The sequence below is a fragment of the Bufo gargarizans genome, unplaced genomic scaffold, assembly GCF_014858855.1.
Source record: "Bufo gargarizans isolate SCDJY-AF-19 unplaced genomic scaffold, ASM1485885v1 fragScaff_scaffold_728_pilon, whole genome shotgun sequence".
Taxonomy (NCBI): Eukaryota; Metazoa; Chordata; class Amphibia; order Anura; family Bufonidae; genus Bufo; species Bufo gargarizans.
This window is the reverse complement of record NW_025334175.1, coordinates 171,647-307,984: the sequence shown is the minus strand read 5'-3', so window position 1 is coordinate 307,984 and position 136,338 is coordinate 171,647. Positions and strand designations below refer to the sequence as shown.

General features: G+C 42.8%; 5 protein-coding genes and 1 pseudogene across 8 annotated transcripts; 4 read left to right on the top strand and 2 right to left on the bottom strand.

Annotated features, from left to right (window-relative positions):
- Positions 1 to 110: 110 nt before the first annotated feature.
- On the top strand, positions 111 to 10,587 carry BNIPL (BCL2 interacting protein like). Of its 2 annotated transcripts, none has more exons than XM_044273559.1 (10): positions 111 to 304; positions 4,052 to 4,147; positions 4,248 to 4,309; positions 4,820 to 5,041; positions 5,122 to 5,286; positions 6,092 to 6,194; positions 7,389 to 7,520; positions 7,796 to 7,882; positions 9,959 to 10,057; positions 10,148 to 10,587. In XM_044273559.1, exons 1-10 carry the CDS (start codon positions 201 to 203, stop codon positions 10,170 to 10,172), a joined length of 1,095 nt encoding a protein of 364 aa, XP_044129494.1. In that variant the 5' UTR covers positions 111 to 200; the 3' UTR covers positions 10,173 to 10,587. The 2 variants fall into 2 exon arrangements, with proteins under 2 accessions (XP_044129494.1, XP_044129495.1); XM_044273560.1 differs by lacking the exon at positions 111 to 304 and adding an exon at positions 1,249 to 1,969.
- Positions 10,588 to 16,973: 6,386 nt separating this feature from the next.
- On the bottom strand, positions 16,974 to 75,532 carry CDC42SE1 (CDC42 small effector 1). Its single transcript, XM_044273558.1, has 5 exons — positions 75,376 to 75,532; positions 30,729 to 30,957; positions 26,370 to 26,477; positions 26,160 to 26,245; positions 16,974 to 17,059 (listed from the first exon to the last, which is right to left on the bottom strand). Exons 2-4 carry the CDS (start codon positions 30,780 to 30,782, stop codon positions 26,171 to 26,173), a joined length of 237 nt encoding a protein of 78 aa, XP_044129493.1. The 5' UTR covers positions 30,783 to 30,957; positions 75,376 to 75,532; the 3' UTR covers positions 16,974 to 17,059; positions 26,160 to 26,170.
- On the top strand, positions 54,439 to 56,908 carry LOC122922811 (annotated as a pseudogene).
- An 8,637-nt stretch (positions 75,533 to 84,169) lies between the features above and the next one.
- On the top strand, positions 84,170 to 88,742 carry MLLT11 (MLLT11 transcription factor 7 cofactor). Its single transcript, XM_044273557.1, has 2 exons — positions 84,170 to 84,321; positions 86,010 to 88,742. The coding sequence occupies exon 2, from the start codon at positions 86,016 to 86,018 to the stop codon at positions 86,235 to 86,237; it is 222 nt and encodes a 73-aa protein (XP_044129492.1). The 5' UTR covers positions 84,170 to 84,321; positions 86,010 to 86,015; the 3' UTR covers positions 86,238 to 88,742.
- Positions 88,743 to 93,812: 5,070 nt separating this feature from the next.
- Positions 93,813 to 101,993, top strand: LOC122922808 (GA-binding protein subunit beta-1-like). Of its 3 annotated transcripts, none has more exons than XM_044273553.1 (9): positions 93,813 to 93,975; positions 95,220 to 95,324; positions 98,143 to 98,310; positions 98,398 to 98,592; positions 98,669 to 98,795; positions 99,029 to 99,127; positions 99,207 to 99,380; positions 99,454 to 99,566; positions 100,130 to 101,993. In XM_044273553.1, exons 2-9 carry the CDS (start codon positions 95,220 to 95,222, stop codon positions 100,418 to 100,420), a joined length of 1,272 nt encoding a protein of 423 aa, XP_044129488.1. In that variant the 5' UTR covers positions 93,813 to 93,975; the 3' UTR covers positions 100,421 to 101,993. The 3 variants fall into 3 exon arrangements, with proteins under 3 accessions (XP_044129488.1, XP_044129490.1, XP_044129489.1); XM_044273554.1 differs by having other exon boundaries at positions 93,824 to 93,953; XM_044273555.1 differs by lacking the exon at positions 99,029 to 99,127 and having other exon boundaries at positions 93,814 to 93,975.
- A 2,138-nt stretch (positions 101,994 to 104,131) lies between these two features.
- Positions 104,132 to 121,732, bottom strand: LOC122922809 (cortexin-3-like). The gene is made up of 2 exons (XM_044273556.1): positions 121,618 to 121,732; positions 104,132 to 106,769 (listed from the first exon to the last, which is right to left on the bottom strand). The coding sequence occupies exon 2, from the start codon at positions 106,737 to 106,739 to the stop codon at positions 106,494 to 106,496; it is 246 nt and encodes an 81-aa protein (XP_044129491.1). The 5' UTR covers positions 106,740 to 106,769; positions 121,618 to 121,732; the 3' UTR covers positions 104,132 to 106,493.
- Positions 121,733 to 136,338: the final 14,606 nt, after the last annotated feature.

Here is a 136,338-nt window from a genome sequence, read left to right as displayed (position 1 = left end):
GAGGGTGACGAAACCATGAACACTCCTCGTCTCCGCCTCCGATCAGAACCGGTCCAGTCACTTGGACATTTTTGGTTGCAGGAACGTGTACGGCAACGAGGGGAAGAAAAACTCATCTGATTTGACAGCAACAACAAGATGCCTCTGCCGGTGTGAGAGGTGGCAGAACCGGTTTCTGAGAGGTGTGTATCCTCCGCATAATGAGGCCGGGCCATGAGAAAACATCACTCACGACTATTCCAAATCCACTCGTAAAGATGGACAGCGGTGCGAAGGACGGAGAGCCCGGGGCCCTGCACCAGAGGTAAGTGCTCGGGTCCAAACCGGAGGAGGGGACATGTCATAGCAGTGGTGGCCACTGCCTGGATCGAGAAGGATCTATAATAATCTTATTACGTTACGACAGAGCTGACGTATTGCGGTAGTCAAGTTGTCTTCGCGTGCACCCCCCCCCCCCCCCAAATGGGTGGAAGTTCCTTTTTCAGTCCTATGAGTCAGTGGTCCAGATCTCACCCCCAGAACATTATACCGTGGTATAGCAGGCTGCAGTTCCTTCCTTCCCAGCCAAGAAGCAGCAGCATGCTGACAGTTTCCCTGGACTTGGAGGGGCGCCTCTTCTGTCCCTGGTCATGTCTGGTATTGCAGCTCAGTTTCTTCACTTGAATGAGGATGAGCTGTAGTAACAGCCCACGGGAAACTGCGGAGGACCCTTTTTTTAAATAAAAAAAAACCTTAGAGGAGGGAGTGAGGTAAGGGGCGGTGCTATGAATGAAGTGGGTGTGGCTTGCTATCACTTAAAAAAAAAAAAAAAAAGAGATGGTTTATGTAGAGGGCCTCCCTCAGGGGTGTGGCTAACCTTAGCTGGATCCGCCCTCTTCATGTGACACTTTTTTTTTTACGCCCGCCCCCATTTTTGTGAAATTTGCCTATAAATGACTAATAATAACTGGAGATCATGTCACAGTCTGGCAGGACATAAAAATGTGACCTCAGTGCCGCGCCTGGTCCCTACGAGCGGTAATAGTCCTGGTCACCGTCCCATTAGTCACAGTACATAGAGCTCGTCCAACTACTCAGCACTGAGTCTCCTAGAGGCGTGTGGCCTCGATTGGCGCTAAAAGGACACGCCCACTTTTATAGCATCCTGTACTGTGACAGAGCGGTGGGGACTTGTCCTCATCTTTCCTGCTTTTATACTAGGGACTTGGGACAGTGACATCACAGTGCCACATACACCCCCTCTTCTTCCTATGCCTCCTCCTGGACTCAACTACAAAAACATGGCTGCCGCCTTCTGGAAACAGCGCCACACTCGTCCACAGGATGTGTCTGGTATTACAGCTCAGGTCCATTGAATTGGAAGTGAAGAGGCGCAGCACAGTTTTTGACTGCAAGCAGCCATGTTTTTCTAGTCCTGGACAACCCCTTTAAGTCCCGCCCTCATCATCATTTCATGAAACCATGATGATCACCATCCTGCATTGTGTTCCAGCTCTGCTTGCTGGCAGCAAATGAGAACCTTTACAGGCCTCATGCTTCTCAGAGCTGAGGGTTTGCTACAATTGCATCTAGTCAGTAAATCGGCAGCACAAGAGGTGACGGCATGGAAACCTGTCCATCAAGCGTAACCCTTAATTGCACACACCCTATGTTTTTAAGAGCCACCCCTTTAAATAGGCCACACCCCATTAATTTTTTTTTTTTATATTCAAATTAGCCCGCACCTGCAGGATTGTGGGAAATAGAAGAGTCCACAGGCGGTCAGCTCAGTATGAAAGTGCGTACATGTCCCTGCAGCCCTCTATACACGGGCAGGGCGGTGTGTACACGGCATACTCTGCCGGTGCTGTTACCTGGGAACATGAGCTGTTTTTGGGAGTTGCCCATTATGCTGTATCCTCCCTGCCCCACAGCTACATAGGTGATGTCAGCCGCCTACTCCAGGGTCACCTACCTCTGCACACAGCCTGTAAGTATCTCTTCAGCACGGTATGGCAGTTTTATTTCTTGTATTGACAAGCACAGGGGAGGGCACCTATATATATATATGGACCAGCTATACAGGGGAGGGGGACCCTGTGCACAAATACAGGTGTAAGCTGCATGCACAGGTAAGTGAGCGTTCCCCATATGCACCATTAAGGGGGCTCTGGATGCAAGCTATATACAGACCGCACCCATAACGAGGGAACCTGCGGCTCCGTCTGACTAATTCAGTCGCCTATGGCTATTAACCCCTGCTGTGCCGGCAGTCGCCCTGTTGGGGTATATTCACACAAGAAAGTATTGTTCAGGTTTCTGAAGCATAAATGGCAGATACTACCCCAAAAAAAAAAAACCTGCACGTGTGAACAGAACCGCACACAGCAGCCTGTTCTATCACTCGAAGTGAATAGGACACATCTGAATATAACGTAATGGCGTCATGTGTGAACCCCCCCCCCAATCTTACAGGGCAGTCATGTGACTGGTTCGGCCTACGACATCCTCCATTTTCTCCTCATCGGTGTCCATACGTGAGCTCGAAGGCTAGGCTCACACCTGAGCGTTTTACAGCGTGTTCCTACGCGCTGTAAAACGCTCAACAGGCAAAAACCAATGTTTCCCTATGGGCATGGTTCTCACCTGAGCGTTCTACAGCGCGAACTAACGCGCTGTAAAACGCCCTATGCCCAAAGAAGTACAGGAGCTACTTTGGGGCGTATGGCCGCGCGTAACACCTCTGTTTTTCATTGTACGCCTCTGTGGTCAATAGCAAGAATGCGCGTACGACGCGCGTTTCCAAAATACAAAAACGCCTGTAAACAGCGCTTATCGAATATGCTCAGGTGATGATGCGTACATATGGGGTCTGAGGGGGTGTGATGTCACAAAAGGGGCAGGGTCTACCTGGGAAATGGGTGGAGTCTCACAACAGTATATGGATGGTTTTTCGGAGAGGTCGCAGCCGTCGACCATGTTGGATGAGGTCATGCGATGTGTTTTTAAAGCAGACGGCGTTTCATTAATTTGTAATTTTGTAGCCGGAACAGAGGCCTTAGAATGGTTAACAAAGCACAGGGCCTCGTGTGCCCAAACAAAGGGACGCGGCCTGTGTTGCCCATAGCAACCAATCAGAACTCGGCTTTCATTTCTTACGCTGCTCTGGTGAAGTGAAAGCTGTGCTGTGATTGGCTGCTATGGACAGCTTGTGCCCCAATGTCTGCCCAGTTGGTTTCGGCCCTGTCAGTGGTGGTAACTGGCGAGGATGCCACCCGTGTTAAAGGGCTGTTACCCCAAATTCTCTTGATGCAAGGGCCACACAGGTTTTTGGGGAGAGTGACCCCAGCGGTGGTCTAGTGTTTTCTTCTGAAGAATGACTATATATAATTCTCGCCAATGTTTTAATTGGAAAAATTTGGGGACATTTAAGCCCCGCCGCACAGAGCCATGGCTTTTGGGAGGAGTTTATTTAATCCACGCCCATTTTGGGGCGAAATTTCTATGTTAATCACAAAACTAGAGTAAAATTTCTTCAGCAGAGACGTCCTATTGGTCCGGCACCACCACAGCTGCAGGGCCTGGGCCCCCGCAGTTAATTGGACCATCTGGAGGCCACAGGGGACGGCACCAGATGTGAGAGGGGTGTGGCCATTGAAATGTCACATGACCTCAAGCGGTACATGAAAAGCGGATGCTCTCCATTATAGTCTATGGCAGCATGCGCCATACATATCCTAGTAGTAACAGGCTCTCCAGCTGCTCCTGTCCTCATGAGCCCCTAAGAAATAGAGGCCTTAGGCACTTACCCTGCATTCTTGGGTGGCGTACGCGCTTTTTGGGTTTTGCCACACATGTCGGATTTGACAGATTCTGGCTTGGGGAATGGTTAACAGCTGGCTGCAGTGCCACCTGTCACCACCAGAGGTCAGTGCTGAGTATCCTGTAGTTTGTAGACTACACCTGGGCAGGATCCATGTATACAGTCGATGACAAGACCCAGGAGGGAAGGACACGTCTATGAAGGATGAATTCCGCCATTATTACACGCTGTGACCTTCTCCCCCGGCAGCACCACACCGCGGTCAGCAGCCCCATCCGCTGCCACTCGTACGACCATTGATGACATGGAGCTGAAAGAAGAATGGCAAGATGAAGAGTTCCCAAGGTGGGTCCGCTGGGTAAAAATAAATGGCACGCTGCTGCCCCCCATTACCTGACCACTGGGCGCAACTATTTATGGCTTATGACACCAATCTTGTTTTCAGGCCCTTTCCAGAGGAGGCTGCGGCAGAAGAAGACATGGATTCTAAAGAAGATGACCCATCAGGTAAGATGAGACAGGATAGAAACAAATGGGACGTTCCCACAGCAGCACAGAGTATTTGAGGAGACAGGTGAGCCTTGTGACTCTGGTCTTGATGCTGGTGCTGGTGAGGACAAGGATGCATGTAGGAGGGGAAGGAGACATGTGGGACATGGAGCAGGCCCCCCCAGCAGCGCAGAGTATTACAGGAGACCGGTGAGCCCTGTGGTCTAGTCACCCATGTTATGATGCTGGTGAGGACAAGGCAGGGGCGCACCACCAATGAGGCCAAGTGAGGCAGCACCAGGTAGGGGCAAGAGGCGGAAGGGCCATGGGCAATGAGCGCTTTCATTGTGGCAAAGGGGTTAGGTTAAGAAATTGGCATGGGGGGCTGCCTCAGGCAGCAGAAAGGCTAGGTGCACCCCTGGGACAAGGTTGCATTGAGACATGTGGGACAGAGAGCAGGCCCCCTCCCCAGCAGCACAGAGTATTTCAGGGGACACGCAGGCTGACTTGGTTTGACCTGTTCCGCAGCCTGTCCTCCCAGTACGCTGGAGCTGTGCGGTAACCGCCATATAAAGAAACGATTACCCGCCCCTGATATCAGCCTAAACCTGGAAAACAGCCAGGAGTCTGCCATCTCCAGCGACAACCGCGACCTGACAACTGACGAAGATTTAGATTTTGACATTGACGACCTGGAGACTCCGAACAGCAGCGAGTTACTCGACCTGAGCCATGAGTTTGAGTGGGAAGGTAACGCCCGTTCTCCAGTTCTTCGCTCCGGGTGGGGCAGGGGGCCGCGGCCATTAATGCTGTGTCCTCCTTTACTACAGATGATCTCCCCAAGCCTAAAGGGACGGAAAACGTCCAATATGTGGACAACCGCGTGACGGACATGGAAGATCAGAACGGCCGCAAGTGGAGGATATTTCTGATGGGAGAACACAAGGTGGACATGACGGCCATCGAGCCGTACAAGAAAGTCGTCTCTCCGGGAGGTAACCAAGGGGAAATGAGAGCGTATCTAATCCTATCCTGTGTGATACTGTCTGCTGAGCTGTGTATCTAATCCTATCCTGTGTGATACTGTCTGCTGAGCTGTGTATCTAATCCTATCATGTGTGATACTGTCTGCTGAGCTGTGTATCTAATCCTGTCCTGTGTGATACAGTCTGCTGAGCTGTGTATCTAATCCTGTCCTGTGTGATACAGTCTGCTGAGCTGTGTATCTAATCCTATCCTGTGTGATACTGACTGCTGAGCTGTGTATCTAATCCTATCCTGTGTGATACTGTCTGCTGAGCTGTGTATCTAATCCTATCCTGTGTGATACTGTCTGCTGAGCTGTGTATCTAATCCTATCCTGTGTGATACTGTCTGCTGAGCTGTGTATCTAATCCTATCCTGTGTGATACTGTCTGCTGAGCTGTGTATCTAATCCTATCCTGTGTGATACTGTCTGCTGAGCTGTGTATCTAATCCTATCCTGTGTGATACTGTCTGCTGAGCTGTGTATCTAATCCTGTCCGGTGTGATACTGTCTGCTGAGCTGTGTATCTAATCCTATCCTGTGTGATACTGTCTGCTGAGCTGTGTATCTAATCCTATCCTGTGTGATACTGTCTGCTGAGCTGTGTATCTAATCCTGTCCTGTGTGATACTGTCTGCTGAGCTGTGTATCTAATCCTATCCTGTGTGATACTGCCTGCTGAGCTGTGTATCTAATCCTATCCTGTGTGATGCCGCCTGTCTCCTCGGGGTGTTGGCAGGGTTTCATTATATACACCGGTTCCCGTCCTCCAGGTCACCATGGCGATGGGTTGAACGCTATTATTACGTTCGCCTCCTGTTATCTACCAGAGAGTAATATTTCGGATTACCAGTACATCATGGACAATCTCTTCAGGTATGGGCAGCGGACAGCACGGCCACTAGGGGGCAGGACGGTGACTCTGCATTAATGATTTCAATGTGTATAATAGTATGTAAAAATAAACTAATTTAAAGGGGAACTTCATCCAAAATACAGAAATCTCTAATGGCTTTTTGAATTAAGCCTACATTTTTATATTTTATGATTCAAGAGGAGCCTGTGAGAAACAGATTGTAAGAGACAGATCATGGCGAGCAGATTGTAAGGAAGTGCATGTGAGGAGCAAGTCCTGAGGAGAAGCCTATAAGAGACAGGTCACGAAGAGGAGCTTATAGGGAGCATACTATAAGGAAGGGAGTGTGAGGAGCAGGTCCTGAGGAGCAGCTTGTCAGAAGCAGGTCCTGAGGAGAAGCCTATAAAAGACAGGTCAGGAAGAGGGGTTTGTAGTGAGCAGATTATAAGGAAGGGAGTGTGAAGGGCAAGTTGTGAGGAGCAGGTCCTGAGAAGGAGCAGGTCCCAAGAAGCAGATTGTAAGGAAGTGCATGTGAGGAGCAAGTCCTGAGGAGAAGCCTATAAGAGACAGGTCACGAAGAGGAGCTTATTGGGAGCATACCATAAGGAAGGGAGTGTGAGGAGCAGCAGGTCCTGAGCAGCAGCTTGTGAGGAGCAGGTCCTGAGGAAAAGCCTAAAAAAGGCAGGTCAGGAAGAGGAGCCTGTAGGGAGCAGATTATAAGGAAGGGAGTGTGAAGAGCAAGTTGTGAGGAGCAGGTCCTGATAAGCAGCTTGTGAGGACCAAATTATGAGAAGTAGGTCTTGAGTAGAAGTTTGCATGGGGCAGGTCCCAGGGAGCAGATTGGGAGGAGGCGCTCTTGAGGAGCAAGTCAGAGGAAGATCAGGTCCTAAGGAGCTTGTGAGAGGCAGGATGTAAGGAGACACTTGTGAAGGACAGTTTGTGAGGAGACGTGACTGTAGGGTGACGGCTACCTTGTTTTTAGGTAAAATAAATGAAAGGTTGTCAACGCCATCTAGTAACCTAATCTTGTGATGTGTGTGTGTGTGTGTGTATAATGAAATAAGAACTGAATTCAGAATGTTCCCCCTGATGCTAGACCTTCATAGTCCTTTCACAAGGGGCTTTATTTTAGTAGATGAAAATCCCCTAGAATAGTATTTTATTCTCTAGAAGTTTGCAGTCTCTCCCTTCATTGTCTGGCTCTGTGTATTCAGGTATATAATAGGAACCTTAGACCTTCTGGTGGCCGAGGACTACATGATGATCTATCTGAACGGATGTACCCCACGCAATAAAATCCCCCCCATCAACTGGATCAAGCGCTGTTACCAGGCCACGGGAAGACGGTAAGAGCTGAGACATCCCAGAGATCTGGACAAACCATGTAGCGGCTGAATAAGGACAGTGTGGGTGTTAAGGGGAACTCCAAGGACAAGATTTTTTTTAAATCTCCAGGTACCAGACAAAGAACTTGACAGAACTTTTTTTTTTTTTTGGACCACCATAAAATACTGTTAATCAATCATAGACGATTACTGCATTTTTATCAAGATTTTTTGAGCGGTATTTCCCTTTATTTCTTAAAATTTTTGTATTTCTTTTAATGTAATTTTTATTTTAGGTTAAAGAAAAATCTGAAATCTGTCCTTATTGTGCACCCGACGTGGTATTTGAAAGCCTTGCTGGTCATCACGAGGCCTTTTATCAGGTTAGTGTTTTGAAAAAAGTAGGTGTGTGTATATAGATAGATATATATACAGTACAGACCAAAAGTTTGGACACACCTTCTTATTCAAAGAGTTTTCTTTATTTTCAGGACTATGAAGGCATCAAAACTATGAATTAACACATGTGGAATTATATACATAACAAAAAAGTGTGAAACAACTGAAAATATGTCATATTCTAGGTTCTTCAAAGTAGCCACCTTTTGCTTTGATTACTGCTTTGCACACTCTTGGCATTCTCTTGATGAGCTTCAAGAGGTAGTCACCTGAAATGGTTTTCACTTCACAGGTGCCCTGTCAGGTTTAATAAGTGGGATTTCTTGCCTTATAAATGGGGTTGGGACCATCAGTTGTGTTGTGGAGAAGTCAGGTGGATACACAGCTGATAGTCCTACTGAATAGACTGTTAGAATTTGTATTATGGCAAGAAAAAAGCAGCTAAGTGAAGAAAAACGAGTGGCCATCATTACTTTAAGAAATGAAGGTCAGTCAGTCTGAAAAATTGGGAAAACTTTGAAAGTGTCCCCAAGTGCAGTCACAAAAACCATCAAGTACTACAAAGAAACTGGCTCACATGCGGACCGCCCCAGGAAAGGAAGACCAAGAGTCACCTCTGCTGCGGAGGATAAGTTCATCCGAGTCACCAGCCTCAGAAATCGCAGGTTAACAGCAGCTCAGATTAGAGACCAGGTCAATGCCACACAGAGTTCTAGCCGCAGACACATCTCTAGAACAACTGTTAGGAGGAGACTGTGTGAATCAGGCCTTCATTGTAGAATATCTGCTAGGAAACCACTGCTAAGGACAGGCAACAAGCAGAAGAGACCTGTTTGGGCTAAAGAACACAAGGAATGGACATTAGACCAGTGGAAATCTGTGCTTTGGTCTGATGAGTCCAAATTTGAGATCTTTGGTTCCAACCACCGTGTCTTTGTGCGACGCAGAAAAGGTGAACGGATGGACTCTACATGCCTGGTTCCCACCGTGAAGCATGGAGGAGGAGGTGTCATAGTGTGGGGGTGCTTTGCTGGTGACACTGTTGGGGATTTATTCAAAATTGAAGGCATACTGAACCAGCATGGCTACCACAGCATCTTGCAGCGGCATGCTATTCCATCCGGTTTGTGTTTAGTTGGACCATCATTTATTTGTCAACAGGACAATGACCCCAAACACACCTCCAGGCTGTGTAAGGGCTATTTGACCATGAAGGAGAGTGATGGGGTGCTGCGCCAGATGACCTGGCCTCCACAGTCACCGGACCTGAACCCAATCGAGATGGTTTGGGGTGAGCTGGACCGCAGAGTGAAGGCAAAAGGGCCAACAAGTGCTAAGCATCTCTGGGAACTCCTTCAAGACTGTTGGAAGACCATTTCAGGTGACTACCTCTTGAAGCTCATCAAGAGAATGCCAAGAGTGTGCAAAGCAGTAATCAAAGCAAAAGGTGGCTACTTTGAAGAACCTAGAATATGACATATTTTCAGTTGTTTCACACTTTTTTGTTATGTATATAATTCCACATGTGTTAATTCATAGTTTTGATGCCTTCAGTGTGAATCTACAATTTTCATAGACATGAAAATAAAGAAAACTCTTTGAATGAGAAGGTGTGTCCAAACTTTTGGTCTGTACTGTGTGTGTGTGTATGTATGTGTATGTGTGTGTGTGTGTGTGTGTATGTATATATATATATATATATATATATATATATATATATATATATATATATATATTATTTGAACCCCAAAATATTTGTGGACTAGTAACTGGGCGGCAACCATGGAGTGCCTGATGGGGGTTGTCCTCTGAGATCAGCTGTAATCTGTGGATAGATCTGGCAGTAAGTGTTAGATTTCTCTGCAGTGCCCCCGCAGGAGAAATGAGGTATTACACAGTGTCCAGTCATATCAATGGGTTGCCTGTGTAATGTAGGACAGGACAGGTCCTCCGGTGCAAAAGATGCTCTTGATAGCCACTTCCTACTCTAATAGGACCTAAAAAATAAAAAACTGAACAAGCCCTTTAAGTTTATTTTTTATTTTTTTTGTTCCTTTAAGTTCCAAATTTGGAAGAAAGGTGAAATTTGTCAACAGCCTGGCGGACCTGGAGCGGCTCGTTTCGCTAGAGAAGGTTCACATACCGGACTGTATTCAAGAGTGAGTCACCCCCTGCTCTTTCACCCTCTATTAACTATATACCATCAGTGAGTCCAGTTCAGCTGAATGCTCTGCTTTTCTCCGTTTCAGGTTGGACAATTCCTTAAAGCGATAGCTCCTGTGAATTCTTTTGCACTGAATTGCACTCCTAGTGGGAGGTCTGCTGCAATAAACACCAGCGACAACTCATTGGACAGGCTGTAACATTGAGCCGGGGACCTCCATACTCACACAGGAAACCTCGCTAGAAGAGCGTTTCTCGAAGAACGCCATTCTGCACATGAAAAGAAAAGGGGACATAGTGTATTATCTGCTGTTCCAACAGAACGGCGCCACCTGGTGACCAAATTCTCAGGAAAAGTTATACCATGAACAAAAATTTGGGGGCGTTCCTTATGGTGACCCATACGGTGCGCCTTGGTAATATTTATATCAATAAAGTTTTTCGAACACTAACAAGAATTCTAGATGTATTAAAAAAAAAAAAGTTCAGTGCTTTGTGTTCTCTTCAATAAACTTTATTGATCTAATCATATACTTAACAATATGTTGATTACATATTGTTGCGGGTTTAACCTGCAGCCATCATGGAACTTTTTTTTTTATGATTTCATTTTATTTATTTTGGGCTAAAAATAATTTATTCCAGTTGGTCTTTATTAAAAAATGTTCAGCCGTTTTTGAGAAACAGGGGTTAAAAATCAGTCTGTTTCCAGAGTATCACTTCTCAGTCCCATCAGCTGACTGCTCATGTGAGACTCTCCGGACCTCAAACACTTAGGCCTCTTTCAGATGGGTGTTGCAGGAACATGCACGATTTTTCCGCGCGAGTGCAAAACATTGTAATGCATTTGCACTCGCGTGAGAAAAATCGGCATGTTTGGTACTTCACAGAAGTTCGGGCTTGGGATCGGTGTTCTGTATATTGTAGTAGTTTCCCTTATAACATGGTTATAAAGGAAAATAATAGCATTCTGACTACAGAATGCATAGTATAATAGTGCTGGAAGGGTTAAAAAATAAAATAACATTATTTAACTCGCCTTAATCCACTTGATCGCGCAGCCCGGCTTCTCCTCTGTCTTCTTCTTTGCTGTGTGCAGGAAAAGGACCTGTGGTGACGTCACTCCGGTCATCACATGGTCAGTCACATGATCTTTTACCATGGTGATGGATCATGTGATGACCGGAGTGACGTCACCAAAGGTCTTTTTCCTGCACACAGCAAAGAAGACAGAAGAGATGCCGGCTGCGCGAGCAAGTGGATTAAGGTGAGTTAAATTATTATTATTTTCTTTTTTTTTAACCCCTCCAGCCCTATTGTACTGTGCATTCTGTATTCAGAATGCTATTATTTTCCCTTATAACCATGTTATAAGGGAAAATAATAATGATCGGGTCTCCATCCCGATCGTCTCCTAGCAACCGTGTGTGAAAATTGCACCGCATCTGCACTTGCTTGCAGATGCTTGAGATTTTCACGCAACCCCATTCACTTCTATGGGGCCTGCGTTACGTGAAAAACGCACAAAATAGAGCGTGAAAATCACCGCTCGTGTGAACAGCCCCATAGAAATGAATGGGTCCGGATTCAGTGCGGGTGCAATGCGTTCCACTCGCGCACCGCATCCGCGCGGAAAACTCGCCCGTGTGAAAGGGGCCTAACTGCTACAGCTAAACATATCAAACTGGTAAGAATATAGCTTAAGAGAGTGTTTATGAGGTCAGAGGTGAGGCTTCACATGAGCAGTCGGCTGAGGGGTCTGAGAAGTGATACTCTGGAAATAGACTGATTTTTAACCCCTGTAAAAAAACTGCTGAAAATTTTTAATAAAAACCACTTGAAAAATGCAGTCATACAAAAATTGCCCCGAAGGTTTCTATAGCCTTTATAGGTTACACTCCGTACTCTTGGGTAGGGTCTGATAGAGCACAATATTATTATTTTTTTTAAGGTGCCCCAAATAGTTAATGTATTGGTCCTATCTACAAATTAACAATTAAAGTGTTCTCCTTTAAAAAAAAATGCCAAAAAGTTGCTGTTTACATTGTTAAAGGGACGCGCCACCTTTTATTTGTGTCTATAATCAATAAATATTGAAATCCAGCCTGTTTATCATATATGGTCAGGATCGGTTTTCGCTGTTTTGTTCAACAGGAAGTGACACGTTTTTGCCTGGAAACCACCACTAAGCTGCTGTTGACAGATCCTTCATCCTTACACTGTGTTTGTCGATCGGCCTTTGCCTTACTGATTTAATTTAAATACGTAACTCGCATACTAGATGTTTGTACATGTGAGCAGCAGGTCAAGCTGCACAAGGTATAATTAAATAAAATCCGTCAACAGCATCAAACCTACTTGCTGTTGGTTTCCATGTCAAAAAAAGGAAAAATGTAAAAAAATAGATAACGACAGAAAATGTAGCGATCACCGATTTCAAAGATGGTGGATATCACACTGCTGATTATGGAGCTATTATTATTATTATTTTTTTTAAGAGATACTACCTATATATTGTACTTTTTGTTCCCCCCCCCCCCCCCCCCGGGATGCCTTACGTTTGACTATTTGTACTTTTCATGTTTTCTATGTGCCGATGTTAATAAACTCCTTTTATATGCTGATGGATGTCATTGTAGTGCGGTTTTATAAAATCCTGCCACTAGATGGTGCACAGAGACCTCGCACATCGCCACCTGGTGACGCAGAACAGACGGCGGGGTATACGCTGATCTTTCATAAGTCTCTGTTCACTAGAAGAAGGCCTGATGAGTGTAAGCACACGGTGGCGGAAGGCCACTGCAAGGAAAACTACAGTGCGGTATACTTTATGTCGATATATGGCAGGCCTCCGTCGCAGATAAGACTTGAGTGAATATTTCCAATGGAAGGCTGGGAGGTAATGTATACACAGGCTTAGACAGGTGAATCCCCCGGTGGGCCCCTAGACCCCGGCAGGGACCCCACGACCAGTCATCTGGTAGCGTCTTGCTGCTGCCTTTACAAGTGGGCCCCCAGAATGAATTTTACGGTGCATGCAGAGCCTTAAGGGTCATGCACACGACCATATGTATTTTGCGGTCCGCAAAAAACAAACGGAGGACATCCGTTTTTTTGCGGATCCATTGTAACGACGCCTGTCCTTGTCCGCAAAACGGACAAGAATAGAACATGCTCTATTTACTTGCGGACATACGGAATGCACACGGAGTCATTTCCACACGGAAAATAAATACGTTCATGTGCATGAGCCCTGAGCGTCATTCACACATCCGTGATAAGATGGTCCGTGTGTCCGTTTTTTGCTCTACGTGTTTCACTGACACTGTACAGCTCCTTCTAATGGTCCAGGCATAGAAACACAGATGACATCCTTTTTTTGCGGATCCATTGTAACGACGCCTGTCCTTGTCCGCAAAACGGACAAGAATAGAACAAGCTCTATTTACTTGCGGACATACGGAATGCACACGGAGTCATTTCCGTTTTAAAAAATACAGAAGAGACACAGAAAATAAATACGTTCATGTGCATGAGCCCTGAGCGTCATTCACACATCCGTGATAAGATGGTCCGTGTGTCCGTTTTTTGCTCCTTCTAATGGTCCATGCATAGAAACATGGATGACATCTGTGTTGCGTCCTTGTTTTTCACGGAACGCAGACAAAATAGAGCATGCTTCCGGATGTGTGAATGCAAAGATTAAAAGGAATGGTGTGTGCTGTCCGTGAATCACTGACGTGTGAAGACGCCTTAGGCTAGGGTCACAGCGCGAATCACGTGTTACCGTGACCTCAAACTTGCCAAACCGACCCTGCTGTACTTATTTTTTTGTTATTCTGGGGTGGTGGTTGCGACCCTATGGCTGTGTGAAGATCGCCGTGTAGCCCCAGCCTTAACCTTTGACGACATGTGCCACGGTGTCGGGCAAATTTCCGCAACTGAAACGACGGAGCGCTTCCGTGGGGTTTCGTCCCATACTTCCCTTCCGCAAAAAGATAGAACATGTCCTATCTTTTTACGGAACGGCCGGATTGCAGACCAATTAAAGTGAATGGGTCCGCGATCCGCTGCCCCACTGTGGGTGTTCGTACATTGGGGCGAGCACACGTTCGTCTGCAAGAGGCCTAAGGTAAATGATGAATGAGAGGGGCCCGCGCCCCGTCCCCTTTTTCCGCCACTTCACAAAAGTGTTGTGAGTGGGGTAAAGTCACAGATTTTGTCACGACCCAAATACGGCAAAAAGTAGCATTAAACAAATAATAGACGAGCGCCAGAGTGCCTGCCCTACGACACATCCCTCCCTCTAGGCCCCGTCTATACCATTTTTCTTTTTCCCCAGTGACCACACAAAAACGGATGTTTTTGAACAGAATTGCATTTATTGTGCACAAACAGATCTCATTTCCAGCAGCTCTCCGCACAATGACACATTGGAATTGGCTTTTCCAGATCTGATTACATAGAGCGACTCAGGATTTATCAAAGCACAAAAAAAAAAAAAATCTGTATCCAAGCTCCGGAAATAGTCCCGCTATTCCGGAATAATGACATATTACAGACCGGCTGCACAGTAACAGTCCATGATGATTGTATATAAGAGTTGAGTATTTTATTGCTGCGGTGGTCGTCTAGCTGTCATTGTAGAAATACTGGAGTACACGAAGTGGCGGGCAATACACAGAGGCTGATAGCAAACCCAAAGCGATGGAAAGCAAAATATATATATAAAAAAATTCAATAAAACCTATAAAATGGGATTTTATTTTGATATAGTATTAGGTGGGAGTGACTCCTTCAGGACAGAGGCGTATAAGAACAAGCTTTGGGTAAATGATCACATAAGGGGGTGTCTGACCATTCACTACTTGCTGGTCCCTTTCGAAACCCAGGAAATGAGCTCTCGACCAATCACAGGTGGAGGCGGGTCCCCACTGCAGCCTGTGATTGGTTGAACAGTTGCTTCCTGCATGTCGGGAGGAAGCAGAGACGGGCCGGGGATCTTAAGGCTTTGGAACGGGAGCGTTGTGCGCTGAGTGAGATTATTTCAGACCATGTGGAACCTTTTAATGGTCAGACAATCCCTTTAAATGTTTGACACGGATGGATTTCTATGGGCAAAATAGGGTAACAAAAAATTATATAAACTCGCCGATCGTGTGGAGACGAGCGCATTTTTCAAGAAAAATGTAACACAACTGAACAGTAAGGGGCTGTTCACACGGCAGAATTCGCCAAAATTTAAACGTTGATGGGACTGAAGCCTTGACTGTGTCAAGTAACGGTCAAGTCCCTTCCAGGCATTGTGTCCGGAGGGATGCCACTTGAAGCCGCGTTGAGTGTCCGCTCATGGTTTCACTCCATTCAATGGAGCTAAGCAGATCCGTGGAGTACGCGGCAGACTTTAACAGCATCAAAATCCACCAGGTGAATGTACCCTTAAAGGCTAGGTACATCTTCGGAGGAATTTTTTTTTTATGATTGCATGTACTTCACTTTTGGCTAAAAATCTTTTTTTCAATTGGCCTTTATTAAAAGTATTGAGCCTTTCTGTCACAAAGGATTAACAGTTTTTCTAGCTGTGTGACGGGTACTTTCACTTTCACTTTGTGCCGAGTAACCCTTATCTCTAAACTACTAAGAAGTCATAAACATTTACTTAGTCCACATTCTTATCAGTAAGATAAGTGAGCTATAATGAGTGTGTATAATGTCAGAGAGCAGAGATAAGGAGCCTGTCAGCTCCCCAACTGACTGAAAAGACAGAAAATCCAAAGGATGTTACTAGAGCATCTCAGCTCTGTACAAAATAAAGGCTCCATAAATGTTAAAAATTATTTTTAGCACAAAATAAGTACAATGCAATGATAAAAAAAAATGCCCCCAAAGGTGAACATAGCCTTTAAATTAATACAGATTATTTTTTTTCTTCCCTCAGTTGTGCTGGGTTATTAAAATAAAAAAAGTGATAAAAAAATATCCAAAGCTTCTTCTTACAGCCTTGGAGCCTTCATTGGAGTCTTTCTTAAGCTACTTTTATGCATTTTTAACACAAACATTTCAAACAAAATTCTCTGAAAAAAGCTTTGAAATTTAACTTAATTTTTAAGATTGAAAAAAAAAAAGAAAAGAAAATTCTAATAGAGTTAGTTCATACAAGGAATGTTTACTATATAGGTAAAAATGTGCGCACAGTGATAGGAGAGACCCCCGGTGACTACAGTAGTCCGTATGCAACGCGTCAGCTCTTCACGTAGCGGTTTGGATGCGGAGGTAGCAGATTTTGAGACGTCTTATTACGGTTATATTTTAGCCATTTATTGCATAATTTCAAGTGCAGTTTTCTGTCATAGATTTTTATAAGGCAGTATTGACTAATCCTCTAGGACAGCTATCGGTAACGTTATGTCATGTATGATCTGCTAGGAACACGCAAAAACATTTCTACAAATTCTATTACTACATAGATTTTTTTCGCCAATTTTTTTACCTTTTTTTTTTTTCATGTTAATCAAAGTAAGAAAATAAAAACACGTCATTATCTCCTAAAATGCTCATTTCTATAGAATACTATTGAGGCAGGACCCTTGAAGGTGAAAATTCATGGAATTTTTGACGGATTGGTTCCCCAGGTGTGAAATATGATGGAATGTGGAGTGAGGGAGAGGCGAGGATTGATGGGACTTATATAGCAGTCTATGAAGTGCTCTCGGTTACACAATCTGGCATCGCTTCAATCATTCCGGACGTTCCAAAAAATAATAAAAGACAGATAATCCACGGCGTAGCTCAGACAGCAGGAATCTCCATGAAAAAAGCTATTACATATTTATAATATTCTAGAAAAATATTGCACATTCTTCAGATATTTCTGTATCAGTTCTCCAAAAAATGTTTCCAGGAAAAAATTTAAATCATTTTGTTTGGAAGATTGAATAACTTATCCAGTGATTGCAGCGCGGCGCTTTGTTCCTGCTCCTCCTTAATGTGCTCGATCCCTGAAATTACAAAAAGATAAGTTATACATTTAAATTTTCTTTTATTAATTTTTGCTTTTGAAAATTGCTTTCACTTAAGTTCCAGATGATGGCGCTAGAGCACAAGAGATGATGGTTCGGAGCGGGTGGGGAACGTACGCCCACATACTCATCAGCGCTGGAATGTTAATCCATTTAGAAGTATTAAGAATTTGCTAATTGGAAGCTATTTAATGTAAGTCAATTATAGAAACAGACCAAATCAAATTAGTAATTCTGAGCAGAAGCAATTACTTCCAAATATTCAGAAACTGTGTGCTTTTCTAATGGTCAGAAAGGAGGGTTATACTGTTCTCAGCGCTGCCCCCTACTGGGTACTGTACTTAGTATTAACTACTGAAGATTACCAAAGTACTTATATCTCAGGGACATAACTAAAATAATACTGCACCTACGTACAAGAATATTACTGCAATAATGCTGCTCATATGTATAGGAATATAACTACTATAATACTGCCTCCTATGTACAAGAATATAACTACTATAATACTGCCTCCTATGTACAAGAATATAACTACTATAATACTGCTCCTATGTACAAGATATAACTACTATATAACTGCTCCTATGTACAAGAATATAACTACTATAATACTGCTCCTATGTACAAGAATATACTACTATAATACTGCGCCTATGTACAAGATATAACTACTATACTACTGCTCCTATGACAAGAATATAAACTACTATAATACTGCTCCTATGTACAAGAATATAACTACTGTAACACTGCTCCTATGTACAAGAATATAACTACTATAATACTGTTCCTATGTACAGGAATATAACTACTATAATACTGCCCTATGTACAAGAATATACTACTATAATACTGTCCTATGTACAAGAATATAACTACTATAATACTGCTCCTATGTACAAGAATATAACTACTATAATACTGCCTCCTATGTACAAGAATATACTACTATAAGTACTGCTCCTAATGTACAAGAATATAACTACTATAATACTGTTCCTAGGTACAGGAATATAACTACTATAATACTGCTCCTATGTACAAGAATATAACCACTATAATACTGCTCCTATGTACAAGAATATAACTACTATATATGCCCCCTATGTACAAGAATATAACTACTATAATACTGCCTGCCTATGTGTACCGAAAGAACTACTATAATACTGCTCCTATGTACAAGAATATAACTACTATAATACTGCTCCTATGTACAAGAATATAACTACTATAATACTGCTCCTATGTACAAGAATATAACTACTATAATACTGCTCCTATGTACAAGATATAACTACTATAATACTGCTCCTATGTACAAGAATATAACTACTATAATACTGCTCCTATGTACAAGAATATAACTACTATAATACTGCTCCTATGTACAAGAATATAACTACTATAATACTGCTCCTATGTACAAGAATATAACTACTATAATACTGCCTCCTATGTACAAGAATATAACTACTATAATACTGCCCTATGTACAAGAATATAACTACTATAATACTGCTCCTATGTACAAGAATATAACTACTATAATACTGCTCCTATGTACAAGAATATAACTACTATAATACTGCCCTATGTACAAGAATATAACTACTATAATACTGCTCCTATGTACAGAATATAACTACTATAATACTGCTCCTATGTACAAGAATATAACTACTATAATACTGCTCCTATGTACAAGAATATAACTACTATAATACTGCTCCTATGTACAAGAATATAACTACTATAATACTGCCTCCTATGTACAAGAATATAACTACTATAATACTGCTCCTATGTACAAGAATATAACTACTATAATACTGTCTCCTATGTACAGGAATATAACTACTATAATACTGCTCCTATGTACAAGAATATAACTACTATAATCTGCTCCTATGTACAAGAATATAACTACTATAATATGCCTCCTATGTACAAGAATATAACTACTATAATACTGCCTCCTATGTACAAGAATATAATACTATAATACTGCTCCTATGTACAAGAATATAACTACTATAATACTGCTCCTATGTACAAGAATATAACTACTATAATACTATGCTCCTATGTACAAGAATATAACTACTATAATACTGCTCCTATGTACAAGAATATAACTACTATAATACTGGCCTCCTATGTACAAGAATATAACTACTATAATACTGCCTCCTATGTACAGAATATAACTACTATAATACTGCTCCTATGTACAAGAATATAACTACTATAATACTGCTCCTATGTACAAGAATATAACTACTATAATACTGCTCCTATGTAAAGAATATAACTACTATAATACTGCTCCTATGTACAAGAATATAACTACTATAATACTGCTCCTATGTACAAGAATATAACTACTATAATACTGCTCCTATGTACAAGAATATAACTACTATAATACTGCTCCTATGTACAAGAATATAACTACTATAATACTGCTCCTATGTACAAGAATATAACTACTATAATACTGCTCCTATGTACAAGAATATAACTACTATAATACTGCTCCTATGTACAAGAATATAACTACTATAATACTGCTCCTATGTACAGAATATAAACTACTATAATACTGCTCCTATGTACAAGAATATAACTACTATAATACTGCTCCTATGTACAAGAATATAACTACTATAATACTGCTCCTATGTACAGAATATAACTACTATAATACTGCTCCTATGTACAAGGAATATAACTACTATAATACTGCTCCTATGTACAAGAATATACTACTATAATACTGCTCCTATGTACAGGAATATAACTACTATAATACTGCTCCTATGTACAAGAATATAACTACTATAATACTGCTCCTATGTACAAGGAATATAACTACTATAATACTGCTCCTATGTACAAGATATAACTACTATAATACTGCTCCTATGTACAAGAATATAACTACTATAATACTGCTCCTATGTACAAGAATATAACTACTATAATACTGCCTCCTATGTACAAGAATATAACTACTATAATACTGCTCCTATGTACAAGAATATAACTACTATAATACTGCTCCTATGTACAAGGAATATAACTACTATAATACTGCTCCTATGTACAAGAATATAACTACTATAATACTGCTCCTATGTACAAGAATATAACTACTATAATACTGCTCCTATGTACAGGAATATAACTACTATAATACTGCTCCTATGTACAGGAATATAACTACTATAATACTGCTTCCTATGTACAAGAATATAACTACTATAATACTGCCTCCATATGTACAAGAATATAACTACTATAATACTGCTCCTATGTACAAGAATATAACTACTATAATACTGCTCCTATGTACAAGAATATAACTACTATAATACTGCTCCTATGTACAAGAATATAACTACTATAATACTGCTCCTATGTACAATAATATAACTACTATAATACTGCTCCTATGTACAAGAATATAACTACTATAATACTGCTCCTATGTACAAGAATAACTACTATAATACTGCTCCTATGGATAAGAATATAACTACTATAATACTGCTCCTATGTACAAGAATATAACTACTATAATACTGCTCCTATGTACAAGAATATAACTACTATAATACTGCTCCTATGTACAAGAATATAACTACTATAATACTGCTCCTATGTACAAGAATATAACTACTATAATACTGCTCCTATGTACAGAATATAACTACTATAATACTGCTCCTATGTACAGAATATAACTACTATAATACTGCTCCTATGTACAAGAATATAACTACTATAATACTGCTCCTATGTACAAGAATATAACTACTATAATACTGCTCCTATGTACAAGAATATAACTACTATAATACTGCTCCTATGTACAGAATATAACTACTATAATACTGCTCCTATGTACAAGAATATAACTACTATAATACTGCTCCTATGTACAAGAATATAACTACTATAATACTGCTCCTATGTACAAGAATATAACTACTAATACTACTCCTATGTACAAGAATATAACTACTATAATACTGCTCCTATGTACAAGAATATAACTACTATAATACTGCCTCCTATGTACAAGAATATAACTACTATAATAATGCTCCTATGTACAAGAATATAACTACTATAATACTGCCTCCTATTACAAGAATATACTACTATAGTACTGCTCCTATGTACAAGAATATAACTACTATAATACTGCTCCTATGTACAAGATATACTACTATAGATACTGCTCCTATGTACAAGAATATAACTACTATAATACTGCCCTATGTACAAGAATATAACTACTATAATACTGCTCCTAGGTACAAGAATATAACTACTATAATACTGCTCCTATGTACAGAATATAACTACTATAATACTGCTCCTATGTACAAGGAATATAACTACTATAATACTGCTCCTATGTACAGAATATAACTACTATAATACTGCTCCTATGTACAAGAATATAACTATCTATAATACTGCTCCTATGTACAAGAATATAACTACTATAATACTGCTCCTATGTACAAGAATATACTACTATAGTACTGACTCCTATGTACAAGAATATAACTACTATAACTGATCCGATGCCTATGTACAAGAATATAACTACTATAATACTGCTCCTATGTACAAGAAATAACTACTATAATACTGCTCCTATGTACAAGAATATAACTACTATAATACTGCTCCTATGTACAAGATACTACCTCCTATTAAGAATATAACTACTATAATACTGCTCCTATGTACAAGAATATAACTACTATAATACTAGCTCCTATGTACAAGAATATAACTACTATAATACTGCTCCTATGTACAAGAATATACTACTATAATACTTGCTCCTATGTACAAGAATATAACTACTATAATACTGCTCCTATGTACAAGAATATAACTACTATAATACTGCTCCTATGTACAAGAATATAACTACTATAATACTGCCTCCTATGTACAAGAATATAACTACTATAATACTGCTCCTATGTACAAGAATATAACTACTATAGTACTGCTCCTATGTACAAGAATATAACTACTATAATACTGCTCCTATGTACAAGAATATAACTACTATAATACTGCTCCTATGTACAAGAATATAACTACTATAATACTGCTCCTATGTACAAGAATATAACTACTATAATACTGCTCCTATGTACAAGAATATAACTACTATAATACTGCTCCTATGTACAAGAATATAACTACTATAATACTGCTCCTATGTACAAGAATATAACTACTATAATACTGCCTCCTATGTACAAGAATATAACTACTATAATACTGATCCTATGTACAAGAATATAACTACTATAATACTGCTCCTATGTACAAGAATATAACTACTATAATACTGCTCCTATGTACAAGAATATAACTACTATAATGCTGCTCCCATGCAAAAGAATATACTATAATACTGCTCCTATGTACAAGAATAAACTATAATACTGCTCTCCTATGTACAAGAATATAACTACTATAATACTGCTCCTATGTACAAGAATATAACTACTATAATACTGCTCCTATGTACAAGAATATAACTACTATAATACTGCTCCTATGTACAAGAATATAACTACTATAATACTGCTCCTATGTACAAGATATAACTACTATAATACTGCTCCTATGTACAAGAATATAACTACTATAATACTGCTCCTATGTACAAGAATATAACTACTATAATACTGCTCCTATGTACAAGAATATAACTACTATAATACTGCTCCTATGTACAAGAATATAACTACTATAATACTGCTCCTATGTACAAGAATATAACTACTATAATACTGCTCCTATGTACAAGAATATAACTACTATAATACTGCTCCTATGTACAAGAATATAACTACTATAATACTGCTCCTATGTACAAGAATATAACTACTATAATACTGCTCCTATGTACAAGAATATAACTACTATAATACTGCCTCCTATGTACAAGAATATAACTACTATAATACTGCTCCTATGTACAAGAATATAACTACTATAATACTGCTCCTATGTACAAGAATATAACTACTATAATACTGCTCCTATGTACAAGAATATAACTACTATAATACTGCTCCTATGTACAAGAAATAACTACTATACTGCTCCTATGTACAAGATATAACTACTATAATACTGCCTCCTATGTACAAGATATAACTACTATAATACTGCCTCCTATGTACAAGAATATAACTACTATTAATACTGCCTCCTATGTACAAGAATATAACTACTATATACTGCTCCTATGTACAAGAATATAACTACTATATACTGCTCCTATGTACAAGAATATAACTCTATAATACTGCTCCTATGTACAAAGACATATAACTACGGTATAATACTGCTTCCTGGTGTACAAGAATTAACTACTATAATACTGCTCTATGTACAAGAATATAACTACTATAGTACTGCTCCTATGTACAAGAATATAACTACTATAATACTGCTCCTATGTACAAGAATATAACTACTATAATACTGCTCCTATGTACAAGAATATAACTACTATAATACGCTCCTATGTACAAGAGACTACTCATAATACGCCTCCTATGTACCAGATTAACTACTATTACTGCTCCTATGTACAAGAATTAACTACTATACTACGCTCCTATGTACAAGAATATAACTACTATAATACTACTCCTATGTACAAGAATATAACTATATAACTACGCTCCTATGTACAAGAATATAACTACTATAATACTATCCCTATGTACAAGAATATAACTACTATAATACTGCTCCTATGTACAAGAATATAACTACTATAATACTGCTCCTATGTACAAGAATATAACTACTATAATACTGCTCCTATGTACAAGAATATAACTACTATAAGTACTGCTCCTATGTACAGAATAATAACTACTATAATACTGCTCCTATGTACAAGAATATAACTACTATAATACTGCCTCCTATGTACAAGAATATACTACTATAATACTACTCCTATGTACAAGAATAACTACTATAATACTGCTCCTATGTACAAGAATATAACTACTATAATACTGCTCCTATGTACAAGAATATAACTACTATAATACTGCTCCTATGTACAAGAATATAACTACTATAATACTGCTCCTATGTACAAGAATATAACTACTATAATACTGCTCCTATGTACAAGAATATAACTACTATAGTACTGCTCCTATGTACAAGAATATAACTACTATAATACTGCTCCTATGTACAAGAATATAACTACTATAATACTGCTCCTATGTACAAGAATATAACTACTATAATACTACTCCTATGTACAAGAATATAACTACTAGATACTGCTTCCTAGGTACAAGAATACTATAGATACTGCTCCTATGTACAAGAATATAACTACTATAATACTGCTCCTATGTACAAGAATATAACTACTATAATACTGCTCCTATGTACAAGAATATAACTACTATAATACTGCTCCTATGTACAAGAATATAACTACTATAATACTGCTCCTATGTACAAGAATATAACTACTATAATACTGCTCCTATGTACAGAATATAACTACTATATACTGCTCCTATGTACAAGAATATAACTACTATAAGTACTGGCTCCTATGTACAAGAATATAACTACTATAATACTGCTCCTATGTACAAGAATATAACTACTATAATACTGCTCCTATGTACAAGAAATATAACTACTATAATACTGCTCCTATGTACAAGAATATAACTACTATAATACTGCTCCTATGTACAAGAATATAACTACTAGAATACTAGCTCCTATGTACAAGAATATAACTACTATAATTACTGCTCCTATGTACAAGAATATACTACTATAATACTGCTCCTATGTACAAGAATAGAACTACTATAATACTGCTCCTATGTACAAGAATATAACTACTATAATACTGCTCCTATGTACAAGAATATAACTACTATAATACTGCTCCTATGTACAAGAATATAACTATAATACTGCTCCTATGTACAAGAATATACTACTATAATACTGCTCCTATGTACAAGAATATACTATAATACTGCTCCTATGTACAAGAATATAACTACTATAATACTGCTCCTATGTACAAGAATATAACTACTATACTACTGCTCCTATGTACAAGAATATAACTACTATAATACTGCTCCTATGTACAAGAATATAACTACTATAATACTGCTCCTATGTACAAGAATATAACTACTATAATACTGCTCCTATGTACAAGAATATACTACTATACTGCTCCTATGTACAAGAATATAACTACTATAATACTGCTCCTATGTACAAGAATATACTACTATAATACTGCTCTCTATGTACAAGAATATAACTACTATAATACTGCTCCTATGTACAAGAATATAACTACTATAATACTGCCTCCTATGTACAAGAATTATAACTACTATAATACTGCCTCCTATGTACAAGAATATAACTACTATAATACTACTCCTATGTACAAGAATATAACTACTATAGTACTGCTCCTATGTACAAGAATATAACTTCTATAGTACTGCTCCTAGTACCCAGAATATAAACTACTATAATACTGCTCCTATGTACAAGAATAAACTACCCCATACATAATACTCCTATGTACAAGAATATAAACTACTATAATACTAGCTCCTATGTACAAGAATATAACTACTATAATACTGCTCCTATGTACAAGAATATAACTACTATAATACTAGCTCCTATGTACAAGAATATAATACTATAATACTGCTCCTAGTACAAGAATATAACTACTATAATACTGCTCCTATGTACAAGAATATAACTACTATAATACTGCTCCTATGTACAAGAATATAACTACTATAATACTGCTCCTATGTACAAGAATATAACTACTATAATACTGCTCCTATGATACAAGAATAAACTACTATAATACTGCTCCTATGTACAAGAATATAACTACTATAATACTGCCTCCTATGTACAGGAATATAACTACTATAATACTGCCCCCTGGCAGTGTGTGCCAGCAGCGCGGTCTTACAGTGTGTATAGCTACAAGATCCTGGAGTTGCTCCATGGTCTATCGCGGTTTCCTTTCGATCTCATATGATCTTGCATCGGAGCGGCCTGTAAAAGAAGACGTCCACAGATGATACAGTGCGGTGGTCGTAGATTGTATGACTGTGTACAGTCAGCAGCTATACAGTTCTGTGCTGCCCCCCACAGGACATAAGGTAAGTAGCGGACCTACCATGGAAAGTCCGTCTCCAGAGGCCATGTCTCCTGAGCCGATATGTGTCAGATGGACAAAGTTCATGGGTTCTCCTATCATGGAGCGATCAATCCTTCTCCTCTTCTTCTGCATCAGACAAAGCACATGGTGAAGCCATTGTGTATCCGACATAAACAGGTGTATCTAAGGCTGTCATACGTGATACCATCTGCTGAGCTGTGTATCTAATCCTATCCTGTGTGATACTGTCTGCTGAGCTGTGTATCTAATCCTATCCTGTGTGATACTGTCTGCCGAGCTGTGTATCTAATCCTGTCCTGTGTGATACTGACTGCTGAGCTGTGTATCTAATCCTATCCTGTGTGATACTGTCTGCTGAGCTGTGTATCTAATCCTATCCTGTGTGATACTGTCTGCTGAGCTGTGTATCTAATCCTATCCTGTGTGATACTGTCTGCTGAGCTGTGTATCTAATCCTATCCTGTGTGATACTGACTGCTGAGCTGTGTATCTAATCCTATCCTGTGTGATACTGTCTGCTGAGCTGTGTATCTAATCCTATCCTGTGCGATACTGTCTGCTGAGCTGTGTATCTAATCCTATCATGTGTGATACTGTCTGCTGAGCTGTGTATCTAATCCTATCCTGTGTGATACTGCCTGCTGAGCTGTGTATCTAATCCTATCCTGTGTGATACTGCCTGCTGAGCTGTGTATCTAATCCTATCCTGTGTGATACTGTCTGCTGAGCTGTGTATCTAATCCTATCCTGTGTGATACTGTCTGCTGAGCTGTGTATCTAAGCCTATCCTGTGTGATACTGTCTGCTGAGCTGTGTATCTAATCCTATCCTGTGTGATACTGTATGCTGAGCTGTGTATCTAATCCTATCATGTGTGATACTGACTGCTGAGCTGTGTATCTAATCCTATCCTGTGTGATACTGACTGCTGAGCTGTTTATCTAATCCTATCCTGTGTGATACTGTCTGCTGAGCTGTGTATCTAATCCTATCCTGTGTGATACACTCTGCTGAGCTGTGTATCTAATCCTATCCTGTGTGATACTGTCTGCTGAGCTGTGTATCTAATCCTATCCTGTGTGATACTGTCTGCTGAGCTGTGTATCTAATCCTCTCCTGTGTGATACTGTCTGCTGAGCTGTGTATCTAATCCTATCCTGTGTGATACTGTCTGCTGAGCTGTGTATCTAATCCTATCCTGTGTGATACTGTCTGCTGAGCTGTGTATCTAATCCTATCCTGTGTGATACTGTCTGCTGAGCTGTGTATCTAAGCCTATCCTGTGTGATACTGTCTGCTGAGCTGTGTATCTAATCCTATCCTGTGTGATACTGTCTGCTGAGCTGTGTATCTAATCCTATCCTGTGTGATACTGACTGCTGAGCTGTGTATCTAATCCTATCCTGTGTGATACTGTCTGCTGAGCTGTGTATCTAATCCTATCCTGTGTGATACTGTCTGCTGAGCTGTTTATCTAATCCTATCCTGTGTGATACTGTCTGCTGAGCTGTGTATCTAATCCTATCCTGTGTGATACACTCTGCTGAGCTGTGTATCTAATCCTATCCTGTGTGATACTGTCTGCTGAGCTGTGTATCTAATCCTATCCTGTGTGATACTGTCTGCTGAGCTGTGTATCTAATCCTATCCTGTGTGATACTGTCTGCTGAGCTGTGTATCTAATCCTATCCTGTGTGATACTGCCTGCTGAGCTGTGTATCTAATCCTATCCTGTGTGATACTGTCTGCTGAGCTCTGTATCTAATCCTATCCTGTGTGATACTGCCTGCTGAGCTGTGTATCTAATCCTATCCTGTGTGATACTGCCTGCTGAGCTGTGTATCTAATCCTATCCTGTGTGATACAGTCTGCTGGGCTGTGTATCTAATCCTATCCTGTGTGATACTGTCTGCTGAGCTGTGTATCTAATCCTATCCGGTGTGATACTGTCTGCTGAGCTGTGTATCTAATCCTATTCTGTGTGATACTGTCTCAGGTAACCACATGCAGCGTGTCAGGGAGTATAAGTCAGGCAGAACATGACCGGAGTAGTGGGGGGTGTTTGTGGTAGTACTGCTCTGTGGGTTGCTATCTCTGCCTCCAGGCCCTCCCCTTAAGGGCAGTGGCAGATCAGTGAGGACACATGGGTGGCAGCTGTACTTAGGAGTACACACATGTTCCTGGCTGATAGTATACCCCTACATGTGTGTGAGGGGAATGTTTCCTCACTGCCTTGATAATTTACTGAAATCCTCTGCGTGCTGTGGGGCTGTGTCGGTGCAGGGCTGGGCCTTCCTGTTTTCACCACCTCGGCAGTTTCCTGTAGACACTTACACACTGAAGACACGGCTTTCTCAAGAACCTGGTGAAGGTCATGGACACCTCTGTATTACACACAGCTGTAGATTGTCACAGCTCCGCCCCCGTGCATCCCTGAACCCCTCTCCTCTGGACTCTGCCTTAAAGTCTCCACTTCAGACAATCCCTACTTGTTAGAAAGGTCTGTGGACATCAAGCTGATCCTAAGGTGTCCCCCTCTATCCGTGGAGCAGCCTCTCAGTAACTGCTCACTTTCCCTGCAGCGCCTCCACAGGGGAGATCAGGTATTACAATGGACAGGTCCTCCAGAGAGAGATGTTTCTCGTAGTGAAGAGGTGACGACTCTGACCAGAGGACCCCCCCCCCCCACCCGTTAACTCAGAATACCCGAAGTAGGTAAATGAAATTATGTTTCCTAAACTAGACAACCCCTTTAAAAAGTTTAAAAAAACTGGCCCTTTAAGAAGCCCTTCGCTGTTACGGTTTCACCAAATTTATTACCGGCTGTTAATTTCTAATGAAACATAACATTCAGTGCGGCCCCCGGCAGTGAGGGGCGGAGGACACCGGGAGGTCTGGGGGAATGTAAGAAATTCCTTAAAAATCAGCCAAACAGCGCGTCAATTATTAACCCGTGCAGGGAGGGGGCGCCACTCTACAAGCTGCTCCGTCCCCTTACTGTCACACTTCACAGGAACGACGCTATTGTGGCTCCATGTTTAACGTTTTTTCTTCAGTTATCTATGGCGGTATTATATGAGCACTGTATTGTGGTATTATATAAGCCCTGTGAGGTGGTATTATCTGAGCTCAGTATGGCAGTATCATCTGAGCTCAGTATGGCGGTATTATATGAGCCCTGTGTGGCAGTATTCTTTGAGCTATATATGGTGGTATTATATGAGCTCTGGTAACGTTATATAAGCTCTAGATGAATATATTATATGAGCACTGTATAGTGGTATTATATGACTATTAGATGGTAGCATTATATAATCTCTAGAGATGAAGATATATGAGAACTGTATAAGATGGTATTATATGACATCTGCAAGACGGTGTCATATGAACTCAGTATGGCAGTATCATATGAGCTCAGTATGGCAGTATCATATGAGCTCAGTATGGCAGTATCATATATGCTCAGTAAGGCAGTATTATATGAGCTCACTGTTGCAGTATCATATGAGCTCAGTATGGCAGTATTATATATGTTCATTATGGCAGTATTATATGAGCTTAGTATGGCAGTATTATATGAGCTTAGTATGGCAGTATTATATGAGCACAGTATGGTAGTATTATATATACTCAGTATTGCAGTATTATATATGCTCAGTATGGCAGTATTATATATGCTCAGTATGGCAGTATTATATATACTCAGTATGGCAGTATTATATGAGCTTAGTATGGCAGTATTATATGAGCTTAGTATGGCAGTATTATATGAGCTCAGTATGGCAGTATTATATGTGCTCAGTATGGCAGTATTATATGTGTTCATTATGGCAGTATTATATGTGCTCTGTCTGTAAACAAACCCAGCAGGATATTCTTGTCTCCGGTGTCTGTATACTGATGGAGGCAGTAACCTCGGCAGTGTGAATGCTGTCATTTCACTGCTCCCGCTGCCCTGGGCCACCCCTGTAGATAAACACCAGGGCGTGTGGTGGCGGTAGGGTGGGGGGGGCCGGGGTTATCAGTAATTATTAAGAAACAAATATTTCTGTGTTCTGTGAGGTTTAGATATTTGGCGGTGTCTTCAGCCTCTGCCAGTGTTCTGCAGCCTCCTGCCTCACAGGAAAACATCTGCTGATCACTCATTCCATGATATGAAGTGTTAACATCCTGGAGAACCCCTTTAATTTCCATAAAAGGGGCGGGGCTGTGACAACTGTCAGCCTAGTCACTAAGAGAAAGTGGTTGTCTCCCTGTCTCAAACATGGTGGATCCCATCTGATCAAATGGCGAATGGGTGAACAGGTAAAGCAAGGGTAGACATAGTATAAAACCGCCATATAACCACCGACTTACCGGTTGTGGCTTTTCTACCACACAGCAGCCTAGTTTATGCCAAAAGTCGCTCATTTTTGAGACTTCCAGTTTGGTTCTAATTCTGTGTGGCCGACGCCAGAAGATCCCGAGTCGGATCAGAAGAAATCCTCGAAGGAAACGGGTCGGATCACTCCATCAGACAGCGCTCTCAGCGATAGCCTGCCGACTATGCTCTTACCGCTAAGGGAGGACAAATCTTTTTGTTTACCTGCAATTAAAAAAAAAGTTATAAAATATATATAAATATGCAAAATATAGATAATATATAAATCTATAAAAATGACATAATATATACAAGCCAAACAAATGTAATATAAATATATATAAAATACACATAATATATAAAAAAGATATATAAATATATGTAAATGTATAAAATATATATATAAAATATTATTCTACAGGCAAATTACTTTTGAGATCAGACTGTACCCAACAAGGGAGCCAGAAGTCCCACCACCCATAATCAGTAACCCTCTAGAGTAACTGTGGAGTTACAAAAAACCCACTAAAAACTGCAAAAATCTGTAAAAAATATATCAAATCCTAATTAACGCAATCACAAAAAGGTAATTTTTCATGAATTCCAGGCCTCAGGATGCTACTGTCATACCAAGAAACACTCGAGTCTCAACCTGTCATCTACGGGGGGTCGGGCCGCACCCTACGTGCTTCATATCATCAAATACCGCAGGTGGCCCGAGCACAGGAAGTTACAGCCTATTATACAAGACTGCGCAGAGGAAACCGAGCGGCACGAGGCCTTCTCCTCATCCACATCAAGTGTTGTTTTTACAGAAGAATTACAAGGTCCCTTCTGTGGTCACAAACAAAACCGCAACATGTGGCAGATCAGGATTGTCTACTGCGGGTCAGGGTGGGAACACAATGCAAGTGACTGACTGGAGACTTATAGGGTGGGTACAATACAGCTGCTCCTATTCTACAGGAGGCGGTATTATAGTTATATTCTTCTATATATAGGAGCAGTATTATAGTAGTTATATTCTTCTATATATAGGAGGCAGTATTATAGGAGTTATATTCTTCTATATAGGAGCAGTATTATAGTAGTTATATTCTTCTATATAGGAGCAGTATTATAGTAGTTATATTCTTGTACATAGGAGCAGTATTATAGTAGTTATATTCTTGTACATAGGAGGCAGTATTATAGTAGTTATATTCCTGTACATAGGAGCAGTATTATAGCAGTTATATTCTTGTACATAGGAGCAGTATTATAGTAGTTATATTCTTGTACATAGGAGCAGTATTATAGTAGTTATATTCCTGTACATAGGAGCAGTATTATAGCAGTTATATTCTTGTACATAGGAGCAGTATTATTTTTTTTTTTTTTACAGTAGTTATATTCTTGTACATAGAGGCAGTATTTATAGTAGTTATATTCTTGTACATAGGAGCAGTATTATAGTAGTTATATTCTTGTACATAGGAGGCAGTATTACAGTAGTTATATTCTTGTACATAGGAGCAGTATTTATAGTAGTGATATTCTTGTACATAGGAGCAGTATTATAGTAGTTATATTCTTGTACATAGGAGCAGTATTATAGTAGTTATATTCTGTACATAGGGGCAGTATTATAGTAGTTATATTCTGTATCATAGGAGGCAGTATATAGTAGTATATTCTTGTACATAGGAGCAGTATTATCGTAGTTATATTCTGTACATAGGGCCAGTCTTATAGTAGTTATATTCTTGTACATAGGAGGCCGTATTATAGTAGTTATATTCTTGTACATAGGAGCAGTTATAGTAGTATATTCCTTGTACATAGGGCAGTATTATAGTAGTTATATTATTGTACATAGGAGCAGTCTTATAGTAGTTATATTCTCTGTACATAGGAGCAGTATTATAGTAGTTATTATTCCTGTACATAGGAGCAGTATTATAGTAGTTATATTCTTGTACATAGGGGCAGTATTATAGTAGTTATATTCTGGTACATAGGAGCAGTATTATAGTAGTTATATTCTGTACTAGGAGCAGTATTATAGTAGTTATATTCTCTGTACATAGGGACTAGTATTATAGTAGTTATAGTCTTGTACATAGGAGCAGTATTATAGTAGTTATATTCTTGTACATAGGAGCAGTATTATAGTATTATATTCTCTGTACATAGGGAGCAGTATTATAGTAGTTATATTCTTGTACAGTAGGAGCCAGATTATAGTAGTTATATTCTTGTACATAGGAGCGTATTATAGTAGTTATATTCTTGTACATAGGAGGCAGTATTATAGTAGTTATCTTCTTGTACATAGGAGCAGTATTATAGTAGTTATAGTCTTGTACATAGGAGTAGTAGTTATAGTAGTTATATTCTTGTACATAGGAGCAGTCTTATATTAGTTATATTCTTGTACATAGGAGGCAGTATTATAGTAGTTTATATTATTGTACATAGGAGCAGTTTTATAGTAGTTATATTCTGTTACATAGGAGCAGTATTATAGTAGTTATATTCTTGTACATAGGAGCAGTATTATAGTAGTTATATTCTTGTACATAGGAGCAGTATTATAGTAGTTATATTCTTGTACATAGGAGCAGTATTATAGTAGTTATATCTTGTACATAGGAGCAGTATTATAGTAGTTATACTTGTACATAGGAGCAGTATTATAGTAGTTATATTCTTGTACATAGGAGCAGTATTAGTAGTTATATTCTTGTACATAGGAGCAGTATTATAGTAGTTATATTCTTGTACATAGGAGCAGTATTATAGTAGTTATATTCTACATAGGAGTATATTATGTAGTTATATTCTTGTACATAGGAGCAGTATTATAGTAGTTATATTCTTGTACATAGGAGCAGTATTATAGTAGTTATATTCTTGTACATAGGAGCAGTATTATAGTAGTTATATTCTTGTACATAGGAGCAGTATTATAGTAGTTATATTCTTGTACATAGGAGCAGTATTATAGTAGTTATATTCTTGTACATAGGAGCAGTATTATAGTAGTTATATTCTCTGTACATAGGAGCAGTATTATAGTAGTTATATTCTTGTACTATGGAGGCAGTATTATAGTAGTTATAGTCTGTACATAGGAGTAGTATTATAGTAGTTATATTCTTGTACATAGGCAGTGTTATAGTAGTATATTCTTGTACAGATAGGAGTCAGTATCTAGTAGTTATATCTTGTACCTAGGAGCAGGTATTAGTAGTTATATCTTGTACATAGGAGGCAGTATTATAGTAGTTATATTCTTGTACATAGGAGGCAGTATTATAGTAGTTATATCTTGTACATAGGAGCAGTATTATAGTAGTTATATTCTTGTACATAGGATGCAGTATTATAGTAGTTATATTCTTGTACATAGGAGCAGTATTATAGTAGTTATATTCTTGTACATAGGAAGCAGTATTATAGTCGTTATATTCTTGTACATAGGAGCCGTATATAGTAGTTATATTCTTGTACATAGGAGCAGTATTATAGTAGTTATATTCTTGTACTATAGGAGACAGTATTTATAGCTAGTTATATTCTTCATGTAATTAGGAAGCAGTAATTATAGTAGTTATATTCTTGTACTATAGGAGGCAGTATTTATTATAGTAGTTTATATTCTTGTACATAGGAGCAGTATTAGTAGCAGTTATATTCTTCTATATATAGGAGGCAGTATTATAGTTAGTATATCTTCTAGGTACATGGAGGCAGTATTATAGTAGTTATACTTCTTGCTATATAAGGAGCAGTATTATAGCTAGTTTATATTCTTTATATAGGAGCGCAGTATCTATAGTTAGTTTATATCTTGCTACTATAGGGAGGCAGTATTATAAGTAGTTATATTCTTCTTATATATAGGGCCGCAGTATTATAGTAGTTATATTCCTTGTCATAGGAGCCAGGCAGTATTATAGTAGGTATATTCTTGTACATAGGAGGCATGTATTATAGTAGTTATATTCTTGATACATAGGAGGCAGTATTATAGTATATTCCTGTACATAGGAGCAGTATTATAGTAGTTATATTCTTGTACATAGGGAGCAGTATTATAGTAGTTATATTCTTGTACATAGGAGGCAGTATTAGTAGTTATATTCCTGTACATAGGAGCAGTATTATAGTAGTTATATTCTTGTACATAGGAGGCAGTATATAGTAGTTATATTCTTGTACATAGGATGCAGTATTATAGTAGTATATTCCTGTACATAGGAGCAGTATTATAGTAGTTATATTCTTGTACATAGGAGCAGTATTATAGTAGTTATATTCTTGTACATAGGAGGCAGTATTATAGTAGTTATATTCCTGTACATAGGAGCAGTATTATAGTAGTTATATTCTTGTACATAGGAGGCAGTATTATAGTAGTTATATCTTGTACATAGGAGGCAGTATTATAGTAGTTATATTCTTGTACATAGGAGCAGTATTATAGTAGTATATTCCTTGTACATAGGAGCAGTATTATAGTAGTTATATTCTTGTACATAGGAGGCAGTATTATAGTAGTTATATTCTTGTACATAGGAGCAGTATTATAGTAGTTATATTCTTGTACGTAGAGGCAGTATTATAGTAGTTATATTCTTGTACATAGGAGCAGTATTATAGTAGTTATATTCTTGCACATAGGAGCAGTATTATAGTAGTATATTCCTTGTACATAGGAGCAGTATTATAGTAGTTATATTCTTGCACATAGGAGCAGTATTATAGTAGTTATATTCTTGTACATAGGAGGGCAGTATTATAGTAGTTTTATTCTTGTACATAGGAGCAGTATTATAGTAGTTATATTCTTGTACATAGGAGCAGTATTATAGTAGTTATATTCTTGTACATAGGAGCAGTATTATAGTAGTTATATTCTTGTACATAGGAGCAGTATTATAGTAGTTATATTCTTGTACATAGGAGCAGTATTATAGTAGTTATATTCTTGTACATAGGAGCAGTATTACAGTAGTTCATCATAGTAGAAGAGATATGTTACAGAGACTGAGTTGTTGTTTATTGAGTTTAACCTTTGTATCCGCACAGCCCAGTGTTAATCCGCCATGTCTGCAGGTTCAGTGATAACAGGCCGCACTCAGCACTCTGCTTTCTCACATTTCGCAGTATACAGGTGGACAATTAGTTATTACGGTGGGTTCACATCACGTTTTATGCCTCCGTGTGACATAGAAGAAAAAAGGATACGAAGAAACAGTGTACCACATTCTTCTATCCTGCACAGTCCGGTAAAAAAGTTTACTTTTTTTTACAATTTGGAACGGATGCCACTGAACGGCATCAGTCTGAGGCATCCATTTAACGTATACGTTTTTTGTATTCGTTAACCTAGCCTTATAGTCATTCATGTTATCTATTCAGAAGTGTGGGAAAGCTGAGTGACAACCCCTGCAGAAAGCAGGAAACTTCTGGAAAGACAATCCCCGGTGACTACCTAGTTTCCTCCACTTCACAGATATGTACAGACCAACTAAAAGTGCTCAGCTAGGTGAGGACACCGTCAAACAGCTCCTAGTATCTCAGCTTCTGGACCCCGGTGAATGGGATACGGGGCGAGGCTAGCTTCAGTCAAATTTGAGTGTTTCCGAGTGGATTGCCAACAGATCTTGATCCTGTAATTGGTTTTCATAAGAGGACCATGAATAAGCGTTGCTGTGACCACAAACATGACCTGGTTTTCGGCTAGGAGCTCATCCTGCCTGCTTCCTCAGGAGCAGGGGAAGAGCGGGAACTGCCTGATACACACAATTGTGTCTTTTGTGCATTCATGTTTGTTGAACAGCAGCCACCATTCCCCCAACCGCTCAACAAGAAGTGACAATAGACTCGTTTCACTGCAAGGCCGAAGGGAACCTCTTCAGAGTCACATGGAAGGAGGCAGGAAATGGTGACGCTTCTCTCCATGTGCAGTCAGATGATAGCAAGTGCAACACATTGCAAAAATTACCGCTGAGCAAGGAAAGCTCATCTTTCCAAGGCCTCCATCAGAAGACCTCACTTCCACCATCAAAGGAGCCCATGTTGGTTTCATAGTCAGATGCGTAACAAGTCTACAATACAGAGCCGATTGAGAAGTAGGATACCTGGCAAGGCCGTGGTTTAATCTCAACATTAAATGACAAACTGCCCTTAGCCCTGGGCTGAGAGTAGTGACATCACTGTGCTCAACATAGGACAGCCCTGGGCTGAGAGTAGTGACATCACTGTGCTCAACATAGGACAGCCCTGGGCTGAGAGTAGTGACATCACTGTGCTCAACATAGGACAGGCCTGGGCTGAGAGTAGTGACATCACTGTGCTCAACATAGGACAGCCCTGGGCTGAGAGTAGTGACATCACTGTGCTCAACATAGGACAGCCCTGGGCTGAGAATAGTGACATCACTGTGCTCAACATAGGACAGCCCTGGGCTGAGAGTAGTGACATCACTGTGCTCAACATAGGACAGGCCTGGGCTGAGAGTAGTGACATCACTGTGCTCAACATAGGACAGGCCTGGGCTGAGAGTAGTGACATCACTGTGCTCAACATAGGACAGGCCTGGGCTGAGAGTAGTAACATCACTCTGCTCAACATAGGACAGGCCTGGGCTAAGACTGGTGACATCATTGTGCTCAACATAGGACAGGCCTGGGCTGAGACTAGGGTTGTTGCGGGTATCGAAATTTCGATACCCAATCGATACTTTTGTCCCGGTATCGATACGATACTGGGATTTCCGTTTTTTCGATACTGGGCTGCGCTTCTGCGCAGTCTAGTATCTCTGAACATGAGCGCGCTGCTATCGGCGCGCTCATGTTCTCTCAGCAGCACGGGGAGAAGGAAGCTGTCCTCCCTCCCCCTGTGCTGCTGCCGCTGCCACCAATGAGAAGAGAGGGGCGGAGGAGGGGCGGCAATGAGAAGAGAGGGGCGGAGGAGGGGCGGCAATGAGAAGAGAGGGGCGGAGGAGGGGCGGCAATGAGAAGAGAGGGGCGGATGAGGGGCGGCAATGAGAAGAAAGGGGCGGAGGAGGGGCGGCAATGAGAAGAGGGGCGGGCGCACTGCGCCACCAATGATAGGACTATTTCCACACAGAGCGGCGCCCAGCGATGTCTCAGCACTCACCATTAGTCCTGGGTACCGCTCCGTTCGCCCGCAGTGCCCCATTACTGTCTCCTCTCCTGCTCCACATGCTGCTGATTACTATCGGAGCGATGGGAGGAGACATCAGCTTTACTAGTGGGCGTTCCTTCTCCCTGTGCTGCGATTGGACAGCGCTACAGCGCAGGGAGAAGGAACGCCCACTAGTGAAGCTGATGTCTCCTCCCATCGCTCCGATAGTAATCAGCAGCATGTGGAGCAGGAGAGGAGACAGTAATGGGGCACTGCGGGCGAACGGAGCGGCGCCCAGGACTAATGGTGAGTGCTGGGACATCGCTGGGCGCCGCTCTGTGTAGCCTAATAGTGAAAGTCTGGACTCATATACAGTAGTCAGTCAGTCTTTAACACATAATACAGGAGGCGGGTGCCGGCAGCAGAATCGCATTGCCGGCACCCTGCCCCTGACAGGGAGCTGCGATCAGCGGCAGTTAACTGCCGCTGATCTGCCAGTACCCGCCTCCTGTATAAAGGGGTAATTATCATTGGTGGTGCAGTGTGGCCCCCCTCCCCTCAACCCCCCATCCCATTAAAATCATTGGTGGCACAGTGCGCCGGCCCCTCTCAACCCCCCACTATTAAAATCATTGGTGGCAGTGGCCACAGGGACCTCTCCCCTCCCCCTCATTGGTGGCAGTGGCAGCTTCTGATCGGAGCCCCAGCTGTGTAAGCCTGGGGCTCCGATCAGTTACCATGGCAGCCAGGACGCTACAGAAGCCCTGGTTGCCATGGTAACATCCCTGATGCTGTGTGCACAAAGCACAGAGCAGCAGGGACAGTGTGAAGTCCTATTCACCCTGATAGAGCTCTATCAGGCTGAATAGGACAAGGGATGAAAGATCCCAGGTTCTAGCCCCTAAGGGGGGAAATAGTTATTAAATAAAAAGTGTAAAAAAATAAATAAAAAAAACACTAAAATATGAAGTATAAATCACCCCCTTTTCCCAATTTCACATATAAAATATATAAATAATAAACATATTACATCGCCACGTCAGAAAAGTCCAAACTATTAAAATATAAAAAAAAAATCTAGGTGGTGAATGCCGGAACAGAAAAAATAAAATAAAAACTGCGCGATTCGCCATTTTGAAAAATGCGGAATGCACGTGGCTTTTTTGGTTTATTTTTTTCGCGTGGTATCGAATGGTATCGAGTATCGCAATACTTTTTCATGGTATCGAAACCGAATCAAAAATTTGGTATCGCAACAACTCTAGCTGAGACTGGTGACATCACTGTGCTCAACATAGGACAGGCCTGGGCTGAGACTGGTGACATCATTGTGCTCAACATAGGACAGGCCTGAGCTGAGACTGGTGACATCACTGTGCTCAACATAGGACAGGCCTGGGCTGAGACTGGTGACATCATTGTGCTCAACATAGGACAGGCCTGGGCTGAGACTGGTGACATCACTGTGCTCAACATAGGACAGGCCTGGGCTGAGACTGGTGACATCATTGTGCTCAACATAGGACAGGCCTGGGCTGAGACTGGTGACATCACTGTGCTCAACATAGGACAGGCCTGGGCTGAGACTGGTGACATCATTGTGCTCAACATAGGACAGGCCTGAGCTGAGACTGGTGACATCACTGTGCTCAACATAGGACAGGCCTGAGCTGAGACTGGTGACATCACTGTGCTCAACATAGGACAGGCCTGGGCTGAGACTGGTGACATCATTGTGCTCAACATAGGATAGGCCTGAGCTGAGACTGGTGACATCACTGTGCTCAACATAGGACAGGCCTGGGCTGAGACTGGTGACATCACTGTGCTCAACATAGGACAGGCCTGGGCTGAGACTGGTGACATCACTGTGCTCAACATAGGACAGGCCTGGGCTGAGACTGGTGACATCACTGTGCTCAACATAGGACAGGCCTGGGCTGAGACTGGTGACATCACTGTGCTCAACATAGGACAGGCCTGGGCTGAGACTGGTGACATCACTGTGCTCAACATAGGACAGGCCTGGGCTGAGACTGGTGACATCACTGTGCTCAACATAGGACAGGTCTGGGCTGAGACTGGTGACATCACTGTGCTCAACATAGGACAGGCCTGGGCTGAGAGTAGTGACATCACTGTGCTCAACATAGGACAGCCCTGGGCTGAGACTGGTGACATCACTGTGCTCAACATAGGACAGGCCTGGGCTGAGACTGGTGACATCACTGTGCTCAACATAGGACAGACCTGGGCTGAGAGTAGTGACATCACTGTGCTCAACATAGGACAGGCCTGGGCTGAGTGTAGTGACATCACTGTGCTCAACATAGGACAGGCCTGGGCTGAGACTGGTGACATCACTGTGCTCAACATAGGACAGGCCTGGGCTGAAAGTAGTGACATCATTGTGCTCAACATAGGACAGGCCTGGGCTGAGAGTAGTGACATCACTGTGTTCAACATAGGACAGGCCTGGGCTGAGACTGGTGACATCACTGTGTTCAACATAGGACAGGCCTGGGCTGAGACTGGTGACATCACTGTGTTCAACATAGGACAGGCCTGGGCTGAGAGTAGTGACATCACTGTGCTCAACATAGGACAGGCCTGGGCTGAGTGTAGTGACATCACTGTGCTCAACATAGGACAGGCCTGGGCTGAGTGTAGTGACATCACTGTGCTCAACATAGGACAGGCCTGGGCTGAGACTGGTGACATCACTGTGCTCAACATAGGACAGGCCTGGGCTGAGAGTAGTGACATCACTGTGCTCAACATAGGACAGGCCTGGGCTGAGACTGGTGACATCACTGTGCTCAACATAGGACAGGCCTGGGCTGAGAGTAGTGACATCACTGTGCTTAACATAGGACAGTCCTGGGCTGAGAGTAGTGACATCACTCTGCTCAACATAGGACAGGCCTGGGTAGAGAATGATGACATCACTGTGCTCAAGATAGGACAGCCCAGGGTTGAGAGTAGTGACATCACTGTGCTTAATATAGGACAGGCCTGGGTTCAGACTAGTAACATCACTGCTCAGTATAAGACAGCCCTGAGTTGAGACTAGTGACATTACTGTGCTCCGTATACAACAATCTTGGGTTGAGGCTACTGATATCACTGTGCTTATTGAAAGACAGCCTTGGGTTAGAACTAGTGACTACACTATAATTATCATGGGAAAATTCAGCCTTGAGACTAATTACATCACTATGCCCATCATAGGACAACACCTAGCATGAGGCATGTGTGAGAGTGCATCAGAAGGAGCTGAGGTTCCACCATGGGAAAGATGGGGAACCTGAGGATCTCTCTTGTGCCAGACCTTTGGACGGACTCATAAACACAGACTATGATAAGTGGTCCCGTCCCGCTTGTCTATCATATTTTGGTACAAAACAAATCCTCCCTTTTGTATATAGATTGCAGCAATTGAGTTGTAAGGCTCAGAGAGGCCAACAAGTTTCACTGAACATTGGTGTCAACTTCCAGGTCATAGTAATCTCTTCCATAGTTAATATGTTTGCACACCACTTCAAGGACATTGATAACTACAGGCTCACTACTGAGGACTATAACATTTTATGAATGGTAGTAGTGGGACATGTCCATGAGAACATTTCAGTCATGTGAATCGTAATGAAGGGACATGCATTTCTGTCCTAGGATGATGGGCTTTGGTGGCAGGTGCTGGCACCGGGAGGGGTCTCCAAAATTATTTCTGCCGGCCTCCATGGATAACTGGTGTCTGCTCTAGCCATGTCCTTAATACAACTCAAACTGCAATCTAGTCAGGTACAGCCCTCAATATACAAAGTCATAATTTCCTATTTTGAGAACTTTTGGCAAATGTTTTCAGACATTAGGAAATTCCAGCTTCAGAATCTGTGCTTCCCTGAACCTGAAAACAGTCAGATGATTGGAAAAGGGAAGTGATTTAGCAAAATCCTTGGGAAAAAAATGAATAATTTTGAATAATCTCATATGGGGGTCGGGTAGAGGACTTCTGGAATGTAGATGACCAGAAAGCGTGGATTTCGATGGCGTGCTTAAAGACGAGATTTCCTGATAAAAAGCCAATCAGAGCAGCATTCTGGAGAGCCCTCATCCAGAGAGGACATCCCTTCCTAAACAAAGCTTGTCTGGAAAACTGAATACTTAAGTCATAATGGAGAATGTGCTAAAAATATGTTGACTCTATTGCTAGCTTAGACGCCCATCTTCACGTCCTGCCATAATATCCTTATACTTTACATGAAGTGTCGTCATCAGGTCAGGAATGTTTTCAGGAGAATTCCATTTCTCATGAAGATATGTTTGAAGGACACATTGGTGGTGGTCGGTGAAGTGGCCATGGAACAATGTAAAATGCTGGAACATCTTCATCAATGGCAAGAGATTTCTGAAAGCTAGAATTTTTCGCACAATGTTTCTCAGAAATGTCCATCAATTTCATTTGCCTGGACAAAAAGCATCCTGTCTATAGGAAGCCATCAAGCACTTCTGATGATCAGATGAGGTTGTAGCATAGTAAAGAATTGGAAAACCTCAGGAGCTTCTTCTGATCTTTCATAGGAAGCAGAAGGATCAGAAACAGACAGAAGAAACATGGACCACAGGCACTGGTGAAACATCTCACCATGTAGAGGCAAGATTTATTGAACCTCAATTTCAGGAGTTAGCACAGCTTTTTCTGTCAATCACATGAGAAAAGATCTTTAAAACCTGTTCTACAACATGTTCAAAGATTAAGGATGTCTATAGGCATGGTCAATTATCTATTGTGGCCACCTAAGAAAAGATCTACTACCATTCAAAGAGAAAATAATGGAGAGAAGGAACAGAAAAATGGAAGTTTGCACAAAGGTTAGTTCTGCATTTTGACCAAAAGCCATCTTCAGATACTAGGGGAGTCCTGTAGGATGCTCTAGTTATACAGTCATCATGGATATCAGTGGCCATAACAGGACCAGTATAGGGCATTGGAGGTGCCTATGTATTCAGCAGATAGATCTACTGTCTGTCACATTAATATTCAGGGAAGAAATATAAAATATAAACAAGAAAAATATGGCGCAATAACATTATTTAACAGTCTGCATGGATTTCCAATATCTGGAGCACTGATGTGTGACTGAAATATTCAATAGGTATAAGTCAGTGGAGGAACAGTCATTTAACAGTCTGACTTTAACAAGCTCACAAAACTTTGACTTCAGAATGTTAAGATGAAGGCAAAGTGTGAGGATGTGAGACGTGTCATAAGATGTGCACCAGAAATGTTAAGAGAAACAAGTCACCCCTTTTGAACTCAGCCGTAACTCCAGACAGTAAAACAGCTTCAGAAATACTAATTATATCTATAAAACTATTCTAATACGGCCCCATGTACAAGAATATAACTACTATAATACTGCTCCCTATGTACAAGAATATAACTACTATAATACTGCCCCATGTACAAGAATATAACTACTATAATACTGCTCCTATGTACAAGAATATAACTACAATAATACCGCTGCCATGTACAAGAATATAACTACTATAATACTGCCTCCTATGTACAAGAATATAACTACTATAATACTGCTCCTATGTACAAGAATATAACTACTATAATACTGCCCCTATGTACAAGAATATAACTACAATAATACTGCTCCTATGTACAAGAATATAACTACTATAATACTGCTCCTATGTACAAGAATATAACTACTACAATACTGCTCCTATGTACAAGACTATAACTACTATAATACTGCTCCTATGTACAAGAATATAACTACAATAATACCGCTGCCATGTACAAGAATATAACTACTGTAATACTGCTCCTATGTACAAGAATATAACTACTATAATACTGCCTCCTATGTACAAGAATATAACTACTATAATACTGCTCCTATGTACAAGAATATAACTACTATAATACTGCTCCTATGTACAGGAATAACTACTATAATACTGCCCCTATGTACAAGAATATAACTACTATAATACTGCTCCTATGTACAAGAATATAACTACTACAATACTGCTCCTATGTACAAGACTATAACTACTATAATACTGCTCCTATGTACAAGACTATAACTACTATAATACTGCTCCTATGTACAAGAATATAACTACTATAATACTGCCTCCTATGTACAAGAATATAACTACTATAATACTACCTCCTATGTACAAGACTATAACTACTATAATACTGCCTCCTATTTACAAGACTATAACTACTATAATACTACCTCCTATGTACAAGAATATAACTACTATAATACTGCTCCTATGTACAAGAATATAACTACTATAATACTGCCTCCTATGTACAAGAATATAACTGCTATAATACTGCTCCTATGTACAAGAATATAACTACTATAATACTGCTCCTATGTACAAGAATATAACTACTATAATACTGCCTCCTATGTACAAGAATATAACTACTATAATACTGCTCCTATGTACAAGAATATAACTACTATAATACTGCTCCTATGTACAAGAACATAACTACTATAATACTGCTCCTATGTACAAGAGTATAACTGCTATAATACTGCTCCTATGTACAAGAATATAACTGCTATAATACTGCTCCTATGTACAAGAAAATAACTACTATAATACTGCTCCTATGTACAAGAATATAACTACTATAATACTGCTCCTATGTACAAGAATATAACTACTATAATACTGCTCCTATGTACAAGAATATAACTACTATAATACTGCTCCTATGTACAAGAATATAACTACTATAATACTTCCTCCTATGTACAAGAATATAACTACTATAATACTGCCTCCTATGTATAAGAATATAACTACTATAATACTGCCTCCTGTGTACAAGAATATAACTACTATAATACTGCCTCCTATGTACAGGAATATAACTACTATAATACTGCCTCCTATGTACAAGAATATAACTACTATAATACTGCCTCCTATGTACAAGAAAATAACTACTATAATACTGCTCCTATGTACAAGAATATAACTACTATAATACTGCCTCCTATGTACAAGAAAATAACTACTATAATACTGCTCCTATGTAAAAGAATATAACTACTATAATACTGCTCCTATGTAGAAGAATATAACTACTATAATACTGCCTCCTATGTACAGGAATATAACTACTATAATACTGCCCCTATGTACAGGAATATAACTACTATAATACTGCTCCTATGTACAAGAATATAACTACTATAATACTGCCCCCTATGTACAAGAATATAACTACTATAATACTGCTCCTATGTACAAGAATATAACTACTATAATACTGCTCCTATGTACAAGAGTATAACTACTATAATACTGCTCCTATGTACAGGAATATAACTACTATAATACTGCTCCTATGTACAAGAGTATAACTACTATAATACTGCTCCTATGTACAAGAATATAACTACTATAATACTGCTCCTATGTACAAGAATATAACTACTATAATACTGCTCCTATGTACAGGAATATAACTACTATAATACTGTTCCTATGTACAAGAATATGACTAGTATAATACTGCTCCTATGTACAAGAGTATAACTACTATAATACTGCCTTGTCTGCCCATACCTTAATGGCTCTCATCACTGTGTCTTGGTTGTTTGTACAGTTCTACCGTCACTGAAACGATGGGTGTATTGCTCCACACAACCACTTCCTGTATGTCACACAGGTGCAGGCTGTGTAGGCTGTCTGACTCATGAACTGCATAAAACCCACAAGTCTGGATTTTTCTTTTGTGTGTTTTTTTGTTACATTTTTCTTGTGTTTTATCTTGTTTTGTTTTATGGACTTGCTGGTTTTTCCATTCAGACATGGGTTCTACTGAAATGTCAGGCTCTAGAACCTCAGCACAGTACTGGCCTGAACCTGCCTCCTGGACACAATGTAAGCCCACGCCTGCAGCCCGTGTAAAGCCCCGCTATGACATCACGAGCTGCAACGTGTTACTCATGCTTACTAAGACATGTTCCTGCCTGCACCTGCTCTGCTCGCCATAACCCTCGCCCTGCAGCAGGAGTGCTGCGTGTACGAACAGAACCCAGGAACATGGCCTTCACCTGTGTTACCAGGCTGAGAAGATGAGAACCGAGTCATGTATATAGCTGTATATTCAAATGTTTTTATTAAAAAAATCTGATTACTAAAGCTGCGGAGACAGGAAATATCTCGGAGTGAGTCATGTCTGACAGACTGGTAGCCATGGAGAGAGTGCCGAATCCTCATAGTCTATAGTTGTCAGGCAATCTCTCCCTAGCAACCAGTCTGTCTTAGATTACTTGGGTCTTCATCTTGAGTCTTAAACAAAGGGCAGAGAAGGTAGTGTGGTAGCAGTGCTCAGATTCAGGACTGTCTGTCCTCAACACAATGTAAAGATGTGGCCGACACTGAAGCGGTGTGGTGGGTACCCTGGATGGCCTGGTGCACTCGGGCTGCATTTGGGGCACCCAGTGGGAGTAGTGGGCCAAGCACTGTGGCTGGCTCTCCTATGGGGGACCCACGGTACTTTTAGGCATTCAGAAAACTTGACAAGTATGGTATCTTACTATGTCAGGCCCCGATGGACCCTACATAATGAGCCCTACTAAAAATGACAGATTTTGGTGATAAATATTAAGGCTTCAGTCTTATACAGGGGTTGTCTCAGTCATCACATTCCTAGCAACCAGTCTGTCATGCATCATACCCCTGGCAACAAGTTACTCAGGTCTCCAATCTTTCATGGCTGTTTTAAGTTATCATTTATCAGTAGGAATCAGTCTGTCCAACAGGAATCATGTCCCTAGAAACCAGTCTGTCTGTCAAGCATCATGTCCCTAGAAACCAGTCTGTCTGTCAAGCATCATATCCCTAGAAACCAGTCTGTCTGTCAAGCATCATGTCCCTAGAAACCAGTCTGTCTGTCAGGCATCATGTTCCTAGAAACCAGTCTATCTGTCAGACATCATGTCCCTAGAAACCAGTCTGTCAGACATCATGTCCCTAGAAACCAGTCTGTCTGTCAAGCATCATATCCCTAGAAACCAGTCTGTCTGTCAAGCATCATATCCCTAGAAACCAGTCTGTCTGTCAAGCATCATATCCCTAGAAACCAGTCTGTCTGTCAAGCATCATATCCCTAGAAACCAGTCTGTCTGTCAAGCATCATGTCCCTAGAAACCAGTCAATCTGTCAGACATCTCGTTCGTAGAAACCAGTCTGTCAGGCATTATGGGGGAAATTGATTATTTCCTCTATGCTTGCTTTGTTGTAGAACCTTTCAATGCCATTGCAACTTTTTCTATTGCAGCTCTGAGCAGTCCTCATGATAAATGACACGGTTCCTTCGACAGTGCAGTTCCTATGAAGAGCATCGCAGTAGACACCGATCTTGATGAATCAGGCCTGAATCCCTAGCAACCAGTTAGTCCGGCATCATATCCCAGAAGCCACCCTTTTAGGTCATTATAAACTGGCAAAATGCAGAATGCAGGAAATGGGCAGAGAGGGAGAATGTCTGTAAAAAATTGCAGTGTAGTTGCGCCCTATGTTGTCCTGTAGCCCTAGCCTAAAACTGACCTAGAGCAGTGAAGAAAAATGGCTGGGTTATGGAAACCTGGAGCACAACTGTGTGTATTTGGAGACTAAGGGCCTGCGAGCTTCTATTGGCTGATAAGGGACATGTGACCGTGTGTATGGCAGTTGGGATATGAAGAGAAAGACTTGCAGGCTTGTATTGGCTAATGCAGGTAATTTTTTGGGAATATCTCAGGAACGGTACATCCTAGAGAGCTCAGACCCGGTCTAAAACCTTCCTGGACACCTGATAAACCTGTGTGCCAAATTTGGTGAAGTTTGGTCCAGTCGTTTGGCTGCGCATAAAGAACAGACAGACATGTTGTACATGTGTACCGGCATGTTACCTCCACAGTATTCTTTCCCAGATAGTAAGTGACATGTGTACCAAGTTTAGGAGAAATTGATCAATGAGTTTTTGAGTTACAGAGCAATATGACCTCCACAGGATTTCTTTCCAGGTAGCAAGAGATGTGTATACCAAGTTTCGTTGAAATTGATGGTTGCGTTTTTGAGTGATCGCGGAACATACATACATACACATATATACGTCCTTCTTTATATATATAGATTTAAGAAGCGGATACGGGATGAAAGAGAGGGCTTTAAATAAAGCTGCGATATGGTGGGCAAAACTGTTTTCCAGGAATAAGACAGAAGAGAATAGAAGGGCTATGCAGAATGCAAGTCAGGCCTATTCTGATTTTCTTTTGGATAAGGCCCAGCAGAGGCTTCTTTAGGGGGCAGAAATACTTTAGCGAATTGGGTCGACCAGGAAATTTTTTGTCAAGGGTGATAGTTAATCTGGACCCAAGAAAAGAGATAGTTAAGATCTGTTCATCTGAGGGGATAATTATTGAGAAGCAAGAGCAAATTAAAGGGGTTCTCCGGGAATTCAGAAAATGAAAATACTTAAATATTACTTCATTATAAATATATTACCAAATACTTTTCATTAGTTATAATGGCTCGTTTAGTTCAGGGAGCAATCATTAGGAGAAATAAAATGGCCACCATCCTACTCGTCCACACAAAACCTGTCCTAATTACACAGGAGGACAAGTTAAAGAGCTGCGCCATCTTCCTCTCTGCTCTGCTTGTCAGGAATTATGATCCTGAATACAGTTTAATATGATCTTCAGATGAGGAATAGAGTTCATTAGGAGACATGAAGTACAGAGAGGATAGTGGGGGTGTAGATAATGAGCAGCAGCACTTGTATGCAGCCTCCATCACCACAGTCCTGTCTGTCCTCTCTGTACTTCATGTCTCCTCATGAACTCCATTCCTACAGAGATTCAGCTTAAGATCTTATCATCTGATCATAATCCCTGACAAGCAGAGCAGAGAGGAGGATGAGGCAGCTCTTTACCTCAGTGTTGTAAAGTAACTTGTCCTGCTGTGTGATTAGGACAGGTTCTGTGTGTACTACTAGGACGGCAGCTATTTTATTTCCCCTAATGAATGCTTCCCACACAAAATGAACCATTATAGCTAATGAAAGGTATTTGGGAATATATTTATACTAAAGTAATATTTAAGTATTTTCATTTTATTAATTCCCAGAGAACCCCTTTAAAGAAGTATTCCTGAAGCACTTTTCGGAAATATATCAAACATGTGGTAATATTTTGGATGAGAAGATGGATTCCTATTTGGACTCCATCACCCTTCCAGTTACGACTGAAGAGCAGAGGGAATCCCTCGAGGTAGGTTTTTCCCTGCAGGAGTTGGAGGCTGCAATTAAAGCCTGCTCAGGAACTTCTTCCCCTGGTTTAGATGGTTTTCCATATGAGTTCTATTGTAAGTATGGTGAGGTTATTAACCCGTGTCTCCTGAGAGTCTTTACTGAATCATTGGAGGATGGTAGTTTGCCGGAGTCAATGACAGAGGCTGTAATTACATTAATATTGAAAAGGGGGAAGGATCATTTAGATATGGGGTCATATAGACCAATGTTGTTATTGAATACTGGTGTGAAGCTTCTGGCAAGGATCCGGTCAACAAGGCTCTCTAGAGTTATTCCTTCGATCATACATTAAGATCAGAATAGGATTATTCCGAACAAGGGTACTCATCACAATCTCCACCGCTTGTTTGCTAATATGCAGTCTACTGGGGGAGGGGTCCCGCTCCATCCTGTCCTTGGATGCTACTAAGGCCTTTGATAGGGTGGAGTGGGAATTCCTGTGGAAGGTCCGGGGAAGGATGGGATTTGGTAAGAGGTTTATAAGTATGATTAAGCTTTTGTAAAGACTAAATCTTAATGGGAGCCTGACTTCGAGCTTCATTTTGACCAGAGGTACTCGTCAAGGCTGCCCACTTTGCCCTTTATTGTTTGACTTCTATATTGAGCCCTTAGTTGTTAGTGTTAGGCAAGATACTATGTGTCAGGATCCGCTGACTTAGATTCAGGAGAAGAGCCTGCAGGGTCACACTGGACCTCCCTCTGTCAGCACTCCTTCCTGAAACTAATCAATCTTCGCTGCCACCACTCGTCATATCAGGCTGACGAGACACCTTGCATTACATAACACCTAAGTACACTACAGCTGCTAGCATTCACAGGGTTTACAACTCATCAACTTATCGTCCCCCGTCCCCCCCACACATGTGATGTCAGAGGAGGCCAGGGAGTATGGTTATGACCTTTCATGACCACTTGCTGGAAACCAAGTCTGCCTCCAAATCTTTGTATTGGAATATCTTTTTGGATATTCACTTTAGCAATTTCATATTACCGCTCCGTCCGAATGTCCCGCACACGTGAGTACCAAACATGGCGGAGGTAATGGCAGGATGGATAGTTATCTAATTGCTCCCTGTTACTGAGCTGGGATCTTGATACTTTGATACCGTAGAGGCATATCCCTGGAGGAAGCACGTGGCTCAAATATGGATTTGTCCACTTATTTCTTCCATGCATATTGCAAGATAGGGGTTTCATCTGTGACCTCGGTGGAAAGGACACTAGCCTTCTCCTGACCCCTCTAACGGTTCTAGTGTGTATCACGCTGGTATCTGACATATGGTATCCGATATATTCCATGCCATTCTATGATTGTAAGTGCCGATCCGTCTGGGTCTGCAGGTGGAATACGCACTGCCCTTGGAGGAAATCAGTATATCACCTGAATGTAAAAAAACTGTCCCTTTGCAAGTGCGAATGAAGGTGAATCCTGGAAATGCGGACACTAAGACAGTGTGGAACCTCACCCAGAGGGGGTCCGGAAGCTTTTCAAAGGCAGAGGATGAAGAAAATATCTCATAAGCGATAACTCATCTCTGGTACAACTCACGTATTAATAATTGTGATCATTGCATCCCGTGTGATGTGGGCATCGTAGGGAGTCCAAATGTCGCTCATAACTAGTATCTCACCTTCTGGGACAACCACACCGGTCATGTGTGGTATCAGAACGATCGACCTGATAATATATACATTATTAATACATGTCGGGGCCAAAATATCCATTTGTGTGGACGGGAAGCCATATGTTATTAATATTTCATGTCGGCCAGACTCCTCTCAGCTCCGCTATCTGCCGAATGGGGATAAAAATGAACTATTGGGAACATTTCTTTGACGCAATTTGAGGATCCGATCGACATTAGGTTGTGTTCCACTTTCCTCCTGTCCCCGTAAAAAACAGAATGGACTCTGACCGCACAATTTGTTGAGTAAGAACCTTTCTGCTTTTTATCCTTTTATTTTTATACTGTTTTGTGCACGTTTATGTATGTCTCTTTTTTCTTGTAACTTTTGTAACTAAGTAATGTACCTTTTTAGTACATTAAAGCACATCTTTAATGGTTTTGCCTTGTGCCCTGAACGAGCCCAGTAACCTCAATTTTTTAAGTGTACGAGTGTGGTTTGCGTTACCGTGTATTTGCTATACGTGTGGCCTGTGCTACTGGAAGCCTGCTGGCGAGTGGGGTTTTCTATGAGTGGGGTGTGATCGAGGCTCAATCTTAGGCCTGTGTGTAGGGGCGCGAGAGATTGAGTGCGTGAAATAGATTGACCCTTGGCAGTCGCACCCGGGTCACGTGACATGGCGCTTCCCGTACGTGACATACCCCAACTTCTTTATGTCCTAAGAAATTCCCCTGTATGGATTGAGAATAAGTTCTTTAAATTAATCGAGATAATTATTAATGACCTACTTTGGGGATGAAAACTGGTAAAACCATTTCCAGAACTCGGGTTCGGTTCCAAGTGGTACCTTGGAACCGAACACGAGTTCGGGAAATGGTGTATTACAGTATAAATCAATTTCTGAAGTTATTATGCAAAGTCTCGCGAGACTTCGCTAAGTAATAACTTTGGCTCATGGGAGCCAATACATTCTAATACTGTACAGAGCGCTTGCTCCGTACAGTATTGAAACAAACTTTTATGCGAATCGACTTCGGATGTTTCATCCAAAGTCGATTCGCTCATCCCTAGTCAGGATCTCCCAATTATATAAATTACTAATTAAGACACTTTTTAAGAAGGCCTGCTCCCCTGGCCAAAGGGCTTGGGGAGCTGATTGCCCAATGATTGCCTTAGAATGGATGAATGGGAAAATATATTACAACTTTAATCACATATTGGTACAGTTTAATATTTTACATAGAATATACAGTACAGACCAAAAGTTTGGACACACCTTCTCATTCAAAGAGTTTTCTTTATTTTCATGACTATGAAAATTGTAGCTTCACACTGAAGGCATCAAACTATGAATTAACACATGTGGAATTATATACATAACAAAAAAGTGTGAAACAACTGAAAATATGTCATATTCTAGGTTCTTCAAAGTAGCCACCTTTTGCTTTGATTACTGCTTTGCACACTCTTGGCATTCTCTTGATGAGCTTCAAGAGGTAGTCACCTGAAATGGTTTTCACTTCACAGGTGTGCCCTGTCAGGTTTAATAAGTGGGATTTCTTGCCTTATAAATGGGGTTGGGACCATCAGTTGCGTTGTGGAGAAGTCAGGTGGATACACAGCTGATAGTCCTACTGAATAGACTGTTAGAATTTGTATTATGGCAAGAAAAAAGCAGCTAAGTAAAGAAAAACTAGTGGCCATCATTACTTTAAGATGAAGGACAGTCAGTCCGAAAAATTGGGAAAACTTTGAAAGTGTCCCCAAGTGCAGTCACAAAAACCATCAAGCGCTACAAAGAAACTGGCTCACATGCGGACCGCCCCAGGAAAGGAAGACCAAGAGTCACCTCTGCTGCGGAGGATAAGTTCATCCGAGTCACCAGCCTCAGAAATCGCAGGTGAACAGCAGCTCAGATTAGAGACCAGGTCAATGCCACACAGAGTTCTAGGAGCAGACACATATCTAGAACAACTGTTAAGAGGAGTCTGTGTGAATCAGGCCTTCATGGTAGAATATCTGCTAGGAAACCACTGCTAAGGACAGGCAACAAGCAGAAGAGACTTGTTTGGGCTAAAGAACACAAGGAATGGACATTAGACCAGTGGAAATCTGTGCTTTGGTCTGATGAGTCCAAATTTGAGATCTTTGGTTCCAACCACCGTGTCTTTGTGCGATGCAGAAAAGGTGAACGGATGGACTCTACATGCCTGGTTCCCCCCGTGAAGCATGGAGGAGGAGGTGTGATGGTGTGGGGGGGCTTTGCTGGTGACACTGTTGGGGATTTATTCAAAATTGAAGGCATACTGAGCCAGCATGGCTACCACAGCATCTTGCAGCGGCATGCTATTCCATCCGGTTTGCGTTTAGTTGGACCATCATTTATTTTTCAACAGGACAATGACCCCAAACACACCTCCAGGCTGTGTAAGGGCTATTTGACCATGAAGTAGAGTGATGGGGTGCTGCGCCAGATGACCTGGCCTCCATAGTCCCCGGACCTGAACCCAATCGAGATGGTTTGGGGTGAGCTGGACCGCAGAGTGAAGGCAAAAGGGCCAACAAGTGCTAAGCATCTCTGGGAACTCCTTCAAGACTGTTGGAAGACCATTTCAGGTGACTACCTCTTGAAGCTCATCAAGAGAATGCCAAGAGTGTGCAAAGCAGTAATCAAAGCAAAAGGTGGCTACTTTGAAGAACCTAGAATATGACATATTTTCAGTTGTTTCACACCTTTTTGTTATGTATATAATTCCACATGTGTTAATTCATAGTTTTGATGCCTTCAGTGTGAATCTACAATTTTCATAGTCATGAAAATAAAGAAAACTCTTTGAATGAGAAGGTGTGTCCAAACTTTTGGTCTGTACTGTATATCACGCCGGTATGGTTGAATAAATGTGGTTTAAGGGAGACTTCTAATTGTCCATGGTCTGATTCACAGGGGGCCGATTATTTTTCACATGTTTTGGTACTGGGGTTCAATTTATAAGTTTATCACCCAAAAGTTGAGGGTTGTGATCCCGTTGACAGCACAGTGTTGGATATTAAACGATCTTTCCAAAGTGAAGTGCTTCAAACATAAAAAGATACTCCTAATCAGAATAGATTATTGATCACATGAGTTTGGTTTTCACGAAATACCCCAAAGATCTTTGGAGTAAGGTTTGGTCATGTTGGAAGTTTAGGGATATGGTTTTTGTTCTTAGAGCTTCATTTTCCCCTGTCTGTATGCCCCCCACATCCCCCTTCCTTCCGTTTTGCTACAGAGAGAACTGAGACGCATCGCAAAGGGAGGGAAAAGAAGAAGAAAGTGGGGAGGGTTAGATAATGGGTAAAAAATAAAAATAAAGGAGGGAAAAGAAATAATGTAGTAATGAAATATTTTTTTTTTTTCTGTTTTCCTTATTATCAGGGATGAACTTTATTGGTGATTTGATGAGTTATGAGATATATTGACTAATGACTAATCATGTATGCAAAATAATTGAAATTGCAAAAAAAAAAGAATATTGTGAACTCGGACAGCGTCTTTAGTCTAATGAGCGTTTTTTTCCATTTGCCTTATGTAGATACTGATTATGTCTCGGAAAATGAGCAGAAAAATAAATATCTCCAGCTCCCTGGAGTCTGAGGACATCAGCCTGGAAATGACGGTGCCAACGGATGACATTTCCTCATCCGAGGAGCCCAACGGTTCTCCTAAAATCGCTCGACAGCTGAAGGAGCTTCTTCACAATCTTCAGCTTCTGAAGATAGAGCTGCCCCAAAAAAAACCTGATGACTGACAACCTGACGGGAGAATACCTGACCAAGATTGAGGAGCTTGAAGAGAAATTAAACGACACAGTTCATCAGAAACAGTTGCTGGCTTTAAGACTTGAAACACAAACCAAAATCCAACAGGAAGATAGAAGAAAAGATCAAGAATGAATGAAGAAAGAATTGGAAACAATACTGTCCAGGCTCAAGCAATCAGAAGAAACAAATCATCAGCTGAGAGAGCGTTCAGGGAGCATACGGCGTAGCTTACATGACCTGGAGTTAACTAAGGAGACCTATGACAATCTGTGTGGCCTTCCTGAGGAACAGCTCTCTAGTCCTGAATATGTATCAGTCCGTTTCTTTGTAGAGGTGCAACCACTGAAAACTAAAATAAGTGACCTCCAAATGAAGAATGACAAGCAGTCTGAGGAGGTGAACGGATACGAGAAGCAGCTTAAGGGTCTGCTAGACAGTTATGAAGAGGAGAGGAGATACAAGATGTCAGAGGCTGACGCTGAAGCTGGCTGACACCAAACAGCTCATTCACCAAAGGGACTTTAAGATAGAAAATTATGACAAAGTGAAAAGTGAACGTGATATGTTTGAACGGCAATTATTAGAACTTAGGAGACGTTTTGAAATCCTAGATGCCACAAATAAGACACGGTCAAAGGAAAGAAATTAGCCCTAGAGGTCAGCACATTGCGACTGTATCCCTGATGCAAAAAGATAAAGAATTTCTGAACCGACAGAACATGGAACTGAATGTCTGCCCATAAAGAGGACCGCTTGGAGAGACCTCAAAGCCAGCTGGAAAATGCCAAAAAAGCAAGAGAAGAACTGTGTGAGAAATATGTCGCTTCTAGAGACCACCATAAAACAGAATATGAAAATAAACTACGTGATGAATTGGAACAAATTAGACTGAAGACAACTCAAGAAATTGAACAGTTACGTGGAGTGTCAAAAAAGAGATGTACGAGCGAGAAAACAGGAATTTAAGGGAAGCAAAGGACAACGCGGTTTCTGAGAAAGATTGAGAGGTTACAGCCGAAAGAGGGGCTCTGGTGAAATATGACCAGATACTAGAACAGTATAGACAGTTGCAACTGGGGACAAAGAGAAAAATGTCAAGATTAAATCATTTGAGGCTGAACGTGCCCACATGGTATTGGAAGAGACCACGGACAACCTACAGAAGTGCCAACTAGAGTGTGAGAAGTATCAGAAAAAGCTAGAGGTTTTAACAAAAGAATTCTACGCTCTTCAAGCCTCCACAGAAAAGCGAGCTACAGAGTTACAGGCTCAGAATTCTGAACGAGTTAGGCTAGAGACATATGGAAAGTTGGAGCAGGAATTGGATGATGTCATAATTCAGACTGTGCAAATGGAAGATGAAGCCGAAAGAGTTTTGTTTTCTTATGGATATGGAGCCGACGTCCCTACTACAGCTAAACGGAGGCTAAAGCAAAGCGTGCCCCTGGCCAAAAGACTTCTTCAGCTCGAGAGACAAAATTCCTCTCTGATTAAGGATTCGGAGCGCCAGAAGGAGCAAACCGGAAAATTGTCACTGGAATTGGATAGAACAAACTCAACCAATGACGCCGTGCGCTCCTGCTCTGAACACGAATCCAGCCCGGCATACCACGGACCGCTCTCGGAACCGGAACACAGCCGTGTGAATTCGGACTTTAAGGACCAGATTGCTAAGCTCGAGAAAGATGTCAGCAAGTTAAATAAAGAGAAGTCTTCTCTACTTCGTGTCAAAAGCCAAATGGCGGCAGATTTGGAGAAGCTTCTAAATCGGTGAGAGGAGTTGGCTGAAATGAAGCAAGTCTTACTTGGTCTTGAGAATAAGAGACCGGTGGAAGAGTTACTTCGCTCTAAGGCCTCATGCCCACGACCGTTGCTTCGGTCCGCACCCGAGCCGTAGTTTTGGTGGCTCGGATGCGGACTCATTCACTTCAATGGGGCCGCGTGCTGTCCACATCCTCCGTTCGGTGGCCCCGCAAAAAAAATATAACATGTCCTTCTCTTGTCTGCGCTTTGCGGACAAGAATAGGCAGTTATATTAAAGGCTGTCCGTGCCGTTCCGCAAATTGCGGAACGCTCCCGGACCCCACCCGTGTTTTGCGCACCGCAAAAAACGGAACGGTTGTGTGCATGAGGCCTAAAGAACATGGGAAATCATCACCACCAGAACCTGAACTTCAGAACGAGAACATATTTCTACCTCAACCAACTGTGTTTACAAAGAAAGAAGCTCCAGAACGGTACAAACGATGAGGAAGAATAATTAACACTGAAGCCTTTTTAATATCTATTTTATTAAATCTTATTTTTTTACTACTTTTTTATTTAAAACTGTTCTGAACGTGTGTAATTAATACTATCACATTGTCATAAAAAAAAATAATGTTATGTTAAACTGAAACGTTCACGATCGGCTGAAACTTCCTGTCCTCATTATGGTTACGTATACATAACACAGGCTCCATCATCCGAACAGCTTACCTCCTCCCCCTCCCTGCCCAGGTCACAGAGCATGCCCACAACACTCTCCCATAGAAGACGATGGGTCTTCTCCAGAATGATAGATGTCAGTAACTGGTTTGAATTTGTAAAACGATAGAAGATATAGTAATAGGATGGTGACCACCGATCCCTTGTGAGAGCAGGGCACCCGCATTACCCTCCGGTATGGAATATGAAAACTCAGATTTTCCTCATTTTATATTTAGAAAGGAATGGAAAGAAAATCCTGATGAAGTATGTATTTAAGCTGTGAGCCCAGAGCTGCGGTTATTTCTGGGCTCCTTCTAGAACAGTGTGCATGCTCCGAGGGTTCACAAAGTCAGCCATAACAGCGCAGCCTTCCACAGACCCTGACTGGCAAGGGGGTTGCAAAAGTTTTGGCACCCTATATGTAAACGATCCACCACTTGGCTAATGAAATACCTACTAACGCCATGAAAGGAATGGGAAATCTGTGCATTTTTATGTGTCTTTTATGTTGGCGTCAGGTGTATTCTAGTCGTTCCCAGGGGGTCATGTGATCATGGTAAGTACCGCGGATAGAAAAATGACATAATGTGCAGATTTGGAGGCTGAGAAGTGTCTGTGATGTAATAATTATAGCGCTGAGTCAGCCCGGCTCTGCCCGCAGTAAACAAGCATTCTCCACCACAGACTCCGTGGCGGGACGCACAGCTATATCCGACAGAGCGCGCTCAGTTGCCCCACCGCAAGTGGTTTTAGTTTTATTCTGTCTCCGCCATGGCAGGCACAGAACACTGCTTGTGTGTGAGAGCAGTGCCAGGCGGGCGCCTCTGCCCACAGTGTGGGAGCCTGGCAGCCATGTTGTAGATATAGGTCTGCCCGATCACTTCTGCCACAGTCCTGTCAGAGGGTGACAGCCGCGGTCCAGATGTCTGCTGGGAAAGAGACAAAATAAGTACTGCCGTACAAGGAGGAGCTAGAGAAAAGGGATTGTATATGGAATGGAGCTAGGTTCATGCATTGCGTGGCAGTATTACTTGGACATCATAAGGCCCTCTAGTTGTTGGACACTGCATGGCACGAGTACTTCATCACTGTTTGGCACTGTATATGGCACTATCACTTTACTATTCTCTGGCATTATTACTTGAGAACAGTATATGGTGCTATTACTTGAGCACTGGCATTATTACTTGTGCACTTTCTGGCACTATTACTTAAGCACTGTATATGGTGCTACTACTTGAGCACTGTCTGGCACTATTACTTGAGCACTGTCTGGCACTATTACTTGAGCACTGTATATATGGCACTATTACTTGAGCACTGTATATATGGCACTCTTACTTGAGCACTGTATATATGGCACTATTACTTGAGCACTGTATATATGGCACTATTACTTGAGCACTGTATATATGGCACTATTACTTGAGCACTGTATATATGGCACTATTACTTGAGCACTGTATATATGGCACTATTACTTGAGCACTGTATATATGGCACTCTTACTTGAGCACTGTATATATGGCACTATTACTTGAGCACTGTATATATGGCACTATTACTTGAGCACTGTATATATGGCACTATTACTTGAGCACTGTATATATGGCACTATTACTTGAGCACTGTATATATGGCACTATTACTTGAGCACTGTATATATGGCACTATTACTTGAGCACTGTATATATGGCACTATTACTTGAGCACTGTATATATGGCACTCTTACTTGAGCACTGTATGGTGCTACTACTTGGGTACTGTCACTATTACTTGAGCACTGTATGGTGCTACTACTTGGGTACTGTCACCATTACTTGAGCACTGTATGGTGCTACTACTTGGGTACTGTCACCATTACTTGAACACTGTATGGTGCTACTACTTGGGTACTGTCACTATTACTTGAACACTGTATGGTGCTACTACTTGGGTACTGTCACTATTACTTGAGCACTGTATGGTGCTACTACTTGGGTACTGTCACCATTACTTGAACACTGTATGGTGCTACTACTTGGGTACTGTCACTATTACTTAGGCACTGTATGGTGATACTACTTGGGTACTGTCACTATTACTTGGGCACTGTATATATGGCACTATTACTTGGGCACTGTATGGTGCTACTACTTGGGTACTGTCACTATTACTTGGGCACTGTATATATGGCACTATTACTTGAGCACTGTATCGTGCTACTACTTGGGTACTGTCACTACTACTTCGGTACTGCTACTACTTGGGCACTGTATATATGGCACTATTACTTGAGCACTGTCTGGCACTATTACTTGAGCACTGTATATATGGCACTATTACTTGAGCACTGTATATATGGCACTCTTACTTGAGCACTGTATATATGGCACTCTTACTTGAGCACTGTATATATGGCACTATTACTTGAGCACTGTATATATGGCACTATTACTTGAGCACTGTATATATGGCACTCTTACTTGAGCACTGTATATATGGCACTATTACTTGAGCACTGTATATATGGCACTATTACTTGAGCACTGTATATATGGCACTATTACTTGAGCACTGTATGTATGGCACTCTTACTTGAGCACTGTATATATGGCACTATTACTTGAGCACTGTATATATGGCACTATTACTTGAGCACTGTATATATGGCACTATTACTTGAGCACTGTATATATGGCACTATTACTTGAGCACTGTATATATGGCACTATTACTTGAGCACTGTATATATGGCACTATTACTTGAGCACTGTATATATGGCACTATTACTTGGGTACTGTCACTATTACTTGAGCACTGTATGGTGCTACTACTTGGGTACTGTCACTATTACTTGAGCACTGTATGGTGCTACTACTTGGGTACTGTCACCATTACTTGAGCACTGTATGGTGCTACTACTTGGGTACTGTCACCATTACTTGAACACTGTATGGTGCTACTACTTGGGTACTGTCACTATTACTTGAGCACTGTATGGTGCTACTACTTGGGTACTGTCACCATTACTTGAACACTGTATGGTGCTACTACTTGGGTACTGTCACTATTACTTAGGCACTGTATGGTGATACTACTTGGGTACTGTCACTATTACTTGGGCACTGTATATATGGCACTATTACTTGGGCACTGTATGGTGCTACTACTTGGGTACTGTCACTATTACTTGGGCACTGTATATATGGCACTATTACTTGAGCACTGTATCGTGCTACTACTTGGGTACTGTCACTACTACTTCGGTACTGCTACTACTTGGGCACTGTATATATGGCACTATTACTTGAGCACTGTATCGTGCTACTACTTGGGTACTGTCACTATTACTTGGGCACTGTATATATGGTACTATTACTTGAGGCATGTTGGATTTCACCATCACAGATCTATTTCTTCTCAGGAAATACGCTGCTGCCGGAAGAGTCTGGAAGAGGCTTCCTCCCATGTTTTAGCCAAGCCAAGCCTGCAAGTGAATGGAGGGATCAAGCCTGCAAGTGAATGGAGGGATCAAGCCTGCAAGTGAATGGAGGGATCAAGCCTGCAAGTGAATGGAGGGATCGCGACTGATACTGTTCAGCCAACAGCTATCGTAGGTGTAGGACCAGCCTTAGGAGGCCCCATCTGACACATTTGGGGGTCTGTGGACTCACTGACAAATGTAGAGGGAGATAAGTCGGAGAGATGTCTGCCTTCTCTCCTCTCCTCAGGACACATGGGTTCCCGCCGGCCAAGCAAGCATGTGTATGCAGGATTTGGGCTGTCATGTGACCCCTCCCTGGCCAGCCTATTGGCTGAGATTGCTTACCGTAGAGAGGGGCATACATGACGAGCTACTGGAAGCTGAGATATGAGGAGATATTTGCAAAGCTGCTTTATCCGTCAAACAGCTCCCATATCTCAGCTTCCTGTGGAATACAGGGTCAGGCCTGAGTTTGCATGTTGAGTTTTGTTCAGATTGTCCCCATATTTATGAAGCAAGGCCGGGGGTTGGGGGGGATGTCTCGTCATTGCTTCATCAGCTCGGAGGATGTCTCAGGCTGGTTACAACACAGGCCGGGTATAACACGAGAGTGGGGGGGGGGGGGCACAATGCAAACCGCTTCCTGTTCTGTGAGAAAACATAAAGGGGCTTATAGCGAGAGGACACAATGGAGGACACGCCCCAGGGCACCAGGAGAGAAAGGCCGGGCATGATATACCCAGCATGCACTGTGCCTAAAGAGGGGCCACATACTGACAGCACAGAGGGGCAGCAGACTGTATCACACAGGATAGGATTAGATACACAGCCCAGCAGGCAGTATCACACAGGATAGGATTAGATACACAGCTTAGCAGACAGTATCACACAGGATAGGATTAGATACACAGCTCAGCAGGGAGTATCACACAGGATAGGATTAGATACACAGCTCAGCAGACTGTATCACACAGGAGAGGATTAGATACACAGCTCAGCAGACAGTATCACACAGGATAGGGATTAGATACACAGCTCAGCAGACAGTATCACACAGGATAGGGATTAGATACACAGCTCAGCAGACAGTATCACACAGGATAGAATTAGATGCTCAGCAGACAGTATCACACAGGATAGGATTAGATACACAGCTCAGCAGACTGTATCACACAGGATAGGATCAGATACACAGCTCAGCAGGCAGTATCACACAGGATCGGATTAGATACACAGCTCAGCAGACAGTATCACACAGGACAGGATGAGATACACAGCCCAGCAGGCAGTATCACACAGGATAGGATTAGATACACAGCTCAGCAGTCAGTATCACACAGGATAGGATTAGATACACAGCTCAGCAGGCAGTATCACACAGGACAGGATTAGATACACAGCTCAGCAGTCAGTATCACACAGGATGGGATTAGATACACAGCTCAGCAGACAGTATCACACAGGATAGGATTAGATACACAGCTCAGCAGGCAGTATCACACAGGACAGGATTAGATACACAGCTCAGCAGACAGTATCACACAGGACAGGATTAGATACACAGCTCAGCAGACAGTATCACACAGGATAGGATTAGATACACAGCTCAGCAGGCAGTATCACACAGGACAGGATTAGATACACAGCTCAGCAGTCAGTATCACACAGGATAGGATTAGATACACAGCTCAGCAGACTGTATCACACAGGATAGGATTAGATACACAGCTCAGCAGGCAGTATCACACAGGATGGGATTAGATACACAGCTCAGCAGCCAGTATCACACAGGATAGGATTAGATACACAGCTCAGCAGACAGTATCACACAGGATAGGATTAGATACACAGCTCAGCAGTCAGTATCACACAGGATAGGATTAGATACACAGCTCAGTAGACAGTATCACACAGGATAGGATTAGATACACAGCTCAGCAGACAGTATCACACAGGATAGGATTAGATACACAGCTCAGCAGTCAGTATCACACAGGATAGGATTAGATACACAGCTCAGCAGACAGTATCACACAGGATAGGATTAGATACACAGCTCAGCAGACAGTATAACACAGGATAGGATTAGATACACAGCTCAGCAGACAGTATCACACAGGATAGGATTAGATACACCGCTCAGCAGACAGTATCACACAGGATCGGATTAGATACACAGCTCAGCAGACAGTATCACACAGGATAGGATTAGATACACAGCTCAGCAGACAGTATCACACAGGATGGGATTAGATACACAGCTCAGCAGACAGTATCACACAGGATAGGATTAGATACACAGCTCAGCAGACAGTATCACACATGATAGGATTAGATACACAGCTCAGCAGACAGTATCACACAGGAGAGGATTAGATACACAGCTCAGCAGTCAGTATCACACAGGATAGGATTAGATACACAGCTCAGCAGTCAGTATCACACAGGATAGGATTAGATACACAGCTCAGCAGACAGTATCACACAGGATGGGATTAGATACACAGCTCAGCAGACAGTATCACACAGGATAGGATTAGATACACAGCTCAGCAGGCAGTATCACACAGGACAGGATTAGATACACAGCTCAGCAGACAGTATCACACAGGATGGGATTAGATACACAGCTCAGCAGTCAGTATCACACAGGATAGGATTAGATACACAGCTCAGCAGTCAGTATCACACAGGATAGGATTAGATACACAGCTCAGCAGACAGTATCACACAGGATGGGATTAGATACACAGCTCAGCAGACAGTATCACACAGGATAGGATTAGATACACAGCTCAGCAGACAGTATCACACAGGATAGGATTAGATACACGGCTCAGCAGGCAGTATCACACAGGATAGGATTAGATACACAGCTCAGCAGTCAGTATCACACAGGATAGGATTAGATACACAGCTCAGCAGACAGTATCACACAGGATGGGATTAGATACACAGCTCAGCAGACAGTATCACACAGGATAGGATTAGATACACAGCTCAGCAGACAGTATCACACAGGATGGGATTAGATACACAGCTCAGCAGACAGTATCACACAGGATAGGATTAGATACACAGCTCAGCAGGCAGTATCACACAGGATAGGCTTAGATACACAGCTCAGCAGACAGTATCACACAGGATAGGATTAGATACCCAGCTCAGCAGACAGTATCACACAGGATAGGATTAGATACACAGCTCAGCAGACAGTATCACACAGGATAGGATTAGATACACAGCTCAGCAGACAGTATCACACAGGATGGGATTAGATACACAGCTCAGCAGACAGTATCACACAGGATAGGATTAGATACACAGCTCAGCAGACAGTATCACACAGGATAGATGGGAGGAGATCCTGCGGTGCCTGCATGCAGATTACCCTATTATATAGGATGAAATCTGTGAGTTGATTGGATTTCTACAGTTTTTCGTGTGACAAATAGACATTAAGGAGGTAATTTTTTATGTGAAATGTCACTTTTTGGCTTACTTTCGTTGCAGATTCGGTTGCAAATGTGCTTTCCAAGATGGAGAGAAAAGGGGGCGTGGTGTGGGTGGGGAAGGGGGCGGGAAGGCCAGCTCATCTCAGTTATCATTTTCTATGCCTTTTTTTGGTGTATAAAATGATTTAAAGGGGTTGCGCCTCCTCTTCAAACAGCTGATCGGCGGGGGTGACTGGTGTCGGACCCCAGCCGATCTGAAATTGATGACCTATCCTGAGGATAGGTCATCAATAAATATAACTTGGACAACCCCTTTAACCGCCTCCGGACCGCCTAACGCAGATGTGCGGTCCGGAGGCGGCAGCCCTGCGCACAAAGACGCATATACGCGTCATCTCGCGAGGGCCGGGATTTCCTGTGAACGCGCGCTCACAGGAACGGAAGGTAAGCGAGTGGATCTCCAGCCTGCCAGCGGCGATCGTTCGCTGGCAGGCTGGAGATGTGATTTTTTTAACCCCTAACAGGTATATTAGACGCTGTTTTGATAACAGCGTCTAATATACCTGCTACCTGGTCCTCTGGTGGTCCCTTTTGTTAGGATCGACCACCAGAGGACACAGGTAGGTCAGTAAAGTCGCACCAAACACTACACTACACTACATCCCCCCCCCCCGTCACTTATTAACCCCTTATGAACCCCTGATCACCCCATATAAACTCCCTGATCACCCCCCTGTCATTGATCACCCCCCTGTCAGGCTCCATTCAGACGTCCACATGTGTTTTGCGGATCCGATCCATGTATCCATGGATCCGTAAAAATCATACGGACGTCTGAATGGAGCCTTATCACCCCCTGTCATTGATCACCCCCCTGTAAGGCTCCATGATTTTTACGGATCCATGGATCGGATCCCCCTTGAATGGACCCTTACCAGGGGGGTGATCAATGACAGGGGGGTGATCAGGGAGTCTATATGGGTGATCACCCCCCTGTCATTGATCATCCCCCTGTCATTGATCACCCCCCTGTAAGGCTCCATTCAGACATTTTTTTGGCCCAAGTTAGCGGAAATTTTTTGTTTGTTTTTGTTTTTTCTTACTAAGTCTCATATTCCACTAACTTGTGTCAAAAAATAAAATCTCACATGAACTCACCATGAAGCTGGGGAATGTGTTTTGGGGTGTCATTTTACATATACCCATGCTGGGTGAGAGAAATATCTTGGTCAAATGCCAACTTTGTATAAAAAAATGGGAAAAGTTATCTTTTGCCAAGATATTTCTCTCATCCAGCATGGGTATATGTAAAATGACACCCCAAAACACATTCCCCAACTTCTCCTGAGTACGGCGATACCAGATGTGTGACACTTTTTTGCTGCCAAGGTGGGCAAAGGGGCGCATATTCCAAAGTGCACCTTTCGGATTTCGCAGGCCATTTTTTACACATTTTGATTGCAAAGTACTTCTCACACATTTGGGCCCCTAAAATGCCAGGGCAGTATAACTACCCAACAAGTGACCCCATTTTGGAAAGAAGACACCCCAAGGTATTCCGTGAGGGGCATGGCGAGTTCCTAGAATTTTTTATTTTTTGTCGCAAGTTAGTGGAATATGAGACTTTGTAAGAAAAAAATAAAAATAAAAAATCATCATCATTTTCCGCTAACTTGTGACAAAAAATAAAAAGTTCTATGAACTCACTATGCCCATCAGCGAATACCTTAGGGTGTCTACTTTCCGAAATGGGGTCATTTGTGGGGTTTTTCTACTGTCTGGGCATTGTAGAACCTCAGGAATCATGACAGGTGCTCAGAAAGTCAGAGCTGCTTCAAAAAGCGGAAATTCACATTTTTGTACCATAGTTTGTAAACGCTATAACTTTTATCCAAACCATTTTTTTTTTTTGCCCAAACATTTTTTTTTAATCAAAGACATGTAGAACTATAAATTTAGCGAAAAATTTATATGTGGATGTCGTTTTTTTTGCTAAATTTTACAGCTGAAAGTGAAAAATGTAATTTTTTTGCAAAAAAATCGTTACATTTCGATTAATAACAAAAAAAGTAAAAATGTCAGCAGCAATAAAATACCACCCAATGAAAGCTCTATTAGTGAGAAGAAAAGGAGGTAAAATTCATTTGGGTGGTAAGTTGCATGACCGAGCAATAAACGGTGAAAGTAGTGTAGTGCCGAAGTGTAAAAAGTGGCCTGGTCATTAAGGGGGTTTCAGCTAGCGGGGCTGAAGTGGTTAAAGGCTATGTACACCTTCAGAGGAAATTTTTGTTTATGATTGCATATTACTCATATTTGGCTAAAAAATCATATTTTCAATTGCCCTTTCTTAAAAATATTGAGCCATTCTGTCACTAAGGGTTAACAGTTTTTCTAGCTGTGTGACTGGTACTTTCACTATCACGTTGAGCTGGTCATCTAATAACTCTGATCTCTAAACTACTAAGAGGTCATAAACACTTATTTAACCCTCATTCTTATCAGTAAGATGAGGACTGAGCTATAATGAGTGTTTATAATGTCAGAGAGCAGAGATAAGGAGCCCGTCAGCTCCCCAACTGACGGAAAAGAGAGAAAATCCAGAGGCTGCTACTACAGCATCTCAGCTCTGTACACAAAAAAGGCTCTAATTAAAAAAATATATATATTTAGCTCAAAGTGAGTACAATTGTCCCCAAAGGTGTACATGAAATGTACTCCAGCAAGGAATCTGGCATAGATTTAGGCAAGTCGCACAGCCAGCGCCTAAGTTATGTAGAGGCCGGCGCCTTTATATAACATAGGCGCATCAAGCACCAGAGCAGGGTTATGAAGACCAGCGTCTAAAATGCCGGTCTCAATAAATGACCCCACAGGCTTTTCTGCCGTGTATTTCTACGTTCACGATACCTGACTAGGTGGCAAAAGCTGCATTGTATAGTTGGACTGGTGCGATATCCAGTGGGACTGGGACCTGTGGCCGGTGGACTCTCTGTACATTACTACATGCATACTTTGCAGACGGTGTGGATTGCATAAAACGCCACTTCTGCTTGTTGACAGTAGGATCACGTCAGCATCAGGTCCGTCCTTTCCTGGTCTGTCTGCAGCTCTATAGGACCCTTGTGCAGACGCAGCTGAGGCAGGGGGGGCCTGGATGTGTATACTGGGTGAGGGGCAGGAACTGCAGCCGCCTGTTCATCAGTCAGGACATCAGATATCACTTTATACACTCACTACAAGAAAGGTCCTGCCAGCAATTGTATAAAAGCCTCGGAATAATCCCCAACATTCAGATACAGGCAATTCTGAATATCACTCTCATCATAGTACAGGATGATAAGCATAATGTTCATAATCGTTTACTCTCACTGTTGCTCAACGCTAAGCTATGCATATTGTATGAAAAGCCAAGAGAAGGGAAGGAGCAAATATTCTGACAACCTGGACTCAGAAAAGTGGTTGTCAGAGCTATTATCACACAAAGCACACTGCAATTCCATTTATTCTCTATGGGACTGCTGAAGATAGCTGAGGGCTGTACTTAGCTACCACCAGCAGTCTCATAGGGAATGAATGGAAGGGTAGTGGAATTGTGTTATCATTACCCCATTCACCCCAGGGACTGAAAACCACTTCTGTGAGATCAGGTTGTCAGAATGGTTGCTCCTTCCCTTCTCTTGGGTGATCAGTCTGACACGCAGTGTAGGTGAAAGATTGTTAAAGTGGAGAAACCACTTTGAGTTCAAAGTTAACATTTTTACTAAATACTATAATACTGCTCCTATGTACAAGAATATAACTACTATAATACTGCTCCTATGTACAAGAATATAACTACTATAATACTGCCTCCTATGTACAAGAATATAACTACTATAATACTGCTCCTATGTACAAGAATATAACTACTATAATACTGCCTCCTATGTACAAGAATATAGCTACTATAATACTACCTCCTGTGTACAAGAATATAACTACTATAATACTGCTCCTATGTACAAGAATATAACTACTATAATACTGCTCCTATGTACAAGAATATAACTACTATAATACTGCTCCTATGTACAAGAATATAACTACTATAATACTGCTCCTGTGTACAAGAATATAACTACTATAATACTGCTCATACGTACAAGAATATATCTACTATAATACTGCTCCTATGTACAAGAATATAACTACTATAATACCACTCCTATGTACAAGAATATAACTACTATAATACTGCTCCTATGTACAAGAATATAACTACTATAATACTGCTCCTATGTACAAGAATATAACTACTATAATACTGCTCCTACGTACAAGAATATAACTACTATAATACCACTCCTATGTACAAGAATATAACTACTATAATACTGCTCCTATGTACAAGAATATAACTACTATAATACTGCTCCTATGTACAAGAATATAACTACTATAATACTGCTCCTATGTACAAGAATATAACTACTATAATACTGCCTCCTATGTACAAGAATATAACTACTATAATACTGCCTCCTATGTACAAGAATATAACTACTATAATACTGCTCCTACGTACAAGAATATAACTACTATAATACCACTCCTATGTACAAGAATATAACTACTATAATACTGCTCCTATGTACAAGAATATAACTACTATAATACTGCTCCTATGTACAAGAATATAACTACTATAATACTGCTCCTATGTACAAGAATATAACTACTATAATACTGCTCCTATGTACAAGAATATAACTACTATAATACTGCTCCTATGTACAAGAATATAACTACTATAATACTGCTCCTATGTACAAGAATATAACTACTATAATACTGCTCCTACGTACAAGAATATAACTACTATAATACTGCCTCCTATGTACAAGAATATAACTACTATAATACTGCTCCTATGTACAAGAATATAACTACTATAATACTGCTCCTATGTACAAGAATATAACTACTATAATACTGCCTCCTATGTACAAGAATATAACTACTATAATACTGCTCCTATGTACAAGAATATAACTACTATAATACTGCTCCTATGTACAAGAATATAACTACTATAATACTGCTCCTATGTACAAGAATATAACTACTATAATACTGCTCCTATGTACAAGAATATAACTACTATAATACTGCTCCTATGTACAAGAATATAACTACTATAATACTGCTCCTATGTACAAGAATATAACTACTATAATACTGCTCCTATGTACAAGAATATAACTACTATAATACTGCTCCTATGTACAAGAAATAACTACTATAATACTGCTCCTATGTACAAGAATATAACTACTATAATACTGCTCCTATGTACAAGAATATAACTACTATAATACTGCTCCTATGTACAAGAATATAACTACTATAATACTGCTCCTATGTACAAGAATATAACTACTATAATACTGCTCCTATGTACAAGAATATAACTACTATAATACTGCTCCTATGTAAAGAATATAACTACTATAATACTGCTCCTATGTACAAGAATATAACTACTATAATACTGCTCCTATGTACAGGAATATAACTACTATAATACTGCTCCTATGTACAAGAATATAACTACTATAATACTGCCTCCTCTGTACAGGAATATAACTACTATAATACTGCTCCTATGTACTAGAATATAACTACTATAATACTGCTGCTATGTACTAGAATATAACTACTATAATACTGCTCCTATGTACAAGAATATAACTACTATAATACTGCTCCTATGTACAAGAAAATAACTGCTATAATACTGCTATGTACAAGAATATAACTACTATAATACTGCCTCCTATGTACAAGAATATAACTACTATAATACTGCTCCTATGTACAAGAATATAACTACTATAATACTGCTCCTACGTACAAGAATATAACTACTATAATACTGCTCCTATGTACAAGAATATAACTACTATAATACTGCTCCTACGTACAAGAATATAACTACTATAATACTGCCTCCTATGTACTAGAATATAACTACTATAATACTGCTCCTATGTACTAGAATATAACTACTATAATACTGCTCCTATGTACAAGAATATAACTACTATAATACTGCTCCTATGTACAAGAAATAACTACTATAATACTGCTCCTATGTACAAGAATATAACTACTATAATACTGCTCCTATGTACAGAATATAACTACTATAATTACTGCTCCTATGTACAAGAATATAACTACTATAATACTGCTCCTATGTACAAGAATATAACTACTATAATACTGCTCCTATGTACAAGAATATACTACTATAATACTGCTCCTATGTACAAATATAACTACTATACTGCTCCTAGTACAAGAATATAACTACTATAATACTGCTCCTATGTACAAGAATATAACTACTATAATACTGCTCCTCTGTACAGAGAATATAACTACTATAATACTGCTCCTATGTACAGAATATAACTACTATAATACTGCTCCTATGTACAGAATATAACTACTATAATACTGCTCCTATGTACAAGAATATAACTACTATAATACTGCTCCTATGTACAAGAATATAACTACTATAATACTGCTCCTATGTACAAGAATATAACTACTATAATACTGCCTCCTATGTACAAGAATATAACTACTATAATACTGCTCCTATGTACAAGAATATAACTACTATAATACTGCTCCTATGTACAAGAATATAACTACTATAATACTGCTCCTATGTACAAGAATATAACTACTATAATACTGCTCCTATGTACAAGAATATAACTACTATAATACTGCTCCTATGTACAAGAATATAACTACTATAATACTGCTCCTATGTACTACAAGAATATAACTACTATAATACTGCTCCTATGTACAAGAATATAACTACTATAATACTGCTCCTATGTACAAGAATATAACTACTATAATACTGCCTCCTATGTACAAGAATATAACTACTATAATACTGCTCCTATGTACAAGAATATAACTACTATAATACTGCTCCTATGTACAAGAATATAACTACTATAATACTGCTCCTATGTACAAGAATATAACTACTATAATACTGCTCCTATGTACAAGAATATAACTACTATAATACTGCCTCCTATGTACAAGAATATAACTACTATAATACTGCTCCTATGTACAAGAATATAACTACTATAATACTGCTCCTATGTACAAGAATATAACTACTATAATACTGCTCCTATGTACAAGAATATAACTACTATAATACTGCTCCTATGTACAAGAATATAACTACTATAATACTGCTCCTATGTACAAGAATATAACTACTATAATACTGCTCTATGTACAAGAATATAACTACTATAATACTGCTCCTATGTACTAAGAATATAACTACTATAATACTGCCTCCTATGTACATAGAATATAACTACTATAATACTGCCTCCTATGTACAAGAATACAACTACTATAATACTGCTCCTATGTACAAGAAATATAACTACTATAATACTGCCTCCTATGTACAAGAATATAACTACTATAATACTGCTCCTGATGTACAAGAATATAAACCTACTATAATACTGCTCCTATGTACAAGAATATAACTACTATAATACATGCTCCTATGTACAAGAATATAACTACTATAACTACTGCTCCTATGTACATAGAATAATAGAATCTACTATGTACAGAATAACTCTAATCTGCTCCTATGTACAAGAAATATAACTGCTATAATACTGCCTCCTATGTACAAGAATATAACTACTATAATACTGCTCCTATGTACAAGAATATAACTACTATAATACTGCTCCTATGTACAAGAATATAACTACTATAATACTGCTCCTATGTACAAGAATATAACTACTATAAACTGCTTCCTATGTACAAGAATATAACGACTATAATACTGCTCCTATGTACCAGAATATAACTACTATAATACTGCTCCTATGTACAAGAATATAACTACTATAATACTGCTCCTATATACAAGAATTACTATAATACTGCTCCTATGTACAAGAATATACTAATACTGCTCCTATGTACAAGAATATTACTATAATACTGCTCCTATGTACAAGAATATTACTATAATACTGCTCCTATGTACAAGAATATAACTACTATAATACTGCCTCCTATGTACAAGAATATAACTACTATAATACTGCTCCTATGTACAAGAATATAACTACTATAATACTGCTCCTATGTACAAGAATATAACTACTATAATACTGCCTACTATGTACAAGAATATAACTACTATAATACTGCTCCTATATACAAGAATATAACTACTATAATACTGCCTACTATGTACAAGAATATAACTACTATAATACTGCTCCTATGTACTAGAATATAACTACTATAATACTGCTCCTATGTACAAGAATATAGCTACTATAATACTGCTCCTATATACAAGAATATAACTACTATAATACTGCTCCTATGTACAAGAATATAGAACTACTATAATACTGCTCCTATGTACAAGAATATAACTACTATAATACTGCTCCTATGTACAAGAATATAACTACTATAATACTGCTCCTATGTACAAGAATATAACTACTATAATACTGCCTCCTATGTACAAGAATATAACTACTATAATACTGCTCCTATGTACAAGAATATAACTATTATAATACTGCTCCTATGTACAAGAATATAACTACTATAATACTGCTCCTATATACAAGAATATAACTACTATAATACTGCCTCCTATGTACAAGAATATAACTACTATAATACTGCCCCCTATGTACAAGAATATAACTACTATAATACTGCTTCTATGTACAAGAATATAACTACTATAATACTGCTCCTATGTACAAGAATATAACTACTATAATACTGCCTCCTATGTACAAGAATATACCTACTATAATACTGCCTCCTGTGTACAAGAATATAACTACTATATGTGTTTAAAGTTCCTTGACTTTTGGTATTCTCGGTAAGGGGCAGACATGTATGGTAGTCATTGGTCGGTGTAGATTTCAGGCGCACTTAGTGTTGGATGCAGTGCCTCATGTATTACGAGGCGTACACCGTCGGGCTATGGTAAATCTTCCTCTAGGTACGGGCAGTGCCTGGAACTATGTAAGTAATTAGTAGGCCGCAGCATCACCCGGGCCTCGCAGCATCCATATGGTTTACTACTGCCCCGAGACTGTTAGCCAGAACGCCGCACTTTGTCCCATCATAAGGATACACATGAAGGCTCAGCCCGGCCGAGCATGCTGGTGATCTCAGACAGCAGTGAAGAATAAACTGATTCCAGACAACAAATCATACATGCCAAAACCCAACATGCCCAATTAGCACCTGAGGTTTGGCACCAGCCGTATAGCCTGCAATGTGTAATACGGGTTAAAAGAAAGTCACAGCATGCGCGGTCAGGCTCCGCCCCCTCTAAGCCTCGTGGCTCATGAGCAAACAGAGCTTATCGTGTGTGTTTGCATACATGATTGTATATAATGAACTTAAAGGGACATAGCAGATAGGGGTGAGGGAAGTAATAACGAGCATGGTGCTACCTTTATGGAGATGCGTGAGGTGTAATTCTAGTATCTGTTGCAGCCTGTGGGGATACATCCTTGTCTATGGCCTATCCCAACTATAAAGCATCCATGCCTCTCCCCTGATGGAGGGTTGTGCCCTGGTCTCCAAGATCTTCACTCAGTGACCATATTGTGACACCTGGAATATTAGGAATCAGGACAGCACGTGTGGCGGCCATCGTTTGCACCTGTTACTGCACTCCTTTATTTTCACCTCTAGCCTGCAGTCCTCACGGCTTGTAACCTGAGCCTCGTACCTCGATGCAGCATTATTTCACCGTCCTGCCAGATAAAACATGTTACCTCGCTTTCACTTTTATCCTGAGTCATGAACCGACACACCTAGATCCTTCCATCGTGCCTGAATTACAGGTTACATAACATGCCCCCATACCCGGTATTTTATATCCTGAACCCCAGGACTCCCCAATATAATGAGTATCTGTAAAAAACTGACAACCCCCCCACAACTAGTTGTCACCTCCTTTCCACCACTAGATGACTGCAACCATCGCCTTGCTGCAAAGCATCATGGTCGTACTTAATTCAACCCACCCCTTTCTGTGGCTTATTTTCAGCTCCAATGTCACTTGCTAGTGCTAGGGCCAGAAGCAAAAATGGTCATGGGGCCCCTCTGCACATCCTGTCTATATCCATGCCTATTCTTGACTGGTGGTGGTCCCTCTTCACATGCATGTCTTTGATTGGCCAAGTCAAGCTCTTTTCACCCTGTGAGAGGTAGGGGTTGAAGTTCAGGTTGTCCCAGTTTATCATTGGGCCACACTAGAGTGGTTGATCACCATATCAATAAGAATCCTCATGTGTATGGCCCAAAGTGGTGGTCCTCAGGCCCAATACCATGTTCCGTGAACGCTGCCTGAGGGGTTGATTCCAGATATTGAAGCAAATAATGACTACTGTCTTCATATGGTTAAACATTAAGGGGGCTACCTGAAATTCACTGGTTACAGCTACAAATTGAACATTTAAGGACGGGTCGATAGTCATTTTCCTTGTGGGACTATAAAAATAGTCAATCAAATTGATCTTCGCTTCGGCCAGAACAAGTTTATTGAAGCAAAATACACAGTATCTTATCAAGAGTGTCCTTGAAGGACTGTAAAAATGTTTACAAGACTGGGGCTTCACCTTGATGTACTTCATTGGAAAGTCGGTCCAACTAGTGTGGTCTACGGTGGTACAATTTCGAAGCATGAGTATGGCTGTGAATTTGATGCAACCATAGTGGTCAGGCCCAGGAACCAGCCTGGCATGATCACCACCCTCAAGAACGTCCACCATATCATCACAGTAGACAGCAGTTAGATAGCACGAGCATAAAGAGTAGAGCTCTGCAACCAAGCCAAATATCCAGAAGCTGGTCCTATACTCGACACCAGCAGAATGAAACTGTGAAGGGGTTAACCTTCATTATCTGCAGTGCCCAGGAGGGGTCTCAGGAACCTATAACATTCCATAATGTATGAATCTGTTCATCTCAAAGGAAATTTCCATGCAGCCTTTGAGAAGGTTCTGTCCTCTAGTCCTGAAATGCTTTTACAAAATTTAAAAAGTTGCAGTCAATTTTTTGCTAGATTTATAGACAGAATTCGTAACGCTCGCTCGTAAGGAATGTTTAGATGAAGATTGTTTTCTTAAGTCTAACATGGACTAAGATTCCATATAAGACACAGAATTCTACCGAGATCTTGTTCATGTGGGAACCTGCAGAGCCTCCTACCTGGTGTCGGTGGTCCTGACAGCACCCTAGGAACCCGGTGGCTTTTCTGGTCTTCTCGGCAGCTGGTGGAAAGTTTCTGTGAAGTTGAGCTCCCCAGTGAGGTGTGGTTCCTGTGTGAGAATAAGGAAATGCTTCTACTCTTCGCCGTGTTTGTTCAGAATCTCACAGAGCACTCACAGTGGACGAGACGGAAAGTGCAAGGCGAAGGAAGAGGAGGAGGGATTGGGGTGGTGACCATCTCCAAACTCTCTCCCAGTGCTGGGAAACTTACTTCCCCAGGGTGGAGGGAGGAGAGGAGCATCTTACGACTCACACAAGAGGCGACAATCATGCTAAACGACCTCGTTACCAGGATGACATCATGTAAAATGACAATGAACAATTTAAAGATTATAGGATCAAATGCGGATACAATATTGCTTTTACCACGCACTTTTGTCCTAACTGCACCTCCAGGGGCGTCGTTAGGTCAAAACATTCGGGGCTTGAGCCCCAAATATTTTTTTTTATTTGGCTATTCCAGGGCCCTTTAATATTGATTGGACCTGGGCAACCCACCACAGATCATCCTTCCACCCCCCTTGTACTTGTTCCGCTGATCAGCTACTTGTGGGCTTCGCGGGCATGCGTTCAGTCACTTCGGTGCGCAATCCCGTCCTGCGGCACGTGATCCTGCGAGACCCGCCGCGGGAGGTCACGGGTCTCGCGGGATCACGCACCGCTAAACAGGATTGTGAACCAAAGTGACTTAACTCATGCCCACGCAGCCCGCAAGTAACGGATCAGCGGAAAAAGTACAAGGGGGGTGGGGGAATGATTTGTGGGGTTGCCCAGGGTCCACTCCCATCAATATTAAAGGGGCCCAAGCAAAGATTTCTGCAGTGGGGGGGAAATTAAACATAACAGATATTGGAAAGTTACCGAAAGTTGTAATATATAATGACTGCAGTCTGCAGTACCCTTTAAAGGGAACCTGTCACCGGGATTTGATGTATAGAGCTGAGGACATGGGTTGCTAGATGGCCACTAGCACATCCGCAATACCCAGTCCCCATAGCTCGGTGTGCTTTTAATGTGTATAAAACCCGATTTGATACATATGCAAATTAACCTGATATGAGTCAGAGTTGAAAATATGACTCTTCTCTGGTCACACAAGTAAGATATGACTCTTTTATGTTAATTTGCATATGTAGAAAATCTTTTTTTTTACACAATAAAAGCACAGAGAGCTATGGAGACTGGGTATTGCGGATGTGCTAGTGGCCCTCTAGCAGCCCATGTCCTCAGCTCTATACACAAAATCCTGGTGACAGGTTCCCTTTAAGCATGCCTTTAATGTGCAATTTCAACACAGTGGGCTTGTGCCCTGGATGTTTTCAGACCATAGCAACGCCTCTCCTCCAGCTCCACCCTACGTGCAAAAAAAGGACTAGCGTAGTAGTCTACTATGCCATTCCATAACGCAAAAAACGTATACTGGCTTCTCAGAGGTCAAAAGGATGCTCTTTTTGGCATTCGTCAAGTTAAAAGGGCTGTACACCAATGGTTTGGAAAACATCCCTCCCCCCTCCTCTAGAGTAGAACTGTGAAGGGTAGCCGACCTACTCCATTATGCCACAGCCATGGCTGCTCCGCTATGCTCCCGGGATGTAATCTTCTCCCCTTGCGTAATGACAAATGGTCACGTAACGCAAGAGATGCCGGTCACTGCTGTGGCCAGTGTGGCCATGGTGGCAGCGGCGTCAAACAGGAAGTTTACATCTGTGGGGCCTAGTGAAGCAAGGAGTTGCGAGCCAGCACCAGGAAGCAGCTAAGTGTCATAGGTCTGCTTGGGGGGAAAGTGTGCCAAACCTCCCCCCTACAGGTGCATTGGAGCTTCATGGATACGTTTGAACAATCACTTTTTGAAATTAATGTGTTAGAACCAGGAAAAATGGGCAAACGCAAGCATCTGAGCAACTCTGACAACTCCAAATTGTGATGGCTCAAAAACCTGGTCAGATAATCTCCAAATTGGTTGATCTCGTGTGGTGTTCCCAATATTTTGTGGATAGTTCTGAAAATAATCCAGGTAAGAACTGGGGACAGGGCGATGGACGCGTGGAAAAGATGAGCTAGGGTATGGCCATATAGGTGTCCACGCCATGTCTACCCACGGCAGCCAATGACAGCTTGATTTTGCAGTAAAATTGTTTGCCATTGGTTGTGTCGTCTGGCTGTACTCCTATCATAGCACAAATGACTGAAAACGTTCCTGCTGGCTATGATAGAAAAGTTTCAGGACAGGCGGAACATCGCACACAGTCTGTACGGTCACAGTGCCCATGCAGACCACTACAATGCGCACGCGAGTATCAGAAGTGGAGCAATGTTTGGCGGTGTTCTGGTGTGAAAAATCAGGTTTTACATCATATCAATGGAAGGGGTTGCATCAGGATTCATTATGAGACCCAATATTAGGAAGGTGGTTTTAATATTATGGCTGATCATTGTACTATTCCATCTCCTCGGTATGATCTCCACATGTGAAGCCCACACGCATTTTGCCTTCTTAGGCCTGTAAAGTGCAGAGCCCGTCCTGTGTGAGTCACACCATGATTGCTACTTCATACAAGTCTCAACTCGTCAACTTCCAACACAGCAGCTCCCTCCGGTTACCTCAGGTCTGGAAAACACATTATAGATCATCGCTAGGAACCGGAGAAAAGTAAGAGGCGCAGGGTGTAATTAACAAACCATAATGACAGGACTGACTGTTATTTAGAAAGTTTATGACAAAACAAACTCCAGACTTTTCCCAGTATTAGTAAAGAGACTCTGGCAAGGCTCAGGTCCTCCATGTTTTCGCCTTCCGGTTTTTTTCTGCCTGATACCTTGAAATGTAGACTTGGTTTAAATTACAAGTCTAAAGGCCCCATACACATTAGTTAACTGTCAGCTGACATTCTGTATGGGGAGCTCCAGCCTTCCTCTCGGGAGATGATGTCCAGGGAGAGAATGACTGGTGAAATTAATTTTCAACCGATTCTTTTGTTCTCCTGGGAGATATGTTGCTGCCAGTGGTGTCCTCTCTGCTCTCGTCATATAATCCACATATATGTTGAGCTGAGAAGAACATGTTCTCCTGTTCTTTTGTTCTCCTGGGAGATAAGTCCACATATATGTTGAGCCAAGATGAACATGTATGGGGGATCAGTGAGAGATAGCTGTTGGCCGAACAACTATTGAATGTGTATGCCCAGGTTAAGCCTAATCCCAATGTCCTTACTTGACCAGACAGTTAAGAGTCTTTTACATGGCCTGGGGCATGGCCATAGCCATGGCCCCCAGCACTCGTCAGATGATTGGATCTTTTATGTGAGCATATAAATACTTGTACTAGTAAAAATCGTTTATCACCCGCACAGTTTCGATCAGCCCTCAACCTTCACATGGGCTGATCGAAACTGTTACTACGATCACTCGTTCCCCTGCATTTTACATTATGTCGACTTGATTTATCTTCCATCGGTGCCCGTTACGGTCCTGCATCAGACTGTCTAAGAGGACCCTTCATTCCATCTAATAGTACCGGTATTTGTTATTTGTAATAATGCTGAACTAAAAGGCAGCTGAGCATCAAGTATTAAAAATTATAGAGCTGAGGACGGGACAGTCGAGAAGTGACCTTCAATAGGAAAATGACTTGTAAGATCAACGCAGGTCGTCAACTGCATAAAATAATGATCAATGGATGACGAGTGCTATCTGAGATTTAAAATGCCCCTTTAAGGACAGGTTGCCATTATGCATTCTTGCTCATACATTGGCTTTTATTTTACGGCTGTCTGGCTCTTTGACCTCTATTTTTTGGGGGTAACAAACCTGTGATAAGTTCAAGAATAAAAGGGTTGGCCATCTTTCAGGTGTTTTTTTGGCAAACCCTCCTTCTGACTACATCTACAAAAAGGGAAGCATATTTTCCTGCTCTCCGCCACTGGGTCTCAGCTCCTTTGGGTCTCCAGCTTTAAACATCCACTCTGAAACCGCTACATTGGTGACCTGACCTGCTAGCATCACATGACCAACTGACATGATGTAAGGGCGTCAGGTCACCACCGCAGCCAGTTATTGGGTGCAGTGACGTCAAAGCGTCAAGGAAGCCTGGACCCATAAGTAGGGAGCAGGTAGGCATGCTTCCCTTCGGCAGGTCTGGCCCATAAAGGTGGTCAACCCCTTTCAGGGATCTACTAAAACGCCCCCAACTGCTGATGAGCACATGTAGGCCGAGTTACACCTTTAGATATACATCTCTTGTGACCTTGCATCTGATCTTCCAGTGCTTTCAGTTGGTTAGCACAATTTCCACAAGTTATATGGACCATTTCTGTCACTTTTTTGACAGGGCTCTAGGATTAATATCCATCCTTTGGTATTTCATGGCTGCTCAGGGGATGCTTCTTCACTTCTTCAGTGCACTCAGAAAATGTTTCCTTCTCCTGTTCCACCCCTTGTGTGTGTTTCTAGTTCCCAGCCTGAAATTCATGCCAGTAAATGAGCAGAGAATTCTAAAATAAGGGTCCATTTACACGTGCCGATGCAGGGCTATAACAAGTGATATAACAGGTAGATCGTTCCTTTTTAAAGGGCTTTTACACTTTTACTTACAGCATGCAGAGCCTTCCACATTGTCTAGGAGCTGTGTGTCAGCAAAAGGGAGGTAGAACCAAAGTTCAAGAGACAGCTGGGGAAGTTTTTGAGCCTCCACAGTGAAAGATCCTCCGCTGTAGTAGCCAGATAGTCTGTTGTGTGTCCTGAACAGGGAAAAAGCAGAAACAGAGGTGTCTACAGACCTACGTGGGGAAAGCTGTCCACCAAGTGTGTCCTGCTCAATACAAAGAGAAGGAACTGTGCAGAGTGTGAGGGCTGGGCAGAAGACTACAAGCTGAAGTCACATTACAAGGCACCTGGTGTAAGGACTGTTGAAATGATCCTATAGAAGAATATTTACTGCTATGCATTGCTGTGGTTGTCCATGACAAATGAATATTGTTTCTAGAGACTGTTCACACATAGAAGTTTTAGAGACATTGAAGTTGTGTGCTGGCTGCACCTATCATGATATTTCTTGTATGAAACAGGTAATCAGTAAAGAACTGCAAACTGCGTCACCTGCCATAGTGTCATTGTTGCCATCCACCTCTGTCGTTACACCTTGCCCGATGCAGAGACTTCCACATTGTCTAGGAGCTGTGTGTCAGCAAAAGGAAAGTAGAACCAAAGTTTAAGAGACAGCTGGGGAGGTTTTTGAGCCTGCACAGTGAAAGATCCTCCACTGTTGTAGCCAGATAGTCTGTAAGAAGGTGAACTAGATTGTTCGGCTTCTAGTTTGCACACTGTTGGCAGCACATGATACATTAGCTGATTGCTGGGAATGAGCGTTCTCGTGAATCCTTGTTCAGTTGATTATCGGCCCGTGTAGAAGGACCCGGAATCTGAAATTTTTAGACCTCAAGTGAATTATGCGTGAGTCTCCACTGCAGACTCAGATAAGTGACGTTCAACTTATTTGTTTCCAATGTCATGGACTGAAAACTGCACACAGATTTTTCGAAGCATGTGAAACCCCATCAATCTGAATGGGAGGAAATTCAAAGTGGATTTTGTAACTGAATGTGTAAATGGCGCCTTAGAAATCCTGGATTCAACATAAGAAAATGTGATAAAGTTCTGGTAGAGGCAGAATAAGGAAAGGTTGAGGCATATTAGAAAGTTGTAGCTCATGAATCCAGCATCTGTGCTGGCCCTTATTAATACCAATAGGGAACCATTACACCAGTATAATACAGTGCCGCTATATAAACTCAGTCCCCGCCCTTTCATATCGCCATCAGTCCACATTCTCGTACGGTGAAAAATGACTTGTTTGGAATAGCAGGCATGTTTCCTAAGCCCGCTCCTGACTGATTGGCCCCTTATAAGTCACATTTGCCTCCACAGAACAAGAATTACACGTTGCCTCCATTCACCAGAGTGACTTCCACAGAGAGCTGGGGTGAATTCTGGGAAAGGAGCTCAGTATTTGTTATCCAAGGCTTTAAGTCGTTCCATAGGAAGGGAAAGCATTGTTCTCTGTTGGTCTATTTCTGGACTTGGAGGGAAATAAGGCATTTATTTGCTTTTCTGGGGCCTTGTTTTGTCTTGTCGTAACTGGAAAAATTCTCAGGGCTGAATAAAAATATCACCACCGTCTGCTTAAAGGGTAGCTCCACTTTCGGAGATGATTCAATTGAGATATTACGTATAGCTTAAATCCTACTTCCGTCAGTCGTCCTCTTGTGAGAAGCATTTTCACGCGTTGTTCAGCTGTTACTGAGCCGGCTCTGACATTGTTACAAAGTGGATGTGGGTCTGCTGCGCCACTTGAACGGATTTGGCTTGGGGTCACTCCTAAGGTTGTATCTAAGTGGCCTCCCTCGTACTCACCCTTTAACCCTTCTACAGGGATCTGGACTGGACTCTGCTGCAGGGGAACCACCAGGATGCTGCCTCCTGGAGCAGTCTCTGCTCAAGTGACTGCTGACCTATGGAGGTCAAAACACACTGATGCGGAGGACTGAGGGATAAGGCAAACCCATAGTCTGGGACAGGCTGAGGTCCGGGCAGACAGAGTTTGTTCGATCCAGTAAACAGTCCAAGGTCAGTCAGAGATTAGGTCAAGCAGCAAAGGGTGAAAAGCAGGAAACAGGCTGAAGTTGGTATACAGGCAGACAAATCTAGAAACAGTGCACCTTTGGATGACACTAGAGAACTAGAAACTATTGGTAAGGCGCCCTCCCATAGAGGAAGGTGCCTAATGTACTCCTCGTTGATATCAATCATTGGCTGGGGAAGATTAGGGTGCACAGTCTCTTCAAGAGCTGAAGAGAGTGTGTGTGCACTTCCAATAGGCAGCGAGGCAGGGCAAGCAAGAAGTAGGCCACGGGCTGCAAGAAAAGCCAAGAAAATAATCCAGCATCCAGGCCTGGTGACTCTAAGCTGTCGGAAGAACACAGCAGGGGAGCAGATAAGCCGAGCATCAGCCATGCCCACCAGAGTGGAGTGGGTGAAAACCACTAACGGTGGTGATTACAATGTCCATAGGGATTGCTGCTTCTGAATCTGCATTGTCAACTACAGTACTGAGTCAGTCTTCACTGCAGTTATGGAATTGAATTCATGATCAGCGTGAAAAGGGTTTTTGGTCATCCCCAGGAAAGGAGTGTTGGAAACTACACCGTGGTGCACTGAGCTGTGTAAAATGTGGTCTACAAGAATTTAGTAGTTTCGTAAAAACAGGATCCAGTGCCTCATGCTTGTGCGTGCAGTGTAATATTTTCAGTTATGTTTGATGGAGTTTTTAGTCCTATGGTCCAGCCCCTAAGTATGTGCACTAGTCCCATACTCTACAGGAAGCCACAATTATATCATTATTCTCCACCGAGACAATAGGTGTAGGCAATGTTCTGGAGATGACGAGAACGTGGCACAGAAAATACAGTCATGAACATTTCTTAGATATGCAATCACACACTGGCAGACCGATGTTCTGAACGTGGCCCTTAATCTCTACTCTCTAATTTCCAACTTTTTGACGGCACAAAACTGTTGCTGGTGTTTGGTAAGTTCCCCCCTCAGTGTACGGGGCAACGACACTTAAGTTCCATGGTGGTTCTACACTTGGACAGGTATTTATGACCTGGGAGCTTCATGCACTTAGTTGCCTTTACTTAATGGACCATCAGAGGGCACTGATACTCCTATTTGTAAAGAGGCTGACCACCAGGGGGCAGGATATAAAATGAGCCCTTGGAGAATTTGATAGCTGTCTAGATAGTTAGCAACATGTATGGGAACCGGCAAGTGGCCTCTCAATGCAAGACTCCATACGGCAACCCCCCTTCCAACAAGCCAGTCAATAAATTGGCCAAACCACCCCACTGGAAAGAAAAAGGGGAAGACCTTCTATACTCTTAGAATGGTTGGAAAATCTAATGGGCGCTGCTGGACCCTCCCAGAAAGCAGCCCTGGTGCCAAGAGGCTGTTTGAGCAGACTCAGCCCCAGTGTCCAAACTTACATATAGGGGGCAGACTGCATCACAAATAGAGCATGGCCCAATAAGAAAATGGGGCGTGTTCTGCAAAAATTGCCAAGTATGAACCAGATAGTCCGTCGAGCCCATCAGCTATTCCCCCGAACCACTCATACACATGCATGCCCTCCACATATGACAATGCAGGTGTTCTGAATGGGAAGAAAGCTGCTGTCTGATACATGTTGCAGTGGATTATCTCCAGTGAAAACAAAAGGATCAGGCATATTGAGATCCAGCAGCTCGATCCTTCTTTCCCTCAATATCTGCAGTCAGGAGGCCACCATACATATTTGATGGTTGGCCGACATGGATCTAAGGTGTATGGCCAGCTGCATGCCACCACTACCAAGAGCCAGGGACTTCGTCAGGTATGAGGAGGTGTATCATGTCTTGGAATGTCCTACGTTTTAACCACAGAAAGAAAAGATGATGGTAATTTTAGATGAGATTATTCTGCAGGCTCCTCGCCTATTTAAAGAACGGTGCTCCTCAGCATTATGTAGTAGATGCAGCACAGAGGTGGAAGAGGGTCTGTCTACACATGGGGTGATGTCCCTCCTTGTCTTACTCTTTCCATCGAACACACTGGAAGATCCAGTCCCTGCTGGGAGTTGTCATTTGAGGTAATGAGCATGATGAGCATCCTGCAGAATCTGGCTGAGTCATTGGCCCAGAATTCTCTGCTGTGAGGAGAGAGGACCGAGGTAGGAGGAGCTGCTGCCGCTCACACAAAGCCACAGAAGATTCTCCAGCAACCTCCCTGTCTTCAGGAGGAGCCCAGACAATACCCTGCCTGCAACTTACCTGCAGCATCCCCTCCGCCTGCACAGTGAGTACCAAAACCCTTATTATCCTCATCCCATACACTAGACCTATCATCACCGGGCAGCCAGCAGAATGACAGGGAAAGCGGAGTATAACAAAGCGGCAGCTGGATCATGAATGGTGGAAAATTCTGTAATTATATGACAGAGGAACGAAAGGCCAAGAATGATCATTAGAATTCATACTGTATATATATATTATTCATATCTACATATCTCCTACCTATGTATCTATCTATCTATCTATCTAGCATTTATTTCTCTGTCTATCTATCTCATAGCTATCTATTTCATATCTATCTATGTATCTATCTATCTAATATCCATTCCTCTGTCTGTCTACCTATCTCATATCTATCTAATATCCATTCCTCTGTCTGTCTACCTATCTCATATCTATCTATCTAATATATATCTAATATCCATCCCACTATCTATCTATCTATCTCATCTCATCATCTATGTATTTATCTATCTAATATCAATCTATCTCACACCTATCTATCTATCTATCTATCTATCTATCTATCTATCATCCCTCCATCTCATATCTATATATCAAACATCCATCCCCCTATTTCTCTATCTATCTCATATCTATCTAATATCCATCCATCCATGCATCTCTTGAAGCTGATCCTTAAATATATTGATAACAGAGATGGCTTCTGCTTCGGCCAGAATTTTCCTATTAATAGGGTGAGGAGGTTTCTCTTCTATTCTTTTCTTTTTGGGGGTACATTAAGATCAGGGAGTTGTCTGTGGGAGGGGGTTAGAAATCCCCACCCTGTTATACTCATCACATCAGAGAATTCCCTGAATCGTCCATGTACGGTGTCAGGCATCCTGATTATTAATTTGGGATCAGAGACTGAGGCGGAAGTGCCCGTCATACAGGAATGAGTGTCGGTGGCATGTCCAATATTAGATGTGATCCAGACCTCGGAGGTGACAGTGGTCAGTATAAATAGCGGGGTGATGGAGTGTTTGCTGTCATGGGTGTGGCAAGCAGACTGCAGTATGAGCTCTGCTATTACAGTCAATGTGAATACACGATGGAGGGAGATGTCTGCGGGGGGAGTGAATATCTGCAGCATAAAGTCACACACTGAGGATATCAAATCCTCATCGCAGTAATGTTACGCTTGAGATTTCTTAATATCTCATCCATTTGGCTGGTGCTGTAAAATGTCACAGATTTGTCGCACCCTTATCCACAAGGTTTCACCGTGACTGTATCTCCACCCTCATTGCTTAGATAATACACCTTCAGCATCTGTCGGCCGAATGCTTGCATGTCCGAAAGCTACTCCTCCCGACCCCTCCATACACATGTTCCCTGTGCTTGGCCAAGTGTCCATGTGTTCTCAAAAAGGAGAGGAGAATAAGCAGCTGCCAGACACCTCTGGGGGTGACTAGCCTTCCATGCTGAAATCCAACTGCCTGATCCTTCTTTCCCCCCACATATTCCATCAGGGAAAAGTTGATTCATATAGTCAGCTGCACACAGTGAAATCGGTGGGTTTGTCCAAAATTCATCTAAGGTGTGAACACCTCTCTTCGTTGGGTACACAATCTTCCTCTCGGCCATGGAAAGGGTGGGTTCTCCATCATCTTCTAGGTGATAACGCGCGTTGTCCATTCTACACGTTCCATCTGTAGACGATAACATATCTTCTCCTCCATTTTTCAGGTGACAATGCTGGACACGCTGAGCTGCCAATATGATTCCTTCCTGTTCTGGAAGCTTCCTATCCCAGAACTGGATCTCTCCGAACTGGAGTGCATTGGCTTAGAGAAAACCACCAAGATGTCCAAAGGTGGATCCAAAGAGGAAGATGTCCTGCTGGAGTACACTGCGTTCAACTACTGGCGAGAACCCATTGCCAGCATTGAAGCCTTGGACTTCGACCTGATTTAAAAAAAATAAGAAAAATCTAAAGGAAAAAAAATCAAGGCCTTGCTGTAATCTACCTGCCTTTCAACCACAGATCGCTCACAAAGCTTAGATAATTTATTATTTATTAATGTATTTATTTCACGACCCTGGTGGTTTCTCTTGAATGTGTTTTACTTCTTGGTATCTGTTTAGTTTTTACATTTAAAGCACTTACTGGTAAAGTTTGAGTTTTCCCTCACAATGTCATAATGGTTGATGAAAACCGAAACTAAAGCCGATTCCATCCCCTTAGGTCAATTTAACCGAAACAACCAAAGGCAATCGGCCTGCTCTCCATGATGTAGTTGTTGGCTCTGAAGCAGATCTGAATCGAATACTTTATAGCCTTTAAGTTAACCGCATGGAAAATTCCCAAAACTTCTGTTGGTTTGTAGAATGCGACCACCAATAATGGGTATAAGTATATCAGTTGTACAGACCCTGAGATTTTTGGTTGGTCGGTGAGTCATGAGACGTTAGGTCTGAGCTCTAGCCATGAAAAATAATCTTAAGTACTTGGGCAATTTTACAAGTAGGTATAATCGACGAGCAATTGTCACGTGACTTTTTAGTAAAAAGAAAAAAAATTATGGTATTTTCTTATACAATGAGACGTTGACTGATTTGCCAATCTTAAGGTATGTTCCAACAGAGGATTTTTGGGAGTGGGTTTCAGTGCGGATTCAGTGCCAAAAACCAGTCCGAATCTATGCTGAAGCTACTTTAATTTTTTTTCCATGGCAGGGTATTTGCCACACGGTTTTTAAGACCATGCCAAGAATGGACCTGTCTGTTAACAAGTGGACTCCTTGCAAAGTGGCTGCTGAATCCTGTTGATGGTCTAGCTGCATTCAATGGAGCTAAACCTAGAGCCGGTCTGCACGAAAACCCATAGCAGAAACTGCAGTGGTTTCCGCAGTGTGTACATCCACACCTTCGGAAATTAAGATTTCGGCATACATTACAGAAGGAAATAATCAAAAAAATTTGTCCACAGTGTAGATAAAAATCCTCAGTCAGTCTGGTATTTGTGCCACCTATTCTCTTGCAAATACACAGTGGATTTGTCATACTTAAATTGTTGATGTGTGAACATATCCATAAGCATAGAGCTAAAACATTTTGAAGATCCAAATCTGAAGAAAAGACTGCATTGATCTGCCATCCTAGGGTGCGTAATCGACAGTCATCCTTGTAGATAACTTTCCTGGTGGGCGTTTTCGACTTGCTTCCTTAGGTAAAAGCTCATTATTTTGGAGAGACAATCTTCTTGGCGGTCTGCCCAATTGCATTAACCTATATCTCAGAATCCATGGTCTGCCCCTGGGGAGCGGCAGCCATCTTCCTCATTCAAAGGATGGAAGTTGTGGTGGCACATATCAGTACCCTCTTCTAGCCCTTCTGTCCTGTACTGAGTGACCACCAGATCCTCACAGGAATGTGGAGATCAGGAGCTTCCATTCTGTGACTGGGGTTTTCCTTTAAATACATCTTATTGCATACATTTATGACAATTTTCAGATCTCCGACAGTGACAATAACAAAAAAATCACCTCACGTCTGGCTATCATAAGGACACATAGTCTTCTGAGGATAAATGGAGACCACAGCGACCGGTCGGGTCACTGCTTGTCATCGGTCGCTAGGCTGCTGGTTTTTTACACCAGATATTCAGATTTTTTTCTGTATACATTAGGTATATATATTTTAATTGCTTACTTATTCTGAGGTTACAAACCTGAAGCCTCTCTACCCTGTGACCCTTAGGACAATAATTCCCGACAGAGGTTGGTCAATTTAGCAATCGAGGACCGAATATGAATCCCATCTTCACATAATTATGATGCATGTAGGCGCTGCCAAAGGAGCAACATCTTCTTTTGCCAGAAACATGCCTGTGTTTAAAGTTGCCTCTACCTTGTGTAAGATGATTCTGGCAGAAGACGATTGCTCTTATTTATTGTGCCTGTCCGGTCTTGAAACGCGTTGACAAAGGAATATCTTCTCCATTAACCTGCACCAGGTTATCGTTTTCTTTATGATCAAGTTTCCCACGATGACCTGCTACCACAGCGTGGCGGCAGAGAACTTGGGCTGCAGTCTGGAGCACCCGCTCACAACGAGGACTTTGAGCGCCCCGCTGATTCCACAGCTCATAAAGGAGAACTTTCCATCTATCTATTACACTGTAGCCCGACGGTACTCCACATGAGGCGGTGTTCTTCACATAATTACTATTACTAATCCACTTAGTACTTAGCTATGGATGGTGGTTTGGATCCTCACAATAGTTCAGTGATGTGGCTGAATGATCAGACCTCAGGCAGGAAGTGTTATCATAGGGTCACAGGAACAGAGGAGCTGAATATCTCTGAAGTAATGTGAATGTCATAAGCCAGGTCCACGAAAGATTTCACAGCGTTACTCATGTGACAACATATCAAGACCTGCACTCTACCAAATAAAATAATTCAGTTGTGACTTGCACTTTTTGCTGATTTTGACTTTTTTCCCCCTGTAGATTGCATGTTTGTTTAGGGCATATCTTCTCCTAAGGGTGTCATGTGAAGGACGCCGGCATAACTACAGGTAGGAAGCGTTATCACGCTAATAATACTATAGGAACTAGTTATTAAGCACTTGCCTCATGTATTCTGGAATCTTCAAGGCATAAAGGTACAGCGAGCTGCCCACCTGCTGGAGAAAGAAGGAACTGCGGCATAAAATGTGCATTCACACTGCACGTGAAGTGTCTAGTAAGTTGGTATGCCTTTTTTTATGTAGGACCAGGGGCGGACTGAGAACCATCAGGGCCCCCAGGTAAAATAAATCAAGGGCCCCCTTCCAGGACCCGCCCTTTTTGTGCCTCCAGCCACGCCCATGTTCCACCTCCAGCCACACCCATGTCCCGCCTCCAGCCAAGCACTACACAAGGAGCAAAAGTGCAATAATTCCTTTCTGGCAGAGGCTATCTCAGTGTCCTGTAGAGAGTGTGTTGGAAATAATCCGCTCCAGGCCCCATTAGAGACTACAATGTGGTCAGTCTAATAGGCTTGGAGAGGGGGTCTTTCTAACAGAGGCCATCTAAGTGTCCATTAGAGAGTGTGTTAGAAGAATCCCCTCCAGGCCCCTTTAGAGACTACAATGGAGGGGACTCTTTCTAATGGGCCATTGAGGGCGGTCTTTCTGGCAGAGGACATCTCAGTGTCCTTTAGAAAGTGTGTTAGAAAGAGTCCCCTCCAGGTCACATTAGAGACTACAATTGAGTCTAATGGATCCTGGAGGGGGGTCTCTCCAACACTATGGTTCCTATTCACAATATAACAACACAACATAGCTCTCTGATACAAAGGCCAAGTTTGCTCCTACCTTAATTACGGTTGGTGGCTGGCAGGCGGTGGTTTGCTGATTGGCAGGCTGTGGGCTTGCTGGCTGGCTGTGGCTTGCTTGTTGGCAGGCTGTGGGCTTGCTGGCTGTAGGCCTGTGGCTGGATGGCTGTGGGCCTGGGGGTGGCTGGCTTGCTCTGGGGCTGGCTCTGGGTCTGGCTGGCTCTGGGTCTGGCTGGCTCTGGGCCTGTGAAAAGAAAAAAAGATAGAGGGTTAATCCAAGACTTCCCTGAACAAAATTCAGGGGAGGTCAGAGAGTAACAGGCAGGACGCCAAAGGGTGGATATTTTAGAGATTGTTCAGAGTGATAGGTTGGACAGCTATGATAAAGCAATGAAAGTCTAGAGAGGCTGCCGATGGTGGTTACATAAGTTTATTTTAATTACCTTGTCTACTGGGGGCCAACTGTTGGTCACCTTTACCCTAAAGACGTAAGGGGGACCACACTGACCTCTACACGCTTTTATGGTCATGGTGTCTATAGGTATATCAGTCCTTGTGTCTAACCACTGAAGCATGTTTATATACTATATTAAATGTCTATATACTGATATACGTATAAAAACATTGAGTAGTCCATACGGGCAGACCTAATAGCCTGAATACGGATAATATTTCTTATAGATAGACTGGCGCCTGTGGTTACCTATTTTTGCCTTTTTCTTTTATCTGGCTCTGGGCCTGGCCGGCTCTGGGGCTGGCTCAAATGTGTGGCCGAGCGGCTCGAACCCGATTTCTTGCCTTTCACTTAGTTGTCACTTGTTCAGGCAGTGTGCAGAGAGAATCCATCCGCATTCCGCACACTGTTTGCAGTGCAGGTGCAGCTGAAAAGAAAATCGGCCTCAGCACGGCCGGTGGAGGCGTCGCACGTTGAGGTCAGTACGTGACGTCAGTAAGTGACGACGACGGTGCGCTTCCACGCTGTACAGGGCGCCATGGCCGGGCCCCTCCTTACGTGTAGCTCCAGCCAACCGGCCCCACCTCCCACGTAACTTACGTGACGTAAGTAGCTCCGGACGCCGGGCCCCAGAGCCTGCCTGATGTATGTTGCATAGTATGCGTGCAGAAAATTATTTCACTCGGACCTGCCCGATGTCTCTGAGCCTCAGAGACATTGGACAGGTGAAATTATTTTCAGTACTGGATGGCGGCCGCCGGGCCCTCGGACCATGTCCGAAGTGCCCCGATCGCTCAGTCTGCCCGTGTAGGACTGTGAAGTCGATGGCACTATACCCTACACAGGTATACAATTAAAAAAGTGGCACCATGTGGTGCTGACATAGGTGCCAGATACGTATAGGAAAGAAAAATGGACCAGCCACGAAAAAGACGCCGATCACCTGTTTGCCTCTTTCGGAATTGGGAGATGTGGAATGGAATAAATAGCATAAGTAGTGTGTAGTTCAAGAAAGTACTCAGACTTGGAGTATAAAAAAGATCAGAATATAATAAAGTATATAAGTATACATATAAATATATATATATAAGAGTAACTCACTTCACCGGGGAGGTAGTCTATGGGATAAGCTCAAGACACCCATAGGCTCAACTCCCCCGCCTGAATCGCTTGCAGAATCTTACAAAGAACCGCACTCACCACGGATGGTACTTCTGGAAAGTTCCCTTTATTGGGAACAAGGCTCGACGCGTTTCGGGGGTGTTACCACATACCCCCTTCTTCAGGAGAAATAAATATACATATAGAATAGAAAATAATAAAATTAGAGAAGTATGGGTATTGGTGCCAGATGCCACTGTACGTCTACGAAGAATGTGTACGTCAATCCCAGGCAATGCAGGATACAGAGCACATCTCCCCAAATTACATTTTTTTTAATTCGTTATTTTTTTAAGTGGAAGAAATTTAAATTAAAAAATTGTAATTAAAAATAGTGATATCTGCCTCAATCAAGGGCTTCTTAAATATGGTGCTCGTTCTGAACACTGCGTTTCTTCATGTACTTACATCAGACAACGGGTAAAAATACATTGATGAATCTGCTGCTCCTCGTCTATTACTAAGCTGGCTGACTGCAGCCACCACCAGGGGGAGCTCACCGAACAGGAATTCATGCAGTGACCGTTGCTTCATGTAATGAAGCTAAATCAAGAGCAGCAAAGTGGAGGAGAATTTACAAAATCTTGTCCACAGGCTGGTAAAATAATCGGAGCATTTTAAGAGCCGAAAAGAGGCGAGTAAAGGCACAGAGAAGAGGAGCGGGGCTGAATTTGAATGGGTCTGGCTACTAGGCTCCATGGACCTCCCCCCACATTGGGCTCTTTTATACTAATTTACATCTTGATCAAAAACTATCTTTCGGGGGCGAAGGCAGATAATAGTATGTTTGCTCGTGTCCTCACTGTGCTTCAGTCAGCATCCTCCGACCTCCGCTCTTGGTTTTCGAGGCTATGCATACGTCCAGCTCCTGAACATCAGCGCCTCTAGACTCCACAGCCTCATCGCAACGATACTATACGCATGCGTACCGTCCTATTGCCCCAAATTACTGACAGTTGCGGAAATTGTTTTACTGACATCGACCTCCGTAAGGATAGACAACAACTCCTTCGTTGTCAGACAGCTTTCTCGCTACGGATATAAAGAAACGTTTCGGCTCAGAGGAGAGGATTTATACTTACCTGGAATTTATTTTTTAATTTTAGAAGTTAATTCACCATAACTCCTGTTCTTCCAGAGCCGTCATCTAATATATGTAATACGTTCACGTGACCTAAGAAATATAGACACGCGCTAAATCCTCTGCTGAAACCAGAGAATCCTTCGTGTTGTCCTGCACGTTTCACCTCCCAGAGCTGAAATCCAAGAGGTGATGCAACATCTATAATCTCCAGCTTAACCAGGCACGGCCATAACCATACAGATCATATTTGATAACGGCGGTCATGTATGAGCAGAGCCAGTTGTGCGACACGTATTCCAGTCACTGATGGTGACCAACGAACCCCACTGATAACGTCTGTCGGGTGACGCAATGGCGTCCGTCACTTTGACAGGAAAAATAGCAGGGAATCTGCAACGGAGCGTCTAATGCTGATGTGAACAGAGCCTTAACCCTGACGTGTCATGTCTACAGGCAATATGGCTAAAATCCCCAACTCAAACGTTGGCGCCTAGGCCAACATGGTGGTGCGCTATAAGGAGATGCATATATGAAGTTTATGTAATGCTGTCTGATGGTCTGGAAAATGATACTCTCGTATAGCTTGAGGGGAAACGAATAGTATACGGGAAGTCCGTATTATTTTTTTTTTTAAAGAATTGGACGTGGACTCGTTCATCTCAACAGCTCACGGTGTCTATGCCACAAAAAAATAGCACATGTCCGTTTTGCGGACAAGATTAGACATTTAAAAATGGGGCCCGCAGAAATTGCACACTGCCGGTTTATTTTGCAGGCCCACAGACCACACAATACATATGATCGTGTGCGCGAGGCGTTAGGGTACGTTCGGAACCAGGATTACTTTAGGCGTCGGGACCTTCTAGTCACAGCTGGGGGTGAAAAAATGGGTCAACATACCCGATATAGGACCGCCAAATTGTCACAATTTTTCTGTCACAGATGGACTATTGCCCTAACTTCACATAGATTATAATTTGGTGCCATTTTTCACATTTGTGCCAATCGGCACTAGGCTATATTATTTTGTTTATGGCCTTTTGATTATTTAAAATATAACTTTTATTATTTCTCTTAATAAAACACAATAATTGGAAAAAGAAGAAAAATTCCCCCCTAATTACTTGCAAGCTTGGTCTAGTTTGGCAGTGGTATATATTATAGTTAAAGCTAATCTGCAACTTGATACTTAGCGGTATTTTTATTAATACCCTCCCTGTTGTTGCAGATAGGAAGTTAGTATGTCTTTGTGTTCTTTGTAACTTTCCCTATCGCTTTAACCTATTCTACTATTATCCTGTAATTATTCCCTGATAGTCATTTGTCTTTTGCCTGTTCTCTCTGCCTGGATCAGTTTACACACGGACTTCTGAGGTAAAAAGCTGAATCTGGTCTCCCGCCCTTTTTATAGCCCTCCTGCGCAGGCGCAAACCGCGCCACTCTTTATCTAGTCCCGTCATCGAGAGGCGTAGCGCCCCTACGTTCACTACCGGATTCATCCGCCCGAAGCGGGACGTGCTGCACCTTACTTCCTCCCTGTAGTCCTCCGCTTGTGTCGCCGCCATCTTGTTGGGACCCAAACTTTTGGAACCGATGAAATAATAAGAGAAACGTGACGGTGTTTCACCGGAGGTGGCGGACTGAGGAGGAGCAGGGCTGACAAGCTGGCGGTGAGAGCTGAGAGGCCGCACGGTGAGTGCGGGAAGAAATCGCTGATATAGTCCGTGGGTGTCCATGTGGTGGCCCTGCGTGTGAGTGGGAGGAGGGAGGGGGGCAGCCTGCTGGGACCCCCCAACTCTGGTCTCATCCACACACCCCGCAGTGGACCCCCCTCACCCCTGATAGTAGCCCCCCCCTGACCAAGTCACATGTATGCCCCCCTCCCCCCATATTAACCCCTTCCTGACCCCATCCCACTCCTCTCCGATACTAAGCCGTGAACAAACCTGAGCCGTGCCAATTTGCAGGCCGCGATTACAGACTATTCGCCTAAATCCACTCCCCCTTCTATTATATTGCTAAAATGTCTAATCGACCATATCTGACAACTTTTACGGACGCCGTTTCGCGTTCCTCAGGGTGTCGCCCAGGATTGCCGCTCCGCTGAGTAGTAAATCCGTCTTCTTATCCAGTGATACATCCCTTCAAGGCCCATCTGCAGTGCAGTACTCTCAAAAATATGAGTGCCAACCCGTCTGAGAACCAGGATGGCGGCCATATTGGTTGTCACGTGATCTACGAAGCAAAATGCTCCATTGTATTGACTGGTAGAAACGGGGTGTCTCTGTGGGAACCTGGATGGCGGCCATATTGGTTGTCATGTGATCTACGAAGCAAAATGCTCCATTGTATTGACTGGTAGAAACGGGCCGTCTCTGTGGGAACCAGGATGGCGGCCATATTGGTTGTCACGTGATCTACGAAGCAAAATTCTCCATTGTATTGACTGGTAGAAACGGGCCGTCTCTGTGGGAACCAGGATGGCGGCCATATTGGTTGTCACGTGATCTACGAAGCAAAATGCTCCATTGTATTGACTGGTAGAAACGGGGCCGTCTCTGTGGGAACCAGGATGGCGGCCATATTGGTTGTCACGTGATCTACGAAGCAAAATTCTCCATTGTATTGACTGGTAGAAACGGGGCGTCTCTGTGGGAACCAGGATGGCGGCCATATTGGTTGTCACGTGATCTACGAAGCAAAATGCTCCATTGTATTGACTGGTAGAAACGGGGCGTCTCTGTGGGAACCAGGATGGCGGCCATATTGGTTGTCATGTGATCTTCTAAGCAATTCTCCCTGGTAGACAGAAATGGGGGTAGTTGGGCACAGTCTCCTGACTTCCACTTATTATAACCCCCATCATCCTGCTCATTTTGTGTTTATCAACCCTCGCCCACTCCATGCCTATGACGTCTCCTGTATCTTCCTTGTAGATGGCGTTGGACCTGGGGAAGAGGTTACTGGAGGCGGCTCGTGGCGGAGATGACGATGAAGTGCGGCAGCTGATGGGGAGCGGAGCGCCGTTCACCACTGACTGGGTAGGTCCTCCTGTCTGGGGTCATCTCCACCGCACCCCACTTCAGGTCTGATCATGGCCTACCTTCAGAGTAATTGATGTATCGCTGGGCTTCTCCGGACTATCTACAGGATAGCTTATCAATATCAGATCCACGGGGAGTATGAGGAGACGCTGCGCAGTGAGCCCGTCCCTTCTCTCTTCCTGCTCGCGGCTCTGTCTATGGGAAAGCAGCAGGAAGGGGGCGGCACGTGCGCACTGCACGCTCATTCCCTTCACACAGCCGATCTGATATTGACCACCTATCCTGAGGAAAAAAAAAAATCCTGGAAAACCCTTCTGATGGACTGGCCCCCAGGGACTCCGCCAATCCTTAGGCCTCTTTTCACACGGGGCGAGATTTCTGTGCGGGTGCAATGCGTGAGGTGAACGCGTTGCACCCGCACTGAATCCAGACCCATTAATTTCTATGGGGCTGTGCACATGAGCAGTGATTTTCACGCATCACTTGTGTGAAGATCACCGCTCATGTGCACAGCCCCATAGAAATGAATGGGGCTGCGTGAAAATAATCGCAAGCAAGTGCAGATGCGGTGTGATTTTCACGCACAGTTACTTAGAGATGATCGGGATGGGGACCCGATCTTTATTATTTTCCCTTATAATATAGTTGTAAGGGAAAATAATAGCATTCTTAATACAGAATGCTTAGGAAAATAGGGATGGAGGGGTTAAATTTTTTTTTTTTAAATAATTTAACTCGCATCATCCACTTGTTCGCCCAGCCTGGCTTCTCCTCTTTCTTCTTTGATGACCAGGAGGAAAAGGACCTGTGGTGACGTCGCTGCGCTCATCACCACAGGTCCTTTTCCTCCTGGTCATCAAAGAAGACAGAAGAGAAGCCGGGCTGGGCGAACAAGTGGATCAGGCGAGTTAAATTATTATATAATATATTTTTTTATTATTAAAGCGCCATTCATTCCATAGCGCTGTACATATGATAAGCGGTGCACACACATAATACAGACAATTGCACTAAGCATGAACAAGACCAGTTACAAACTGCCCGTGAGGGCTTACAATCTACATGGTATGGGAGAAGGACACAGTAGGTGCGGGTAAAGCTGGTCATGGCGGTATAGAGGCAGCAGGGTCACTGGTTGTAGGCTTGTCTGAAGAGGTGGGTCTTCAGGTTTCTTTTGAAGGATTCCACTGTAGGTGAGAGTCTGATATGTTGGGGAGGCGAGTTCCAGAGTATGGGGGATGCACGGGAGAAATCCTGGAGTCGATTGTGGGAAGAGGCGATAAGAGGAGAGGAGAGAAAGGAGGTCTTGTGAGGATCGGAGAGTGCGTGTGGGGGTGTATCGGGAAAGTAGCTCAAAGATGTAGGGAGGGGACAGGTTATGGACGGCCTTGTATGTATTTGTTAGTACTTTGAAGTGGATTCGTTGGGCAATGGGGAGCCAGTGAAGGGATTGGCAGAGGGGAGAGGCAGAGGAGTAATAGGGTGAGAGGGGGATTAGTTGGGCAGCAGAGTTGAGGATAGATTGGAGGGGTGCGAGAGTGCTAGATGGAAGGCCACAGAGGAGAATGTTGCAGTAGTCTAGGTGGGAGATAATGAGGGCATGTACAAGCATTTTCGCAGATTCAAAGTTAAGGAAAGCGCGGATGCGGGAGATGTTTTTGAGTTGGAGGCGGCAGGTGGTGGAAAGGGCTTGGATGTGCGGTCTGAAGGGGAGGGCAGAATCCAAGGTCACTCTAAGGCAGAAGACTTTGTTGATTGGGGAGAGTGTGCAGCCATTGATCATGATGGATAGGTCTGTTGGGGGTGTTGAACAAGATGGGGGGGGGGGGGGGGGCGGACGATTATGAATTCTGTCTTATCCATGTTAAGTTTAAGAAAGCGAGAGGCGAAGAAGGATGATATAGAAGATACATTGTGGGATTCTTGATAGTAAGGTGGTGATGTCTGGACCAGAGAGGTAGATTTGTGTGTCGTCAGCGTAGGAGTGATACTGAAAGCCATGGGACTCTGAGCTGTCCCAGGCCAAAAGTGTAGATGGAGAAGAGCAGGGATCCTAGGACAGAGCCTTGCGGGACACCAACAGAGAGGGAATGAGACGGCGAGGAGGTGGTGCGGGAGTGGGAGACGCTAAACGTCCGGTCTGTGAGGTATGATGTGATCCAGGAGAGAGCCAGGTCAGTGATGCCAAGAGATGAGTTTGCAACAGAAGGGAGTGGTCGACAGTGTCAAAGGCAGAGGACAGGTCAAGGAAAAGGAGGACAGAGTATTGTTTCTTGGTTTTGGCTGTCAATAGGTCATTGGTGACTTTGGTAAGGGCAGTCTCGGTCGAGTGATGGGCTCGGAAGCCAGATTGTAGGCGGTCAAAGAGGGAGCAGGAGGAGAGGTGAGAGGACAGTTCTGAATGGACATGTTCAAGTAGCATTGAGGCATATATATATATATATAACACCTAACCCAAAACCAAACTTCTGTGAAGAAGTTTGGGTACCAAACATGCCAATTTTTCTCACGCACGTGCAAAACGCATTAAAACGCTTTGCACGCGTGTAAAAAATTGAGCATTTTCCCGCGACGCAACAGCATCTTATATGGCCCTCACACGAGACACCCGTGTGAAAAGAGTCCTTAGAGGGACCCCTTCAGTGTCTCCCGGGGAAAGGATCGGCGAGGGGCCCCGACATCACTGCAAAATGGCCATCGCTTTGTTTTTAGTCTTTATTTTTTTGTTTCAAAAATGGCAAAAAAATAATGTTTATTTAAAAAAAAAAAAATAAGATTTGCTCCTGAAGGTCTTTCTGTCTCCCGATCCTTCCAGCTGGGGACGTCCCCTCTCCATTTCGCCGCTCAGTACGGTCACTTCTCCACGGTGAAAGTTCTGCTCCAGGCAGGGATCAGCAGAGACGCCCGGACCAAGGTGGACAGGACCCCACTACACATGGCGGCCTCCGAGGGTCACACCCACATCGTGGAGCTGCTGATCAAGGTCTGACCACACCCCACAGCGTGGTGCCCACTCTGCGCCTGAAATGGCTAATCCCCGTGTAACGTCATCGCCTTTCCCCCTTTTCAGAACGGAGCCAGCATCAATGCAAAGGACATGCTGGAAATGACGGCGCTGCACTGGGCCACGGAGCACAACCACCGGGACGTGGTGGACCTGCTCATCAAGAACGCGGCCGATGTCAACATCCAGAGCAAGTTCGGCAAGACGCCCTTTGATATAGCCCTAGACAGGAACTACCCCGAGCTGCTGATTGCCTTACAGGTGAACGCTGATTTGGATGTGACTAGAGAACATTGCGGTTACAGTAGATGTTCTTAACGTTCCTCTTCTACCACAGGAGACCATGCAGGGACAGGGGCACATCCACATACAGCCGGCGAGGACTAACGCCATCACAGTCTCATCCCCGCAGTTCATCCTGACGCCCAGCCTGATGTCTACGACGAACATGACCACTTCGACAGGTAAGGCGTAAGGGGCGGGGCCTGCAGCAGGGTGGCAGTCCTGTGTATACGATGTGTATATATATGGTACTGCACTGACCGAGGTTGAACACCAGATGGCGGCGTGGTGGCTCGTATGCAGGATAGAGGACTAAATCTCAATTATAGCATCGCAGCCATAAGGGTTAAAGGGGTTCTCCAGGTTCACAACCCCTTTAAGTGTGGAGGTTGATGCATATTTTCTCCTCTTGCAGCCGGCCGTATTGACATTACTAACCCCAATTCTGTGCTGGCCACACTGGCGGCGCTGGCAGAGGCCTACACCCCTATTTCAGGCTCTGGCAATACCGCTGGTGAGTGCCGCCTCGGAGGACTCCTGAATGGAGGTGTCAACGGCCTGTGCCAAGGTAACTAGTGTCTTCTCCCCTCCAGGGTCCTCTACTGAACTCGTCTCCATTGACAGTGTCGGGCAGATCATGGAGAATGGCGGCCAGAGGGTGATCACCATTGTGACGGATGGCATACAGCTGGGGAACTTACATGGCAGGTTTACTACTGATCGTATGCGGCGTCCTCTGCTGGTGACCATCCAGAATGGAGAGCAAGGTGAGGCGGGCGACCGAGCGGGAAGAGGAAGGGAGATTGGGGCAGGCATGTAACGGTGCCATCTTATTCACAGTTGTTGCCATCCCTGAAGAGGACTTCATAGAAGAGGTAGTGGCTGAGGAAGATGCCCCCCCTGCTAAAAAGCTTCGTCTGCTGCCCGTCGAAGCTGCTAAAAAAGATAATACAGTGAGTATTTCAGCTGGAGGGTACACTGGTATCAAAGTGGAAGGTACACCACCTGATGGTGTAGTGTAAATACGGTAATGAGACTTTGGTGGAGCGTACATCACCCTGTGGTGTAGTGGTCGGCGGGTCTGCTGTCTGAGGCAGCTGTGGCAGGGGTCGTCTGCCTGGTTGGGGCTAGGCCGGGTGGTGGTGGAGCTTCGGCTGTCTAGCACAGCTGTTGCAGGGGTAGTCTGCCTGGTGGGGCTAGGCCTGGTGGTGGTGGAGCTGTGCCAGGGGTCGTCTGCCTGGTCGGGCTAGGCCGGGTTGTGGTGGAGGTTCGGGTGTCTTGCACAGCTGTGGCAGGGGTCGTCTGCCTGGTGGGGCTAGGCCGGATGGTGGTGGAGGTTCGGCTGTCTTGCACAGCTGTGGCAGAGGTCGTCTGCCTGGGCCGGGTGGTGGTTCGGCTGTCTGGGGCAGCTATGGTGGGGGGTTCGTCTGCCTGATTTGGCTGTCTGGAGAGCAGCAGTGGGGCTCGGTTCCTTTTATGTCAGGCTCACGAGTGCGTATTTCCTCTTCCTTCTCAGGACAATCGTGAAGAGGACACCCGGAGACTATTACAGCAGCAGCTCCATGAAGCCAACGTGCGGGCCCAGGAGTACCGGCAGCAGCTCATGGAGAAGGAGCAGGAGGCGGAGGAGTACAGGGTCAGGCTGGAGAACCTGGCCCGACAACACATCAATGGGGACAGCTTCACAGTGGTGGAGGACGGTGACACCATCATAATCTCCACCGAGGAGTTACAGGGCACAGAAATGACGGAGATAGAGACAGTGGAGCATCACTGCGACATTCCTATGGAAAGTGTGGTTATGTGACCCAGCCGCTGACGTCCTTCAGCTTAATTCAAGAGAGGTGGGTGACTGTGCTGCTGCGGTCCTCAGGAGGATAGTCCCCAGACTGCACCCTATAATCCAGTCCTGCATCACGTGGCCGGAGGATTGGCATGGTTCTGCTTCAGGGATTCGTTGGCCTCCACAGGCAGACATGTAAATGTACATATCTATATACTCCTTCATATTTATATCTCCCTGGAGCACCGCTTCTCCTCTACATTCCCTGTATAATGTGCTCCTCCACCAGATCTGGCTTCAGCCCCAATACCTGACTAGAGATCAGCGGTGAGAGACACTCAGCCTGTCCATTCACTAGAGATCAGTGGTGACATCACTGAGGATGCCACCTTGGGGGGGGGGGGGGTGATGTGACTATAGTGAAGCTGTTTAACTTGGGCTATATTATATATTTTTCTTATTATTTCCATAATTTTCCTGGATTATTATTTTTTTTTTTGTCCTCAAAATCAAATTGTTCTGCTTGGCAGTGAAGGCAGGTGCCAGGTCCTACATTGGCGGGATCGGTACGTGGTCACACTTGGGACTCCCAGGCCCTGCTGGCTTGGAGACGAGGGATTGACATGTCAGTGCTGAGCGGTATTACTGCAGAGCGTGGCAGTATACACAGGCGGAGGCTACGCGGCTCTGACTATGCTTCTCCCGGCGGCAGGCTGTTACCATGGCAGCAGCTGTAAGCTCACTTAATATTCATTAAAAGCTGCGACGCTCGAATTTACCACTCGCATCCACATTCTTCTTGGTTAACCCCACGGTAGCTGATGCCAAAAATGCATAAAACACAACACATGCAGTCCACTAAAGAAAGAGGATGCGCCGGTTCACTCACATCTGTATGTTCCAGTTTGTTAATTTTTTTGACAAAAAAAATAATAATAAAAATGTGCTGGTATCACTTTTTTGGGATGATTAAAACCCCTTTTTTTTTTTTTTTTTTATTACTTATCTTATCGGAACTGTGTTTTTTGCCTCATACTACAGTAGCGTAAGTCTCATTTCACCCCAAAATGTTGCCTTGCCCCCTTCCCCGCAGCCAAAGGCTTCACCACCTAGAGGCTGTACAGTAATTTTGCTAGGGAAAAAATGTTTTTTTCAGCTGCTGCTATAAAACGCATTGTACTGCCTTATTGATTGGCAGAAAGAGTTGTTAAGGCCTTTCCCTCCGCTTAGAATTTTTTTAAATAAATTCTGGGTGTGTCCTTTTAAAAATGGGAAAACATACCAAATTAAACTTTCTTGGGCAGTAAATAAAAAAGATTTGGAAACGTAGACTGATCAGATGTGATTGCTGTCAATGGCTCCACCCCTTCCTGTCCACCAGGGTCCAGGTTGTGTTGTTGTCACCTGAAACATACTGGAGGTTTCGAAGCTTTATGTAGAGCGTTGTTAGGAGGACGATGCTCGACGTTCACCACTTTTGTTAATAAAATGTTCAGTGTCCATCATGTATTCTATACGTTTTCTACTAATTTGTAAAGAGTTTTATATTTCAATAAAAAAAACTTTTTTTTTTTTTTGTTTTATATTTTCAACTAAATCGTTTCGGGATTTTTCTTCTGTCTCAAAGTCTTTAGTGCTGACATTTAGAATCTGTAAGGAACCGTGGAACCGTGAGGCCGTTAAGTTTAGCACAGAAGGATTGAGTGTGTCATGGCCGCGTAGAGGTGTTCCACATGTGCTCCTCCCATTTTGTTTCTAGGGTGTCAGAGGGGTGGAGCCTGTTTATTCCATATCTGTGATAGACTCTTAATGCAGTCCTTCAGTGGTTTGATGTACTCCAGATTGGACATTGTTCAGAAACTACCAGGAGAAATCCTTGGATTCAACAGCAACATTCTAGGAACTAGAAGGTTAATGTATGCCTGTGCGACCTCTGAAGTCCCCAAGACATTAGCTGTAAGTGAGGAGGTGCGGCCTCCACGATCCGACTTGTTTCTCCAGCACATATCACAATCAGATTGAGATTTGGGAATTTGGAGATGTCACAAGTCATCTTGATCTCTTTGGCATGTTCCTCGTTCTTTGGCAGTGTGGCCTGGGCATTGCCATTAGGGAGACCACTGCCATTAAGGTGGTACTTGTCTGCCCAATGATAGATAGGTGGAATGTGTCACATCCATGTGATGCTACGACCCAAAGAAGAACATTGCCCTGATCATTACGCTTCCTCTACTGGCTTGTATTCCCATAGGTCAGCATCTCTTCCCCAGGTAAAGTGACTCTCAGCCATGCAATGTATGGTGATTCATCAGACCAGGTTGTTGGTTTCCCATAATGCATCTGGTGCCACCTCTTCCCCGGGTAAGTGGTGTGCACACATCCCACCGTCGACATGATGTATCTTAATTCAGTCCAGGTTACCTTCTTCCATTGCTTCATGGTTCAGTTCTGATACTTGTGAACCCATTGTGGGCACTTTCAGCAGGGGTCTGCATGGGCATTTGGACCGGTCTGAGGCTACACTGTCTCGTACTCTTCAAGCTGGGATGTCCTGGTGCCTTTCTGTCATAGTCAGTTGGAACTTTTTTTTAGTAATTTGTTCTACAGAAGCTTTTATCAGCCAGGTGGTTTATGTGTTATGACTGATTAGTGTGTATTATATAGTAATAGATACACAATGGCCACTTCCTACTCTCAACATCAGAAGAGCGCAGGTCATGAATTTACGTGTGTGATAAAAGCAAATGGCACCATTGTGAATAAGAGATGTGGAACCTGGAGCACCACATACCACTGATGTGAGGTTAATGTCGGCTACGAAGGTTCTCGAGGGTGGACTGACCCCCTACAGTGGAGCAGCTCACCATCAAAATGACCCAGGGACTGACCAGACGGGTGTCTAACTTAACATTTCAGAGAACCCTACTGTCTATGGGGCTCTGGAGCAGACGGACGTCACTGCTCTTCTGAAAACCAAGTTACATTGGCAAAAAAGGCTTCAATTTTGGTGGCAGTGTCGAAATTGGACATCTGCTGATTGTCTTCTTAGATGAGTCACATTTTCTGCTTCATGTAACGGATGGATGTTGGGTCAGGAGAGGAACATCAGAGAACTAACACTCTGCAGCCATTGCTGGAAGAACAAGCTGGTGGTGGCAGCATTATGGTCTGGGGGATGTTTTTGTGACATTCTCTGGGCCACTCATCCATGTGGAAGGCACTCTCAACCAATTTGGGTATGATTCCATCCTTGCAGATCACGTACACCCATACATGCTGATTGTCTTCCCTTGGCCGGATGAGATCTTCCAGCAAGACAAGGTGACATGTAACATGGCTAGAAATGTCAGACTGGTTGGAAGAACATGACCAAGACTTCCAAGTACTACCCTGACCTCTAATTCCCCAGACTTGTAACCAAATTGATCATCTGTGGGACCAAATCAATGGTTTTGTTCACTCTATGGATCAGCCCCCAAATATTTTTTAAAGTGGGCGCACAATAGGGCTGCCTCCTCATATTATAACCCTGCCTTTAGCTGCCAGATCCGATCCTACAATTTTAAGATCGTCTTTTAATCCATATGCAAATTGGCTCTCAAAGTGCACTGAGGGTGGATCTGAGGCCCTAAGTGCACCATAACCTAGCCCTTCTCCCCTCCCAGCACTGCCCTCTCTTGACAAGGCCAGGCTTCCTGATGTGGGGCACTCAAAACAAGAGGAAGGGCGGTGCTATGGTACACCGAGTGACTCACGCCCACCCTGACTGCACCGGAGAACTAATTCGCATAAACGGAACAATGAGCCTTGTGTGTCTGCATATGGTGAAGTCAAAAGCGATGGCTGTTGGCAGAGTGACAGGTATATGAGCACCTTTAGGGTAAAGGGCATCATCCTCACACATGTATGGCCAGTCCGTGTTAATAATAAGATGCAGGATTTGGGGGGAGCAGAGTCTTAATGATCTACAGAGGCTGCGGATTTCTCATTCTTGTCGAGATGCGTTTACAGCAGCCGTTGCCATGGAGACTATATAAAGTGTCACTTGATGTCACCAGGATGACAGTCTGAACGAGACTCCAGCACCCTGCTATATCGGGTGATGTTCTGTCATCTATGTAAAGGGAAAATCCACATTGTTAAAAGTGAAATTTAGAAAATTTAATCTATATTCATTCGATTTTTATTTTTTTAAGCAAATTTTTACTGTTACGTAAAAATAAATGGAAACTATCAACAAGCAGGCTTAGCTGCTGTTGACGGATCTCGGTAGGACTGTTTTTTAATACTGTGAATGTTAGGTCAGCCACTTTCCTTTACACATGGATAGCAGATGATTTGTTACATCTAACTCCTCTGATCAACGTAAGACTAGGACATCGGCCTGTGAACGCTCCGTAAATGTGTCAGATCCATCAACAGCTGCTTTTTGACAGTTTCCATGTAGTAATGATTGAAAACTAGGCATTTGTGTCAAAATGAAGGCCCAAAACAGACAGTGGGCACCATTTAGTACCATGATTTTTGCAAACTAAATTCTCCCCAAGAAGGACACTGAGTAAACATCTCCATTTTTATTGTTTCCACATTGCGCACACCAAAAATGCTGGAGCACATGAACAATTTGGGAGCAGGTATTTTTATACCTCGACAACTATAGTAATACATCCTAACCTGCAGCCTGCCGCCCCCCAAGGACTTGTCTTCATCTATTTTAGCAAGGTAGAACACTAACGAATCAGGATGCCCAGTTTCCATGGAAACCGCATTTTTTTTTTTTTCCCTCCACCTCGACAAACCTGCGTCTTTGGCACGAAAAGAGAGGAGATCATTCCTGGCAGTGACTGGTCCAACTTATAGATCTCTATCAGAAGTGTCGGCTTGCTTAATGTGTCTGTTTTTTTTTATTTTGCACCTCTTTTGTCAATTCTTCATATATTTCCCGGAGGAGTAAGAGAGGGACAGCACGGCATAATGTTCCAAAGGAAAGTTTCTAAAAAATTGTTATATTACGAGAAGGTTCTAAAAGAGACCTGTCAGAAGAGCTGAAAGGTCATCTTAACATATACACTGTCTACGGAACCATCGAAAGATAAAATTCTCCCGTTTTTAGGAACCAAAAAATGTAAAAAACAAATGTGGAAAAAATATCCAGCTACCCAAAAAGAGGGAAACTTGGATTTCAAAAACGTGTGCTTTTTTTTTTTTGTAAAAGGCGCCAGGTTTTACAGAAGGTCCAAAAGTGACCCCTTTGGAATGTTTTGGCAAAGCTTTCTCCATGCGGTGTCCAGGCTTTTGGCTTGTCCCGAGATGCGGTGACGTTTTGGTTAAGCGTTGCAACGCACCTTGTAGTAAAACGGCTTCACAAAAAAAAAAATATATAAAATCCTGCAGCGGATTCACAGGCTCCGAGCATTGTAAACATTAAAAAGAAGGACTTCTCGACAGGTTTCTTGTCCAACGTCTTCTCTCTGAATTGTCCCATTTTCTGACTTTTTTTTCCGATATTTTTGGGTGATTTCTTTGTTATTCTTTCCCCAAATTTTTGAAAAACTGACATTATTGGCTGAGGTATTGTGGGGTTTCAAAACCATATAATCGAGGAGTCACAGCAAAGTAAAAAACGTTGCTAGCCTTACGTCAAGAAAAAAAAAATGGGTAAAGTTTTTCTGTTTTTGACATTCCAATGCTCAACTACAATATCGACACAAAAAACACAGAAGATAGCGGCAACGGTCACGAAACGTTCCTGCTTAGGCTTGCACATAGTGTGCGGTAATGAGGCTTGAAATTCTTTTTTTTGTATTGGCAAATCTATGTCAGCTTTGTGCCACCTTGGTCAGAGCTTAGCATCGGTGACAAAGCTTCACAGTCGATGTAAACATCCCACACAATTCGGCTTGAAGAATTAAAAAAATAACACAAACCCCACGTCCCACCCCACCCCTAAGCTGATTTCCCAAAGGCCACCAGTGAATGTTGTGACACCATCATTTCCCCCCCCCCATCCCATGACTGGTACAAGAAGGCCATTGTCAGGCCCATCAGTAGTTGAAGGTGTTCTTTCCATCCCATGACTGGGTCAAGAAGACCCCCCTCAGGCCCAGCGGTAGTCGAAGGTGTCCTTTTCCATGTAATCTGTCCATGTGGACGAGGGCATGCTGCGGTAAGGATCAAGGAGGATCCTAAAGCAACGTATGATGAGGAGCCCCAGGAAGATGAACAGCAGGAACACGAGCACGAAGGCAGCTTTTTGTTCTAAGGTCAGAGAAGACACCGGGAGGGCGGCTCCTGACGTTGACATTGTGGTGCTCAGAATCTCACCGTCCATTGTTAGTAGCATTGTGACATCCAGTGTCCTCCGTCACCAAACCTGAAATAATAAAGTGTAAACTGTGGGTAAATTCTGAAACATGCATTATTTCAAACTATTACTTTTATGTAATATTTTATGTATTTTTCTGGATTATTCTTGTACATAGGAGGCAGTATTATAGTAGTTATATTCTTGTACATAGGAGCAGTATTATAGTAGTTATATTCTTGTACATAGGAGGCAGTATTATAGTAGTTATATTCTTGTACATAGGAGCAGTATTATAGTAGTTATATTCTTGTACATAGGAGGCAGTATTATAGTAGTTATATTCTTGTACATAGGAGCAGTATTATAGTAGTTATATTCTTGTACTTAGGAGCAGTATTATAGCAGTTATATTCTTGTACATAGGAGAAGTATTATAGTAGTTATATTCTTGTATATAGGAGCAGTATTATAGTAGTTATATTATTGTACATAGGAGCAGTATTATAGTAGTTATATTCTTGTACATAGGAGGCAGTATTATAGTAGTTATATTCTTGTACATAGGAGCAGTATTATAGTAGTTATATTCTTGTACATAGGAGGCAGTATTATAGTAGTTATATTCTTGTACATAGGAGCAGTATTATAGTAGTTATATTCTTGTACATAGGAGCAGTATTATAGTAGTTATATTCTTGTACATAGGAGCAGTATTATAGTAGTTATATTCTTGTACATAGGAGCAGTATTATAGTAGTTATATTCTGGTACATAGGAGCAGTATTATAGTAGTAATATTCTTGTACATCAGAGCAGTATTATAGTAGTTATATTCTTGTACATAGGAGCAGTATTATAGTAGTTATATTCTTGTACATAGGAGGCAGTATTATAGTAGTTATATTCTCGTACATAGGAGCAGTATTATAGTAGTCATATTCTCGTACATAGGAGCAGTATTATAGTAGTCATATTCTTGTACATAGGAGCAGTATTATAGTAGTTATGTTCTTGTACATAGGAGCAGTATTATAGTAGTTATATTCTTGTACATAGGAGGCAGTATTATAGCAGTTATATTCTTGTACATAGGAGCAGTATTATAGTAGTTATATTCTTGTACATAGGAGGCAGTATTATAGTAGTTATATTCTTGTACATAGGAACAGTATTATAGTAGTTATATTCTTGTATAGAGGGATACATTCTGTTGCACATTTAGGTATGGTGTGAACAGGGTAACCCTCTATATACTGACTTGTTATCCTGCAGGCTCTCTGTACACAATGTACCTAACACCGTGTGACTTTTATCACCAAATGAAGCACAAGCTCAGCAACCGAGACAAATGTAATGTCCGTTCTGTCGCTGGCAGCTATTTGGATTTCATGTTTCCCGTCCATTAATTTTGTATTGGTAACCCGGAATAGCTAAAAAACACGAAACTGCTTCTTTATCTTTTAGGGAATCTTCGTCCTTGAGAATTTAACATTTTGAGAGTTATGAGATCGAAGACGTTTTCAGAGACAGCCATTTGACTTCTCAAGTTGGCCTGCTGCCTATAACTTATTATTGATGACAGTGTTTTTGACTTAGGGACATGTAAGTATTTTAATTATTCATTAGCAAGCTATTCACAATCCTTAATTTATAATTCCGCATCCCAGGTGTTTTACGATATAGAAGACGTCAGTGACTGCAGATACTAGGACTGCGCACATAGTCAATATGCAGTGGGGGAAATAAGTGTTTGATACACTGCCGATTTTGCAAGTTTCCCCACCTACAGAGAATGGAGAGGTCTGTCATTTTTATCGTAGGTACACTTCAACTCTCGGAGACAGAATCTAAAAGGGAATCTGGAAAATAATTGTATGACTTTTAAATAATATGCATTTTATTGCATGAACTAAGTATTTGATCACCTACCAAACCATCAAGAATGCTGGCTCTCACATAGGGCCTCCTACTCTGCACTCATTACCTGTATTAATTGCACCTATTTGAACTCATTACCTGTATAAAGGACACCTGTCCACACACACAATCAATCACACTCCAACTGCACCATGGCCAAGACCAAAGAACTGTCTAAGGACACCAGGGACAACATTGTAGACCTGCACAACGTTGGGATGGGCTACAGGACAATAGGCAAGCAGCTTGGTGAGAAGTCAACAACTGTTGGCTCAATTATTTGAAAATGGAAGAAACACAAGATGACTGTCAATCTTCCTCGGTCTGGGGCTCCATGCAAGGCCTCGCCTCGTGAGGTTGATTCTGAGAAAGGTCAGGAATCAGCCCAAAACTACATGAGAGGACCTGAAGAGAGCTGGGACCACAGTCCCAAAGATTACAGTTAGTAACACACTACGCCGTCATGGATTAAAATTCTGCAGGGCACGCAACTTCCTCCTGCTCACGCCAGCACATGTCCAGGCCCGTTTAATGTTTACCAATGACCATCTAGATGATCCAGAGGAGGCATGGGAGGAGGTAATGTGGTCAGATGAGACCAAAATAGTACTTTTTGGTATCAACTCCACTCGCTGTGTTTGAAGGAAGAAGAAGGATGAGTACAACCCTAAGAACACCGTCCCAACCATGAAGCATGGGGATGGAAACATCATACTTTGGGGGTGCTTTTCTGCAAAGGGGACAGGACGTCTGCACCGTATTGAAGAGAATGCATGGGGCCATGTATCGAGAGATTTTGGCCAACAAACTCCTTCCCTCAGTAAGAGCATTGAAGATGGGTCGTGGCTGGGTCTTCCAGCATGACAATGACCCGAAACACAGCCAGCGGCTCCGTAAGAAGCATTTCAAGGTCCTAAAGTGGCCTAGCCAGTTTCCAGACCTGAACCAAATCTAAAATCTTTAGATGGAGCTGAAACTCAATGTAGCTCAGCGACAGCCCCAAAACTGGAAAGATCTAGAGGAGATCTGTGTGGAGGAGTGGGCCAAAATCGCTGCTGCAGTGTGTGCAAACCTGGTCAAGAACTGCAGGAAACATCTGACCTCTGTAACTGCAAACAAAGGCTTCTGGACCAAATATTAAGTTCTGGTTTTATATTTCATCAAATACTTATTTCATGCAATAAAATGCTAATTATTAAAAAATCATAAAATGTGATTTTCTGGATTTTTTTAGATTCTGTCTCTCACAATTGAAGTGTCCCTACGATAAAAATGTCAGACCTCTCCATTCTTTGTAAGTTGGAAAACTAGTAAAATCGGCAGTGTATCAAATACTTATTTTCCCCACTGTATACAGAAGATATATGAACCATTGGATGCGGAGTAAGAACATTGTACTGCCCTATGACAGCCTAAGAAGCGACTTGGTTATTTCTAGTAGTCACCCCTATCTATCTTATCTATTCACCTGGGTGTTAAATATATTAGTAATGCCCCATGCGATAGTATTTATATTCTGTATGGCGGTATTATTTTTGCACAGTATAACAGTTCTATATACTGTATGTATTGTATGGTGGTATCAACATTGCACTTAGTCACTTCTCTGATGGCCCTGTCACCTCTCCAGCTCTAGTGGCAGGATGCAGTCTTGGCATTCCTGCTATCGCTGCCAGTGTCTGTCTTTGCTACCATTTACCTGGTCACCACCCAGCTCTGCTACTCCAGTCGACTCTTCTACATCAGTTCAGACCTGCTACATTTATCTTTACTACAGCAGTGCAGCTCTGCTACATTTAGCTCTGCAACATTCAGGTTCACTACCACAGTTCTGCTCTGCTACATCCAACCCTGCTACATCAATTCAGCTCTACTAGGACTTATTCTTCTATACCAGGTCAACTCTGCTACTTCCAACCCTGCTATAGCAACTCAGCTTTGCTACACCCAATTCTGCTACCACAGTCGCACACTAGTACAACTCTCCTTCACCTACATCCCAAGCACTACTACGTCACATCGGTCCTGTCCCAGCACCTTAAAGGGGTATTATCATCTTAATGATCACTGTTAAATCTGTTAATGATGTAACAGTGATCATTTTTCTAAATATATTTTATTAACAAATTCCCACCCCTTAGAAAAAAAATAAACCTATACTTACCTGACTGTTGTCTTCTGTCTCCCCTGGTTACGGCCACCGCTCTTCTCAGGAACCGCGGGGGAAGCGCGCGCGCAGACGACTTTTTATTTTCTTCTCCCGGCCGGCCGCGCGCTGTACTGAACGCGCACCCCGAATCCGCGCATGCGCCCTGGTGACTTCTTCCTGGCAAGTATACTATACTGGCCAGGAAGAAGTCACCAGGGCACATGCGCGGACTCGGCGTGCGCGTTCAGTACAGCGCACAGCCCGGCCGGGAGAAGACATCAATGAAGATGGAGCCCGCCCCCTGCCGAGTGCCGAAACCAGGAAGTGGACGGCGCGCCGGGACCAGGTAAGTATCAAATAGGGTGTTGAGAAAACCCCTTTAAGTTTTACACAATAAAAGCATTTTTGAAACAAAAAAAATCATGTTTTATTGTCTCTATATTCTGAGAGCCATAGTTTTTTTTATTTTTTGCGTAATTGTTTTACATAGGGGCTCATTTTTTGCGGGATGTTTTGGGGGGCATACGTCTTTTTGATCACTTGGTGTTGCACTTTTTGTGATGTACGCTGACAAAAAAATGGTTGTTTTAGCACAGTTTTTATTTTATTTTTTATACGGCGTTCAGGTGAGGGGATGGATCATGTGATACTTTTATAGAGCCACGCTTTACTTTTTTTTACTTTTTATTTTTGTCCCACTTTGAGACTTCAACTTCTAGGGTCTGATCCCCTCCTCTGCAATTCATTACAATACAACTTGTATTGTAATGCATTGGCTGTCAGCCTAAGGCAGTGGTGGCAAACCTATGGCACGGGTGCCAGAGGCGGCACTCAGAGCCCTCTCTGTGGGCACCCACACCCTGCAAATAGTCTATGGTGTACCAATATGCCATACACTTTGCCTCCCATTCACCAGCGCAGGCGCACTATGAACGGCACAGGCAGTGCACTGAATGTAGGCAGGCTATTATAGCTAAATGGTAAAGTACATGGAAGATACACTATATTGGTATTCGGGGTAAATTGTCGTGTTGGCACTTTGCGATAAATAAGTTGGTTGTAGGGTTGCAGTTTGGGCACTCGGTCTCTAAAAGGTTCGCCATCACTGGCCTAAGGGCTGGATCTCACAGGCTTCAGTAGAAGGCATTGGGCTTGCATTCTCTACCCTCCGCGAACCCTTTTCATGCTGCGGTCAGCTTTGACTGTGGCAATGCAAGGAGTTCATACGCCAGCATTGTTATTTTCACCGATGTCGGCATATGCGGCAGGGGCCCGGCTGACAGTGACTGCCGGGTCTGTGTCGCTGATCGGGCGGGCGCAACTCCTGCACCCGCATGATCAGCCCGTCGTACATGTATGGCTCGGGTCCTCTAGGAGTTAAAGGCATTATGAAATGTACTGCAGTGTTATTTATGTTCTGTGTGGTGGTATGATAAGTGCGCTGTCAGTTTAGTGGTAATATGAAATGATGACGGTATTATTTATGTGCTGTATGGTGGTAGTATTTATGCACTGTTTGGCAGTGTTTCTGCATTTTGTGTTGGAGTTATTTTCTTACTGTTTAGCAGTTTTATATACTGTATGGTGTCTGGTGATGTATTCACTGTGTGGCAGTACTGTGGAAATGTACGATATAATTTGAGAACTATATGATGGTTTTGAAGCCCACATGGATCACTCTGCACCGTGTTATAGTTGTGCTTACATGCGGTATTAGATAGTCGCAGGTTGATGACTTTGCTTCTGCTGGAATTTACCAGGCTAATCTTTGTACTGGTTCAGTCATCAGATCTTTTGCTGGATCAGTCTTTTTCTTAACTGTTTTAGATCATTTTCGAGCTCACCGCCCAGAAGTATAGAGGTGGCGTGCAGGAGTTTCGGCTCGCTAATGTCACCATTGGCATTCACTTAAACAAAGACAAATGGGGCTGATGTTCTGCCTGGACTCAGGGAGCGCGGCCTTGTCTACACAGCATGAAAGAAAAGCAGCTGCAACAAATTCTGTGATCAGCTGCAACGTTGGAGCACTTATCTCCTGGGAAATATGTGCTGCTGGACCAAAACGGACATGCTCCTGGTTCGGAAACGGATTGAGACGTGCTCCAGGACCGGAACGGAGTCAGATGTGCTACTGGACCAAATGTTCTCATGGACTGGAACGTATTCGGACATGGTCCTGGAGTGGAACAGAGTCAGATGTGCTTCAAGACTGGAATGGAGTCAGATGTGCTCCTGGTCTGGAACAGATTCAGACGTGCTCCAGGACCAGAACGGAGTCAAATTTGCTCCTGAACCAGAACGGATTCAGACGTGCTCCTGGACAGGAATGGATTTTGACATACTCCTGGACTGTAACGGATTGAAATGTGCTTCTGGACCGGAATGGATTCAGACATGTTCCAGAACCAGAATGTATTCAGATGTGCTACTGGACCAGAACGGAGTAAGATGTGCTTCTGGACAGGACTGGATTCAGACGTGCTCCAGGACGGGAACAGATTCAGACGTGCTCCAGGACCAGAACGGAGTCAAATTTGCTCCTGGACCAGAACAGATTCAGACGTGCTCCAGGACCAGAATGGAGTCAGATTTGCTCCTGGACCAGAACGGATTCAGACGTATTACTGGACTGTAACGGATTTAAATGTGCTACTGTACCAGAACAAATTCACACATGCTTCTGGACCAGAACAGAGTCAGATTTGCTCCTGGACCAGAATGGAATCGGAGGTGCTGCTGGACAGGAACAGATTCAGGCGTGCTCCAGGACGGGAACGGAGTCGGATATGCTCCTGGACCAGAACGGATTCAGATGTGCTCCAGAACCTGCACAGATTAAGACGTGCACCTGTACTGTAACGGATTTATATGTGCTAATGGACCAGAACAGATTAAGACGTGCTCCTGGATCTTAATCGATTAAGACGTGCTCCTGGGCTGGAACGGATTCAGACACTAGGTTGCATCATATCCCATAATCTGTAGGTTATGGCAGTACAAACCTACATTACACCATTTCGCTAGTCACATCCATGGGTAGCAGAAGCTCACAACTCCCTGCTGGTTCAGTGTCTGCACAGAATTCATCCTGACAATCTTCAGATACATAAGAGAAGTTCCACTGTGGTTTTAGCACAGCATAAAATCCAACCCGCAGGTCAAAATTTGCACTGCCAATTTTTTCGCCATCTTTTCACATCTTCCTATAAAACTTTTTTCGGGATTTCATCTGTAAAATGTCATATGTCCAATATAAAAAGCCATCTGGAGTTTACTTATAGTGAGGAATGTATCGCCGAGGCGTAGACATGATTTGCAGCGGACATTTGTGTAATTCAGGAGAATATAAAGCTGTCTGCCGGAACGTGATCTTTGGCCGATAATGCGGGTGCGGCAGATCGGAGTGCACGCTGCAGCCTGTGATTACACCACTTTGGCTTTTCCGGCAGTAAATACATATTAATTATCTGCTTATGTGAAGACAACAGCGTCCAAGTCTGCTGCCGGCAGCTGCCAAGTGCCAGACTGGGTGGGTGATGCACTGGGAGGCGGCGAGTGCCTATAAAAAACGCCAGCATTTAGATTGTAAGCTCTTCAGGAGGGAAGCCTATGATTGAAGGGGTGTCCTCCATACAATAAGAATAGGGGGGTGGTCCCCAATCAGGATACCCCATAGTACTGTAGGACTGAATGGATGCCAAGTGGCTCCTTGGCGGTTTTCAGACCAGTTAAGGGTACATTCACATGCCCATGTGTATTTTGCGGTCCACGAAACGTGGATCCGCAAAAAATGCAGGTGACGTCCGTGATGCATCCGACACTGTAACAATGCTTATTCTTGTACGGATGCGGACAGTACGCGGTGTCCACATTTTTTGCTGCCCCGTTGAAATGAATGGGTCGGCATCCGACCTGCAAAAAATGCGGATCAAAAATACAGTCGTGTGAAATAGAGCCTAAAACGGGTATTCTCTTCATTTATGGCTATGCCATAAATGTCCGAAAAGTGTTGGTCCCAGGTCACGAGAGCATAGGGTGCAGTGAATGGTGAGGTGGTCGCGCATGCGCAGCTCCGTCCATTTACTTCTGTGGGAATTCCGGAAATGATCACTTGACTATTTCTGGAGCCGTCACAGAAGTTAATGGATAGATCCTGTGCCGCCACCACTCCAGTGACAGCGGCTGCGAGACGGGCGCCGCGTTGTCCAGACACAGCCTGTGGTATTTTGAACTGTATGGCGCTGATATTTATGGACTATATTGTGGTGCACTGTTTGATGGTGTGTGCATTTTATGGCGGTGTTATTACTTATTGTTTAGTGGTATTATGAATGTATTGCAGTGTTATTTATGTGCTGTATGGCGGTATTATTCATGCACTGTTTAGCAGTGCTTATGCATTTGTTGACGGTATTATTTAGTGGTACTTCTGTATAGTGTTGAGATGGGAATACGGCTTTCATATGAATGCCTCCAGGGCTTGTTTCAGATAATTTATGGCGAGGCGCTGGACTCTTCTGGGCCGGACACCGTATAATTCTAACACTCCCAGTAAATTATAAATGCGCACTAGATGCTGAGCTATATAAAATACGCCTAATGGCGGTCAATAAGTAGTCACTTGTGGTAGAACACAAGTGTGACCTTCGATTGATGGGTCAATACTTGTCTTAAGGTTTGATTTAGCGATTGTCCGGCCGCTCCATTGTCAATCAGCGTCGGTAATTGAGGCTTCCTGGGTGACCTTACATAGATTACATGGGGGGGGGGGGGCATGTCCATTCAGCTGCTATGGATTATGTAGTCAATATGGAGAGTGACGCGGTGTAATCGGGGAGCAGAGCCTAAGGGCTCGAGGTAAGGACTGTCCTACAGGAGATCCCCGAGTCGCTGACTTAGTCTCCATTGGTAGGTGGGGGGATAGGCAGAAGATGCCAAGAAAGCGGGCTGGAATCAGACGGGCACAGGTCATCCATTGCCATGAGAACATGCCGGGTGAGATAAGGATCAAGCTGATGGATTTCAACATGCCCGATTCTTTGGTTCTCAAGGAAGATAAGCTGCCGCCAAAAACGCTTCTGGCAGTAGTTTACTCCTGTCTCCCCTTTCAGACCACATGCATGCTTAGCCAAGCTGTGTGTGCAAGTGGGGATCGGGAGCTGGCAACCAGCATTTATCTAACATGTATGACCAGCTTAAGATATTAAATATTATAAGTAATAAGTCAGTGATCTGAGATAATAAGTCAGAGCTATGTGGTAATAAGTCAGGATCTGAGATAATAAAGAGCTATGTGGTAATAAGCCAGAATCTGAGATAATAAGTCAGTGATCTGAGATAATAAGTCAGTGATCTGAGATAATAGGTCAGAGCTATGTGGTCATAAGTCAGGATCTGAGATATTAGGTCAGAGCTATGTGGTAATAAGCCAGTGATCTGAGATAGTAAATCAGAGCTATGTGGTAACAAGCCAGTGATCTGAGACAATAGTGATCTGAGATAATAAGTCAAAACTTTGTGGTGATAAGTCATAGACCTTAGATAGTAAGTCAGAGCTATGTGGTAATAAGTCCGGATCTGAAATAGTAAGTCAGAGTTATGTGGTGATAAGTCATAGATCTGAGATAGTAAGTCAGAGCTTTGTGGTAATAAATCAGGATCTGAGATAATAAGTCAGAGCTATGTGGTAATAAGTAAGGGATTTGAGATAATAAGTCAGATCTATGTATTAATAAGCCAGGAACTGAAATAATATGTCAGGGCTATATAGTAATAAGTCAGTGATCTGAGATAATAAGTCAGAGCTATGTGGTAGTAAGTCAGGATTTGAGATAATATGTCAGAGCTATGTGGTTATAAGCCAGGATCTGAGATAGTAAACCAGAGCTATGTGGTCATAAGTCCGGATCTGAGGTAATAAGTCAGAGCTATGTGGTCATAAGTCCGGATCTGAGGTAATAAGTCAGAGCTATGTGGTCATAAGTCAGGATCTGAGGTAATAAGTCAGAGCTATGTGGTAATAAGTCAGGATCTGAGGTAATAAGTCAGAGCTATGTGGTCATAAGTCAGGATCTGAGGTAATAAGTCAGAGCTATGTGGTCATAAGTCAGGATCTGAGGTAATAAGTCAGAGCTATGTGGTAATAAGTCAGGATCTGAGGTAATAAGTCAGAACTATGTGGTAATAAGCCAGGATCTGAGGTAATAAGTCAGAGCTATGTGGTAATAAGCCAGGATCTGAGATAATAGGTCAGAGCTATGTGGTAATAAGCCAGGATCTGAGGTAATAAGTCAGAGCTATGTGGTCATAAGTCAGTGATCTGAGATAATAGGTCAGAGCTATGTGGTCATAAGTCAGAGCTATGTGGTCATAAGTCAGGATCTGAGGTAATAAGTCAGAGCTATGTGGTAATAAGCCAGGATCTGAGATAATAGGTCAGAGCTATGTGGTAATAAGCCAGGATCTGAGATAATAGGTCAGAGCTATGTGGTCATAAGTCAGGATCTGAGGTAATAAGTCAGAGCTTTATGGGATAAGTCATAGCTCTGAGGTAATAAGTCAGAGCTATGTGGTCATAAGTCAGAGCTATGTGGTCATAAGTCAGGATCTGAGGTAATAAGTCAGAGCTATGTGGTAATAAGTCAGGGTCTGAGGTAATAAGTCAGAGCTATGTGGTAATAAGCCAGGATCTGAGGTAATAAGTCAGAGCTATGTGGTAGTAAGTCAGGATCTGAGGTAATAAGTCAGAGCTATGTGGTAGTAAGTCAGGATCTGAGGTAATAAGTCAGAGCTATGTGGTAATAAGCCAGGATCTGAGGTAATAAGTCAGAGCTATGTGGTAATAAGCCAGGATCTGAGGTAATAAGTCAGAGCTATGTGGTAATAAGTCAGAGCTATGTGGTAATAAGCCAGGATCTGAGGTTATAAGTCAGAGCTATGTGGTAATAAGCCAGGATCTGAGGTAATAAGTCAGAGCTATGTGGTAATAAGCCAGGATCTGAGGTAATAAGTCAGAGCTATGTGGTAATAAGCCAGGATCTGAGGTAATACGTCAGAGCTATGTGGTAATAAGCCAGGATCTGAGGTAATAAGTCAGAGCTATGTGATAATAAGCCAGGATCTGAGGTAATACGTCAGAGCTATGTGGTAATAAGTCAGGATCTGAGGTAATACGTCAGAGCTATGTGGTAATAAGCCAGGATCTGAGGTAATACGTCAGAGCTATGTGGTAATAAGCCAGGATCTGAGGTAATAAGTCAGAGCTATGTGGTAATAAGCCAGGATCTGAGGTAATAAGTCAGAGCTATGTGGTCATAAGTCAGGATCTGAGGTAATAAGTCAGAGCTATGTGGTCATAAGTCAGGATCTGAGGTAATAAGTCAGAGCTATGTGGTAATAAGTCAGGATCTGAGGTAATAAGTCAGAACTATGTGGTAATAAGCCAGGATCTGAGGTAATAAGTCAGAGCTATGTGGTAATAAGCCAGGATCTGAGATAATAGGTCAGAGCTATGTGGTAATAAGCCAGGATCTGAGGTAATAAGTCAGAGCTATGTGGTCATAAGTCAGTGATCTGAGATAATAGGTCAGAGCTATGTGGTCATAAGTCAGAGCTATGTGGTCATAATTCAGGATCTGAGGTAATAAGTCAGAGCTATGTGGTAATAAGCCAGGATCTGAGATAATAGGTCAGAGCTATGTGGTAATAAGCCAGGATCTGAGATAATAGGTCAGAGCTATGTGGTCATAAGTCAGGATCTGAGGTAATAAGTCAGAGCTTTATGGGATAAGTCATAGCTCTGAGGTAATAAGTCAGAGCTATGTGGTCATAAGTCAGAGCTATGTGGTCATAAGTCAGGATCTGAGGTAATAAGTCAGAGCTATGTGGTAATAAGTCAGGGTCTGAGGTAATAAGTCAGAGCTATGTGGTAATAAGTCAGGATCTGAGGTAATAAGTCAGAGCTATGTGGTAATAAGTCAGGATCTGAGGTAATAAGTCAGAGCTATGTGGTAGTAAGTCAGGATCTGAGGTAATAAGTCAGAGCTATGTGGTAGTAAGTCAGGATCTGAGGTAATAAGTCAGAGCTATGTGGTAATAAGCCAGGATCTGAGGTAATAAGTCAGAGCTATGTGGTAATAAGCCAGGATCTGAGGTAATAAGTCAGAGCTATGTGGTAATAAGTCAGAGCTATGTGGTAATAAGCCAGGATCTGAGGTTATAAGTCAGAGCTATGTGGTAATAAGCCAGGATCTGAGGTAATAAGTCAGAGCTATGTGGTAATAAGCCAGGATCTGAGGTAATAAGTCAGAGCTATGTGGTAATAAGCCAGGATCTGAGGTAATACGTCAGAGCTATGTGGTAATAAGCCAGGATCTGAGGTAATAAGTCAGAGCTATGTGATAATAAGCCAGGATCTGAGGTAATACGTCAGAGCTATGTGGTAATAAGTCAGGATCTGAGGTAATACGTCAGAGCTATGTGGTAATAAGCCAGGATCTGAGGTAATACGTCAGAGCTATGTGGTAATAAGCCAGGATCTGAGGTAATAAGTCAGAGCTATGTGATAATAAGCCAGGATCTGAGGTAATGCGTCAGAGCTATGTGGTAATAAGCCAGGATCTGAGGTTTTAAGTCAGAGCTATGTGGTAATAAGCCAGGATCTGAGGTAATAAGTCAGAGCTATGTGGTAATAAGCCAGGATCTGAGGTAATAAGTCAGAGCTATGTGGTCATAAGTCAGGATCTGAGGTAATAAGTCAGAGCTATGTGGTCATAAGTCAGGATCTGAGGTAATAAGTCAGAGCTATGTGGTAATAAGTCAGGATCTGAGGTAATAAGTCAGAACTATGTGGTAATAAGCCAGGATCTGAGGTAATAAGTCAGAGCTATGTGGTAATAAGCCAGGATCTGAGATAATAGGTCAGAGCTATGTGGTAATAAGCCAGGATCTGAGGTAATAAGTCAGAGCTATGTGGTCATAAGTCAGTGATCTGAGATAATAGGTCAGAGCTATGTGGTCATAAGTCAGAGCTATGTGGTCATAAGTCAGGATCTGAGGTAATAAGTCAGAGCTATGTGGTAATAAGCCAGGATCTGAGATAATAGGTCAGAGCTATGTGGTAATAAGCCAGGATCTGAGATAATAGGTCAGAGCTATGTGGTCATAAGTCAGGATCTGAGGTAATAAGTCAGAGCTTTATGGGATAAGTCATAGCTCTGAGGTAATAAGTCAGAGCTATGTGGTCATAAGTCAGAGCTATGTGGTCATAAGTCAGGATCTGAGGTAATAAGTCAGAGCTATGTGGTAGTAAGTCAGGATCTGAGGTAATAAGTCAGAGCTATGTGGTAATAAGCCAGGATCTGAGGTAATAAGTCAGAGCTATGTGGTAATAAGCCAGGATCTGAGGTAATAAGTCAGAGCTATGTGGTAATAAGTCAGAGCTATGTGGTAATAAGCCAGGATCTGAGGTTATAAGTCAGAGCTATGTGGTAATAAGCCAGGATCTGAGGTAATAAGTCAGAGCTATGTGGTAATAAGCCAGGATCTGAGGTAATAAGTCAGAGCTATGTGGTAATAAGCCAGGATCTGAGGTAATACGTCAGAGCTATGTGGTAATAAGCCAGGATCTGAGGTAATAAGTCAGAGCTATGTGATAATAAGCCAGGATCTGAGGTAATACGTCAGAGCTATGTGGTAATAAGTCAGGATCTGAGGTAATACGTCAGAGCTATGTGGTAATAAGCCAGGATCTGAGGTAATACGTCAGAGCTATGTGGTAATAAGCCAGGATCTGAGGTAATAAGTCAGAGCTATGTGATAATAAGCCAGGATCTGAGGTAATGCGTCAGAGCTATGTGGTAATAAGCCAGGATCTGAGGTTTTAAGTCAGAGCTATGTGGTAATAAGCCAGGATCTGAGGTAATAAGTCAGAGCTATGTGGTAATAAGCCAGGATCTGAGGTAATAAGTCAGAGCTATGTGGTAATAAGCCAGGATCTGAGGTTATACGTCAGAGCTATGTGGTAATAAGCCAGGATCTGAGGTAATAAGTCAGAGCTATGTGATAATAAGCCAGGATCTGAGGTAATACGTCAGAGCTATGTGGTAATAAGTCAGGATCTGAGGTAATAAGTCAGAGCTATGTGGTAATAAGCCAGGATCTGAGGTAATAAGTCAGAGCTATGTGATAATAAGCCAGGATCTGAGGTAATACGTCAGAGCTATGTGGTAATAAGTCAGGATCTGAGGTAATACGTCAGAGCTATGTGGTAATAAGCCAGGATCTGAGGTAATAAGTCAGAGCTATGTGGTAATACATTAGTAGATTTCAAGTGTCGGCCACATGGTGATGACTACATTGACATTCTGTGCATCAGGAAGGGTTTTTCTTCTGTAGGATAATGGGAGTTGTAGTGGTGACCAGTTATCTGTGGACCTCATGTGTAGCAGTAGTATCGTCGTGGTCGGGCTGTCAACCCGCCATGGTGCGTACAACTCCCCCACTGTTCGATCGGACGGCACAGCCACACCCTATAGCCACTATGTTTGAGGAAAATGGCGCGATACATTGGCGAACACGTCACGTAAAACGGATCTTCCAGCCCCAACTCACCCTTGAAATGAGTCCAATTAAATAAAAATAAGGAAATACATTTTTTTCCGACTGACCTGTTGTGGGAAAGGGTTAAAGTGCGGTAAAATTCACCTGCCCGGGCAGTGGAGGGGTGGGCGCCCGCAGGTTAACCCCTTCACTGCTGGGTGGAGATGATTCCAGCCGTCTGTCATATGTGACCACTGCAGACATTGGGCAGTGCCAGCTCCTGCCCGCCGCTGCTCGTCGCCTTCTTACCTGTTGATGAGGAACTTGAGTATGCCCATCCCTGTGCGCTCCCTCTGGTCCGATCTCCGGGGGCTTCACATGCAGCGCTGAGCGTGTCCCCCCCGCTTGTGCTCTTCAGCTGCCAGCGTGCCGTTCTCCTGCACTTCTGGGATGTGGGGGGGGGGGGGGGGATGCCGCCGCAGCTTTGGTCGCTACTAGCAACTGGTACCTACAGCAACCTCCGGGCTCAGCATCTGCAAATCACTGGCAAGAAGCAACGAATGGTGACGCTCGGAAGAGGTGTCACTCCCTCAGCCTCCCGGACCACCTATAGTCCGAGCCCTGGAGCTGCCATTGGTTGCTGAGGAGGGGAGACGGAATAAGCCCCCTCCTCTGGTCTAGAGCGCAGGCAACTAGATGGGGGCGGTTAACCCTGCATATGCCGGAGGAGACCCTGCAAAGAAACCACAGAGCAACTGGTGGACGTAATACATGAGGGGGCGTCACATATCACATAGCGAACCACTACGTGTGCACCCCAGATTACAGGGTACAGGGTGATGACACTGGGGGTACAGGATAATGACACTGACACTGGGGGTACAGGATAATGACACTGACACTGGGGGTACAGGATAATGACACTGGGGGTACAGGATAATGACACTGACACTGGGGGTACAGGATAATGACACTGGGGGTACAGGATAATGACACTGGGGGTACAGGATGATGACACTGACACTCGGGGTACAGGATAAAGACACTGGGGGTACAGGATAATGACACTGACACTCGGGGTACAGGATGATGACACTCGGGGTACATGACACTGCCACTGGGGGTACAGGACGATGACACTGACACTGGGGGTACAGGATGATGACACTGACACTTGGGGTACAGGATAATGACACCGACACTTGGGGTACAGGATAAAGACACTGACACTCGGGGTACAGGATGATGACACTGACACTTGGGGTACAGGATAATGGCACTGATACGGGGTGCAGGATAATGACGCCGACACTGGGGGTACAGGATAATGACACTGGGGGTACAGGATAATGACTCTGACACTCGGTGTACAGAATAATGACACTGACACTGGGGGTACAGGATAATGACACTGATACGGGGTACAGGATAATGACTCTGACACTCGGTGTACAGAATAATGACACTGGGGATACAGGATAATGACCCTTGGGGTACAGGATAATGACACTGATACGGGGGTGCAGGATAATGACACTGGGGGTACAGGATAATGACTCTGACACTCGGTGTACAGGATAATGACACTTGGGGTACAGGATAATTACCATTGGGGTACAGGATAATGACACTCGGGGTACAGGATAATGACACTGACACTCGGGGTACAGGATAATGACGCTGACACTTGGGGTACAGGATAATGACACTGACACTCGGGGTACAGGATAATGACTCTGACACTCGGGGTACAGGATAATGACTTTGACACTCGGGGTACAGTATAATGACTTTGACACTCGGGGTACAGGATAATGACACTGACACTTGGGGTACAAGATAATGACACTTACACTTGGGGTACAGGATAATGACACTGACACTTGGGGTACAGGATAATGACACTGACACTTGGGGTACAGGATAATTACACTGACACTCGGGGTACAGGATAATGACACTTGGGATACAGGATGATGACACTGACACTTGGGGTACAGGATGATGACACTCGGGGTACAGGATAATGACACTGACACTTGGGGTACAGGATGATGACACTTGGGGTACAGGATAATGACACTGATACTCGGGGTACAGGATAATGACACTGACACTCGGGGTACAGGATAATGACTCTGACACTTGGGGTACAGGATAATGACACTGGGGGTACAGGATGATGACACTGACACTTGGGGTACAGGATAAAGACACTAACACTTGGGGTACAGGATAATGACACTGACACTCGGGGTACAGGATAATGACACTGACACTCGGGGTACAGGATAATGACTCTGACACTTGGGGTACAGGATAATGACACTGAGGGTACAGGATAATGACACTGACACTTGGGGTACAGGATAATGACACTGACACTTGGGGTACAGGATGATGACACTGACACTTGGGGTACAGGATAATGACACTCGGGGTACAGGATAATGACACTGACACTTGGGGTACAGGATGATAACACTGACACTCGGGGTACAGGATAATGACACTGATACTCGGGGTACAGGATGATGATGCTGACACTTGGGGTACAGGATGATGATGCTGACACTTGGGGTACAGGATGATGACACTGACACTTGGGGTACAGGATAATGACACTGACACTCGGGGTACAGGATAATGACTTTGACACTCGGGGTACAGGATAATGACTTTGACACTCGGGGTACAGGATAATGACACTGACACTTGGGGTACAGTATAATGACACTGACACGGGGTACAGGATAATGATGCTGACACTCGGGGTACAGGATAATGACTTTGACACTTGGGGTACAGGATAATGACACTGACACTTGGGGTACAGGATAATGACACTGACACTTGGGGTACAGGATAATGACACTGACACTTGGGGTACAGGATACTGACACTCGGGGTACAGGATAATGACACTGACACTTGGGGTACAGGATAATGACACTGACACTTGGGGTACAGGATAATGACACTGACACTCGGGGTACAGGATAATGACGCTGACACTTGGGGTACAGGATAATGACACTGACACTCGGGGTACAGGATAATGACGCTGACACTTGGGGTGCAGGATAATGACGCTGACACTCGGGGTACAGGATAATGACGCTGACACTCGGGGTACAGGATAATGACACTGACACTTGGGGTACAGGATAATGACACTGATATTTGGGGTACAGGATAATGACACTTAGGGTACAGGATAATGACACCGACACTTGGGGTACAGGATAATGACACTGACACTTGGGGTACAGGATAATGACACTGACACTCGGGGTACAGGATAATGACGCTGACACTCGGGGTACAGGATAATGACACTGACACTTGGGGTACAGGATAATGACACTGATATTTGGGGTACAGGTTAATGACACTGACACTTGGGGTACAGGATAATGACACTGGGGGTAGAGGATAATGACACTGACACTGGGGGTACAGGATAATGACACTGACACTTGGGGTACAGGATAATGACACTGACACTGGGGGTAGAGGATAATGACACTGACACTTGGGGTACAGGATAATGACACTGACACTCAGGGTACAGGATAATGACACTGACACTGGGGGTACAGGATAATGACACTGACACTTGGGGTACAGGATGATGACACTCGGGGTACAGGATAATGACACTGACACTTGGGGTACAGGATAATGACACTGACACTGGGGGTAGAGGATAATGACACTGACACTTGGGGTACAGGATAATGACACTGACACTCGGGGTACAGGATAATGACACTGACACTGGGGGTACAGGATAATGACACTGACACTTGGGGTACAGGATGATGACACTCGGGGTACAGGATAATGACACTGACACTTGGGGTACAGGATGATGACACTGATACTCGGGGTACAGGATAATGACACTGACACTTGGGGTACAGGATAATGACGCTGACACTGGGGGTACAGGATACTGACACTGACACTCGGGGTACAGGATAATGACACTGACACTTGGGGTACAGGATAATGACGCTGACACTGGGGGTACAGGATACTGACACTGACACTCGGGGTACAGGATAATGACACTGACACTTGGGGTACAGGATAATGACACTGACACTTGGGGTACAGGATAATGACACTGGGGGTACAGGATAATGACACTGGTGGTACAGGATAATGACACTGACACTTGGGGTACAGGATAATGACACTGACACTTGGGGTACAGGATAATGACGCTGACACTTGGGGTACAGGATAATGACACTGACACTTGGGGTACAGGATAATGACACTGACACTTGGGGTACAGGATAATGACGCTGACACTTGGGGTACAAGATAATGACACTGACACTTGGGGTACAGGATAATGACGCTGACACTTGGGGTACAGGATAATGACGCTGACACTCGGGGTACAGGATAATGACACTGACACTCGGGGTACAGGATAATGACGCTGACACTTGGGGTACAGGATAATGACACTGACACTTGGGGTACAGGATAATGACGCTGACACTTGGGGTACAGGATAATGACACTGACACTCGGGGTACAGGATAATGACACTGACACTTGGGGTACAGGATAATGACGCTGACACTTGGGGTACAGGATACTGACACTGACACTCGGGGTACAGGATAATGACGCTGACACTCGGGGTACAGGATAATGACACTGACACTCGGGGTACAGGATAATGACGCTGACACTTGGGGTACAGGATAATGACACTGACACTCGGGGTACAGGATAATGACACTGACACTTGGGGTACAGGATAATGACGCTGACACTCGGGGTACGGGATAATGACACTGACACTCGGGGTACAGGATAATGACGCTGACACTCGGGGTACAGGATAATGACACTGACACTTGGGGTACAGGATAATGACGCTGACACTTGGGGTACAGGATAATGACACTGACACTCGGGGTACAGGATAATGACACTGACACTTGGGGTACAGGATAATGACGCTGACACTTGGGGTACAGGATAATGACACTGACACTTGGGGTACAGGATAATGACACTGACACTCGGGGTACAGGATAATGACACTGACACTCGGGGTACAGGATAATGACACTGACACTCGGGGTACAGGATAATGACGCTGACACTCGGGGTACAGGATAATGACACTGACACTCGGGGTACAGGATAATGACACTGACACTCGGGGTACAGTGTAGTATTACAGTCAGAGTCGGGGTTCAGCGGTGATTACTGGGGGGTCAGTCTGACTTCCTCTGTACTGCGCACAGTCTGGTCTGATATGTGAGTACATGTGACTGCTGCCCTCTGGTGGACGCACATTACTGGTACAGCTCTGTGTGGGCCCCGGGATCATTCACATTATCAGTTTCCCTTTTGTTCCCAGTTTTTCTGATGACTTCAGCAGGGTTTGCAGCTGAGGACAGTTCCTCTCACCCCTTCTAGTCTTTCCTCTCTCCATGGACAGATCTTCCAGATCTTTCCGTCTTCTCCCTGTTTTCTGTGCAGGTGAATACAATCTATTGCTCCCTGTTGTCAGCCCGTCCAGGAGGAGCGATTCGAAACAAATCAGAATATTTTTTAAATTCCCCCCAAATTTTTCTTCCAAATAAAGCTGAAGTTTTTAGACAAATCGCGCAAAATGGCCCCTGGCAGTTTACATTTCAAATTCACTGGTGAGGGAAACAGGGCAGGGAGAAGGAGGAGGATGAACACGGAGGATCACATGACCCTGGGCGGGGCTTGCCCACAAGGCTTTGCAGTCAGCCAATCAGGAGGCAGGATACTGGCCGGTCTATCAGGCGCTCTGCTAGCTGTGAAGACACCAGTGTGAGAGGACGTGTCGCCCAGGTCTCAGATAGACACAAGAAGCCACGTCAGGGTCCTGCAGGGACAGGGTAGGGATATACCAGGTAGAGGTCAGGTTTTATCGTTAGGGACGGCGTAGGGACATTCAGACGGCTGCACTGCACGTACTACACGGGGGAGATGTATCAAACTGGTGAACTGGATTAGTCGTCCATAGCAACCAATCAGATTCCTCCTTTCATTTTTTACAGCTCCTTTAGAAAATGAAAGGTGGAATCTGATTGGTTACTTTGTGTTACCACAGCCACACGAGCTTTCCGTGTGTGGCCGGATTGATCCATGGTGTGTATACGGCCGGTAAACCTGACGCACCTGTGTGCATGAGCCACAGAGCCACCACCTTAGTGCCGCACGTGTAGTAGTGGCACCCGAATGATGCCGAAAGCCCCGCGATGCAAAATGCCCGCTGTTCTCAGCAGAGACCGGTGTGCTGCCTGATCAGCTCAGGCTGACAACCCAAAGTATAAGGGTATGTTCACATGGAGTTTTTTTTATTTATTTTTTCCTGATACTGAATTTGTCACACATTCTGGGAACTCTAGATGCCGACAGAATCGCTCTGTACAGCTCCCGTTAAAATGGGCAGGAGGAAAAACCACATAAGAAATGAACGTGTGGAAAACCGCACGCGATGCTGCATCAGGAAAAAACTGTGTGTGAACTGGCCCTAAGGCTGCCGGCACATGGTGCAGATTTGTATGCAGAAAACATATACGAATGAAAGGAGCGTAAAAACTGCACATCGCTATTTACCACAGACTTTGTGGGGTTTGTTATGGTTTTATGCAGATTTTGTGGGGTATGTTAGGGAGATTTTGGGGTTTTATTCAGATTTTGTGTAGTTTTTATGCAAATTCTGGTGCAGATTTTCCGTGTATTTGAACAAACCACATCACCTCAGCCTCTGTGGGTTTTAAAATCTCTGCGACGGGTCAGTTTCCGCGCATAGGTATTTCGCACCGTGTACAGCAGATTTTTTGCTGGTAAGGCATTACAAAGTCGATTTTCTGCACAAAAAACCATACGTAGAAAAACTCTTAGAATCCGCACCGTGTCATCATTTGTAATGAGCGGGACGATGGTAAAAGCTCCGCAGTGGAGCAACCTCATGTAGACAGTACGGTGTGAACAGCGCCGTGAGATCAGATCCATGGACCTGAACGTAAAATATGGAAGACTCCGTGTCTGTGGTCCTGCTGGTGCTTGGTTTCCGGCTTCTTCAGGTCCCCGTAGGACCAGAAAGTGACTGGTTCCCGTGACTACGGTGGCCGATGTACGTCACAATATACCGATCAGAAGATTGTATGTTCAAAAAATACTGTTAAAAAGTATTAAAAAACTCACAAAAATATAAAAATTCCCCAACTTTACATATAAGAGTAAGTGGTAAAAAAAATTTATATTATTGGTATCGCCGCATCCAAAAATATCCAAACCAATAAAATATAAAAAGATTTACTGCGTGAGGTGTACACTGCTTTGTCTCCCACAAAATAAAAAATAAAAAATTGAACAAAAAGTTACGAAAAAGTCCTAAGTCCTCTGAAATGGTACCAATAAAAACTACAGCTCGCACCACGGAAAATGAGCCCCGACACAGCTCTGCAGACGGAGAAGTGACAGCGATGGCTGATAGATTATGGTGATGCAAAAACTTTGACTATAAACGTCCGGGAGGTGGATCTCTATCTCTGAATGGACATTTCTGAACGCTAATCGTGCAGCTGCTGAGCCCCCCGCACTGTCAGTGACAGCAGGACACCCCAGAGAGAAGGCAGGGGCCGTTCCCAGATGTCCCTGCCTTCTAGAACGCTGTATACACAGCGCTTCCTGTCCCGTCCCGCCGGTCATGTGACCACCGGGGCCGGAGAGTGCAGAAGCTGTCGGGTCTTCTACAGACCTCGATCAGCCCTGCACTGAGGCCGTACAGCGCAGTATACCGCTCTACAGCCTCTCTGGGGGGCTACTATGTCAGCCCCAGTTACAGGAGAAATCAATAGTGGAAAAAAAAGTGACGTTAAATGTCCCCCAGACGTCTTGTATGATTCTCTGGGGGACGCAAAGTGTAAAATAAAAAGAAAAAAAGTGTAAAAAAAAAAAAAGGTTTCCCAAGTAAGGAATTTAAAAACAATGTAAAAAAAAAATCTATAAAATAGACATTTTTGATATTGCCGTGTCCGTGACGGTCGGCTCTATAAATATATTACATTATCCACCCAGTCCGATAAACACCATAAAAAAATTTTTTTTATTGTGTAACATCACCTCTCAGTATCGGCTCTTATTGGCTGTAGGGGCGGGCGGTTCAAATTATTGCAGCGCTCCTCTCCTCCTCCTTTCTGTGTCCGGGAGAGAGGAGCGCTGCATCGGATCTCCAGAGCCAGCACCCCCTTCTGACCCTCCACAGTGCCATCTAGCACTAACCCTGCTTTCACACCTGAGAGTTTCTCAAACGTGCGTTTTACGTGCGTTTTTGTCGCGCGTTTTTATGCGCGTTTTTTGTAATAGTAAACTCGCGTTTGACACGCGTTTGTGTGATTGACTGCAGTGTCCTATGGCCACAAACGCGCGTCAAAACGCCCCAAAGAAGCTCAAGTACTTGATTATGCGTCGGGCGTTTTACAGCGCGATCGTACGCGCTGTAAAACGCCCAGGTGAGAACCATTCCCATAGGGAAGCATTGGTTTTCATGTGTTGAGCGTTTTACAGCGCGTCTGAACGCGCTGTAAAACGCTCAGGTGTGAACTTAGGGTAAAAGCTACTTAGGGACAGGTTAGGTTAGGCAGGGATAATCAGGGAAAGTTTAGTGGGGAAAAAAAATGAGTTTTTAACTGTTGCATCGCCCTAATCGGGTGTCTGGTTTCCACAGCACAGTGGGACCCTAGACCCCCCCCCCCCAGGGGTGCTGCAGCTCGCCCCCCCCACACACACATTTTTTGGGCACAAGCATATATTTTTTTTCTGCGTACGCTGACTGTGGCTGGCACTTTTAGCGTCCGGCCACTGTTAGCGCACCGCACACCCCACCACTGATCAGCTTCAGACGGCTGATCAGCGAGTTTGAATCTTTATTTTATTTTTCAAATTTTTTGTACTTTTTTTTTTTTTTTTTCTGTTAGGTTTAGGGCAAAGTCCGCGAACACCCGTGCCCCCACACACACGCACACTAAATAAAGATTTCCACGCACACACACACTCCCCTATGGCCCGCCGGATGTTCTCGGCCGAGGAGACGCCGCCAGGCGGAGCAAGGGGACCGCCATGCTAGGGACCCTGTGGCCCACACTAGTACGAGAAGCTCTGGGGCTCGTACTAGTTTTCCGGCCCACCAGTTTCCACCGGAGGCCCCTACTGGTAAACTTGCATGGTGTACCCCAGAGCATTTTGAGCCTGCTTTTTCCTGATTTTGTAGGCCAATCAGGAATCCAGATTCCTACAGTGGGCTTCACTGAATATGACTATTTTAGTATTTTTTTCAGTGACCACTTTGTGAATCTGATGGTGGAGCAAATGAACGTGTTCATCCAACAGTTCGTTGCTCAACACCCAGGCTCCTTTTTGGCTAGGGCCAGTGGCTGGACTCCGGTCAGTGCAGCCGAGATGAGGACGTTTTGGGGCCTCGTGCTGCACATGGGCCTAGTCAGAAAGCCCCGTGTCAGGCATTACTGGAGTGGGGACGTCCTCTACCAGACCCCACTTTACAGTACGGCCATGACACGTACCCGGTTTGAGGCCATCTGGAAATGCCTGCATTATGCAGATAATGCAGCATGTCCCCCCCCCCAAGGTGATCCGGCCTATGACCGCCTGTACAAAATCAGGCCGGTCATCAATCACTTTGGACCCAAATTTTTGGAGGCCTATGTACCTGGAAGGGAGGTCGCGGTTGATGAGTCTCTCATTGCGTTCAAGGGGAGACTCATTTTCCGCCAGTATGTTCCCTCTAAGAGGGCGAGGTATGGCGTGAAGCTGTACAAACTTTCTGTGAGTACCTCAGGGTGCACTTACAAGTTTCGTGTATACGAGGGGCGAGATTCCCGTATTCAAGCCCCAGAATGTCCCCCCACTATGGATGTTAGCGGGAAACTTGTGTGGGATCTTATGCACCCACTGCTGGATAAGGGTTACCACCTGTACGTGGATAACTTTTATACCAGTATCCCCTTGTTCCAGTCCCTCGCCGCCAGATCCACGTCCGCTTGTGGGACCGTGCGGAAAAATCAACGAGGCCTCCCTGCCCACCCCCTCCAGGTACCTATCCCCAGGGACCCGTGCCCTTACCACTGGAAACCTGTTGCTGGTCAGATATAAGGACAAGAGGGATGTCCTTGTACGGTAACGGCATCACCCCTATTCCTGTGCGAGGTACCGCGGCAACGGTCCTCAAGCCCGATTGTATCAACGACTTTCTGATCAAGTCCTCAAGCCATATAACGCCATGCGCAAAACCCGGGCATGGTACAAAAAAGTTACGGTCTGCTTGGTGCAGGTTGCCTTGTACGACTCTTTTGTGCTGTCCCGGAGCTCTGGCAACACAGGGACATTCCTCCAGTTCTATGAGGCAGTCCTGAAGGCCCTGATCTTTTCTGACTAGGAAAGAGCAGGCCGGAGTACCTCGGGAACTGGAGGCGCCTGGATCGTAAGAATCTGCTCTATAAAAATACTGTATGACCTAACCCCTCAAATGAACACGGTCAAAAAAATAAAAAGGTGCAAAAAAAGGTATTTTTTTGGTCACCTTAAATCACAAATAGTGTAATAGCAAGCGATCAAAAAGTAATGTGCCCACCAAAATAGTGCCAATAAAACCATCCTCTCATCTCGCAAAAACGGAGCCCCTACCTAAGATATTCGGCTAAAAACAAAAAAAAAAAAGACTCAGACTATGGAGATACTAAAATGTTTTTTTTTGTTTATAAAAGGATAATATAGTGTAAAACCTAAATAAATGTAAAGAAAATAGACATATTAGGTATCTCCGCTTCCGTAAGAATCTGCTCTGTTAAAATACCCCATGACCGAACCCGTCAGATGAACACGGTCAACATTTTTTTATAAAAACAGTGCCAAAACAGCTATTTTTTGGGAAGTTTTCCATTTTAAACAGTTTTTCCCAGTAGCAAAGCAAGGGTTAACAGCCAAACAAAACTTAATATTTATTACCCTGATTCTGCAGTTTACAGAAACACCCCATATGTGGTCGTAAACTGCTGTCTGACCAAACGGCAGATTTTGATGGCCTTTTTTTTTGGCACCATGTCCCATTTGAAGGACCCCTGATGCACCCCTAGAGTAGAAACTCCATGAAAAGTGACCCCATCTAAGAAACTACACCCCTCAAGGTATTCAAAACTGATTTTACAAACTTTATTAACCCTTTAGGTGTTCCTCAACAGTTTATGGCAAATGCAGATGAAATTTCAAAATTTCTATTTCTTGTTACTTTGCCTCACAAAAATGTAATATAGAGCAACTAAAAATCATATGTACCCTAAAAATAGTCCCAACAAAACTGCCACCTTATCCCGTAGTTTCCAAAATGGGGTCACTTTTATGGAGTTTCTACTCTAGGGGTGCATCAGGGGGGCTTCAAATGGGACATCAAAATCTGCCTTCCAAAAACCACACGGCGCACCTTTCCCTCTATGCCCTACCGTGTGCCCGTACAGCAGTTTACGGCCACATATGGGGTGTTTCTGCAAACTACAGAAACTGGGCAATAAATATTAAGTTTTGTTTGGCTGTTAACCCTTGTTACTGGAAAAAATAGATTAAAATGGAAAATTAGCCCAAAAATTTGTATTCTTAAATTTCATCTCCATTTGCCAATAACTCTTGTGGAACACCTAAAGGGTTAACAACGTTTGTAAAATCAGTTTTGAATACCTTGAGGGGTGTAGTTTCTTAGATGGGGTCACCTTTATGGAGTTTCTACTCTAGGGGTGTATCAGGGGGGCTTCAAATGGGACATGGTGTAAATAAACCAGTCCAAAATCTGCATTCCAAAAACCACGCGGCGCACCTTTCCCTCTACGCCCTACCGTGTGCCCGTACAGTAGTTTACGGCCACATATGGGGTGTTTTTGCAAAATTCTGAAATTTTATCTCCATTTGCCATTAACTCTTGTGGAACACTTAAAGGGTTAACGACGTTTGTAAAATCAGTTTTGAATACCTTGAGGGGTGTAGTTTCTAGAATGGGGTCATTTTCGGGTGTTTTTTTTATTATGTAAGCCTCACAAAGTGACTTCAGACCTGAACTGGTCCTTAACCACTTTACGTCCGCCCATAGGATATAAACGTCCTATGGGTGGACCTCTATTTCTGAAAGCACGTTTTAAAACGTCCTTTCAGAAATAGAAGCTGCACGCTAATCGAGCAGCTGCTGATCGGGTTGCCCGCTGTCAGTGACAGCAGGGCAACCCAGAGATAAGGCAGGGACAGTTCCCAGGTGTCCCTGCCTTCTAGATCGCTGCAGACACAGCGCTCACCGAGCGCTGTGTCTGCAGAGCAGGAAGCGCTATGCGCTTCCTGTTCCGGCTCGGCGGTCATGTGACCGCCGGGACCGGAGCGTGCAGGAACTGTGTGAGGTCTCTCACAGACCTCGATCAGCCCTGCACTGAGGCTGTACAGCTCAGTATTGCGCTGTACAGCCTCTCTGGGGGGTGCATTTCTTCTGTAACTGGGGCTACTATGTCAGCCCCAGTTACAGGAGAAATCAACAGTGAAAAAGAAAAGAAAAAGTGAAGCAAATGTCCCCCAGAGGTCTTGTATGACCTTATGGGGGACGAAAAGTGTAAAAAAAAAATAAAAAAAAATAAAGGGTTTAAAAAATAAAATAAAAAAAAGTTTCACATGTAAAAAAAAAAGGTCCCCAAGTAAGGAATAATAAAAAAAAAAAATTAAAATAGAAAAAATAAAATAGACATATTTGGTATTGCCGCGTCCGTAAAAACCAGCTCTATAAAAATATCACATGAGCTTGCATCACAAAAGGTGCAACACCAAGTGATCAAAAACGCGTATGTCCCACAAAATGGTACCAATAAAACCGTCACCTCATCCCGCAAAAAATAAGCCCCTACATAAGAAAATCTCTCAAAAAAAAAAAAATTATAGCTCTTAGAACATGGACACACTAAAACATCATTTTTTGGTTTCAAAAATGCTATTATTGTGTTAAAGTGAAACAAATAAAAAAAATTATACATATTAGGTATTGCCGCGTCCGTAAAAACCAGCTCTATAAAAATATCACATGAGCTAACCCCTCAGATGAACACCGTAAAAAAAAAAAAAAAACTGTGTCAAAACAAGCAATTTTTGTCACCTTGCATCGCAAAAGGTGCAACACCAAGTGATCAAAAACGCGTATGTCCCACAAAATGGTACCAATAAAACTGTCACCTCATCCCGCAAAAAATGAGCCCCTACATAAGAAAATCTCTCAAAAAAAAACAAAACTATAGCTCTCAGAACATGGACACATTAAAACATCATTTTTTTGTTTCAAAAATGCTATTATTGTGTAAAACTTTAATAAATGAGAAAAAGTATACATATTAGGTATCGCCACGTCCGTAACAATCTGCTCTATAAAAATGTCACTTGACTGAACCCCTCAGGTGAACGTTGTAAAAATAAATAAATAGAAACTGTGCTAAAACAACCAATTTTTTGGTCACCTTGCCCCATAAAGTGTTATAATGAATGATCAAAAAATCATATGTACCCAAAAATAGTACTAATAAAACTGCCACCTTATCCCCTAGTTTCCAAAATGGGGTCACTTCTTGGGAGTTTCTACTGTAAGGGTGCATCAGGGGGCTTCAAATGGAACATGGCATCTAAAAACCATGTGGAGTTCCTTTTCTTCTGCGCCCTGCCGTGTGCCCATACAGCAGTTTATGACCACATGTGGGGTGTTTCTGTAAACCGCAGAATCTGGGTAATAAATATTGAGTTGTGTTTGGCTGTTAACCATCGATGTGTTAAAGAAAAAATTGGATTAAAATGGAAAATCTGCCAAAAAAATGAAATTTAAAAATTTGATCTCCATTTTCCTTTAATTCTTGTGGAACGCATAAAGGGTTAACAAAGTTTGTAAAATCGGTTTTGAATACCTTCAGGGGTGTAGTTTCTACAATGGGGTCATTTATGGGGGCATCCACTATGTAGGCCCCACAAAGTGACTTCAGACCTGAACTGGTCCTTATAAAGTGGGTTTTGGCAATTTTCTTAAAAATTTGAAGAATTTCTTCTAAACTTCTAAGCCTTGTAATGTCATAAAAAAATAAAATGACATTTCCAAAATGATGCCAACATAAAGTAGACATATGGGGAATGTTAAGTAATAAATATTTTATGAGGTATCACTTTCTGTTTTAAAAGCAGAGAAATTGAAATTTAGAAAATTGCTAATTTTAAAAATTTTTGGGTAAATTTGGGATTTTTTCATAAATAAAGGTGAAATATTTTGACTCAAATTTATGACTATCATAAAGTACAATGTGTCACGAGAAAACAATCTCTGAATGACTTGGATAAATAAAGGCGTTCCAAAGTTATTACCACATAAAGTGAGATATGTCAGTTTTGCAAAATTAGGCCTGGTCAGGAAGGGGGCAAATGGCCCAGATGGGAAGTGGTTAAAAAGTGGGTTTGTGAAAATTTCTGAAAAATTTGCTTCTAAACTTCTAAGCCTTGTAACGTCCCCAAAATATAAAATGTCATTCCCAAAATGATCTAAACATGAAGTAGACATATGGGGAATGTACAATAATAACTATTTTTGGAGGTATTACTATCTATTATAAAAGTAGAGAAATAGAAATTTGGAAATTTGCAAATTTTTCTAAATTTTTGTTAAATTTGTTTTTTTTTTTTAAATAAAAATATATTTTTTTTACTCCATTTTACCAGTGTCATAAAGTACAATATGCGACGAAAAAGCATCTGCGTCTGTTCCGTCATTTTTCACAGTTTAGCGGAGGTCCCATTCATTTCTATGAAGCTGTGAAAAAAAACTCCTCAGTTTTTTCTCCGCATCTATGATCTGTGATTCCATTCCGTCAAAAAAATATAACCTGTCCTATTCTTGTCAGTGGAAAACGGAGGACAGACCCATTCAAGTCAATGGGTCCGTCAAAAATA

Bases quoted from the DNA above. Each gene is read 5' to 3' on its own strand.
- LOC122922809 (XM_044273556.1), bottom strand. From the start codon at position 106,739: ATGCTACTAACAATGGACGGTGAGATTCTGAGCACCACAATGTCAACG.
- BNIPL (XM_044273559.1), top strand. From the start codon at position 201: ATGAGGCCGGGCCATGAGAAAACATCACTCACGACTATTCCAAATCCA. The intron at 5,042-5,121 runs GTAACGCCCGTT...CCTTTACTACAG, and splicing joins CCATGAGTTTGAGTGGGAAG to ATGATCTCCCCAAGCCTAAA. The intron at 10,058-10,147 runs GTGAGTCACCCC...TCTCCGTTTCAG, and splicing joins ATACCGGACTGTATTCAAGA to GTTGGACAATTCCTTAAAGC.
- CDC42SE1 (XM_044273558.1), bottom strand. From the start codon at position 30,782: ATGAGCGACTTTTGGCATAAACTAGGCTGCTGTGTGGTAGAAAAGCCA. The intron at 26,478-30,728 runs GTAAGTCGGTGG...TGTCTGATGCAG, and splicing joins TGGTAGAAAAGCCACAACCG to AAGAAGAGGAGAAGGATTGA. The intron at 26,246-26,369 runs GTAGGTCCGCTA...CTTCTTTTACAG, and splicing joins CTGGAGACGGACTTTCCATG to GCCGCTCCGATGCAAGATCA.
- MLLT11 (XM_044273557.1), top strand. From the start codon at position 86,016: ATGCTGGACACGCTGAGCTGCCAATATGATTCCTTCCTGTTCTGGAAG.
- LOC122922808 (XM_044273553.1), top strand. From the start codon at position 95,220: ATGGCGTTGGACCTGGGGAAGAGGTTACTGGAGGCGGCTCGTGGCGGA. The intron at 98,311-98,397 runs GTCTGACCACAC...CCCCCTTTTCAG, and splicing joins TCGTGGAGCTGCTGATCAAG to AACGGAGCCAGCATCAATGC. The intron at 99,567-100,129 runs GTGAGTATTTCA...CTTCCTTCTCAG, and splicing joins CTGCTAAAAAAGATAATACA to GACAATCGTGAAGAGGACAC.